The 144179-nt window shown below is 44.1% G+C and overlaps 1 protein-coding gene across 5 annotated transcripts; it reads right to left on the reverse strand.

The window, feature by feature from the left end:
* Positions 1 to 42363: 42363 nt before the first annotated feature.
* On the reverse strand, positions 42364 to 113937 carry TMEM154 (transmembrane protein 154). 5 transcript variants are annotated; one of them, XM_077477047.1, is made up of 6 exons: positions 113727 to 113933; positions 96736 to 97002; positions 73747 to 73774; positions 68990 to 69075; positions 66088 to 66133; positions 42364 to 43012 (listed from the first exon to the last, which is right to left on the reverse strand). In XM_077477047.1, the coding sequence occupies exons 1-6, from the start codon at positions 113779 to 113781 to the stop codon at positions 43000 to 43002; spliced, it is 495 nt and encodes a 164-aa protein (XP_077333173.1). In that variant the 5' UTR covers positions 113782 to 113933; the 3' UTR covers positions 42364 to 42999. The 5 variants fall into 5 exon arrangements, with proteins under 5 accessions (XP_077333173.1, XP_077333172.1, XP_077333175.1 ...); XM_077477048.1 differs by having other exon boundaries at positions 42919 to 43012; positions 68986 to 69075; positions 113727 to 113937; XM_077477046.1 differs by lacking the exon at positions 66088 to 66133 and having other exon boundaries at positions 113727 to 113937.
* Positions 113938 to 144179: the final 30242 nt, after the last annotated feature.

The following is a 144179-nucleotide window of genomic DNA, read 5'->3' on the forward strand; positions in this document are numbered from 1 at the left end:
TGCTGTTAAGCTTTGTAAATAATGGAATGAGATTTTGTAGCATGACCCCCAGGCCTGAGGATTTAAATCTGATATGGTCCATGTTATATTGAATGGCGCCGATGTACTTTAATTGGAGGAACAAGAACAGGTAACAGTTTAGCACTAAGTAGTTATCTTTAAGTTTCCTAAAAGAGGCCAGTTTGGCTACAAAAAAATTGTTTTTTTTCCCTAAAACACCAAAACAGCTGAATGCAGGATGCCCTGGATTGTTCCCAGAGGGAGTATGAAGGGACCATTGTTCTTTGGGGATGTTGAGCATTTTATGAACCTTAAGCTAATTTTCAAAAGCATGTATACAGCTGATGAGGTGGCAAGTGGCCTGACTGGTTCTGTGGCATAAATGTTTAAGGCAGTGGTGCCCAACCTTTTTTAGAGCGAGGGCCACTTAAGCAACTTGGTAACCATTAGTGGGCCACAATGAGCGGAGCGGGTGGATGACAGGTCACGGCTACTTTATAGGCCCTCTGATCCGATCCACCCAGATGGAAGGGGACGAATTTCCTTCTATTTTTTGGGGGGATCTTTAGGATCAGATTGGAGGCAGGCAGGAGTAAACGGACAAAAGTCTGTTTACATCTGCCGCTCTGTAGAGGTGAAGTGAGGATCCGATTGGGTAGGGCCGATCGTGTGAAAAGGGCCTAAACTGCTTTCACACTGATGTGCTTCGGTTTACCCACACTACGGGTACAGCATAGTGCACCTGTTTCTATCCTGCGGGTTAACTGAACTTTACCATAGACTCTGCCTGTGGCATAAGCCGACGCTCTACAGGAAGCATCGGCTTATGGGGCTCTGCTCTGCAGCCACTTTCTTCCTCTACCACCAGCTTCATTCACAACACTTATGCTGTGGTATGACGGATCAGCAAACTGCAATCTGGGCTTGCTAACCCGCCATTCCAGAGCAGGAGGTCGCGGGCCACATCAGAGGGCTCTGCTGGCCACATGTGGCCCCTGGGCCGCTGGTTGGTCACCCCTGGTTTAAGGGCTTCAGAGGAATCCAGGCTGGCAACCTCCACCAGCACAGCTGCATTTTGTTAACTTGGGTGAGCCAGTTATGGCCATGGGAAAATTGACCCATCAAACAATATTTATGGATATTTGGGAGTGAAAGGCTCCCGGGAGATGGTAGGTTAATGTATGGTCCTGAGACTAAGCCTTAGGGGTTGCCTGATTCCAGAAAAATACAGGAAGCAATTTATCTACTTGTTTTAAAAAAGATGCAGGTATCTGAACATGGGTATGCTCAAGGACATAAAGACAAGGGAAGGAGTTTCTTTTTCAAACTGATCTTACCTTTCAGGGGTAGGGTGAAGCACATCCAGGTTTTTAATTTTAATTTTGACAAGCGCCAACAATGATTGGAGGCGCAGCATCACCGTTATGGGTTAATTCATCCGCAATATAGTGGGCAACTCAGCCATATCCCCCCGAAAGTCACCAAAAATAGCCGAGAACGGCCGAGTGCGGCCAAAAATACCCGAAAGCCGCCGAGAGCTACCGAGCGCCGCCGAGATACACAGGACCTCCGCCCTGTATCGCGGCGGCACCATTTTTAAATGGCAAACACACAGACAAGACTGCAAATGACTCACAAGGCTAAATGCAAGGCTGCAAATAACTGACAAAGCTGCATTGAAGGGCATTTAAATGTAAGTTTTCTTTTTCCTTAAACCTCCCTCGTAAAAGTTTTATTCTTTTAAATTCCCTCCTAAACTTGGGGTGCGTGTTTTATACGCCGTTAAATACGGTATATAGGTAAGTATAGTCTGAATTCTTGAATGTGCTTTTCCAGTTTATGGATAAGGACCACATGTGCCTGATACAGCAACAGTAGAAATGCTTCCTGGCAGTGATAGTGCACAAATAAGCCTGCAAGAGTGGGCCAGTTCTGTACTGGAACATTTGTACTATTCTGGAGAAAGACTGCCTGATCTTTCCTATTATTGATGTAACGTCACCTCCACTTTACTCGTCTGCCAATGGTGCGGATTAAAAAAAAATATGAAATTCAGATTTTGGCGATCTGAATACTTTTAAGTTCAAAGGAGGGATTTGGGGTCTTAGACCCCTGATCCCTCCATAAAGAGTACCCGTCGCCACCTGTTACTGTCTCAAGGGATGTTAACATTCATTGTGACAGCAAAAAAAGTGATCAGATATTTTTTAAAGGTACAATGTTAAAATAAAACGTTTAAAGCACCTCCGTCCCGGCGTGCTCGCACAGCAAAGAAAACGCATACGTAAGTCACGCCTGCAAATGTAAATGGTGTTCAAATCACACGTGAAGTATCGCCAATGTGAGCAATAATTCTAGCAAAAGACCCCCTCTGCAACTCTAACCTGGTAACCGTTACATTTTTTTTTTTAAAGTGTCACCTATGGATTTAAGTACCATGGTTTGCCGCCATTCTACAAGTGTGTGCAATTTCAAAGCATAACATGTTGGGTATCTATTTACTCGGTGTAACATCATCTTTTACAATATACAAAAAAATTGGGCTATCTTTACTGTTTTTTTGTTTTGTTTTGTTTTTAATTCACGAAAAGTGTATTTTTTTTCCCCAAAAATTGTGTTTGAAACACCACTGTACAAATACCGTGTGGCCTAAAAAATGTGATCACCATGTTATTCTATAGGCTCTCTGATAAAAAAAACATATATAATGTGTGGGGTTTCTAAGTAAATTTCTAGCAAAAAATACAGATTTTAACTTACAATTAGAGAACTCTTTCAGATACCTCATAGTTATTGGTGTTAATCTGGCACCTTGTGCTAATTTCTTTTATTTTCTGACAAACCTTATTTAACTGGCAGCCAGTCTTCACTGACTTTACAAGATGGTAAGCTGTTCTAAAGTAACAGAAACCATCCAGCAGGTGGTTGTCCAGATGAAGGCCAAACGGATGACTCTTTCAGCCATAGCAAGAAGTTTGTTCTTCCAAATTTTGTGATTACTATAATATTGCATCTTTACAGCATCACAAACTCATTCAAGCCCCCCCCCCCCCCCCCAAGAAGGCTTGTCATCCACGAAAGACAAATGCAAGAGAGGGCAGGATAATGATGAGAATCTCAATGGGCAATCGGTTCACCTTCAGCTGTGATTGCTCGCCAGTTCAGTTAGGATCTTTCTAGTAATACAGAGTCTCACCGTTTAAGAGAATTTGGACTGAAAGCCCACTCTGCAGTCACCAAACCTAGGCTAGACTAAACTTTTCTGAGCAGCATGTTGTGTGGACAGAGTAGAACTGGCAAAAAGTTTACCTTGGTGATGAAAGCGAGGTTAATATTTTGGGGTCCGATAGGAAACATTATTTTCGTCCTCAAACGGGCGAAAGACTGAACCCAAAGTGTGTAAAGAAGTCAGTGAAAGGTGGAGGGTGAAGCGTCATGGTTTCGGAGATGTTTTCTGCAGCAGGAGTTGGGCCTCTTAAATACCTACATGTCAAAGTGAATGCTAATGTAAACAAGATACCAGAGGCAAAAGGGCAATGTAATAGACAGAGCCCCGGATTGGGGGTGTGTATGAGGGATTCTCATACACGACCCCAAATTCAAAAGTAAAGGGGGCAATGTGGCCGCACTTGGTGCATACACTGAAAAAACTGGAAAGGTAAAAAATAATGAACAATAAACTTGAACAGTCAAAATTCAAAAAAGAACTTGCTAAACCTGGTATATAAGCTGCAATAGGGGGGATCACATCCGGTCGCCCAAGATGGCGACCGAATTATTAGACTGACAGAAGGGCAGGACTCCCTGATAGGGCTTACAACTGATTCAGCTGGGCTTGTAATGGAGCCAGCTGAACCAATTAGATATAAGGTATTTATACCTCACCTTCATGGATAAGGAATTCATTCCATCTGTGACAGGACACCTGATACACTGACATTATGCTTGAGGGTAAGCTACTGGTCTGTCTTTGCTGACACTGCAACTTCTTTCTGATACAATTGGGTTATTGTATTGCTCACTCTTTATTATTTTTATTTATTTGTAGACGAAAGTCTCCCTCTGTTTTTGCACGGTTCCTGAATAGAAAGGGGTGGACCTGCGCAAATTCGCAGGACCTCTTCCTCCTGTTTTAATATATTGCCTTTCTTTGGGCTCATCCAACACATGAGCACGTATTGCAAGATTACATAGGTAATTACACAGACAGCTTCACCATTTCATTCAGCCTTTTCTGATCTGTGCTCACTGTGGCATGTGATGTATTTGGCTTTTCTTTTTCTTTCCTTTCCTTTTTCTTTTTTCTTTCCCTTGTTTTGTTTCTTTACTCTCACGGTTATAGTTTCTTCACACTTCCGTGTCATTCACAGGTGTTTTTTCTATGATTTTTTTCTATGGTTGTTTACTCTTTTTGGTTTCATAGTGTGCTGATCTATCTGGGAATCCATGCACAAGTTTCCCTATTTATACACTATTCTGGTGGGACCTGTGTTCTCCATTTATAGACCAGATAGTACCCAATTAGTGTATTTTATATACACTTATACATATAAAAACTTTTTTATTACCATTATATTTTGTCCTACTGCAGGGTGTCGCCCTTGACCCTGGGCTGTCCACGTCTATACTCCCCTCCAACCTACACACAGGAGGTGGAATTAGGGATGTGATCCCTCGCAAGCTATCCCGTTTGTTGGATTCCATTTCCCTGCCCTCCTTTGATGGTAGGACACAGCGACCTATACCAGCTAGATGAGCTGTGGCACATCAATGAATGATTGATATGGGGGATGTGTCTGAGCATATTCCTGTCTTTTAAAGAGGATCTCCACCGTGGATTATACAGGTATTCACCTGTGATATATAGTAACCGATATTTGTACAATATCACTATATCAGACATTCACTATGTCTATAGTAGGTTACCTTCAATATATCATAATGTATGGATATATATTTATGTTTGTCCTCTCTTTTACAATAGATAAACCTTCTGAAGAAGACCCCTGAGTGGGTCGAAACGCGTAAAGGATTACTTTTATCTATGTTTTACTGTGTATACAGATGTAATAGGGTTCATATGATGTAATTTCCCTGTCTATACATGTACCATTATTCACCAAGTGGAGTTCAATTTCCTGACCACGTGTCACCCATTTAATTCTTTTATCAATAAATAATTATATTACAAATTTTCCGCGTCATCTCAGTAGTTATTCCTACTGTGTATATATATATCGGCCCTCACAGGTAATATATGCTGTTAAAAACCCCACCCAGGGGATATCTTTTTGTTTTTTCTTTACTTATTAGGGGTGACCAGCGCCCTCTGACCCTTTATTGGGGTGTTACTGCCTTTTTTCTTTTTTCTAGTACGAAACCGGGTGGTTAAACACCCTTCCCCATTTGGTAACACAAGAGGTTCGAGATATGAGTTCAACTTGGTGTAATACTGTTTGAATTGGTACTCATTCGGTAATTGTTGTGTTGTTTATTAACCACAACGAATAGTTTTCAAGGTGATGACTGGAATAACACAATGTCCAGTTTTGAGACTGAGTTTGATACTTTGCGGCTTTGCGATTTAGTCGCCATTTAGGAATTTCCTTGTATTCCTCATGAGTAGATACATGACTCATTATATATTTACGTATACATTTATGGAAATTGGGCTGCTTACTTACCCAGTCATTTATCTATTTATATTTTATTTTTATCTTTATACATTTTTTCATTTATATTCAATGCCTTAGAGAAATATGTAACATTCCCTTGTGATTGTGCCACATTAGAAACATTGTGTTATGTCCAGTTATACACCATTAAGTAGATGTTGTTCTCTTGTATGCTCAGATTACCTGTAATATATATTTACTATTTAGCGGTTGTCTTTATTTGATATAGTTTCATTTAACATGTGCTCTTTTTACTTGCTGACAGGATGTCCAGACGCACCTCTCCTTTCTTTCCTCTAGATGGTGCCACCTGTTGTGCTCTCTTGGCGTCGCATATAGGGCGGACCCCTTCGGCATGGCTTCCCGGCCAGAGAAGGGGCGGGGCATATTGTGCGCGCATGCCCCTCCCCTGTGATCCCAGGTATGAGCGGGGTGATCCCACCCGCCCCCCTGGGGGATTGTATCTGGCCGGCGGCATTCTGGGACAGCTTTGGACGCGGCGCTTCACTTCGCACGCGCGTTTTGCGCGTGCGGAGTGACGTGCCGACGTCACGCCGGTGCGACAAAGCTGGGTACCCTTCCGCCATGTTGGAAGGGTCATTTCCAGAACGCCGGGGGGATCACATCCGGTCGCCCAAGATGGCGACCGAATTATTAGACTGACAGAAGGGCAGGACTCCCTGATAGGGCTTACAACTGATTCAGCTGGGCTTGTAATGGAGCCAGCTGAACCAATTAGATATAAGGTATTTATACCTCACCTTCATGGATAAGGAATTCATTCCATCTGTGACAGGACACCTGATACACTGACATTATGCTTGAGGGTAAGCTACTGGTCTGTCTTTGCTGACACTGCAACTTCTTTCTGATACAATTGGGTTATTGTATTGCTCACTCTTTATTATTTTTATTTATTTGTAGACGAAAGTCTCCCTCTGTTTTTGCACGGTTCCTGAATAGAAAGGGGTGGACCTGCGCAAATTCGCAGGACCTCTTCCTCCTGTTTTAATATATTGCCTTTCTTTGGGCTCATCCAACACATGAGCACGTATTGCAAGATTACATAGGTAATTACACAGACAGCTTCACCATTTCATTCAGCCTTTTCTGATCTGTGCTCACTGTGACATGTGATGTATTTGGCTTTTCTTTTTCTTTCCTTTCCTTTTTCTTTTTTCTTTCCCTTGTTTTGTTTCTTTACTCTCACGGTTATAGTTTCTTCACACTTCCGTGTCATTCACAGGTGTTTTTTCTATGATTTTTTTCTATGGTTGTTTACTCTTTTTGGTTTCATAGTGTGCTGATCTATCTGGGAATCCATGCACAAGTTTCCCTATTTATACACTATTCTGGTGGGACCTGTGTTCTCCATTTATAGACCAGATAGTACCCAATTAGTGTATTTTATATACACTTATACATATAAAAACTTTTTTATTACCTTTATATTTTGTCCTACTGCAGGGTGTCGCCCTTGACCCTGGGCTGTCCACGTCTATACTCCCCTCCAACCTACACACAGGAGGTGGAATTAGGGATGTGATCCCTCGCAAGCTATCCCGTTTGTTGGATTCCATTTCCCTGCCCTCCTTTGATGGTAGGACACAGCGACCTATACCAGCTAGATGAGCTGTGGCACATCAATGAATGATTGATATGGGGGATGTGTCTGAGCATATTCCTGTCTTTTAAAGAGGATCTCCACCGTGGATTATACAGGTATTCACCTGTGATATATAGTAACCGATATTTGTACAATATCACTATATCAGACATTCACTATGTCTATAGTAGGTTACCTTCAATATATCATAATGTATGGATATATATTTATGTTTGTCCTCTCTTTTACAATAGATAAACCTTCTGAAGAAGACCCCTGAGTGGGTCGAAACGCGTAAAGGATTACTTTTATCTATGTTTTACTGTGTATACAGATGTAATAGGGTTCATATGATGTAATTTCCCTGTCTATACATGTACCATTATTCACCAAGTGGAGTTCAATTTCCTGACCACGTGTCACCCATTTAATTCTTTTATCAATAAATAATTATATTACAAATTTTCCGCGTCATCTCAGTAGTTATTCCTACTGTGTATATATATATCGGCCCTCACAGGTAATATATGCTGTTAAAAACCCCACCCAGGGGATATCTTTTTGTTTTTTGTTTTTTTATAAGCTGCAATAGCAAATTAGTGATATACCCAAAAGTAGAAAAAAGGAGGTTTTTGTATATATTAAAGGGCCAGAAAACATGGACATGTGGAGAATCCCAAGCTGCAAATCACACAAATAAAAAAAAAAGAATTAAAAGGGGAAGGGAAAAATGGCTACATGTGGGGTGCAACAGGGGAGAGAAACAAGGAGAAAAATATATATACATATAGTGTACATGCAAGTTAATGTGCATATAAACACATATAGATAAGCCACATAGTCATGTGAATGGACACGAAAGCTATCATATGGAATAATGATTATCCAAAGAAGGACCACAGAATCGGAGATTCAAAACCTGATTGGAAACCAAAACAAACAGAGAATTATTATGAAAGCCGGGACATAATTATTATATTTCCATTCCCCCTGAGTTGAAGCCCCCCAAGAAGGGTCTGAAGCACATGGCATCATTCAACCCAGGGGGATGGGTAGCTGTTAAAGTGTAAATCCACCGCATCTCAAGCTGGAGGAGGGTCTTATTCCAGTTCCCCCCCCCCCCTTTCACTGGGGTGTCCATGGTCCAAAATCAAAAATGTAATCTTGGGAAATACCCCCTGCTGCACTAGAGTAGTATGCCCACCTAGGGGTAAATCAGGGTCGCAGACCTGCATACTAAGTATGTGGCAATAATCACTCTTCCAAAATGGGAGTTTTGTCTTACCGACATAGCAGCAGCTGCATTTCCGGAGGTAGACAACCCCAAAAGTTTTGCAATTTGCAAAATGATGTGCTTTAAAGGAATGACCATTGGGTAAAATTGGATGTTTATTGGTATCCATGAATTTGCAGTATCTTCAGGTACCCCACATATTACATGCCCCTGTATTTACAGTGCTCGACATTATTTTCCCCCCTGTACTCACTTTTCACTAATCTGGTGGCGATGGAGGTGGCCATCCTAAAGGGAAACATGGGAGTCTACGGTAGCGAACGGGCAAGCTTGGGGTCCATTGTTAGAGTGTGCTAGTATTTGGCCACAATCTTATAGATTTCTAAATGTTGGTTGCAATACTTAGTAATGATTCTGGGTAGGGGTGCACTGAATGGGTTTTTTGGTGCCGAAACCGATACCGAAAATGAAAAATACACTAGGCCGAAAAACCGATACCGAAACTGACCGATACCAAAAATGACTGTTTTTAAAAAATATTTTTATACAGGAGATGGTCAGAGACTGGGGACATGGTACAGGAGATGGTCAGAGACTGGGGACATGGTACAGGAGGTGGTCAGAGACTGGGGACATGGTACAGGAGGTGGTCAGAGACTGGCGGCATGGTACAGGAGATGGTCAGAGACTGGGGACATGGTACAGGAGATGGTCAGAGACTGGGGACATGGTACAGGAGGTGGTCAGAGACTGGCGACATGGTACAGGAGATGGTCAGAGACTGCGGACATGATAAAAGAGATAAGTGTGTTGTCCCCAGTGCAGCCAGTGATGCCCCCTGTGCAGAGAAGAGAGAGGAGAGCCGCCTCCGCCGTCTGGTTCAATAGAGCGCCGGGAACATCACAGCTTTAATTTGAATAGCTGTGTGTTCCCCGTCGCGCGCCGTCACATACAGCCCCTCCCCCTTGTGTGGGCACTTTGATAGACAGATCACCAGTCCAATCTGGACAGGTGATCTGTCTATCAAAGTTCCCCGGACAAGGGGGAGGTGCTGTATGTGACGGCACACGACGGGGAACACACAGCTATTGAAATTGAAGCTGTGATGTTCCCGACGCTCTATTGAACCAGACAGCGGAGGCGGCTCTCCTGCGCTATACACCCCCCCCCCATGATGGGTGGCACCAGAGGCGGGGGCGGTGCCCTGCTCCCGCCCCTTTTCCTGCTCAATTATCACACTTTTTTTCCTTTCGGCAAATTGCCGAAAAGGGCATTTTCGGCCGAAATGTTTCGGCGGCCGAAATTTCAGTGCATCCCTAATTCTGAGAGGATTGTCCGAACTAGGTTGTTTTTGAGAAAAAAATAAGAATCTGTCTACTACAGAGTTGTTACTCTGCGGAATGCTTTTTTCAATGAACTCCTTGAATATCCTCTCAGGAGAAGGTTAATTTTTTGGGGTCCAATGGGAAGCATTATTTTCATCCTCAAACTGGGAAAAGACTGAACCCAAAGTGTGTAAAAAAAAAAAAAAAATAAAATAAAAAAAAAAAGTCAGTGAAAGGTGGAGGGGGAAACGTCATGGTTTCAGGGATGCTTTCTGCAGCAGGAGTTGGGCCTTTTATACAGCTACATGGCAAAGTGAATGCAAATGTTTATCAGTACCTTCTTCAACAACATGCAGTTCCTTCCGTGTTCATCATCCAATCAGCCAGCAATTTTCTTGCACGACTGACCCCTTTCACACAGCAAAATGGGTAAAGCAGTTCCTTGAAGCTGAAACGAGTGAAATGGCCAGCCCAGAGTCCTGATCTGAACCAATAGAAAACCTCTGTAAAAATCCTTAGTGACAAACTTATGGCCCAGAACCCCACTACAGCCACTGAACTGTGGAAGAGACTAAAATAAGAGTGGAACAAAATCACACCAGAGCAGTGTGAGAGACGAGTGATGTCCTGTGGCCGCAGATGTGCTGAAGTCATTCAAAGCAAGGGCTTGTACACTTCCTCCTAATTGTTGATTGTTGTAATCTTCAGATATTTTGCTATAGTCATTGCTGTTCTCTAATTTTATCGTTGTGTTTTCTACAAAGTAACATTTTTTTGTTTTTTTTGTTGAAGTGCCTTGGTTATTTTGAAAAACACTGTACTATTAGCATGGTTTAGCCACAACTAAAATTCCATCAAATTTTGAGCAATGAAGATTACATTGTTTCTAAAAAAAAATCAAGTGTTCAAAAATTGTTCTCTAATTTTGATCTCCAGTGTAGCTCCACTGGAACAAGAACAGTTGCCTGGGGCCCTTAGCAGCTGCCTCATACTTGCCAACGATCCCAGTTTAAATTCTCTTTCCCCTTGAAGTTTTCGTTCCGTGCGGTGTCCTGATATCTCAGTGTGAAGTTCTGTACTAATGCTGCTTGGCTCTGCCCTGTTGCTGCGTACTGATGACTCATCTGCAGACCCTGTGTTTATGTGAAAATAACCTGAATTGTTATGTAAATAGAGGCAGCATTAATATGTAAATAGCCACAGACCAGCGGCATTCATATGTATATCATGCCCCGCTGAGGTAATATCCACCACCACTTCTCCTGAATGCTGCCCACTGGGAAGGTAAAGGGGCATGCTTGCAAGTCTTGCTTACAACTGTGGTCATTAAGCCTAACATCAAGCTGTTGTGCAAAAATAAGCAAATTGGAGGTGAAACCCCTTTTCAAAATATGAATATGCACATCTCGGCAGATGAATGGAACTGCTGTGTATCTGCTAAAGGGGCAGCATGTTTCTGTGGTGCCAGGAAAGCAATTTTGCATGTGTTCCCGATACAGACAAATGTGAATGCAAGCTAAATGTCTCAGATAAATTGGTGGCCAGTGTCAATCTTCTCATTACATTGGGACTTGGTGTACAATCTTTTCATTCACACTAGTGGCCAGTGGGAAGGTCCCCCTTCCATTAGTGATCTGTGTAAATCCCCATTACATTGGTGGCCAGTGTAGAAACTCCTCTTTATGTTGGTAATCGGTAACAAAAATCCAAAGTTGCATTTGTGATCAGTTTCAAATCCTCACTTACAGTAGTGGTCCGTGTAGAAGACCCCTTTAAATTGGTGCTGAGTGTAAATCCCCCCTTACATTGGTGGCCAGTATAAAAATCCCCTTTTATTGGTTGTTGATGGAAAATCCCCCATTACATTGGTTGTCAATGTAAAGTCTTTGTTACATTGGTAACCAGTGTGCATTTCCCTTTACATTGGTGGTAAGTGTAAATCCACCCTTTACATTGGTGGTCATTGTAAATCCCCCCTAACATTGATGATCGATGTAGAAGTGTCACCTTACATTGGTGGTCAGTACAAATCTCCTCGAATGGTTGTCAGTGTAAATTCCCCCTTACCGGGAGGTCATTGCACGTTCCCACTTACACTGGTGGTTGGTGTAAATGCTCTTATTACATTGGTGTCAGTATAGAAATCCCTCTTTATATTGGTGAATGACATAAAATCCCCCTTTACATGGTGGTCAGTGTAAATTCCCCCACCCCCCCACATTGGTGGTCATTGCAAATTCCTCAAAGATTTCCAGCTTGGCTTTACATGATTCAGAATTTGCCACAGTTTACTGTCTGCTAACTAATCCCCCCACCACTGCCACTAATCCCATCAACCCCCCAGCATTGCCACCTATCACTCCCCCTTCCCTGCCGATAACACTGATTCCAGGAGTCCTAGGATCCCTAGGAGTTTTCTATCTGTTGATGGGTCCCCTCACCTTCCCAGTTCATGGTGTGCAGGCAGCGAGATGATGATAACCTTTAGCAACCAATCCGTGAGCAGTAATGAAGTACACTAACCTCTTGCAGCCAATCATTGAGCAGTAAGGATATGCAGTGACTTCTATCGGCCAATCGGTGAGCAGTAATAATGTGCAGTAAGCTCTAGCAACCAATTAGTGAGTGGTAAGGATGTACAGTAACCTCTAGCAACCAATCAGTGAGCAGTATTGATGTACAGTAACCTCTAGCAACAAATAAAGAAGCAGTGTAATGTGCTGTAACCTCTATCAAATAATAAGTGAGCCATAATGTGTGCTGTAACCTCAAGCAGCCAGTCGGTGAGCAGTAATGATACACTGTAACCTCTGGCAACCAATCTAAATAGCTGCCTGATTTGATTAAGTAAACTGTTATTTTTTTGTATGTCTCAGACTCCAGCAGCTAGAGAAAAAAATTGCATGGGGGTGCCCAAGAAAATGTTTGCCCAGGGTCCAATCTATAATTAAAGACAGCCCTGGCTCCACCCATATATCCACCCACAAGACCTGTCTAAATCTATAAAAGGACAGCTGGAGCAACCTCCCCATTAACCATAAAAATACGACCAAAAAAAAGGAAGGATTCATATGCTGCCATGGATTGGAGTTGGGAAAGGAAAATTACATTAAGTTAAATTACATTTGATACATTTTTCTGTCTTCCTGATGCTAAAAATGACAGCATACATGTGCCACAATTATCTACATTTGAAAAGTATTGCTCGGAGGAGGGGACCCTAACGCAAACACTCTCGAAGATGTATGGTCTACTGATTACCCTCCCAGAACAACCATATCTATCTTGGATGGAGAGGTGGGAAGAGATGAACTGTAAGTTCACAACCAGTCAAAGACAAAATATAATTGGACTCGCGTTGAAGTCATCCATTTGTACCAAGATCCAGGAGACTAATTATTAGACATGTGCAGAGTAAAAAATTTCGTTTCGGAATTTCGTTTTCGTCCGAAAACTTAATTTATTTAGTTACTCCCAAAATTCGTTTTTATTTATTTCGTTTTTCGTTCAAAAATTGCATTCGTCCGAAAATCCACATGAATTACGGTCGAATCTGTCTTTGAAGGCTTATGGTGTCTGTCGAATGTATAAAGAAGATTCGACGGAGCTAGTATATATAGCATACTTTAGAACCCTATTAAATGGGACTCCAACATTCAAATCTAAAGTGCTAATTTTAAAGACTAATTTGCAAGTTACTGTCCTAAAAAGGGTCTGGTTATGGATATTTAGGGGGAACCCCACGTCAATTTTTTTCTTAAATTTGAGGCAGGGTTCCCCTTAATATCCATACCAGACCTGAAGGGCCTGTTAATTGAATTTGGGGGACCCCCACACTTTTTTTTTAAATTTATTTATTTATTTTTTCATCAATGACTTTCAATGAGTGTTCTCTGTATTACGGGAGCTGACAATTCATAATAGCTGCGAGTGATTTTAAAGGACTTTTTTTCCTGCATAAATGACACTTTGTGCAGGGACAGTTCTAAGCACCAGAAACATGAGCCCCTTCACAGGCATACTATAGACAACCCCCCCCCCTACGAAATTTAAAGGAATATTACACTTTTATTGTTTCACTTTAATCATTATTAAAATCACTGCTCCCGAAAAAACGGCCGTTTTTAAAACTTTTTTTTGCATTGATCCATGTCCCCTGGGGCAGGACCCGGGTCCCCAAACACTTTTTAGGACAGTAACTTGCAGAATCTTTTCTCTCTGTCAAATCTTTTTTCTCTGTCGAATATTTTCTCTATATAATCTTGGACTAATAGAGGTAAGGTTAGGCACATTCGACCACAGGTTCTATAGACAGATTGTTATTGTCAGAGTCATGTCGAATCTCCTATTCTATATCGAACTGTTGTAACAATGAAAACGAAAATAAAGCATTTATTTATGTCGGATCTTTCGTTTTTCGGATTTTGTGCTTTCATTATCGTTTGTCAAAACGAAAATAGCTGAAATTCGGACGAAAATGCATTCGGACGAAAACGAATGCACATGTCTACTAATTATAAAATATTGACACGGTGGTATCACACTCCTCAAAAATTACATAAATTTTATCCCGAAATACCAGATCACTGTTGGAGGTGCCAGGAGGAGGGAGGTACGATGCTACATATTTTTTGGTCCTGTCCAAAGTTAATAACAGACTGGATATGCATTAAGATAAAAAAAATTCTGAATTTACAACCACTTCAAGGTAAAACCTATTTAGGCTTTACAACCACTTTAACTTCTGGCTAAGTATAGAGACTACAGCTTTGTAAAAAAGCGCAACATTATTAGTAGCCCTTGTGAAGCCAAAAGCCCTGAGCACCAGCAACAGGCTAAGCACAATCATTTACATTTTGCTTTCTAGACACCAACCCAGCATCATGTGATCTGACACATTCTAATTATAGACGGCAGACTCATATTTAGGTATCGTGGCAACTGGATAAAGCAGTTCTGTAGATGTATGTGCTAGCGGTGTACTAGGAAGAATGAGCTCATCATCATTATCAGACGATCCAATCAACCCTCCGTACAGCAGATGCCGCAGGAAAGCTACCTGTTATTACAATTTTGTTTAGAAGGGTTTCCACAATAAGGCATCATATGGGAAACAACACTGATTCATTTGTGTACTAATATAGGTTTTTATCTGACCTTTATTGTATTGCCTCTGCTTTTCCTGTTTTCGTAAGAACTATTGGTTCCATCACCTCAAACTGAAGCTTTCGGCTGTCATCTCATCAAATACAAAGAGCAATGGAAATATGCATAGTGTTGTACACTATAGCAACCGTTCAAACTTTACTATGGCGCAGTAAGTGATGAATTTCTAATTTACTGTGTTCAGTAAATGCCCTTTGCTTAGCATCATTGCTGTTTGCTTTGCCCTAGCAGGTGTGTTACATTAAAGAGGAAGTAAACCCTGATGGGTTTACTTCCTCTTTGTCTCCCTGCAAAGGTAAAGCATAATGGGCTACTATGCATCGCATAGTAGTCCATTATGTGTCACTTACCTGACACAGGAGCCAGCAAAGTCCCCGCTGTCCCCTGTAGTTCCGAGCGTCCATCTTCTTGGTGGGTCTCGCTGCTCCGGCGCTGTGATTCGCCGGAGCAGCGATGATGTCACTCCCGCGCATGAACACGGGAGCCGACACTCGCGGCATATCGCCGCGATCTGCGGCTTGCCCAGTGCGCCTCCGCGCCGCTGTTTACGGTGCATGTGCCGTAGACAGCGGTGGCTGTCCTCAGGTAAATATCTCCTAAACCGTATAGGTTTAGGAAATATTTCTTGGACCTACAGGTAAGCCTTAATCTAGGCTTACCTGTAGGTCAAAGTGGTTTGTAAGGGTTTACAACCACTTTAAAGCAGAACTACACTTCATCTTAACACCACAATCCAAAAATGCTTTTTTAATTCAGTTTTAATATTCAAAGCAAACTCACTCATCCATCTATGTGTCCATGCTTTATTTTGCTGAGAAATCACTTGCTGTGAAAAACACCCCTTAGCATTTCTGAACATAGCCATATTGAGTAAGGGAAGATGATTCATGTAGCATTTACTTCTTGGAATCCATCTGCCTTTAGCACAGGAGGGTGTGCTTAGCTGAGAAAACCTCTCCTGAAGACTCATGCATTAAGATGCATGACTATTATTTGCCTAGGCAGGAAGTAACTGAATAAATGTAAAAATAAAAAGTTTAAAACAAGAAAATATTTTATATTTTCCAATTTTTTTTACTAATGGCAGCAGCATAACATGGAAATTCACTCTCTGACTCAACATCGATAATTTTTAATCTATATGCTGCTAGCATTGTAACCAGATAGGGATTGCTTTAAAGTGACTGTAAAGTCTCGTATTTTTATTTTTTTTAAATAAGAATAACAAACATGTCATACTTACCTGCTCTGTACAGTGTTTTTTCACAGAGCAGCACCGATCCTCCTCTTCTGGGGTCCCGTGCTGGCACTTCTGGCCCCTCTCTCCTGTTGAGTGCCCCCACAGCAAGCGGCTTGCTATGTGGGCACCGAGTTGAGCCACAGCTCCCTGTGTCCATTCAGACATGCAACGTCACTGGCTGCAAGCACTCTGAATATGTCCTAAACTGTGCAAGTTTTGAAGATAGTCACAGTATCTACAGGTAAGCTTTAGTATAGCCTTGCCTGTAGGTACAATTGGTACAACTGAGTTTACTACCACTTTAAGGTGGTCATACATGGTTTGAAATTTGGCAGGTTCAGCAGGGAACAGCAGAATTTAGATTAATCTATGACTGTCCTCCTTGACACTGGTCAATCTAGTGATTAACTTTTGATATACAGGACTATTGGAAAACCTTCCTTTGATCACAGCAGAGGAGTTTCCACTGTCCCAACACAATAGCACAGCAGAGAGGATTCCTCCAGCCACCTTGCTTGTGTGTAAACTTTTATTTTTTTTCTTTCAATCAGCCCTCTGACTGATTAAAAATAAATAAATCATCTAGGTCAGTGATCATCAACCCTTTCCTCAGGACCCACTAACAGGACAGGTTTTCAAGATAACTGAAATACATGACAGGTGATATCATTTGCTGCTCAGTGATTGCAGTATACTAGTTTGCATCTCCCCAAGGTAATACATAAAACCTGGCCTGTTAGTGGGCCCTGAGGACAGGGTGGATGACGACTGCTCTAGGTCATAGACAGACAGTGCGAATTTCGTTCCTGCAAGCATGGGTTGCAGGAAAGAAGTTTGCACACTTCCCCCATCAACACAGAGAGTGCTGACAAGGGAATCCCCCTGCCCAGCAATTGTCTGCTCCAGGTGGGGAAAGCCGCCCCCCGCCGGTAGAAGATAGTAATTATTTCTAATGGCTGTAGCAGCCGCTAGCGATAGTTTTAAGTAAATTCAGAAGGCTGGTTGTACCCAAGTTGATAGATTGATCAACTTGGTACATTCAGCCTGTCCACACACTGTTTGAATTTTTTCAGGTTCCTGCTGAACCTGGCAAGATTCGAATCATCTATGGATAGCCTTAGTAAAATATTGAGAAGGGGGCGGAGCTGCTGGCACATTGTTGCATGTGCTGGTGTTTCCACTTTTATTTTAAGGATTGCTTTTTTACTTGCAAAAAAACTTTTTGCAGCAGACAATACTTGGAACCATCAGGATTTTTTCTTTGACTACAAAACTGATACATTAAAATTAATATTATCATATTGACTTTTTTGTCTGTCTGGTATTTTATAGTTTAACTACTTCCCAACCAGCTGCCGCAATTGTACTGCAGCAGGTTGGCTCTCCTGCGCGAATCGCTGTCATTGTACATCAGGTGCGTACACGGCGATCTGTGGGCGCGCGTGCCTATTCACTAGTGGGGGAGCCAGTCGGCAGGTCCTGGGGGACTCTATGTCCTCCGGCCACCTATGATCGCTCAACAGGCAGAACGGGGATCTGCTAGTGTAAACAAATAGATCCCCATTCTCTCAGGGGGTAAGCCCTTGTACACACGGTCGGACATTCAGATGGAAAATGTCCGATCGGACCGTGTTGTCGGATAATCCAACCATGTGTGGGCTTCATCGGACTGTTTCCGTCGGAATATTTGACACACAAAGTTTTAGAGCTGGGCTATAAAATATTCTGACAACATGATCCGATCGGACTTAGTCCGATCGTTTGTAGAGAATTCCGATCGGACAAAGTGCCACGCATGCTCAGATCAAATTATGAGACCAAAACTATTGGCTACTAGCCTGAATGTAGTGCCGTCGTAACAAAATAACATCATCACGTTACGAACAATCAAATTTTCCGACAACTTTGTCCGACCGTGTGTATGCAACACCAGTTTCGGACAAAATCCGACGGATTTTGTTGTTGGAATGTCCGACCGTGGGTACAAGGGCTTAGAGTGAGCTTGTCTGGTCCTAGTGATCAGAAACAGCAATCTCTCTCTATTCCCGGTCAGTCCCCCCCCCCCTCCCCCGGCAACTTTTAGAAACATTTCCCTAGAGAACATTTAACCCTTTAATTGCCCCTGGTGTTAACCCCTCCCCTGCCAGTGTCATTTATACACTAATCAGTGCGTTTTTACAGCACTGATCGCTGTATAAATGTCACTGGTCCCAGAAAGTGACAAAAGTGTCCAATCTGTCCGTTGCAATGTTGCAGTCGCGCTAAAAATTCCAGATCACTGCTATTATTAGTAAAGAAAAAAATAATAATAATAAAAATGCTATAAATCTATCTGCTATTTTGTAGGCGCGATAACTTTTGCACAAACCAATCAATATACGCTAATTGGGATTTTTTTTACCAAAAATGTGTAGAAGAATACATATTGGACTAAACTGAGGAAGAAATTTGTTATTTTTTTAATTTTTTGGGGGATATTTATTTATTTATTCAAAATTGTCGCTCTTTTTTGTTTATAGCGCAACAAATTAAAACTGCAGAGGTGATCAAGTACCACCAAAAGAAATCTCTATTTGTGGGAAAAAAAGGACATAAAAAAATGGCCTATCAGGAAGTGGGTAAATTCTTCGGGGACTGAAGTGGTTAAAGCCAGTGGTGTTGCTATGGGTGTGGGGGGGTGGGCTGCACCAGGTGACACCCACCAGAGGGGTGACACGGGGTCGTTGCCCACCGCTACACGCTTTACTATATTGCTTCTGCTTGTAGAGCTGCAGCGGACCAAGCAAGGCACCAAGCTGTGTGGGGGAGGCTGCCTGTAACACTCCCCTGTCTTAAGCTGTCCCTCTGGGATCTCCAATATCTCCGGAGGCAGCCAGAGTTTATGGGTGGAGCTGGGGGTGTGACTGCTTCCTCCACTCTCCCACAGAGTCCTTCACTCTGGCTGATCCCACAGCTGGAGGAGAAAAAGGTGAGAACACAGCAGCAGCAGGTGTCTTCATCTCCGAGCATGCTGTAAGTTACTGCACACTGTCTCTACATAGAGTCCTAACCTGCCCTATGCCACTGCAACCTGCCCTATGCCACCGCAACCTGCCTTATGTGTCAGGGCTGGGCTCAGCCCTTCCTTCTGACAGCTTCTATCTTTCACAGTGACTCAGCTGTTGATGACATCCTGCTCATCAGTCTTGCTTACTTAAGCCGTCCAGCCCAGATGATCTCTGCCTTCGCCTGGTCAACATCACAGAGATTCTCTCCTGCGTGCCTGTTAAAGAGTTGCTTGCCTGACGTTCCTTCTGGCTCCAGATCCTGCTTGCTGTTCCACTACGTTGATTCCTGGCTTCCTGACTTTCTGGCTTGACTGGCTATCCTTTCCGGTTACCGAACTTTGACTATGTTTTGACTACGTTTGTTCTATTTACTTTTATTATTAAACAAGTGTGATTTAACTGTACTCCTGTCTGAGTCTGATTCATGGTTTCTGACAGTAGATGAAGGCCATGAATTGAAGATGCAGTCAATCCACTTGTTGGTAATATTTTTTTCCAGATTGGATGAGCACACCTCTCACCTGGAATCTCCCACTGTGGCTGCTCCTGTATAACCTGTGTTGCAGGCCGTCCTTGCTGCTGCCCCAGTCTCTGTGCAGGGACCTGCCTCAAGTATTACCTCTATAAGTGGTATGTCTGGTTCTGCTCCACTTCCCCAGCGATTTGGGGGCAGTCTAGTCCAATGTAGAGGGTTTCTCAACCAGGTTGAGATATACTTTGAGATGCTGCCCCAGGCCTTTCCCACAGACAGAAGAAAAGTAGGTTTCATGATATCTTTGCTTTCTGAGAGAGCCTTGACCTGGGCAAACCCTCTAGGGGAGATGCAAAAACCCATTGTCCTGAGTTACCCAGAGTTTGTGGCTTCTTTTAAAAGGGTATTTGGCAGTCCCAAGTGTCTCATGTCCATCAAACAAAGTATGAGAACTGTTGCCGATTACGCCATTGAATTTCGTACTCTGGCAGCAGAGGTTGCTGCGAATATTGAGGCCCTTGTGGCTGCTTTTTCTCATGGTCTCTCGGATACCATCAAAGATGAGATAGCAGCCCAAGATATACCCACGGAGCAGGAGAAGTTGATCACGTTTGCCATCCTCATTGATTCCACACTCAGAGAAAGGACTCTTTTTAAGGAGCATTTGCAGAAGCTTCCTGTACATTTGTCTCCGAGACTTGCAATCCCACCCTTGCCTCCCTCACCTCCCATGCCTCCTGGTACCAAGTCAGTCAGTGAAGGTGAACCCATGCACTTGAGCTTCACACGTCTCTCTGCAGATAAGAGAGTCCTTAGGAGGAGGGAGAGATTGTGCCTTTATTGTGGCCAGGCAGGTCACTTTTAGAAGTCTTGTCCTACCCATCCAGGGAATGCCCAAACCGTGAGGTCCTGTCACGGACAGACCTTAGGTGGCATTGTTTCGTCCCCAGTTATCCAGAAGGATAAGCCTCTGGTTCCAGTTACCCTTTCTTGGGCTGAGTTGTCTGTCGAGATACAGGCTCTAATCGACTCTGGGATGGCAGGCCTGTTCATTGATGCTGCCTTTGTATTGAAGCACTCGATTCCGCTGCAGCTGCGTGCCACTTCACTTGCCATTGAGTCTCTTGACGGGAGACTTCTACAGTCTGCCCATGTGACTCATGAGACTGCTCCATTGTCCATGGTCATAGGAGCTTTTCACCATAAGATAATTCTATTCCAAGTTATTTCCTCACCTAAATTTCTGCTGGTTATTTGTTATCCTTGTTTACAGAGGCACAACCTCTCTTTGGATTGACTTTGTGCTGTGGTTCTCTCCTGGTCACCAGAATGCAGTGAGACGTGCATTCAGAAGGTGGCTAAGGTCCTGTGCACCTCTTCACTCTCCTCCCTGCGGGGGGAGTACCGTGATTTTAGTGATGTCTTTGACAAAGGTCAAGCCAGTAGTTTGTCTCAACAATGGTCGTATGATTGCGCAATTGACCTTCAACCTAGCGCCATACCCCCTTGTGGCCGGGTTTACCCTTTGTCGGTCTCGGAGGATAGGGCCATGGAGGAGTATGTTGCAGACGCACTTTCTCTAGGTTTCATCCACAAATCCTAGCCTCCTGCCGGCGCTGGTTTCTTCTTTCTGAAGAAGAAGATTGGTGAACTGAGACCTTGTATTGATTATATGGGTCTCAAACGTCTCATGATTAAGAATGCTTATTCAGTTCCATTGATTATGGAATTATTTGACCGCCTCAAGAGAGCAACGGTTTTCACAAAGCTTGATTTGGGAGGGGCATACAATCTTGTGAGGAGGGCAACGAATGGAAATCTGCATTTAATACCAGAACAGGCCATTATGAGTACCCCGTAATGCCATTTGGCCTTTTGCAACGCTTTGGCAGTTTTCCAGGAATTTATCAACGATGTCCTCAGAGCTATATGTGGTGGTATATCTCAACGATATCCTCATATTTTGCCAAATTACTAGAAAGCCACCACACAGATGTCTGTCGTGTGCTGCAGAAGCTGAGAGAGAAAAAATCTCAATTGTAAGTTGGAGAAGTGCGGGTTCCATCGTGAACAGGTTAAATTCCTGGGTTATGTAATTTCCACTGCTGGTTTTTCGATGGACCCAGAGAAACTTTCAACAGTCCTATAGTGGCCCCGGCCTGTAGGTATACGTCCTCTGCAATGTTTTCTTGGCTTTGCCAGTTATTATCGGAAGTTTATTTGTAAATTCTTGTCTTTGTCAAACCCCTGACTAAAACTAAAACTATCAATTGTATTACTGGATTTAAATTTTCTGCACATTTGGAACTTGGTTGGACTTTATGATAGACTTGCAGCTTACACAATTGAAGATTTGCGCCTATGTGTTTGTTATTTGCACCTTTGCACAGGCTATTTGCACATATTGCTTTATTGCACATTTGCTATTTTGCTCAATTGTCATTTCTGCACATTGTTTTTCACTACTGCGTATTGTATATTTTGCAGTGGTATTAGCAATTTATTTATGCACTTTTCACTTTGCACTGCCCTGACTACTGTTTGGAATTCATCTTTTTATTTATTTTATTTTACTTTTTTCTATTCACATTGTTGATTTATCCTTATTGAAATTTCCTATATACTGCTACCTTTAGCAGTGAATTTTTTTTTTCACTTTGTTGAGAACAGCGCAGCACCACCCTTCTTTGATTCTATTTAACCCACAGAATTGGTCTCCAGAGTCCAGAAGGTACCACTTTGCCGGTTCTCATTCTTACTAACCATAAGAATCTCACATTCTTGTCTGAGGCTAAACGCCTCTCTCCCAGAAGGGCACGATGGGCTCTTTTTTTGTCAACTTTAAATTTACATTGTCTCATTCTTACCTGGTACTTAGAATGTAAGGGCTGATGCTTTTTCGTGACAATTTTACTCCACTTCTAGGATGGAGTCGGTTTCCGGTACCAGTCTCACTTCCCCTTTGGGTGACAAAAGTCTTGCCGCTCAGGTCCATGCTCCTCCTGAGAAACCTTGTGACTGCTGAGTCCCTGAGAGTCTCTGTACTGCTATGCTCCAGACTTACCATTCTTCCAAGGCTGCTGGCCACCCTGGGAAGAATCAACTTTTTTGGGCCATTTCTCAACAATTCTGGTGGCCTGGTCTATGTGCTGATGTAGCCGCCTTCATAGCTGCTTGTTCTGTGTGTGCTCAGAGTAAGACCCCACGACAACTTCCAGTGGGTCTCATACAACCCATACCCAATGGAGAGAGGCCCTGGACCCATCTGTTTATGGATTTCATTGTGGAGTTACCCAACTGCCAGCGCAACACGGTTATCCTTATGGTGGTTGACCGGTTATCGAGAATGTCTCATTGTATTCCACTTAAGAAGCCCACATCTAAGGAACTGGCTTCCATTTTTGCTCGGGAGATCTTTTGTTTTACATGTGCTACCCAAGGTGATAATCTCGGACTGGGGTAGTCAGTTTGTATAAACAGAAAAGTCAGTGCTACTGCCCATACACCACATAGATAGCAGAGCTCCCAGGTGCTCAATCCACAGTTGCTGGCTGAGTAGAGTAATGTAGAAAAAATTATCCGCACTCTGGTTGTTGCTCTTAAAATTTCTTCATTTTATTGAATAGCCACAGTGAACAAACACAGTTTGATGTCAGTTGATGCATTTCAGCCTATAAGGCCTTAGTCATTACCATGACTAAGGTTAAGGAGTGCGGATTATTTTTTCTACAGTAGTCAGTTTATGTCCCGGATCTGGCACGCCTTTTGTGCACAGTTGAGAATTCAGCTTGCTTTCTCCTCTGCGTATCATCTGCAGTGTATTGGGGAGCAGAACGAGCTAGGCAGTCCTTGGAGCAGTCCCTACGTTGCTATATTGTTGACCATCATAACAACTGGCCAGACCTCTTACCTTGGGCAGAGTTTGCTCACAATAGTGCCTTGAATTCTGCTTCCCGATTGTTCCCGTTTATGGCTAACTATGGTTTCCAACCTTTAATGTTGCTTGACTCATTTGTTCCGCAGAGCACTCCAGCATCAGAGGAACATCTCTGTGGTCTTCGTTCCACTTGGGCACAAGTTCAGGAGGTTTTATGACATGCCAATGATAGGTAAAGACTTCATGCTGATGGTAAATGCCTTCCTGTGTCTTCCTACCATTTGTTCTAGTTACTTTTATTATTAAACAAATGTGATTTAACTGTACTTCTGTCTCGGTCTGGTCCATGGTTTCTGACACTATGCCACCGCAACCTACCCTATGCCTCACCAACTTGCCTTATGTCACCCCAACCTGCCCTATACCACCCTATACTATTATTTACAGGGGCCATTTGGGGGTGTGCCCCGTGACCGGATGCTGCCTGAAGGGCGCTGGGCAGGATAGACAGGAGGGGGGGGTGACACTATATTTTGCCACACCAGATGACACCAACCCTAGTGACGTCACTGGATAAAGCCCAAAACTAGATATTCTAACCACCTCTTGCCCTACACTAGCGACATCTGCGAAAGACAGTGCCAGAAGGTCAGCTGGATTTTTTAAACTGGAGCTGAACTTTAATTATAGTAATGCAAACAATATGCTATGATATGTTATTCTATATTTTGGACCTCACCGCTGTATCCTTAAAGTATAACTACTGTAAAGGCAAATCTTTCTTTGTTTTAGATTAGAGTAAAGAGAGATTAGATCTGTCAGTTTTTTTTATTTTTTTTTCTATTTCTGCCTGAGGGAGATTCACCCTCTCTATCTGTCATGTTTACCATTATCATCGAAAGTAAAAGTGAAAGAAAATCACAAAATTTAAGCTATCCCCATAAAATTAACAGGGGAGAAATCTTCCACTAGTTCTGGTGTTCCCTCACTTTAGAAGGATTTCCTCTTGCTTCCTGTTTTACTTATGGGAGAGGGAAATAAAAAACCTGACAGAGGTTATAACCCTCCCTTACCCTGTCCAAAGTGGAAAACAAACGTTTTGCCTTTAGTTTTCCTTTAAATGTGTTGTTTATATCTTCATAGTGTGCCAGGTACAAGCCAGTGAGACTGGGAGTATCTCTTGGTCAGCCAAAGAAGATCAATAACAGGTAACATCTAAACTGCATCTCAATAGGCAGAAGAAAATGTCAACGGGACACCTGGGAGAAAGCTGGGAAATATTTTTTTTAGACACATCCAAATGATTTTACCATAGCTCATTATGCTGTGACTGCATCTCTGATTTCAGTTTTCTCTTCCTAATTCAGTTAAGCATGAACTGCTGGAATTCAGTACTTAATTCACTGGGGATTGAACAGAGGTCATAGTTGTAGAATTTGACGCACTTACTTTTGCAAGAAGAGGAGACGTCTTCCATAGAGCTTGTTATTATTTTGTTTCAGTCTACTCCAATTCTTCTGCTGGGATTTGAAGCAAGCATTTCATAAGTTCACTCTTGCGACCTTTTTCTTCCTGTAATTATCTAAATTTGTGGTTTATATGTCTGCATTTTTTTTTACAGTGTAGCAAGCTTGAAACTTTGAAACTTTCAAATAGGTACAAAAAAAATCACTGTTAATTAGTTCCCTGGTGTCCACATAACCATGTCCAACTTTTAAAATGCTGTTTTCTAACTCTACCTCCCAACTATGGTGCTCTGACATGTACATCTGTGTTAACTAAATTATTCATGTTACTCGTGGTGTAATTAATTTATGATCCAAAATAAAATGAGACTGGATTAAAGGTAACTGTAACAGCCCTGGTTACCACAGTAACTGATGGTAAGGTGTTCACTGCAGAAGAAGAGTGAGAGTAAGTAATGCAAAGTCCAAATGCATCTAAAACTTTCGCTCTAGTTTTTTCATGTGACATAAGAGTAAATACTGCACACACAGAACAGAGCTTCTACGTGTTTTCCCCTAACATATTTTTGGTTTTGTGTCACCATTTGAGGGATTTCCATTGACTGCCTGTCCCTCTGACCAGGGTTGTCCTAATGAGTGGGTGGGCACACCCGGGCACTGCCCAGGGGCCCCAGCTGCATGGGGGCCCCTGCACTTTCCCCAAAGCAGTTGGTCCTTGAGCCCACACTGCCTCAAAATTGGGGACCCCATAATGATACTGAGAGTGATGGATACACAGGGGAGACAGGCTGGCAGTGGTGCACCGTGCTGTGCTAAACGATACCTATTATTTCATAGCGAGCAGGGAGGGGCAGGGCTGGAGTGCCAGTGATGCCCTGACCTTACCCCATGCAGCTTGAATGCTCGGGACTCAAAGGCTACAGGGTAGGAGCTGGAGTGGGAGCTGCTGAGTCGGCAGCACTGAGAGGCCATCTGCGGAAGTGGCATTGTGGGTGGTGTCATCTGTATCTCTACTGGAAAAGGGAGTAATACATGGATGGAATAATGGTGCTGGGGTATATCAGGGGTGCATGGGGACAAAAAATGCTGGGGGGGGGGAATCATGGGTGTATAGGGGGTAGCAATGCTTGAGGTAGCTTGGGTAGCTATAGAGCTAAAGGTATTAGGGATGTAGAGAGGTCATAGTGTAGGGGGTATCAGGGATGTAGTGGGGTCACAATACAAGGGGTATCTTATGGTATATGGTAACAGTGCTGGGGGGAATATCTTGGGCGTAGAGGGGTCAGAGTGGTAGTGGGGTATCTGGAATGTGTAGGGGTCAGAGTGCTGGGGGGATATCTGGGGTGTAGAGGGGTTCAGAGTGCTGGGGGAATATCTGGGATGTAGAGGGGTCAGAGTGCTGGGGGGGATATCTGGGATGTAAGGGGTCAGAGTGCTGGGGGGGGGGTATCTGGGATGTAAAGGGGTGAGAGTGCAGGGGGGCGTTATCTGGGATGTAGAGGTGGTCACAGTGGTGGTGGGATATCTGGGATGTGTAGGGGTCAGAGTGCTTGGGGGATATCTGGGGTGTAGAGGGGTCAGAGTGCTGGGGGGATATCTGGGATGTAGAGGGGTCAGAGTGCTGGGGGGGAGGGATATCTGGGATGTAAGGGGTCAGAGTGCTGGGGGGGTTATCTGGGATGTAGAGTGGTGAGAGTGCTGGGGGGGGGGGGGGCGATATCTGCGATGTAGAGGTGGTCACAGTGCTGGAGGGATATCTGGAATGTAGAGGGGTCAGAGTGATTGGGGGATATTTGGGGAGTAGAGGGGTCAGAGTGCTGGGGGGATATCTGGGCTGTACAGGGGTCAGAGTGCTGGGGGATATCTGGGGTGTAGAGGGGCCAGAGTCCTGGGGGATATCTGGGGTGTAGAGGGGCCATAGTGCTGGGGAGGCATCAATCTAGCAGATATATTATATGCACAGGACAGCTTTGTTAATTAATATATGTAGTATTTTCCTACTGTTTCTTTGTGGTACAGAATGAATGTTCATGCAGTTAATCAGGAGCTCCACCCAAAAGGGGAAGCTCTGCTTGTCTGCCCCCTACCTACTTGATGTCTGTTTACCTGCACTGTCTCCATTGTAGGGGCCCCAGAGTATTACTTTGCCCAGGGGCCCATGATGCTATTAAGACGGCCCTGCCTCTGACTACCAGGTACCAGAACAGGAAGTGTAAGGGAAAGGAAATTTCCCCAACATAACATGACCTAAAACATGACAGAGGATCTAATTTTTTTTTAATCTACCTGAAAAAAAACAATTGGGCTTAAAAATGCAATCCATTGGACTATAAGGATATGCCATTACTGACGATTTAAGGCACAAGCTTTGCAGCATTTATACTTATGCTTGTGTTTCTAAATGAGTCTCTGACCCAATACAAGAATGTAGCCATCGACATGTCTGGACACCTTGTATGCACATTCTTCTTTAAAGAGAAACTCAACTCAGTTTAAAAAAATTAAAAGTCAGCAGCTACAAATACTGTAACTGTTGACTTTTAAGAAAAAGACACATACTAGCCCTCAGAGTCCGTCACTGTCTTCCTCTAAACCGATTCTTAACTGGGCTTTGGCTCTTCAGCACCATCATCTAAGTCAGGGGTCTCCAAACTGCACCCTGGGGGCCAGATGTGGCCCTTTGCTTGCCTTTGTCTGGCCCTAGGGAACTATTCATCCCACTGATACGAGACACTATTCTGCCCTCTGACACCAAAAATGGGGCATAATTCATGCCACCAGCTCCAACAATGGGGCACTATTCCTCAAGCTAGTATCAAAGACTACTGTTTACTCCTACTGATGCCTAGAAAGTGTTCTATTCAGGCTGGCCCCAGTCTGGCCCCCCTAAAATTTGAAGTACAGTAAACTTGTCTTTTGTTTAGAAAGTTTGGAGACCCCTGATCTAGCTGATCAGCTGTGACTTTCTGAAGTGCAACAGCCAGCTCCCCGTTGCACATGCACAAGACACAACAGCTCTTTGGGACTTATGCTCCAGCCTACTGGGAAATGTGAAATGCAGCAGAAAGTTGTTGAGACGACCAGCAGACAGGCAGAGCTTACAACATTAAAGGACATTTTTCAAGTAAGCTTTTATTGGATTGTTAAAAATAACTATTACTTGTATTGCTATTACAACTCTTATCTTATACAAAAAAAAAAAAAGTGTATGCTGTGACCATAGAACTCCTTTAAAGCGGGAGTCCGCCGGGACTCCACGTTTTTTTGTTTTTTTTTAAAGTCAGCAGCTACAAATACTGCAGCTGCTGACTTTTAAAATAGTGACACTTACCTGTCCAGCGCGCCCGCGATGTCGGCACCCGAAGCCGATCTCTAGATCGACACTCGAGTGCTGCCGCCGCCATCTTGGGTATGGGAATCAGGAAATGGAGCCTTTCGGCTTCATTTCCCGGTTCCCTACTGCGCATGCGCGAGCCGCGCTGCGCAATGAGGACGGTCCCCGCTGCCTCTGGGATCTGTGTGTTTCCCAGCAGGCAGCGGGGCACTTGCGGAAGGGGGCGGGCACTTGCGGAAAGGGGCGTAATGTACGCCCCTTTCCGCAGAGAGCTAGCCCGGAAGTGGGTGCAGTTACCTGGATTATCCAGGTAACTGCACCCCCCTCCCCCCTGAAAGGTGCCAATTGTGGCGCCGGAGGGGGGGGAGGAATCCGATGAGCGGAAGGTCCATTTTAGGGTGGACCTCCGCTTTAATGACATACTGAATGCATTATACTGTACTTAACTATCACAAAAAAAATCTTTGGTCATCTTAGGAGACCCTAAACCTGGGTGTACATTGCATTCTGTCCCTGTCTATGGTCCCATATCAGATCTCTAGCATACTGCACAGGACAACATGGGCACTTACAGTACTTATTATTTAGGTATGTGACCTGCATCATAAGAAGTCATTCCAAACTAACCTGCAGGCTGTGTACAATATATTTCCCTGGCAGCTATTGGCTTCAGTTACTTTTAGGTTATGCTCAAGCAGACTTAGCCTCTGATAAATTTTTACTTGTTAAGGCATGCTAAGCAATGTGTAATATCCAGGGTTTTAATTCAAAGAGATCACAGTGCCAACCTTAAAAATGCTTTTATTCAGGTATCCCCCTGGGTCAGCACCTACATCCTGGACAGATATGCAGATATGACAGTTATTGACTGCATACGCAGACACAGACCATCCCTCTTCCGCATTCTCTTACCTTGCTATTTACCTACTTAACTGTACTTTAAGGGCACTTTCACACTGGTTCATTTTCAAACTACTAGTAAAACGCCTTTTTGCAGCATTTGTTTTGCGTTTTTTAAAGATGCGACTCAAAAACTGCAGCAGAAATGCTTAGTGGGGATGTTTTTGAGGCAGCTCCCATTCATTTCAATGGGGAGGAGCAATTTTGGTGCAGTTTTTTTTAGCTCCCCAAACATGTTCCAAAGATGCTACAAGCAGGATTTCTTTCACCGCAATGAAAGCACCCCAGTGCGAAAACATTCACTGCTTTTAAAGGTAAGCATTTTTCTTGAGCTTTTCAGGTGCTTTTTTTTTAACACAAAAGTTATGTGTTAAAAGTTGCAGTTTTGCAGTCTGATTACTCAGGTAAAGGAGACTCTCGGGAATCTCGTACAGCAATACAGCAGCTGCCCATTCCCGTGCAGCAGGTGCTTATGCACATGTGCAGAGTCATGGGCATAGAAGCTCAAGACAAGGAAGGACTAGAATGCATATGCAAATGCACATTGGTGCATACATGCGGGCGCGTACATGTAGGAGTGCACTCGCATCCATAGATTGTGGCGCCCAGCAGCCTATTTAAACTGAGAGTCTGCTGGCTTTAGTGCTGGATTGTCTTCAGCTCTGGTTCCTGTATTCTTGATTCTAATCCAAGTCTTCTAACCTAGTTGCAGGCCTGGTTACGTCGAATGCCGCGTACACATGATCGGAATTCCGGCCAGAAAAAGACAGATGAGAGCTTTTCATCGGAAAATGCAACCGTGTGTATGCTCCATCGGAATTTAGCTGTCCGAATTTCCGCCAGCCAAAAATTGATAGCATGTTCTCAATTTTCCCCATGGAAAAACTTTCTATTGGTAATTCCGATCGTGTGTATGCAATTCCGACACGCCAAAAATCACGCATGCTCAGATTCAACTACAAGACAGAAGCTATTGGCTACTGGCTATTGAACTTCCTTTTTCTAGTCACGTCATACGCAGGGCAGGACTTAGGGTGCTGGGGGCCCCTGGGCTTGAGTCACTTTCGGGCCCTACCTTCTATATTAATTTGTCGCCATCTGGTGCCGTAACAATATAATCGATCCAATCGTTATTTGAAGTGCCAAGCTACTTTTAAAAGGTGACTGGTACCATAGACAGCGTAAAATGCTAAAAAAAAGTAATAATCGATTACCGATTGAAGCTTGAAAAGCTTTTTTCCAATAAATAAATAATGATGAAAAAAGTTCAAAGTGATCAAGTGTTTATTGCAATGCACAAATGTCTTGGTCAGAATGAGAACATAAAACACTTATTTACCTGGAAAAAATATTGAAAAACTTGAATCAACTACCTTGTAAGGTTGCAATCATAACAAATCAATTGCAAGAATATAACAAAATAACATTGAACTTATATGTGGCACTGGGGACAGATGGCACTGAGGACAGGTGGCACTTATACATGGCAGTGGCACTGGGGACAGGTGGCACTGATGACGGATGGCACTTAAACGTGGCACTGGGGACAGATGGCACTGATGACAGATGGCACTTATATGTGGCACTGGGGACAGGTGGCATTGGGGAAAGATGGCACTTATACGTGGCACTGGGGACAGGTGGCACTGATGAAAGATGGCACTTATACGTGGCACTGGGGACAGATGGCACTGATGACAGATGGCACTTATACGTGGCACTGGGGACAGGTGGCACTGATGACGGATGGCACTTATATGTGGCACTGGGGACAGGTGGCATTGGGGACAGATGGCACTTATATGTGGCACTGGGGACAGGTGGCATTGGGGACAGATGGCACTGATGACAGATGGCACTTATATGTGGCACTGGGGACAGGTGGCATTGGGGACAGATGGCACTTATACGTGGCACTGGGGACAGGTGGCACTGATGAAAGATGGCACTTATACGTGGCACTGGGGACAGGTGGCACTGATGACAGATGGCACTTATACGTGGCACTGGGGACAGGTGGCACTGATGACAGATGGCACTAAGTACAGATGGCACTTATACGTGGCACTGGGGACAGATGGGACAGATGGCACTGGGGACAGGTGGCACTTATACATGGCAGTGGCACTGGGGACAGGTGGCACTGATGACAGATGGCACTAAGTACAGATGGCACTTATATGTGGCACTGGGGACAGGTGGCACTGGGGACAGATGGCACTGGGGACAGGTGGGACAGATGGCACTGGGGACAGGTGGCACTTATACATGGCAGTGGCACTGGGGACAGGTGGCACTGATGACAGATGGCACTAAGTACAGATGGCACTTATATGTGGCACTGGGGACAGGTGGCACTGGGGACAGGTGGCACTGGGGACAGATGGGACAGATGGCACTGGGGACAGGTGGCACTTATACATGGCAGTGGCACTGGGGACAGGTGGCACTGATGACAGATGGCACTAAGTACAGATGGCACTTATATGTGGCACTGGGGACAGGTGGCACTGGGGACAGATGGCACTGGGGACAGGTGGCACTGGGGACAGATGGGACAGATGGCACTGGGGACAGGTGGCACTGGGGACAGATGGGACAGATGGGACAGGTGGCACTGGGGACAGATGGGACAGGTGGCACTGGGGACAGATGGGACAGGTGGCACTGGGGACAGATGGGACAGGTGGCACTGGGGACAGCACTTTACACTGTTTTTTTTTATTTTTTTTACTCACAGTGAAATGCACGTCGCTCTCCCTCCTCACAGGCTGTCTCTGTGAGGGGGAGAGCCGGCGATGAGAGATGATCTCATGATATCATCTCTCATTGCCATTGGACACTCAGATCAGTGCTAAATGGCCACTGTGATTGGCCATTTAGCATGATCTGTGATTGGCTGTTTGGCTGTGTCCAAGGGACACTGCCGAGTCGACACAGTACTTCCCCGATGCGCGCCCGCGGCACGCATCAGGGGAAGTAAACGAGAGGAGGACGTCCAGGGACGTTATAGCGCGGACGCCTCGTGTATGGGCTGGCGGGGCTCGCGGGGCCCCCTATTGGACGGGGCCCATGGGCTTGAGCCCCGTCAAGCCCTATTGAAAGTCCGGCCCTGGTCATACGTGTTGTACATTATAAATGATCGGAATTTGATGTGACTGTGTGTAGGTAAGACAGCTTGAGCCGAATTCCATCGGAATTCCGTCGGGAAAACCATCAGCGCTTTTTCCGACGAGAATTCCGATCGTGTGTACACGGCATAACACCTCTCTTGTTATATCTGCTGTTTGCTTTTGTTACCGACCTGAGCTTGGATTTATGACTACGTCTCCGTTTCCTGATTTGGTACCCCACCAGCAGCACGTTACCACCTTCAGCCTGTTCCCGACCTTGAGCCTGATCCTGATTCGGCACCTGTCTGCCTGGCTGCCAATAAACAGGGCCTGTGACCAGACTACATACCACCACTGGAAGGACTCCGGTGTCTCAAATCTACAGCTCACTAATACAGCTTCCTGGCACCTGTGCTCTTCCACTGTCCTAGCAGTCCCTGTCTTCACTAGCAGGGGTCAGTGTTAACAAACTCGCGTTAATTTACGGGCAGCCTGTAAATTTCAGCCCATTTTCTGGTTGCCCATAAAAGACCATTACGGGCAGCGGTGCCCATAAAAAAGATGGATTTGGGCCGAGTGTGCAACTGTGCATGCGCCATTCCAAAGCTAGTCAGGCTCGGGAAAGATCGCATGCGCTCAATTGGAGCGGCACATGTGCAGTTACGTAATGTCGCCACCTGGCATCATTTTTAAATGGAAGGCACCTGCACTGGCACAGTGACAGCGCTGCCAGGCCAGTCTGGGGGGGGGGGGGGGGATGAATACAATAATGTAAGGGGGCACTGACATAAAGGTTCCCCCCTATATTAGTAACCCCCCCTTACCTTAGTTTATTCACTCTACGAAAGGTGGTCTCTAGTCACCAGAGTGCCCCCCACATCAGAGTTCCTGGCATTCCCCTTTACATCAAAGTCTGCAGGATTCCCCCTTACAGTGCAAGGGCAATGCTGCAGGCCCTAATGTAAGTCAGAACTCTAATGTAAAGGGAATGCAGTGGACTCCAGTGGTCACCAGAGCCCCCCCTTACATCAGAGTTCCCCTATACATAAGAGTTTCCTTTCATTGTAAGGGGGAATCCTGCAGACTCTGATGTAAGGGGGAACTCTGCTGACTGGGTTATATTAACCTGACCTTCATGTCAATGGAGAAATATGTTTTTTTGACTTTTGTTTAACTTAAACGCATTGCTAGTGGCACTAACTATATGTTTATAGTTTAAATATTCATATTTGCACTTTTTTGCAGTGACAGTGAAATTGTCTGAATGAATGAATGAATGAAATACTTGTATAGCGCACAATGCGAACTGAATCGCCTCTAGGCGCTGTGGCGAGCTTTGATCATCTGCTAAAAGAGGAAGGTCTTGAGTTTTTTCCTAAAAGCCAAGTGGGTTTCTTCCAGGTGGATGTTGATTGGTAGAGCATTCCATAGCCTCCATGTCTCTGCCAGTAAATTTCATGTTTTTTGTCAGTAAAAAAATTGGTACCGTTTGTAAATTTTGGCGTCCTGCCAGTAAATTTCACTTCCGGGTGTTGGCAACACTGCCAGGGGTTCTTGGACAGGAATTCAGCAAAATGCCACCCTTGTCATCTCCGGCACCACAGTCAGGTACATGATAGACACTAAGAAAACTTTCCTCCCACCTGCAGCAGACTAATGGCATGATCAGCGGGGAGCATCAATAATTTAAAAAAAAACTATTAGATAAGCACCTGAACAACCACAACATACAGAGATATATGAAAATGTAATACGGACATAAAATTACACACACAGGTTGGACTTGATGGACTTGAATCTTTTTTTGGCCTCACCTACTATATAACAGGTGGAGCTTTTTAAAAATAATACTATTAGCATATTTTTTTGACAAGTCAGAAATGTATGTACAGTAAAGTTAATGAAAGGTCCACTTTAACCACTTCCCGCCCGGCCTATAGCAGAATGACGGCCAGGCAGTGGTTCAGTTATCCTGACTGGGCATCATATGTCGTCCTGCAGGATAACAGCCACCGCACCCGTAAGGGCTCGTATCGCGGCGATCGGTGGTGCAGTGTGTCAGTCTGACACACCACTACACCGATCTTCGTAAAGAGCCTCCAACAGAGGCTCTTTACGACATGATCAGCTGTGTCCAATCATGGCTGATCACGATGTAAACAGGAAGAGCTGTGTGGGACTACCTCTGGGAATACTGGCGCGTTTTGGCTTTGGGCCCAACTTTATTAGATGCTCCTCTACCAGAGCCCTAGTGCCAGAGTGTTGGTTAACGGGAGGGTCTCTGACGCCATTCCCCTCTCCATGGGGGCGCGTCAGGGCTGCCAATTATCGCCCTTACTGTACGCCCTGGCGGTAGAAACTCTTGTGTCTTCTCTGCGGTCACACCAGGGGATCAGGGGACTACAATGTGGAAGTCTGGTTGAAACAATAAGTCTATATGCTGACGATATGCTTTTATACCTCATGGACTCTGGCCCCTCCCTCCTGACAGCATTAGATACAATACAAAGAAAAAGGAAGAAAAAGAAGAGAACTGCGCAATCCCTAATACTTCTATTAGGATGTAAACCACTCTACCTTAAAGAAGTGTATCTTGTGATCTATTATTCTAACACACCAAACTAATGACTAAATAAACCATAAGGCATTACTTATAACTAAATACAGTAAACATATATATTGCCCCTCATAGGTTATGAACCAAAAGGAAAAAATGTACAATTCTAAGTCAGTGATTCAAAAACAAGAAACATATAAAGTAGAATCAAACAGTACTGAAAATGTATGTGATAACATAAAGTCCATTAAAAGTCCAACTGGAGAAACACCCTGTGTAGAAGGGATCTATTCAATCGTAAAACTTTTCAATCAACGTGAAGTAAAACCAGGTGCACCTCCACCAGACAAGTAATAATAGCCCCTTACCAGACGTCCCGGTAGGGAGCGCTTAATCACAAAATGGGTCTGAAGATGGATCAAACTTGAGCCCTCCAAATGGAACACTTTTACGTAGGGCAGGTTAGGAGATACGCCAGTCATAAACCATCCAGCAGGGGAAAACGCTGTTTGAAGCGGGACTCAGATGTGTAGCATTGTAGGATCAAGGAAGGTTCACCATAGGGAGGAAAAGATGCTCCAAATAGTGTAAAATCATTTATTAAAACAAAAATATAAAACAAGAGATGCACTTACAAACATGAAAGAACATCGGGCATATCATCAAACTGGGCAAGCGTCGGCCGATCGCGAACACCAATCGATATCCCTTCTGGTACCAGTTCACATGAGGCAAGTCAGCGTGTCACGCCACCCAACGCGTTTCGTGAAAAATTCACGTCGTCTGGGGTAAATTGCCCCTAGACGTAATGGGCCACATAAACCTGATAAAAATGGTGTTGCTTCCCCAATTTTTATATGTATTATGGCAAGCCCCACTATACTTGCCCCTTAGAATTTTTAAAACCATAGAAGCCATCCTGAACTCCTTTGTGCGGGGAACCAGTATACATAAATTGTCATGGCAAGGGCTAAAAAAAAACACGGACCTTGGGGGGGTGCAGCACTACCCGATTTTAATATATATTATATAGCAGCGCAATTGTCCCACCTCCATTAATTAGACAATATTACTTAGACAAACAGGATAAGGACTGCTACCTGGCGCTGGTGTGTGCCCCCCATGTCCGTGCATGCACCCACCCTTTTCAAATATTATTTAGAGACCCAGTAGACCCTTGGGTGTTGGGTAGCCGTAGGTGATTGCTCTACAACCATTGTAAAATATGGGAAATAGTGAGACGTAGATTAAGGGCACCTCCCACGCATTCACACACACCACTATGGGATAACCCAGGCCTGAGGGAATTATTAACTGTACCTGATCACAACCTTTGGAAGTCCCGGGGCGTAACATATCTTTCTAATGTTTATCGTGACGACACTTTGAAATCTTTCCAACAACTCAAAGACAACTTTAAGCTTCCCAATTCCATGCTCTTCAGATACTTCCAGCTCCGTCACGCCATCCAGACTCAGTTCTCTGATCACTCTCCAAATATAGAGTGCATAGAGACTGTGGGTGTTTTGATGGGACAGGACCCCTCAAAGCTTATTTCAATGTTCTATAACGACCTTACCCGACCTACAGCTGTAACACTTGCATATAATCTGAAAGATAGGTGGACGGGGGATGTGGGGGTGATGGAGGACGAGGAGTGGGAGGACGCACTTGCCACCTGTAAAAAAGTCTCCACTAAACTCTCTGACTGTCTAACACAAATTTACCTCATCCACAGAGTTTACATTACTCCCCGACACTTGGCCAAATATAGACCAGACCATAATCCGCTTTGTCCTAGATGCAACAGCCCTTCTAGTACCTTCTACCATCTTATTTGGTCATGTCTCATAATACAGGACTACTAGTCCCAAATTGTGAAATTCATACATGACGAGATGGGATTCCCCTTGACACTTTGCCCTAAGCAATGTTTTTAGGAGTGTTCCCAGACCCTGAATCAGATAAATTCTATATTACCTTTTTGCATGAATCGTTATTCACAGCCAGATTACTGATAGCAAGAAAGTGGTTGGGGGGAACCTTCCCCAATGCTCCAGGAATGGATCTCCGCCATTAATAACGTTCTACCCTACAAAAAAAGAGGTCTATGCCCATAGGGGTTGCCCGGGCAAATATGGGAAAATTTGGGATCCATGGCTGGACAATGCAGCCACATGAAACGATGCCCCCACGAACCCTCATGATACCTGACCTGTAAGTCAATATGCATTCTGCTTTTATGGCATAGCAGTCGGGCTGCCTCTGTATATGTACCCAGGTTCTATGCACATGTAATGTACTAAGAGAACAGTCTACGTCTTCTTGTATATGTTATTTTGATGTACCCTTATGTTACTCACTTGTATGTAAAAAAAAACAAAACAGGAAGAGCCGTTGATCGGCTTTTCCTCACTCGCATCTGACAGACAGGCTCTCATGATGGGGGGTGTCTGTGCTGATTGTTTATCAGTGCAGCCCCCCCTTGGATGCCCACACTGGACCACCAGGGAAGCCACCAGGCCCACCAGGGAAGCACATAACATGTGGTTGGCCAGGTACATCCCCAATGGCCATGCACGTGTGCAAATTAATGCCCAATCTATGACAATCAGTGGCCACAAATGGCCACTGCCACTGACTCGCACCATTATGGAACAAATTAATTCAGTGATGCCCAGCAATGCCATCCATCAGTGTCATCAGTGCTGCCCATCTGTGCCCATCCATGCCACCTATCAGTGCCACCCATAAGTACCCATCAGTGCCGCCTATTAGTGCCACCTATCAGTGCCCATCATCGGTGCCACCTTATAAGCACCACCTCATTAAAGTGGTTGTAAACCCTTACAACACACTTTGACCTACAGGTAAGCCTAGATTAAGGCTTAACTGTATGTCCAAGAAATATCTCCTAAACCTATACGGTTTAGGAGATATTTGCCCGAAGAAAGCTGCGGCGCACAGAGCGCGGCATCGTCAACAATGAAGATGCTGCGCGTGTCGGCTCCCGAGCGCATGCGCGGGAGTGACATCATCGCGGCTTCGCCGAATGACAGCGGCGGAGCTGCGAGACCCCACAGAGAAGATGGATGCGCCGGACTACTGGGGACAGCGGTGACATCGCTGGCTCCTGTGTCAGGTAAGTGACACATAATGGACTACTATGCGATGCATAGTAATCCATTATGCTTTGCCTTTGCAGGGAATGAAAGAGGAAGTAAACCCATCAGGGTTTACTTCCTCTTTAATGCCACCTCATCAGTGCCCATCAGTGCAGCCATATCAATGCCCGTCATTGAAGAAGAAAACTTACTTATTTACAAAAAAATTTAACAGAAACAAAAATACTTTTTTTTTTCAAAATTTCCAGTCTTTTTTTATTTGTTGCGGAAAAAATTAAAATCGCAGAGGTGATCAAATATCGCCAAAAGAAAGCTCTATTTGTGGGAACAAAATGATAAAAAAATTGGCTACAGTGTAGCATGACCGCGCAATTGTCATTCAAATTGCAACAGCGATGAATGCTGAAAATTAGCTTGGGCAGGAAGGTGTATACGTGCCTGGTATTGAAGTGGATAAGGTTCTATGTTTTTGTTCATGCCAGGTTCAAGTATAAATCCAGGAAAAAAAATTATTTTTTTAATCACTTCCCAGATAGAGTGCACAAGTGAAGTTGAACAACACAGAAACATGAGTTGGAGCTGCGGTTGCACCCAGAAACACATCTGCTTTCAGGGGATTAAATAGAACCGAGATTAGCATAAACTGAGAGGCTTGTCGGACTTTACAGCTGTTGTTTCATGGATCACATTAGTAGATCACTGATTGATTTTCCCCGTTGCCTGCTTTTCAAAGCATATCGCAACCCTTTGGTGCTGTAATATTGTAAGCCAGAGTAGTGATGCCATCCAGCTTTTTAAATAATATTTATTATCCATACTGTTCAATTATGCTTGAATAATCTATTATACCCAGTAAAAAAAATAAGTGATCTTGTTGTTACACAAGGGAGAGCCTATGTTTCATATGTTATTATGAATACTTCAAAGGCCCATAAAAACAAAGGAGAGCCCCAAAGTTAATAATTGCTATATTAATTAAAGTGAATTATTTAGCTATCCTGACTTGTACTTTCAAACTTGACAGGAGGAGAGAACTTTAACCTGTTCTTTTGTTTAATAACTGTATCTTCCTGTAATACATTATTCTACGTACTATACACAACAAATTTTGTTTTTTAGCAGACAAAATGATCAGATCAGACGAGTAGTATAGATGTAGGTTTGACAGATGCATTTATCAGTTTGTGCTATTTTGTGGATATAAACAAACACATTAACAGTACCCTGGGAAAAAAGGAAAGTTGTACAGTCTGTCAACAGAGCAATAGATCATACCTTTTAAAAGATGACTTGTACAGGTCTACAGTATATGGGATGTAATTTGTCAATGACAATACTGAAGGAATGAGCCAAATAAATTTTCTACCTAATTTGTCAAGTCATAATACTGTAATGAGATAGATCTGAGTCATGATGTCAGTCTTAGCTCTGGCACAGCAGGATTCAATTGTCTTTTTCTTTTCTTTTTTGCGCCATTTAACACACTTTTTACCAGATCATGCAGACAGACATTTCTTTTTTGTTTTTTCTATTTGATTAGGGAAGGGTTAGAAGTGTTCTTAGGCTTTTATTTGCTGTGTGTGTGCCTTGTGGGAATATTTTCATTCTTTCAGTTAGGTACAAAGTAGTAAATTTTTTGTTTTTGTTTTAGTACAATAGAATTTGTTAGGCTAGGATCACATATCTGTAAGAAACGCAGATGAAATTGCGTTAATTCCTGACATTCAGAAATATGCGCTGCACTTTAGCAAATGCACAAGGGTGCCATTAATAAATTTTTTAAACAGCGTTTGAAAAATGGTTGGGGACTTTTTCTGGGTGTAGGGCAGCCGATTTAAATGAATGGGCTGCCCCACACACAAACCACAGCCACATAGGTCTAAACCAAACCTTAGTAGATATGTCTTCCATCCAGGTCCCACCACTGGCATTTGGTAAACTAAATAAATATATTTATTATATAATAATATGAGTTCATTTTATAATTTCTCTTTTCTGCTTTATAATTTGAGTGCTGGATTTTGGGCATACAGTAGACAATTTGGAGGATTCTGTTCTGGCATTTTTAAATAATATTTTGAAGTTATTATCAGCGTGATAGTGCAGTTTTCAAGGTAAAAATAATTTTAACTCTGTGGATAACAAGTTAAAGCTTAGGCTGGCCAAACATTTTACAATTTCCTTTAGATTTACCCAAAACCATATAATATGAGGTCAAACCTAGACACTTTCAAGTTGTAGTCAATCAGGCAGGCCCTTGCACTACATAGTTGAAGGTAAATCTAAAGGAAATTAAATAAATTAAATAAATTAAAATGTATGGTCAGTTTAAGGATCAGAAATAGGATTGTTTTAAGGATTAGGTTAATAGTTAGGGACAGGGTGAGTTTTATGGGATAACAGATAGGTTTAGGTGTTAAGTGAAATTGAGGAACAGAATTGGGGGCTAGTAAATGTTTTAGGGCAGTGGTAATCAAGCCTGTCCTCAGTGCCCACTAACAGGCCAGGTTTTATGTAATACCTTGGGAGATGCAGACTAGAATACTCCAATCACTGTGAAGCAAACTATATCACCTGTGATGTATTTTAGTTATCTTGTAAACCTGGCCTGTTAGTGAGGCCTGAGGACAGGGTTGATGACCACTGCTTTAGGGGTTTGGATACGTTTTAATTTATTTAAAATTACAGGAGTTAGTTTGTATTAAACTTTGGGATTGAAACATTTCTTTCTGCCAAACACACCAAATTTCAGTGTCTACTTTATATTGCCAAAATATAATGCACTGGTAGTAGCTGTCTCCAATATAGATAAAATGTAGTAGACTCCAAACATGATCTAGAAATGCTCTTGGAGTACAAGGATACCTATAAACACATTTTATCATCCAAACCAATAAATTTCAATGCAGATTGGTGTTCTTGGCCATCTTAGCTGATCTAGCTTGGCTTCCTAGATTTACAAGCTTGATAAACTAGCAATCCATGGTATGAAAGTTCACATCAATCCCAATTGTTTTATTGCAGATTTCTAGTCCTAGGTCCATACATATATTTTTTTATACATACATGTTTTCCCTATTTCTCCCCCTCTTCATTTTTAGTTTTAATCAATTTATTTTCTTTTTTTTCCTGCCTGGAGTTTGCATGTTCTCCATGTGCCTGTGTGGGTTTGCTCTGGGTACTCCGGTTTCCTCAAACACTCCAAAGACATGCTGGTAGGTTAATTAGATCCTGTCTAAATTGTCCCTAGTATGTATGAATGTAAGTTAGGGACCTTAGATTGTAAGCTCCTTGAGGGTAGGGACTGATGTGAATGAACAATGTATATGTAAAGCACTGCGTAAATTTATGGCGCTATATAAGTAACTAAAATAAATAAATAAACAAATATAGTGGTACATAAAGTAAGTTATAGGAAGAAAAGTATAGGCAAGAATTGAAAATGTCAAATTAGTCTCTTATTACAAGGTGACACTATGGAGAATAGTTGGAGAGTGAACACATTATTAGGTGGTTGCCATATGCTTTTCTACCACAAAATGGAACTAATGAGTAGATTCCAAGGTTTTAAATAGGAATGTTAAGAATAAAATATTTTTTTCATTATTTATGTAAGAATCATCTACGAATTGCATTTCTCAAAATATGAGTTAAGAAAGTTACATAAAAACATTGGTTTGGGTATTAGTAGTATTGCTCAATCACACTAAGATTTGAGAGTATTTAAGATGCAGAAGAGACAGCGGAGGCCTCGCCTACTGATGATGCTGAGGATATGACGAAACGCGTAGGGTAGGAAACTTCCGTTATATCAGTCCGTTGTTTGGAGCGCAAGCCGGCTCCCATTCGCTTTGGAGCTTTTGAGAACATTGGCAGATTGTTCCGGGTGCCATGGGAGGCACTACAATTGGGAATTGCATATATATATTTTTTATCTGTTAATTTGAATAAAGGGTCTTGCGCTATGGTAGTTGTTCTGTACTTTTCTCCCTTCTATGAGACAAACATGAGTATATCGGTTCCTGGAGTATGGCTCTTATAGTCCAGTGGATCTGTGACACAAGGTGTACACTATCAGGGGTCAACTACTATTGGTGAGTTTGGTGGTCACGGGTGAAGACACAGTTGGAAGTGTTTGGAGGATACACATTAATGCACAAGTCACCTTATTTAAGAAGAAATTTCAGCAATTTCTGGATTGCACAAATAGTACTTTTATATTGGACTGCATTTTATGGATACAGGCATCTTCTTTATTTATGATAGGGTTTGTTTTGTATACATATGTAAAGGATCTCTTAGAATTTTTTGAAAGATTGTTTAATATTTTTAGGTCAAGCACAGCTTATACACATATACACTATATACATTTAAACTAATATTGTATTATTATAAGACTAAATTGAACTCAACTTTGTAGAGCCTTACAGATTACCAGTATGTTATTTTCATTCTAGTAAATCCCATGAGCAGCTAATTTGTGCTGATGAGACCCAGTTGACATTGAGGGTACGTGTGGTTACTCCTGAGGTATAAAGAGCACTTCTCATTAAGCAACTTTTTCTCCATTGAAAATAGAGTACCGCGTTCTGCTGTTAGAGAATAAAAAAAATAAAATAAAAATCGCACTGAGCCCAATAAGTTGCGCAGCAAACATACTATTGATACCATCCCTGTATGGAAAACTTTACACACAATCTTTCCAAATGTCTTCATTTTGGTTTCCCACAATTCTAAAACATATTAAAAGATGTTAAAACATAAAAAAAATTAAAAAAATGCAGGTGTTATGTAACTTGAGATTTGGCTTGTTGATATGTTTTCTTTTTTGAAATAGACGAACCATTCCGCTTGAGCACTCATCAGGATTCAATGCTACAAAACAAAATACATGATATATTTAGATTGATCTATTTTCAGGACACACTTGGCACATGTTTTAAAGAGAGCACTAAAAAGACCATGTCACAGACTCCAAAAATTGCAGGTAAAAGCACAGAAAAATCAACTATATAACAAATGCTTATTTGCAGCGGTTTTTCTTTTCCATTATTTATTTTTTATTGACCTGCAGTGTGCTCACTCCAGAAAGTGTAATTTCCCTAGCATAGTGCCCTCCCTCTCTAATCCCCTTCTGTTCTGGAAGTGTCTGATTAACTACCGTGTTGACCCAGCTACTCTGTTCCTTACATAACCTCTCTATAAAACCATTTTGTGTAGGGAGAGTAGTAAAAGGGAATATTGCAATTAGTGTCACTTGAGAGTCTGCTGGGGTGCTTACATCACATCCAAGATGGCAGAACCTAGCAACAGTCTCAGGGCTTATGGATGTTTATGCAAGTGAGATGCTTACAGGTAAAGGACATGCATAAAATACACTGTATTATCAAAAGTATTGGTACGCCTTTGCGCGCACACACATGAACATTAATGGCATCCCAGTCTTGGTCTGTAGGGTTCAATTATGAGTTGGCCCACCCTTTGCAGCTATAACAGCTTCAACTCTTCTAGGAATGCTCTACACAAGGTTTAGGAGTATGTGCGTTCCAATACTTTTGGCAATATAGTGCATGTTAAATGCATATATTTTCTTATGAGAAGATTGTTTTTGCAATAAAATTTTTGGCAACAGAGCCTCTTAAAGGGGTCATACTTACCTCCTCTGAGCAAGGGTTTTGCAAAGAGTGGCCCGATCCTCCTCTTCTGGGGTCTTGGCTCCTCCTATTCTCAAGTGCCCTGACGGAGAAGCGATTTCGCTGGGAGCACTCGTGCATGCACGCTCCCGTCTCCTGCTGCTGCGTCCATTGACACAGGCAGCAGGACCCAGCTCTACCCCACGGCTCCAGCATCAGCGGATTTTATTGACAGCAGCAGGAGCCATTGCTATAAATTTATCCAATGAGGACCCGAGACACCGGCTGGAGCTGGTGTGCTCATCCCCGTCACTGGAAAGACCGGGTTCAGGTAAGTAAAAGGGAGGCAGCTGCAGCACAGGAAGTTTTTCACCTTCATGCATAGAGGTGAAAAAAAATTGAGGGTTTACAACCCCTTTAAAGGGGTTGTAAAGGTTCGTGTTTTTTCACCTTAATGCATCCTATGCATTAAGGTGAAAAAACACCTGGCAGTCACCGGCCCCCTAGCCCCCCTGTTTTACTTATCTGAAGCTCTTCATTCAATTGGCGGGGACACGCTTTTTCTCTCTACGTGTTCCCGGCTCTTGATTGGATAGATTGATAGCAGCGCAGCCATTGGCTCCCACTGCTGTCAATCAAATCCAATGACGTGGGCGCTGGGCCGAGTCCTGCATTCAGCCTCTATGGACGCTGAATGCTGGACTCGGGAGCGTGCCCGCAAGGTAATCCCCCAGGAGAGCGCTTCTCCAAGAGGGTTATCTGATGCGGGGAGAAACTGCCAGAGCCGCTGGGGGACCCCAGAAGACGAGGATCGGGGCCACTCTGTGCAAAACGTGTGGAGTGTATGACATGTTTGTTATTTAAGAAAAATAAAAAAATACCCTTACAATCACTTTAAGCACTAAAAAAAGGTGGTTTATCATTTCATAGTTTATGAACCTTGAGAAACAAATAAACCAAAATAACCTCACACAAGCCTGTAAATGAGGGAGGTGGTGATGGATTCATATTATTACTATAGCTTCTGTTTAATAAAAGTATCTTTATTTCCTGTAGAAAAGAGTGTTCACTCAAGAATGCACTATGGATTCAAGTTTTATTAAAGATCTTTTTTATAACAGGGACCAAGGGACCACAAATATCTTGGGAGAGAAAGAATAACTGAAACTGTACTTAGAACATTATTGAAAACTAAACAAAAAATTATGTATAAATCAAGTGTTAGCTCTAAGTTGGTGATCAATTTGAATACCAGAATACAAAATGGCTAAACTCCAAACTGTACCTCTATCAGAGACCAATTCTCCATGTCCCTCGTACAGCCTTATTTGTCCCTCCTTTTGGTCTGATTTGTACATCCTTATACAAAATGTACTATTTTACTACCAAAAATGTTATACTACATTAAACTTTTTCTAACATCTACAGTATATTACTACTTTTGTTGGTGTTAAAAGCCAACATATAGGTCAAAAAAAGCACTGGTTTAGACATTTTCTACATATTAGATATTCTTTGTCCATATCCATTGCCCACCAGGCTGTTTTGCGGGGATGTGTCCTTTGCTGTGTGCTTAAAGATGTACCTCTTTATCATTTTGGAAATTTGGAAGGTATGGTCCACCCATTGTAAAAATAAAAATGTAGCTCTGGCTGCAATATTCATCCCCACTCTTGTCATGTCACCTTCAGATTCACCTGTTTCAACATCAGTCCTCCTATTTATTTTATTTATCACAGCTATTATTATAGCACTGTCAATACAGCATACTGTAGATTGAGATCAGTCCAGGGGCGGATCCGGGGGGGGGCAACAGGGCAATTGCCCCTCCCGAAATACTCTGACTGACATGATCTCTCAGATTCTCACAAGCTCTGCTGCGGCTGCCGCTGCCTCTGCCAAGTCTCTCTCACATCCATCAGCCGATCAGTGGCGCAGAGAGAGACTCGACTAGAATAGGAGGACGAACAGGTGGGTGGAGCCTCTTCCCTGCACTCATTTCTAACGCCTGGGCTGCCTGGTTTCTAGCAACGAGTGACGTCAGTGAGTCACGTCGGACTCGAGTCTCGCTCTCAGTGCCGACGTGACTCACTGTAACAGGAGCTGCTGGAGAACAGGGGAGAGAACAGTTGCAACTTGCAGTAGCACTGTTGCAGTTGCAACTTTAGAGTACAGACTGTGAGTGTGTGGTGTGAATATCAATCAGTTCCACTCTTCCAGTTCCAACCACCGCTAAAATCATGTCCAGCGTGTGACTGCAGAGCGCCAGCATTCTTCTTTCTCTGCCCCTGACTGTGCTGGCCCCACCCACCGCCCGCCCTCCCTGTGCAGGCAGCTGCGGGCAGCAGAGAGATTACATCATCTCTGGGACACAGCAAAAGACAATCCCCACATTAGCAGCAAGTGACAGTCTGCAACGTGTGGCAGGCGATGTGGCAAGTGACAGTCCGCAACGTGTGGCATGCGATGTGGCAAGTGACAGTCCGCAACGCGTGGCAGGCGATGTGGCAAGTGACCGTCTGCAACGTGTGGCAGGTGACAATCCGCATTTGGTGGCAGGCAACTGACAACCAGCAACGTGTGGCAAGTGAAATGACAAGTGACAATCCGCAACCAACATGTGACGTGGCAAGTGACAATCTGCATCTGGCGGCAGGCAAGTGACAACCAGCAACGTGTGACAGATGACGGGGCAAGTGACAATTCGCAACGTGTGGCAGGTGACGTGGTAAGTGACAATCCTCAACATGTGGAAAGTGACATGGCAAGTGACATTTCGCATCTGGTGGCAGGCGACGGTGGCAAGTGACACGCTCTGGGACACGCTCTGGGCTCCCACTGATTCTGCATTATGGTGAGCTGAACTATTTCATTTTATATAGCAATGTAATAATAAAATAATGCGCTTCAATCATCCTGACACCATAACAACCATGGTGCCGGGATGATTGAAGCACCAACACCAGCCATTTCCCTGATAAATTGCCCACCAAAAAAGTATTTTCTGGCAGTGCCCCTCCCGAGACTACACTCTAAATCCGCCCCTGGATCAGTCCCTGTCCTTGAGGATCTTACAATCTAAAGTCACTATCTCACAAACATACATGCACACACATATTAGAATGGGCTATTTTTTGCTAGCATGTACTGTATATATAGTATAGGACAGAGATAAGCTTTCCTCTTTTTCAAGTTTTGAATAAAAAATATTGAAGCACCTTCCAGAAGTTCTAACTAACACAAATTTGGGTTTGCATCAGAGGTGTCCTATCTAGTGGGTATAAATGACTGAAAATACAATATCAGCATTCTGCAGCATGATCCATTTGAATACTGTCAGGAAGTCTAAACTATTGATCAAGACAGCAATACCAACTATTTATTTAATCAATATAAGACAGTGCCTCCAGCCTTCCAGTGTGCCAACTTAATTAGCAATAAATAAATTAGTTAAACATAACACATGATGACTTAAGACTTAATTTCCTGAGTTTTTTTTAAGTCTACATGTAAACATTTTTAGCACAATAAAATTTTCAATGCAAGCAGGGGCGTTGCTAGGTCTGCAAAAGATGAGCTCTAGCCCCAGATAGCAGGGGCCATCAACCAATCAAAAATGTGACCAACCCCCTGCTGCCTGCGCCATGTAGTGTGCACTCTGTGTGCTATAGCTCCTCTGTCTCTGTTGTGCCCTTCCTCAGCTGTCTCTGTCATCACTCCCTGCATTACCACTCTCCACCAGTCTTTGTGTGCCCATCAGCTGTTGGTCTTCCCTCTCACCTTCCCCATCCCTTACTGGCAATGAGACCAGTGTCCTGACACCATATCAGTATTATTGCTTGCTTTTCTGTTTAGGATGTTATGCGGTGAGATGTTGGCAAACATGCTTCTTATGTTTATTGATCTCCTTCATTTCATGAATGAACACTGAAGAGCATAGTTCCATGTTCAGTTTAGACCACAGAAATTTCTCTAGAGAGGCACAATTGGTGTACATACTGTCACCAACGGGCTTATCAACTCCTGGTGATGCTAAATGAGTAAAAAAATTAATAAATTAAAAAGCATATAGCATAAAAACATCCATGTCAATACACAACCCCCTCCACCCACATACAGTACAGTACACTTTGGTGATGTTCACTGCTTTGCAAAAAGATACAAATTTAAAATGTACAAATATTTGTTATTTATTACCTCTGAAGTTTTATGCTTTCGATTTAGTAGGAATTTTGTAAGTTATGTTGTGTTTCTTTAAACTAATAATGAACTTAATTTATTTTTTATCTAAAAAATGGTTTTGATAAACATTGGTGCAACACCTTGGGGCTGATTTACTAAAACTGGCAAGTGCAAAATCTGGATGCACAGAAACCAATCAGCTTCCAGGTTTTCTTGTCAAAGCTTAATTGAACAAGCTGAAGTTAGAAGCTGATTGGCTACCATGTACAGCTGCACGAGATTTTGCACTCTCTGGTTTTAGTAAATCAACCCCATGAAATCAGCACCATCTTTTGTAGGAGAGGGCTTGCAGGGGTTTTACACTGAAAATTGTAAGGCAACCTCTTTGCGCCTAAAATAAAACAAATCTTAATGCCTAAGCACAATTTTGCAACTTTGACATGTGCTAGTAAAACTGTGCATTTCCTGACAACTACTTTGGGCATCCAGGTGGATTATACCTTGTTTTTTTCAAGACAATCTTGACTTTCATTTGGTGGTAAACGGTAATGGATATCTCCTGATTTGTTTTTTATTATCAAAGGAAAACTTGCCCAAAATAGTAAAAAAACACCAACGAACAACCCAAAATAAATGTTCTTGCTCTTGATGATTGCAGCAATACCACATATGTGCATGTTAGTTGTTTTTGTACTGGTAGTACAGCTCAGAAACAATAGTGCACATTTTGACATTTTGTTTTTTTTTAAATCCCACTGTAACTAAAACACACTGACCCTAATGCCGCATTCACACGATTTGCCCGTGTGTGGGCTTCGGCGGACTTTTTGTTCCCAAAAGTCTGGCGGACTTAGAAAGAAGTTTTGACTCGAAATTGTCCGCTGGACAATCTGCCCATCTGTCTGCTAGTCCGCCGGACTTTTGAAATGAACAGACTTGCCCACAAACAGAGAAAATTCTGTTCATTTTGAACGTGGCTCCAGGTAGACGGGACTAGCGAAGGAAGTCAATGTCTCTGCCTCCATCGGCGACATTGACACCTCGCTAGCCCCATCCCCTGGTATGGATTTAAAGGGAAACCCCTACGCCAAAAGAACGGCGCGGGATTCCCCCCAGAGTCCATAGCAGACCCTTATCCGAGCACGCAGCCCGGCCGGTCAGGAAAGGGTGTGGAAAGGGGGTGGGGACGAGTGCGGGTGCTTTGGGGAAGGGGGCCCCTCCATTTTTTTCAATGATTTTTTATGTATATTTGCCAGGATTCGGCAATACATTATAGCCGCAAGCAATTTTAAATGACATTTTTTGGAGGGGTTAAAAATGATAAAATAGTGGAAATTTACAAAATTTGTCTGAGGTGTAAAATGGAGATCAAGGCCTGGCAGAAGGGTTAAACATATCCCTCTCCTAGTTCAGATACAGATGGCTTTTTTCCCACCTTTCCACTCTCATACTAACCGATCTATACTTCTGTAATGTTGTCTTGGATGAGCACAGAGATTGTTCCAACACATAAATCAGATGTTTTTATTAGTAAATTGATTATACTGAAAATAACTGAGCTTCATCTGGCTGCAGATCTCCTTGGAAGATACTCGAAGCATTAAATCTCTGTAAGAGAATTGTCTATTGTGGAATGGCTACCTGCCTACTTATGATATATACTGTATCTTGTAACACTATATTATTTGTATCTTAGCTTTTCTGAATAAACGGTAAAAAAATATACCCTATGCATGACAAATACTGGAGACACCATGTTCTTATTGGCATTTCTGTCTGGTCCAGAGACAACAGCACAATGCTAATGGAAGGACGCTATACAGGATGCAATTGACTCTGCACCAGCCTGTGCTCCAGCAATCTTTATAAAATAATTGCTTAGCAACAGGGGTGCGCTCTAGATGGAAGGATTGATTCGGTCCTTAATGAATCCCAAGGAGGAGGCAGGAGGTTTGAAAAATTCTGGAAATACAATGAGGGTGCCAGCCTCTCTCGTTGCTGTTTTCCGAGACACAAAGCAAGGTCCTATATGATATCTGTATTTTTTAGGGTAACAGAAATATGGTTGCATTTCATTTTTAATGCAACAAATAATAGCCAAATGAATAAATAGAGATGTCAGGTCATAATTAAGACTCCTCCATGGTATTAGAAAAATCCAGTATCACCCTTACTGGTATTCTTGTTTCTATGCCTGCACCACACACCTGATTGGGAAAGAAAAAACACAGAGAAGGTCAAACGCCCCAACCTCACCTCTTCAGTGTTTGAACATAACCTACTTATGGTACTGAGCTAAATACTGGCTCTCATGGCAGAATCAAGCAAACAAGATTATCAGTAAATCTAGCCATAGACAAAAATTTATTTGACCATATATACTGTAAATAGAAATCAAATAGATTCCCACATCTAGTTAAACAGAGTGGATGGAGCAATCTCCCCTGTATTTAGACATCCACAGCACCTGATTGGATATAGTCAGTGATCAGCCAACAATATTCCTTACATTTTTCAGTCAAATTTTGTTGAGCTAGGTGGTCATGACAGCCAACTCAGACCTAGTTATAAATCCTTCAGGGTGGGTCCATGGCTGATTTTTGTACGTTGTGCCCAAAGGAAAAGTTAAGGTTTATCAACAGATCCAACAGTTCTTGTCTGGTGAGCAAACAGGATGTAACCTCATACAGCTGAGCAAGCTTTCTCCTGCAACTCGCAAGCAGGGTTCTGACATAAGGAAAAATAAATAAATATTTAAAATTTTTTGAAATTTGAACAGATTTTAGACCTAACAAGGTGGCAGAAATGTAAATTTACTCTATCATCCAGAGTTGTAAGAAACAGAGCTCTAATTCAGAGCTTATACTTTTTTTGTTTATGTTATGATTACCAGAAAAAAACTAAATTTTTTATATTTTTTGATTGATCAATCAAATTGAGTACAAGCAGCCTGCCAGATCTTACATACAATTATAGCCGCTAGCAATAATCATTGTGTTCTCCCAGCAGGGACGGCTTCCAAACCCCCCCCCCCCCATGTCTGTGTTGATCGGGGAATCTACCTGGGAAGAAATTCACTCTATCCATGTTCCGCCTTAAGCACAGTCAACTAATTGTTCAAAATGGAAACTTGGTCTGAGCTTTAAGGACTAATTTTAAGATGACAAAAGAGGAAAAAATCATTACATAGTTACATAGTTAGCAAGGTTGAATAAAAACACCAGTCCATCCTGAGTGTCTACAATTGTCCCTATCCCTGTACATTGTACACTGACATTGGTCCCTAACCTCAAGGAGCCCACAATCCAAGGTCCACATTCATATACTAGGGTAAATTTTGGACAGAAGCCAATTAAAATACCAGCATGTCTTTGGAGTGTGGGAGAAAACCAGAGCACCTGGAGGAAAGCCACACATGCACAGGGAGAACATGCAAACTCCAGGCAGGTAGTGTTGTGGTTGGGATTCGAACCAGCGACCCTTTTTACTTTTAAGCAAGAGTGCTAACCACTACACCACTGTGCTGCCCATGATTGATGGCTTAAAGTCAAAGTCTTAAAAAAGTTATTTTGGAATGTTCATTTCTGAACTCATAGCCAGATTGCCTTTGTTAACGTGATTTATTCCGATTTAAATCATATAAAAAATAGTAAAAACTCTAATTACCTGATAATGTTTTTTACAAACCCCAAAAGGTTCTCATCCTCATCTTAGACCATTTTTCTGGCTACTGGCATAAAAAGAGCAGCAAAATGACCCAAAGGGCAAAGACAAGCTAAAGTGTGTAGGCAATGACTGACAGCCTGGCTTTTACTCTTCTTTATTCCATGCAACAAAATGGTTATACCGAGAGACATCATTTGCAAGCTACATAACTTCACACAAAGACCTCATCATGCAAAAAATGCGTGGCAAGCCCTTTTTTGATTTTGATGGAGCACATTTATCCTTCTATCAGGATATCACAAGACGTACCCTCATGCAGCGCAGGGCGCTCTGTCCCCTACTGGCTGCTGTTCAGGAAGCAGGGCTGACATACCGCTGAGGTTTTCCCTTCTTTCTAAAGCTGACTAAAGATGGCAAACAGGTCACCCCACGCAACAAAGATGACCTCCAGCACGTATCTACTCTTGGGCTGGACTCTGTGGATTTCCTGGACTGGAGAGAAACTCCAGACATCCCTGCGATACAGCTTCCCCAACCATGGTTGCCTACTAAATGCAGAAATCGTAAAAGAGATCGGCAACATCCAGCCCTTGGTCCGTTGTCAGGCCTCTCCCCTTCCAGAGACTGACAGAGCAGGTTTTCATGGCCTCCACAGTTGAATCCGTGCTCCTTCGCCGTTGTCGTGGGGTGACCCTGCTTCCTTCCTAAAGCCCTACTTGATCTTAAATTGCTCTAATACTGCTGAGACTGTTCCAGATAGAGCCTATGGCTACCCATGGCACATGCAGCACCATTCCTGTTTTGTTATTTGACCTTCATTAGCAGTCTGCGGGAATTTAATCTAGATAAGATATCTTCCCCCCCCATCCAATCATGGCGTCTTGTTAGATGTGGTGAACTGAGGTGGGGCTCCCTAGCTTCTCCACCATGTTGGCACGCGTTCCCCACGTAGGCCTCCCCTTTTTGGGTAAAGATCACTATTGGACATCTGGGTCATGGTTTGGGGCCCCCCCTTGGGAGGGAGGGCCCCGAACCCGACCTACAGATGTTTTAGATTATTGTTATGGTTTCTGAAACATTAGCATATTTTTTTTGTTTTAACTGGTAATTCTATGTGTTTGTCCTTTTTTTCTCCTTTCCCCCCTTTTCTCCTTCTCCTTTCACCTCCTCTTCTCCCAGGAGCATCCCTCCACTTCATCGACCGCACCAAGCGAGCTGGCGCATTTGCAACCTACCCGTCCTCCAGATCTTCTATGGCTACTCTTAAGGTAATATCTTACAATGTTCGAAGCCTCTGTTCATCAGGCAAATGTAGCAAACTGTGGTGGGAACTAAAGAGGTCTGGGGCACAAGTGGTATTTTTTACAGGAAAACATTTTACTCCCCATTCAGTGCCTAAGCTGCCCACCCACCTATACAATCAATGGTTCCATAGCACTTCCCCGATCTCCAAATCCAGAGGTACAGCGGTTGCGTTTCATAAATCCTGCCCCTTCCAGCCCATGGGTAATAAGATAGATTCTCAGGGTCGCTATGTTTTTCTGAAAGGTACTATTGCAGGGAAATTGTATACGTTTGCCACAATCTATGCCCCTAATACCAACCAATTTACTTTCATAGATATACGGCTCTAGAGCTATTGGTGTAATTTAAAGAGGGTTTCCTAGTCCTTGGAGGTGACTCGCCCTATCTTGGAATGGGCTCACACATAAACAACAGATTTGTGCTGTGTATGTTCTGGACGCGCAGAACCTGTTGGCCGACTGCCTAAGCGGGGAATTCCTGTCAAAAACAAATGGTCTCTGAGCCATCAAGCATCTCCTCCTGACCAAAACTTGGCGAATGCCGGATATCGATATGGCAGTGACTCAGACGAATGCCAAGTGTCAGAGATTCCTGTTTGGGAGCAGCTTACCCAGCAGCCAAAGGAATAGACTGCCTTCTCCATGCTTGGAACTTCCAACTAGGATACATATTTCCTCCAACACCACTAATCGCCAGATTCCACTCCAGGCTCAGGAGGTCATCAGCCACAGTGATAGCAGTAATCGCTTTCTGGCCAAGGAGACCTTGGTTCACGACCTTGCTACAACTCTTGCTAGAAGATCCGTTGCCTCTTCCTGTGACTCAGGATCTACTTTACCAAGGCCAATTCCTTCATCCGGCCCCAGAGAAACTACACTTGATAGCATGGAGGTTGAAAGGAATAGGCTGCTAGAGCAAGGTTGCTCCCAGGAGGTAGTATCAATGCTACTTCAAGCTTGAAAGAGTACCACTAACACCACCTATGGGAGGATATGGGAAAGAGTTGCATTTATGGCACAGCGGAAAAATTGGAATCCACTATCCCCAGAGGCTCCGCAGATTTTAGAATTTCTCAAAACAGGCCTAGGTAAAGGACTAAGCTCAAGTACCCTCAAGGTACAAATTTAAGCCTTATCTGCGAAGGCAGGTTCCAGATGGGCATTACACCCTCTAGTGGTTAAGTTCACGAAAGCATGCTTAAAAATCAGGCCTCCAAGAAGGCCAACATTTCCAGAATGGGATCTCTCAATAGTGTTGAATGGACTGTCAAGTTCCCCTTTTCATCCAAACAATTCTATTTCATTTTGGAACCTAACACTAAAGCTAACCTTCCTTGTCGCCATGACCTTGACTAAATGAGTTTCAGAGATGCAAGCATTGACGATAACTGAACCCTACATGTTTTTTTATCCTGACAGAGTGGTGCTAAGACCTTCATACTGTTTTATTCCATAGTAGGCAACGACATTCCATTACAGACAAGACATCAGTCTCCCGACTTTTACCAATGATCAAGGTAAACCACATGCCTTGGATGTAAAATCTGCTATTAACTCGTATCTAGAGGCTACTGCCTCCTTTTGAAAGTCAGACACCCTCTTGGTGATTCGTCATGGGAACAGAAAAGGACAGATGGCAGCACCACGCACTACTGTATCGTGGCTAGTCAAGTCTATCAGGAAACTTTACACCATTCAACAGCTTCCAGTAACCTATGGCATTAAAGCTCATTCAACTAGGGCAGTGGCAACTTCATGGGCAGCGTATTGCAAGGTTTTCGCCGGAGATGATTTGCAGAGCAGCTACCTGGTCATCCAGACATACATTCATGTCCCACTATGGGTGGATTTTGCTCAATTAACAATGGAGTTCAAAAGAACCATTAATTGAGCCAATTCTTCAGTTACATGTTAAATAAATACTACCTTCTTTTTTTTTACACCCACCTGACTGGCGAGTTATTTCGAAGTGTGTGCTGCCATGATGCATCAGAAAAACTGAAAATTGTATACTCACCTTTCCAGTGGTGTAACTAGAACCTTCAGGGCCCTGGTGCAAGAAACCATGAAGGGGCCCCCTCTGACGCCCAGCTGGGGCCCTTCCCTCTGAGCCCAGTGGCAGAGACACCAAGGCCCAGTCGCCAGTGCGACATTTGTGACCCTGGTAGTTATGCCACTGGCGTCTTTTTTTATTTTTTTTATATATGTTTTTTTAATTGGGGGGCTTTGCTGAGATATCAGAGGTCTAAGCAGACCTCTGATCTTTCACCTTTGAGACTGAGAAAGGAGATTGAGAACACAGCCTCAGCTGCACAGAATAAATGTATAGAACTGCCCCTTCATTCGCAAACTGAAGCATAGTAAATACAGTTTACTATGTTTCAGTGTTGAATGGACTGAGTCCATGATTGGTATGGATCACTGACTCTCCATTTAGAAAAGGCTTCATCCTGACAGATATCCCACAGCAGCTGGCAGGGGAGGGGGTAACTCTGTGGAGCTGTGGGGATAAGTAGAGGGGCCAGTAGAGAGCACAGCTGGGCCAGAAAAAAGTACAAGTGGAGAGCACACAGGGGGGCAGCAGAAAGAAGCCGCATAGAAGGAGCGGTGGGGGCGGCTGCATATAGAGGAGCTGATCTTTTCATTCCCCCCCCCCCTTCTCTTCTCCCTCCCACAGGCTTTCAGCAGCTGCAGGAGGAAAATTGATAGATCAGTTTCTCTGTATCAGTGGTTCTCAATATTTTACCAGTTAAGCCACAACATATTGCCTCTTCACTGCCTGTCAAATGTCTCTGAAATGCGATCTGAGCCTGCATTGCTTTTCAGAGAAATTGTATTTTCTTGTTGGTATTATGAGCCTGCACTAAAAAAAAAAAAAATTTGGATCGTAAAGAAAAAGGGTGATAGGATTAAAAGTAATGTGTATTAGACATGTGCATTTGTTTTCGTCCGAATGCATTTTCGTCCGAATTTCAGGTATTTTCATTTTAGTTTTGACAAACGATAACGAAAGCGCAGGATCCGAAAAACTAAAGATCCAACATAAATAAATGCTATATTTTCGTTTTCATTGTTACAACAGTTCGATATAGAATAGGAGATTCAATGTGACTCTGACAATAACAATCTGTGTCTATAGAACCTGTGGTCGAATGTGCCTAACCTTACCTCTATTAGTCCAAGATTATATAGAGAAAAGATTCGACAGAGAGAAAAGATTCTGGAATTGGGTGGGGGAAGTAAAATAAAAATGATGATGATGAATGTTATTGGCTGATTGTAACCAGCAGTAAAATAGCTAGAACTAAGTACTAGACATGCAGAGTGATTGAATTTATCAATGACTTTCAATGAGTGTTCTCTGTATTACAGGAGCCAACAATTCATTATAGCCACGAGGGATTTTAGTGTTGAAAATATTTTTATTGAACATTTCAAGTAAAAAAAAAAACAACAAGACAGTAACCGACATGAGGCAAATACAAGCAGGAACAGTAACAGGACTACATTTGTGAATGGACGGCTAGCGACTATCAGCCACAGTCGGTCCCGTCGGAAAGTTTGGAAAACAAGGAAAACAGCCTGTTCCCGATCCACAAGGCCACAGTAGGGAAAGAATACTCATGGGTTACTACATGAGACAACGTGTAATTAGTATTACGAAGAAGACAGAGAGAGAGAGAGAGAAAAGAAAGGGAAGAGAGGAGCAAAAGAAAGAGGAACAGAGTGTTACAGGAAAAAATGGATATCAAGATGAGAGGAGAGGGAAAAAAGGGGGGGAAGGGGAAGGGATACGGGTAGGGGGGGGGGGGAAGGGTAGGAGAGAGCCCACAGCGCCCCTACGCATTCAATACTTGTTCCATTAAAGTGTCAGAGGAAGAGAAGCGGAGCCAGATCGACCATTGAGATATAAACTTGGAGTAAGTATCATTGTCCAGCGCCAACATCTCCTCCATTCTCATGGTGTCATTCATAATGGATACCCACCGTGACAATGGGGGGGTAGTCGTCGTCTTCCAATAAGCAGGTATCAGCTGCCTAGCAGAGGACATAAAAAAACGAAGCAATCTTTGTCTCTGCGATTTAATAGACCCGGGTAGTATGGAGAGTAATGCAATTTTCGGAGAGATAGGAACCGGAGTATCAGCTAGAAGATTATAACATTCAAAAACCTGTGTCCAGAAGGGGCGGATCCTCTCACAGTCCCACCAGACATGTAAATAGGTTCCGACTGAGGCTTCACAGCGCCAGCAGGTGGCTGGCGTAGACGGGAAGATTTTGTGTAAAGTAGCAGGGTCTCTGTACCATCTGGACAGCAGCTTATAGTTCTTCTCTTGAGAGTAGCAGGAGATGGTCGACTTGTGGGTGAAGTGGAAAGAGGTTTGCCACTCCGGCACAGAGATGTCTTCACCCAAATCCGCAGACCACAGCCTAGTATAAGGTGGGAGCTGATCATGCGCTAAAGTCTGTAGTAAGCTATATAAGGAGGATAGCAGGTGTTTGGGGGTTTCTGGGAGGGAGCACAATACCTCAAAGTTGGTAAGCTTGCGGTGTATTTGAGAGGAGGAGTGTAGGCGTTTGGTAAATGCGGACACCTGTAGGGCCGTGAGCCAATCTCCAGAGTCTGTCAGGGGGACCGGGGTCCCCTGAGAGGGATGTACAAATGTAAAAGCTTGCGGCCACTCCGTACGCCTAAAGGGTCCTAGGGAGGCTGCCCCTGTACTTTGTGGTAAAGCAGGGTGATCAAAGAGGGACGTCAGGGGGCCCGGATCAGAGGAAAGGGTGGTGTTTAGCCCTGTCTTATACCATAATTTCAGGGAGGCCAAGGTCAATGGGGATAGGGAGGTCATACTAGAGTAGTCCTGAGTGTATCCCCATAGAAGAGCTCGGAGATCCACAGGAGAAAGGTCCTGTTCAACGGCCACCGAGGCCTTGCAAGGAGGACGGGGGAACCACTCTATGATGCGAGTCATAAGAGCAGCCGTATGGTAAGTCTCAAAGTCAGGGAGGCCTGTTCCCCCCATAGTCTTCGGGAGTGTAAGCAGTTTAAATTTAACTCGGGGGAGGCCCCTGTTCCACATGAATCTGATGGCTAACGAACGCAGGGAGATGAAAAATGATTTGGGGACTTGGATGGGGATGGTTTGGAATAAATACAGGAGCTTGGGCAGGATGTCCATCTTTAGGATATTAATCTTTCCGAACCAGGGCAAGGGAGACCCCCCCCATTCCTCAAGGTCTTTCCGTATACGGTTAAGCAGGGGAATATAATTCAGGGAAAACAAGTTAGCTAGGTTGGAGGGTATAATAACCCCCAGATAAGAAATCCCCTTGGTCTGCCATTTAAATGAGAAATTGGATTTTAGAAGGGACAGTGTGGAGGGGGCGAGGGATATGTTAAGGGCTTCAGTCTTAGTAATGTTGATCTTGAAATTACTATGGGTACCAAAACGTTGAAATTCTCTGAGTAGGGATGGTAGGGAGGTGTGCGGATTCTGAAGGTACACGAGGAGGTCATCAGCATACAGGGAAAGTTTGTGATGCGCAGATGGAGTTTGGATACCTAGAATGGAGGGGTTTTGTCGTATGGCACAGGCCAAATGTTCAATAATAATGACAAAGAGGAGGGGGGACAGGGGGCAGCCCTGACGGGTACCGTTTGCAATGTCAAAGGGGGCTGATGTGGTACCGTTGACCAGGACCGTAGCCGAGGGTCGTGAATATAGGGACATAACTTTAGAGATGAAGGGAGCTCCGAGGCCAAGTTGTTGTAGAGACAGCTGTAGGAACCTCCAGCTGACCCTATCGAAGGCCTTTTCAGCGTCAAAGGATAAAAGGCAAGCTTTCAGGCCTTTACGTTGGATCAGGGAGATAAGATGTATCGTCTTGGAGGTGTTGTCCCTCGCTTCTCTGCCAGGGACAAAACCCACTTGATCGTTATGAATAATTTTAGGCAATAAAGGGGACAGACGGGTAGCCAGAACTTTCGCAAATAGCTTAATATCTATATTGAGCAGGGATATGGGTCGATAGCTGCTGCATTGGGATGGGTCTTTGCCCGGTTTAGGGATAATAGAGATGTTGGCAGATAAAGATTCCTTGGAGGGGAGGTGAAGACTGTCTACCGAATTAAAGGCCTTTGTCAGAAGGGGTGCAAGTTGTGGGGCAAATGTCTTGTAGAACCGGGGTGTAAAGCCGTCAGGACCCGGGCATTTGCCCACCTTAAGGGCTTTGAGGGCCTGCAGAAATTCAGAAGTAGTTAGGGGCTCATCTAGGGACGTAGCGTCTGCATCATCAATAGTGGGTAGAGCAGTTTCCATAATATAATCCCGTGTGGGGTCGGGAGAGGGGGGGGACCGGTCGGAGGGGTTTGCACGCGGGAGGTTATAAAGCTTTGAATAGTATTGCCGGAAGGATTCAGATATCCCGGAGGTGTTAAACGTTTTCCTAAGGTCCGATTGGACGATAAAGGGGATAGAATGTCGTGGGGGTCTAGGGTGAATAGTTCTGGCCAGATGTTTACCACATTTATTCGCCAGGGAGTAGAAGCGATTCCGTGCTTTATCCCTGGCAATCAGGGAGTGCGCGTCTAAAAGCTGGAGCAAGTCTCTGCGGGCGTTGGAAAGCTGGACAAAAACCGTAGGGTCCAGGTCTTTTTTATGAAGGGGTTCAAGGTCCGCTATGGTAGAAAGGAGTTTGCGTATGTCATGAGCGCGGGCCTTCTTAAGGCGGGAGCCGTGTTGTATGAGGGTACCCCGGATCACACATTTGAGTGTGTCCCACTGGTTCAAAGGGGAGGTTGTGTCTGCGGAGTGGTCACCTATGAAATTTTTAATGCCACGAGGGATTTTAAATGACTTTTTTTCCTGCAGAAATGACACTTTGTGCAGGGACAGTTCTAAGCATAGGAAACATGCGCCCCTTCACAGGCATACTATAGACACCCCCCAGGTATGAAATTTAAAGGAATATTACACTTTTATTTTTACACTTTAATTATTATTAAAATCACTGCTCCCAAAAAAAGTCAGTTTTTAAAACTTTTTTTTGCGTTGATACATGTCCCCTGGGGCAGGACCCGTGTCCCCAAACACTTTTTAGGACAGTAACTTGCATATTAGCCTTTAAAATTAGCACTTTAGATTTTGAACGTTGGGGTCCCATAGACTTTAATAGGGTTTTAAAGTTCGTACGAATTTGGGGTCCGTTCGATATGCTATATAGAGTTTAGCAGCTCTGTCGAATGTATAAAGACACCATAAGCCTTCAAAGACAGATTCGACCGTAATTCATGTGGATTTCCGGACGAATGCAATTTTTGAACGAAAAACTAAATAAATAAAAACGAAAATTCGGGAGTAACTAAATAAATTTATTTTTTGGACGAAAACGAAATTCTGAAACAAAATATTTCACTCTGCACATGTCTAATGTGTATAAATACACATGTACGCACCTACACATATACATACACATATGTACACACGCACACATATAAACATGCACACATGCGCACACACAAACATGCACATGCACACACACACATATAAAGATACACGTATGCACACAAGCATGCACACATGTGTACACATCAATGCACACACACATACATATATAAAACACACACATACATGCACACACAAACGCTCACAAACATGCACGCTCACACACATATAAACATATACACATGAACGCACACACACATATAAAAACACACACATACACATATAAACAAACATATATAGATAGCTTTCTTAAAAATTGGCAGCTGCAGCACTGTACCTTCACTCTCCATGCCAGGTACTACACTGTAGGGGAAGGCAGAGAGCATTATAGCACACAATGACCAGTGTCTCACCTTTGTAGAATTGACCTGATTTCTAGGGACAATGCAAGTTTTTAGACGACTTTCATTGAGATTTTTGCCTCTAGACATGCAATTTCCAACTATGACTACATTTTTAATAAAATCCTGTTTTGTACAAATGTTACATTCATTCAATACCATTGCCAGATATCATCTTGTCTAAGAACAAGTTTAGAAAGAAAAGATGTTGGAGGTATAGTGTAGTAAATGACACTTACCTCCGTGTTCCCTTTCCAGAGATTTATTGTACAAAGTGCAATTCCCTGTCAGCTGTGCTCCCCAATCCACTGCCCTTTACAGGCAGATAATTACATGTCAACTCCATAGATGTCTGTGGGGATTTCACTGATAGCTGGGTCATCACAAAGCAGCAGACAAGGTAGCACAAGTGCCACGAGCTGCTCTTTGAAGGTCTCTAGATTGGCAGCACTAAATTTCCAACACACAAACAATCCAGAGATCTCTTACTCCTGGACCTGCATTAAAAGTAATATTTTTACCTGCTTTAGACCAAGAAGATTTTACCCCCTTCCTGACCAGAGCACTTTTTTACACTTGTTGGCACTGCGTTGCTTTAACTGACAATTGCGCAGTCGTTTGACGCTGTACCCAAAACAAAATTTGCATCCTTTTTTCCCACAAATAGAGCATTCTTTTAGTGGTATTTGATCACCTCTGCGTTTTGTTTTTTTGCACTATAAACAAAAAAAAAGCAACAATTTTGAAAAAAGAAATCTATATTTTTGACTTTTGACTTTTTTGAAAAAAACTAAATTTCTTCATCAGTTTAGGCAAATATATATTCTTAGATATATTTTTTGTAAAAATAAAAAGAAAAAATCGCAATAAAGTGTATATTGATTTTTTTTGCGCAAAAGTTATAGTGTCTGCAAACTATGGGAAAGATTTATGGCATTTTTTTTTTTTACTAGTAATGACGGTGATCTGCTATTTTTAGCGGTACTGCGACATACAGACAAAGAATTACCGCTCTAAGGTAATGACCTCTCCCAAAACAGCTGTCTCCACAATCCCACAGGGTGCTGGCTCTGTTTGCAACAGGAACTGAAGTAGAAAAGATGTAGCTGGATAGCCGCACTCCAAATTATTCAACTTTATTTCAAAAATGTAATTAAAATCATAGCATCTAGGCTGGCAAACAGACTAACAGCGGCTGTGCAGTTAGTCTGTTTGCCAGCCTAGATGCTATGATTTTAATTACATTTTTGAAATAAAGTTGAATATTTTGGAGTGCGGCTATCCAGCTACATCTTTTTTACTGCGACATACAGAATCGAAGACTTTTGACACTTTTTTGGGGCCATTGTCATTTATACAGCGATCAGTGCTATAAAAATGCACTGATTACTGTGTAAATGTTACTGGCAGGGAAAGAGTTAAAACTAGGGGGCAAGCAAGGGGTTAAATGTATGTTTCGTCAGCATGTTCTAACTGTGTGGAGATTGGAGTGACTAGGAGAGGAGCCATATTGTTTTTCCTACTTAGTCATGCCCGCCTGCACGCCCTCTGGAGGCCAAAAACGTGTAGGATGTACCCATACAGGATTTTGCCCAGGAGAGCCATTGTGCCTCAGTATATCTGTGTGACACGGTCGGCAAGTGGTTAAAGAACAATATTTAAGCTTCACTTAAAGCGAAGCTCCACCCTAAAGTGGAACTTCCGCTCATCGGAACCCTCCCCCCCTCGGGTGCCACAATTGGCACCTTTCAGGGGGGGGGTACACATACCTGTATAATACAGGTATTTCCACCCATTTCCCAGGCATAGATAGCCGCAAAATATGTGGGTATTTAAGCCACTTCCTGTCCCTTCCCCGCTGTCTGCTGGGAAACAAATGGGTCCCAGAGACAGCAGGGACCGTCCGTATTGCGCAGCGCGGCTCGTGCATGATTCCCATACTGAAGATGGCGGCGGCAGCACCCGAGAGCCGAGCATCAGATTGGCTTCGGGTGTCGACATCGCTGGCACGCTGGACAGGCGTGTGTCCATATTTTAAAAGTCAGCAGCTGCAGTATTTGTGAAAACTCCCGCTTTAATAAAAAAGAATTCCATGAGTTGCATGGTGCTATGGATGGTACTTCTAGACAGCCTTAGTAACTATTTTCCGTACATTGTTTTAGCATTACCTTGGCAATAGCAATGTACCCCTTCAAATTAAAAATGAAAAGACAACTTCTCACTTTGTGCAAGTCTCGCCCTTTTCGTTACATGCAGGGCCGTCTTTAGCGCAGGGCAAACGGGGCACCTGCCCTGGGCCCAATGTTTGTAGGGGGCCCGCACTGCTACCCGCGAATTGGGGCCCCAATGAAGGTTTTGCAGAGTGCACAGAGGACACGGGAGGCTGTATTCCCGTGCTAGCCAGCTGAGAGGGGGTGGAGCCGTGAGCTCCACTGACGCTCTGACCCCGCCCCTGTGCAGCCTGTATACTCGGACCTCTGTATTTCCCAGCCAGTATAGAGGGGGCGGGGCCGGGAGCTCCACTGACGCTCCCACTCCGATCACTGGCTCTCACTACGGCCGCTCTGTTCCGAGCATACAGGCTGCACGGGGGCGAGGTCAGAGCGTCAGTGGAGCTCCCAGCCCCGCCCCCTCTCAGCTGGCTAGCGCAGGAATACAGCCTCCCGTGTCCTCTGTGCACTCTGCAAAACCTTCATCGGGGCCCCAATTCATGGGTAACGGGGCCCCCCTACAAAGCATCAGTGGAGCTCCAGGCTGTTGTAGTGAGATCAGAGAATGGAAGCCCCGCCCACATACCTCTAAATGTATGTAGTGAGTTTGGCTGGCCAGGTATGTCCTTGCACCCATAAAATGCCTCACTGCTTAAACCCTGAGCTGTGTTATTCAACTGTCAAGCTGTGGGTTGCTTAAAGTTCTCTGACCATCACCTGTAGCATGTCCGCAGTCTCTGATTGTCTCCTGCAGTATGTCCGCAGTCTCTGATTGTCTCCTGCAGTATGTTCACAGTCTCTGATTGTCTCCTGCAGTATGTTCACAGTCTCTGATTGTATCCTGCAGCATGTCCACAGTCTCTGTCTCCTGCAGTATGTTTGCAGTCTCTGATTGTCTCCTGCAGTATGTCCCCAGTCTCTGATTGTCTCCTGCAGTATGTTGCCAGTCTCTGATTGTCTCCTGCAGTATGTGCCCAGTCTCTGAACCTCTCCTGTAGTATGTCTGCAGTCTCTGAACCTCTCCTGTAGTATGTCTGCAGTCTCTGACCCTCTCCTGTAGTATGTGTATTATTGTGCCCCTTTACTTGCTCAATTATTTAGGATTGCTCCACTGCTCAGTGAGAGGTAATGATGTGCATTAACCTGTAGCAACCAATCAGCGAACAGTAGTGATCTGCTTTAATCTCTAGCAGCCAATCAGTAAGTGGTAATGATGTGCATTAACCTCTAGCAACCAATCGGCAAGCAGAAATGATGTGTTGTAACCTCTAGCAACCAGCCAGCGAGCAGTAAGGATAGGTTGTAACCTCTGGCAAACAATTGCAATCACTGCATGATCTGCTGCAGTAAACTGATTTTGAGTCTACCTGCTATTTTTTGTATGTCTCAGAATGGAGGGGGGGGGCCCCAAGAAAATGTTTGCCCAGGGCCCAATCAAAATTAAAGACGGCCCTGGTTACATGGTTATTCGTGCAAAAACAAAACAAGATTGTGATACTGGACTACTCGAGGCAGGATGCTGTCTGCTTTACATGCAGAACTACTAATGAATGTAAAGAACACAAAATAAAAGGGATACAATTTTATGCTTCCTGAGCTACAAAATGTCTTGTGAACTCTCTCAATAGCTTTTGCACATCCTTCCCATTATAGTTATTCTGCTGCTTGCAGCAATTACCTTTAAATGTCTAGAGGCAGTTAGACTTGGGAAAAATAAAGATAAAGGTAACCCCACTTTAGGTATCAAAGCCAGCGATTTTCACCCATCACATCTTCAGGTAGCCATCTGATTTAAAGTTGTGTTAATTAGCTGTCATTTTTTAAGTAATTTTATTTTTATTTATAATTTAAAGGGATAATAAAAAGGCATTTTTTTTGTTTAAAAAAAAATAAAAATAATAAAATGTCATACTTACCATACTATGCAAGTTGGAGGAAACATGTGAAGGTTGAATCATCATTTGAACTATAGTTCACAGATGGATATGTTCACTATTATCAGACTTTATTGAACTTATATGACTGTCTTTATGAGGATGAAATCACAAAACACACTTAAAAGTGATATTAAAGGCTTTTTGTTTTTTTGTTTTTGTTTTTAATAACAAACATGTTATATTCACCTTCTCTATGCAGTGGTTTTGCTGAGAGCACCCCCAATCCTCCTCTTTGTGGGTCTTCCAACGACACTCATGGCCCTCCTTCCAGCCTAATGCCCCCATAGCAAGAAGCTTGTTATAGGAAGACCCAAGAAGGCTTGCTTCCGAGCTGCTGCTCGGTGTCCACTCAACCACGGAGCGCAGATCAGTCCTGCCCCCACTCTCTCCTCATTGGCTCGCTGGCTGTGATTGACACTAGTGGGAGCCAATGGCTACCTCTGCTGACTCAGCCAATGAAGAGGGAGAGACCTGGGAGAGCTGAGGCTCTCGTGCACATCGCTGGAATAGGATCGGGATTAGGTAGGTATTGGGGGGGGGGGGGGACTGCTGCACACTCAAGGTTTTTTACTTTCATACATAAAATGCATGAAGGTAAGAAAAACCTTCAGCCTTTTTTAACCACTTTAATCCCTAAAAATAGCTATAATTTTTAGCTGGTGGGAAAATAAATAACACAATATGTTTAATGTGTATTAAAGCTATATTTCAAAAACAGAAACTGAATCATAGTATTCAATTATAATGTTTATTTTATCCACTGTCTAATAAATAAAGATTATATAGAAAAATGTAATATAATGTGGCAAGGATAGGTGGGTTAAGAACCTAGTCCAATCAGGTAAGCTAAGGTTAGGAGCCTAGCTTGTTCCTAATGGCAACTTAACACCTTACTGATTTAGTCCCTATTAAGTCAAGAGCCCTATAATGTATGCAAATAAAAGAGGAAAAAGTCAGGACAAAGGCTGCAAAAGGAGACATTGCTAAAGACTGATTGGCTGTGGGCAACCTATGTGACATCTGCCAGTCATTGTGAGCAAGCTTTTAGATATGCATGCACATCTAAAGGGATCCTAATGTGCCATAACCATCAATGATATCAGATTATTTTAAGGGCATGTCCGTCTAGAGACATAGCCATCTAGTGGTAGCAAATTGTAAATGTACGTTACCTTGTGTTGAATTTATTTTCCTCTTCTAGCGTGGACAAGCGATGTTCTGTAATTAAATTTAAACACCGGCATACAGAGAATTAGAAATATGCTAGGTATGCTGTGAGCATAGAGATTACTCATACTAAAATTTGTGAATGAATCAAGCTAAAATATACAGTGAGTTAACAAGAATTGCATCTAGTTTATTATTATTTATTACACTGAAAAGGTGGGACCAGGCTAGAGGAGCAAGGATAAAAACGTGGGACATCCTGCTTCTGCTTTCCTGCTATACATACTCAGTCATTTGAATTCTACAGTTTTGCAAGCTTTTGTTAGGCACTGGTAGCTTCACTGAACATTCCTATCCCCAAGGTGTCTACAGTAATATGAAAGTTCCAGAGGACATTTTCATTTTATCAGAATGTGTTAAAAAGCTAATTTGAAATGGGAGGGGATAAAAGGGACTTTATGTAATCAAGATGAGTCGAATAAGTTATATTCATACAAAACCGTTTACCAAACCCCTCCCCTTGCCCTGCTTATCAGATTTTGGAACAAAAATGCAAGTGTCCTTTGATATTGCTGCGCATATACCAGATCAGCCAGGGATCAGCCATTAAGAACAATGGTCACCTCTGTCTCCGGCGTGGTGCATGTTTCCAGAATGTAAACTTTATCCATGGCCTTGAACAAGTTGCAAAAAGTTGGAAAAAGTTGGATTTGTCTGTGGTCTGTGCATGCATATCTTGTATGATAACTAAGGTGGACAGAGAACTTTGTACTATAGAACTATAGTACTTTGTATGAAAATACATCTACTGTTTAGAAGCACAGATTATAGTGGCATTAACCTGCAAACATAAAGTACCTCTGCTTGTGTAAAAGCAGTAAATGCCTGGTGGTTAGGTTAGGTGGTCGATAAATGATGGACAGCAACTGGGGTCTAGGGATGAGCTTGGTGTTCGACTCGAACGGCCGTTCGTCTGTTCGGTGAATTCAGAACTTTGTGGACCGTTCGCACCAAATTTGTGTGGCACGAATGGCCCACAATGCACTACGCCATCGCAGTGCATTGCTGGCTCATGATTGGCCAAGCATGCACTGTGACCCTACATGCTTGGCCAATCACAGCGCCCGGCAGCGAGGAGAGCAATAATTGGCCACAGGCAGGATGCCTGTGGCCAATTATAGCTCAGAGGGTTTAGTATACGCCCCACACTATATAAGGCTGCCAGCGCGGCGGCCTTGTGTAGTGTGTTCCGGCGTGCAGGGAAAGGGCAAGATAGGCAGGGATAGTGTGTTCTTTTCTCAGGCATCTTAAAGTTAAAGTGGTGTTGTGTGCCTCCAGCACAGTATACACCTGTATCTACCCTTTATTGAAGTTTTTCTCTAATTAAGGCATCTGCAGGTGTTAGTGGGTGTTGTGTGCCTCCAGCACAGTATACACCTGTATCTACCCTTTATTACTTCTGGGCCACCATCCTTAAGAATTTATTTCATTAGCATGATTTGACCTTCGTACCTTTGTACAGTGGGGTCTGGTAATCTGGTAAGTGCATCTATATGGTGGAGGTGTTAACAGCACAAGTTGGTGGAAGCATATGAAACCTGATGCATCATTGAATCTATAGTTCACAGACGGATATGGGCACGATTATCACTTTTTATGGACTTATAATTTATTGAGTTTATATTATTGTCAATATGAGGATAAAATAGCACAACACACTTAAAAGGAATTCAATTTATTTTGTAACAAGGATTAAGGTATTTGTGAATACAGCTGTAGTTTTTGTGTTCAGGGATTTGTGTGATACAAAGTATAGAACTTTAGCACCTAGCTCAATTTTCTAAGTTCTTTTAATGAGTACATCAACCTAAAAACTCTGTTGGAGAGCCACTGAGTACGTCCTCCTCAATCTCTGTTGGAGAGCCACTGAGTACATTCACCTCAGACACTGTTGAGTGGTGTCAGAGAACTCATTGTTTTGCATTTATTAAAAATTCTGCATTGTATCAAACCATAATGAGGACAGTATTCATACGAATATTATTGTCCAGTATTATAATTATTTGATTAGTTTTATTGAAATTAGTCTTTATTAATATTTTTCTACAATACATGTTTGGGAGGTTATGAACAACCTGAAACTAACATCATGAAGGGGTTGATAAGCTAAGGGGTTTGGGGACTCCTGGTCTATGTAGTAAAATTTCATGAATAAATTAGGTGTACAAGGTGCCGTGGCTAGGTCCTGGAAGGACGCTATGTTTCCCATCTGTTTGGACTGTGGTTCCTTTAAGGGAACAAAAGTGGTTAACTCACCTGTCATAGAATGAAATCTTTTTCTTTTGTTTTTGCTGCTGTAAAGCTATTTAAGTTCAATAAACCTCCTTTTGAGTGAAAAGTCTGTGTCCTGCGATCTAGCTGGTCCCCCGAACTTTACATAGGATATAAAAAAATTAATACCTAGCTGCAGTCTGCATCCAGTGTAGCACAAATGTGATAAACTGCATCATTTAATAAGCTTAATGAGTTAAGTACAGATGACAAATGTACTTTAATTACCCCTAACATGATAGTAATGTGTATGAACATTCACTTACTAGATAGATATACTGAAAATGTGTTTTGTTTTTTCTTCTGAGATTCAGGTTATGAATCACCAGGAGCTACTAAGTGCTAAAGTTCTATGAGCAATAACTTGCCATACAGAAAAGTACCTGCAGCACACCATGTTGTCCTATTATCTGACAAAGCAGAATTACAGCCCTCTGGAGAGATAAACAGTATAAAAGCACATACCTAAGAGCCAAAAATTAAAATAATGTATCCATTGGAATCAATGTGGAGGGTGAGAAGAATAGAGCACTCTGAGAGGACATGAAAAGTGGTTGAAATGTAAGACATACATACTATTTTTCTTAATGTTGTTCATCCATTTGTCAAGATCTTCCATCTCGATTTCCATTACTGATGGGGTATCTTCTTCAAAGATAGGGCTAGGACATGAAAATAAATAAAAAATGTGTTGATTCTGAATAATTTATAGAAATCGACACGGGTCTTGAAATGATTTCGTTTTATGTCTTATCAACTGTAGATGCTGCCTCAAGCAGAGGAAAAGATGCTCATACAAGGAACTACAAGAGAGGAACTTTTAGCCGTACATGTGAAGATTTATAAAAAGATGACCTTTTGGTGTTTTTGTGAATTTACAAAATCCATGTGGTACTGTAATGAAATACAGATTGACATGTCAAGGGATGCAGCTATTACTTAGTAGTGCATATCACATGAGCACCCCACAGGCAATGGACCATAATTCTTTCTTACCTTCTCACTCACAAAGAAAGGATTTGGAGAGTTGGAGAGAAAATTCCAGCTGGATAATTATTATTACATCTATGTTTTATGTCCTAATGTTAGCTATTAAGATTATGTTATGTTTCTGCTTCTTAAAGTATAACCGAAAGCAAGTACAAAATAGAGTATGTTGCAGCTTTCCAATTCTTATATGCGGTGCATTCGTTTTCTTTATTAGCCTAAGAACATTTTCAGCAAGTATAGAAAATGCCTGTTGATCTTGCCTACATTTCAATGTGCTTGGAACTTTCTGTGCAATGAACTGTTATCTTAAAGTGGTGTTGCCACCAAAAAAGAAAACAAAAAATAGCTAAAAATTCATAAAAAAAATAAATAAAAATAATTGGAAAAAAATGTTTTCTCACCTCTAAATGCCTGTTGCTAGGGGGTCCCTCATAGTCTGCCTTCTTCAATGCCCGGGCTGGTGACATCACTTCCCCTCGCGCCGCACAGTCATCTGGGACCTGTCACATGTCCCAGATAACTGTGCGGCGTATCACGGCGCCCCGCGCTGCTCGCGCCTGCCCGGCTGTGAAGCCACAGCCGAGTGCCCACAGTAAGAATGCCGGCGCTGCGAGCGGAGCGGGGAACGAGGGGGGGCTTCGTTCCCCTGCATCGCTGGACCCTGGGACAGGTAAGTGTCCGATTATTAAAAGTCAGCAGTTGCAGTATTTGTAGCTGCTGACTTTTATTTTAATTTTTTTAGGGGGCACTCCACTTTAAGCAATATTATCAGCTTTCCCACTTATTTTTTGTGATCTACAGAAAAGCCTACTCCCTATGTAATACAAATAAGTAGGGGAGGAGGTGTTCCGTAGTCCTAACACTTCTTGTCATAGGCTAACAGAGCTGCTCCACTATAGATACAGTACAGCAGTACAGTGATTGTTATCACCATGGCACAGGAAGGGTGCTAACGGCAAGAGCATCAGGTGAGAAGAAAAAGGTCTAAGGATTTCTAATCTGCATTATATTTTTGTTATTGGATTTGTATACACTGTATTACCTAAAGTATTGGGACGTCTGCCTTTACATGCACATGAACTTTAATGGCATCCCAGTCTTAGTCCGTAGAGTTCAATATTGGGTTAGCCCACATTTTGCAGCTATAACAGCCTCAACTCTTCTGGGAAGGCTCCCCACAAGGTTTAGGAGTGTGTCTATTGGAATGTTTGACCATTCTTCCAGAAGCGGATTTGTGAGGTCAGGCACTGATTTGGACATGAAAGCCTGGCTTGCAGTCTCCGCTCTAATTCATCCCAAAGGTGTTCTATCTGGTTGAGGCCAGTCAAGTTTCTCCAACCCAAACTCGCTCATCCATGTCTTTATGGACCTTGCTTTGTGCACTGGTGCTCAGTCATTTTGGAACAGGAAGTGGCCATCCCCAAACTGTTCCCACAAAGTTGGGAGCATGAAATTGTCCAAAATTACTTGGTATGCTATCCTTAAGAGTTCCTTTCACTGGAATTAAGGGGCCAAGCCTAACCCCTGAAAAACAACCCCACCCCATAACCCCCTCTCCACCAAATGATTTGGACCAGCGCACAAAGCAAGGTCCATAAAGACATGCAAGTTTAGGGTGGAGAAACTTGACTGGCCTGCACAGAGTCCTGACCTCAACTCGATAGAACACATTTGGGATCAGTTAGAGTGGAGACTGTGAGCCAGGCCATCTCGTCCATATTAGTGCCTGACCTCACAAATTAGCTTCTGGAAAAATGCCCCATAGACGCACTCCTAAACCTTGTGGACAGCCTTACCAGAAGTGTTGAAGCTGTTATAGCTGCAAAGGGTGTGCCAACTCAATATTGAACCCCATGGACGAAGACTGGGATGACATTAAAGTTCATGTGCAGGTAAAGGCAAGCGTCACAATACTTTTGTTAATATAGTGTACATTTAGGGATCTATGTAAAACAAGTTAGCTGAAGGAATGTGACAAACATCCACACAGCTCCAACAAAACTTGCCATATTCTGTGTAATATATTTATAGCCTAAGACAGTGATGGCGGACCTTGGCACCTCAGATGTTTTGAAACTATATTTCCCATGATGCTCATGTACTCTGCAGTGTAGATGAGCATCATGGGAAATTTAGTTCCCAAACACCTGGGATGACAAGGTTCGCCATCACTGGCCTAAGATCTTAAGCTCCATCTAGTGGCCAAAATACCACATTATGAGGTATTTTTAAAAATGACCACATATTACACCGAATATGGCAAATTTCATTGGAGCTGTACGGTTGTGTGTCGCATTTTGTCAGCAAACACTTTTACATATACTCCTTAGTGCCAGTTACCCATTATGGTTTCAGTCAATTATGAACCAGGAGCCCAGAAGAAATACGCAAATCAAGAATTCTGACTTTACTAGCTTCATGATGGGTCCATATCAGTTATGTGAAAAGTAGTGAGGCTAGAGATAGCAAAGACAACTGCCATTTCCAGAAGGTAGTCAGCAGAAGCATTTTCTGTATTCCGTTCATTGGAAGTATTTTTTAATCTTTGGGTCCTTATGTAATTAGGAAATGGGCAACAAACAGTGTACACAAACTGATGACAACCAACAATCAAATATACTTTATAAACTACTTAAATCTGATAAACACTGAAACATGATTGTTCAAATTGGGTCGTATAATAATTGTTTAATGCTGTCACAATTATCTGTCAGAGGATTGTTTTATAGAATGTTACATTTATGTATTTACAAAATTTAGTGCACTGAAGATAAAGCCTTCCTCTAAATAAATTTTATTCAACGGTCCTCAGCCATACATGGTCATCTAGGACAGTGATGGCGAACCTTGGCACTCCAGATGTTTTGGAACTATGTTTCCCATGATGCTCATGCACTCTTCAGTGTAGTTGAGCATCATGGGAAATGTAGTTCCAAAACATCTGGGGTGCCAAGGTTCGCCATCACTGATCTAGGACATGATTTCAAGCCAGTGCTTATTCTGCTTGTATTTTGTCTTCTCTGGTTTCTCCTTTCCCCCCTCATCAACATACTATGTTTTTATTACATCCTTTCTTTAAAAAAAAAGTCCCAATGTTGTTGTCACTAGATCCCTGTGCTTTTCTATGTAAGGCATATGTGCAATTTGTTGCTCTACACACATAAGACAGCCCATTTGTTTCAATGGGCTGCCCTATGCATAACAAACACAACGAAGTAGCTCATGCACCTCTTTGAGCTTCTTCTTACTCCACTTGGGGTGCAATTAACAACGAATAGCGACACAGAAATCACATGCAGTTTTTGCTTGTTTTGTAAACACCTACAACACTGTTATTTTGAGTGCATTCACTTAATACTATAGTGAAAATGTAGCCTAAGGCCGCGTACACACGCGGGGACTGTTCGCTCAACTTTGTCCGCTGAACAGTGTTTCAGCGGACAGTCCGCTCGTGTGTGGGCTTCAGCGGACAGTTTCAGCGGACAGTTTGACGAACAAAGTTTTTCGGAAATCCCAAAAAACTGTCCGCTGAAACTTGGTTTGAGCGGACAGTCCGCTCGTGTGTAAGCTTGTTCGTCAAAAAAAGTTCTGCGCATGCTCAGAAAGAATTTATACGCCAAAGGTTGCATTGCAGTGTATAGGACGTCGTTTTCTAGTCCCGTCGTACGTGCCGTTCACGTCATATATATTATAAAATAAAAAGAAAGTATACAAAAAGTGAATGAATTTTTAGAATAAAAAATGAAAAAAACTTATATAGATATAAATGTGAAAGATATATTAAAAGATGAATATAAAAATGTGAAGAGAAACAATAGAAGAAATGATGGCGTATGAAGAGGATGGTAAAAGATAAAAATGTGAGTGTGATGGGTTGGGTGTGAATGGGGCCTAAATGCCATAACATCAATTACTTAAAAAAAAAAAAAAAAAAAAAAAAAAGCTTGTCTGCTCAGATGAATGACACTGCATGTGAAATGCATCTAAAATGCATTATGCAGGAAGTACCCCCCAGGAAAAACATATAAAATGCATGAAAAGTAAATGCATGAAACACACATGAAATGTCCACTTCAGAATACAGGAAAAACCTGGACGTGTGGAGCAGCCCAGGGTTGGTAAAACAATCATTTGCAAGGTATATAAGGTACACGCCATAAACAAAGTACAACAGAAGGGAGTGGCTTTGCTGAGCATGACTGGAACCTGACACAAAACCTCTGGGCAAAGGAACAATTCCTGTTCTGTCTTGTAGAATACAAAAGGGTGGAGGACATAATATACAGGGAGTACATTTAAAGAGAGACAATTCTTCCAACACATAACACACAATTCTTATTCACCTTTTAATATCTTCTTTTGGTGGGTCATCTGGAAATGGAAAAACATATTTTTTTAAAAGATAACATTAAAAAAAATCAGAAACATAGAATAGTGATGGCAGAAAAAGGACAAAGTGGTCCATCAAGGCTGGCCAATTTTTTTTACATTTTACTCTCTATTTTATATTTTTTGTTTTACCTTTTTGTCTGGGTATAGATCTATGTTTGTCCAAAGCATGTTTTCATTCAGTTACTGTTGACTGACTCTCTGCCTCTGCTGGAAGTCTACTAAAAGCATCAAATGCTCTTTTGGTAATATAATACTGTATTTTTCCATATTACTATCCATATTTAATCACTTTTCGACTGCACTATAGCCAAAATATGGCCACAGCACAGTCTTCTCAGAACCCTGCCTCCTGCGCGCCCCCTGGTGTGCACATTGGGCACGCTCCATGACCGCTGTGTCCTTTAGCTGTGGCTATGTCCCCATCTGATCACAGATCGTGGTAAAGGGCCAATCACAGCGGCTCTTTACCATGTGATCAGATGTGTCCAACAGCTGATCACATGTAAACAGACTTGCCGTCATCAGTGCACCGATTATCTGTCCATCACTGCCACCTCATCACTGTCCATCAGTGCTGTCTTATCATTGCCACCTTATCAGAGCACATCAACAAAGTAAAACAATTACTTATTTGCAAAATTTTAAACTAAGAAATAATTTTTCTTTGTTTTCAAAATGTTGGCTTTTTTTTGTTTAGCAAAAAATAAAAAACCCCAGTGGTGATTAAATTCCACCAAAAGAAAGTTCTATCTATCTCAAAAAAAATATGATACAAATTTAATTTTGGTACAGTGTTGCATGACCGCACAATTGTCATTCAAAATGCGACAGCATTGAAAACTGAAAATTGGTATGGGAAGGAAGGGGGTGAAAATGCGCTGTATTGAAGTGGTTAACAAGAAATATATGTGCAGAATGATGGTGAGTCAGGGGCTGGTCTATCAGAATCCCAGAAAAAAATACAACAAAAATATGGAAGCCTGGTGTTTGAAAGCACAGCTAGTACCCCTAGGGATTTAGATCCAATAGACCAAGCAGTAGTTAAAAAAAAAAAAAAAAATATATATATATATATATATATATATATATACTTTTTATTAGTTTACAAGATACAGGTCAGTACTTTTTTCTGCGCAGCAATTCTGCCATTGCACATTTTTACTCAGGCTCTATTTCATTGCCGCATTGTATTATACTCCTATTTTGTTCTCTTGGCAGACTCTTTTCTCTGTGCACACTGATGCCATTGCCTTGCTGTTTGGGCTTCTATTACCAGACAGCTGAGCTCCTGCAGCCACAATCGACCTGGAGCTTGCACATTTATATCTGCCTGACCATCAACAGGCCTGTATATTACATTTACACGGGCAACACCCTACCCTGTTGGAAGTTTTTAAATCTATTTTATACACTTGACCCTCTGCTGCTGAATACTGATGCTGTGCTAAACCTATAAGTAATACTAATCCATATCAGTTTTATTACCATGGTTAAAATGTGGTCATAGCCTTATATTTTTGTATTTTTGTTTATACTTACTCTCTTTGTACATTTACATCCTAGGTTATGTATTTATGAGACGCTTATTTTTCCTCAGAAAAATGACGGAAAGTCCAAAACATGTTGGCAATATTCTCTACTGTACATATCATCTAAAGCCTGCTCTATATCAAGCCTCGTCAAGTAACTTGTTTATATGCTACATGCATTACCTACCTATGTATCATGTAAACTAATAAAAAGCATATATATATATATATATATATATATATATATATATATATTTTAACTACTGCTTGGTCTATTGGATCTAAATCCCTAGGGGTACTAGCTGTGCTTTCAAGCACCAGGCTTCCTAATTTTTGTTGTATTGAAGTGGTTAAAACGCGGCAAAGTTAAATCATTCAGGAGAGGTTGTAAAAACGTCCCTTGTGCATGAAGTCCATCAGTAGTCAAAACAGGGAGTGAGAGAAAAACCCTCTAGTGAGGCAATCCCTTGTTGTCGCCAAGGTCACAATATCCCCATTGGAAGATATATACCGACTATTCCTGTTTTGGGGACACTCCATAATTTAGGATTGGGGCTGACCTGAGGTCTGAAGTGCATTAAGGCTCATCTGAGGTCTGAGGACACAATCAAACCGACCTGAGATCTGAAGTGCATTAGAGATCACCTGCGGTCTGAGGACACAATCAAACTGACCTGAGGTCTAACGTGCATTAGGGCAGATCTGAGGTACAAGGACACAAATAAACTGATCTGAGCTCTGAAGTGCATTAGGACTGATCTGAGGACACAATCAAACCAATCTAAGATCTGAAGTGCATTAAGGCTGATCTGAGGTCCTTTGGACACAATCTAGCTGACCTCAGAACGCATCTGAGGTCTGAAGTGCATACGTGCACTGGGGCCAATTTAAACTCTGAAGGTGCATAATTTGGGGCTGATCTGAAGTCTGAAGGTGCGTACACCTGGTAATCACATTTTGCACTTTGCACTTGTAGTTGTTCTAATATTGGCATGTTAAACTCACTAATTATTATCTAACAGTTATTGCGTAATATATATATATATATATATATATATATATATATATATATATATATATAGTGCCTTGCGAAAGTATTCGGCCCCCTTGAACTTTTGCCACATTTCAGGCTTCAAACATAAAGATATAAAATTTAAATTTTTTGTGAAGAATCACCAACAAGTGGGACACAATTGTGAAGTGGAACGAAATCTATTGGATTTTTGAAACTTTTTTTAACTAATAAAAAAATGAAAAGTGGGCCGTGCAAAATTATTCAGCCCTCTTGTGTTAATACTTTGTAGAGCCACCTTTTACTGTGATTACAGCTGCAAGTCGCTTGGGGTATGTCTCTATCAGTTTTGCACATTGAGAGACTGAAATTCTTGCCCATTCTTCCTTGCAAAACAGCTCGAGCTCAGTGAGGTTGGATGGAGAGCGTTTGTGAACAGCAGTTTTCAGCTCTTTCCACAGATTCTCGTTTGGATTCAGGTCTGTACTTTGACTTGGCCATTCTAACAACTGGAATGCGTTTATTTGTGAACCATTCCTTTGTAGATTTTGCTCTATGTTTGGGATCATTGTCTTGTTGGAAGATAAATCTCCATCCCAGTTTCAGGTCTTTTGCAGACTCCAACAGGTTTTCATCCAGAATGGTCCTGTATTTGGCTGCATCCATCTTCCCCTCAATTTTAACCATCTTCCCTGTCCCTGCTGAAGAAAAGCAGGCCCAAACCATGATGCTGCCACCACCATGTTTGACAGTGGGGATGGTGCGTTGAGGGTGATGAGCTGTGTTGCTTTTACGCTAAACATATCGTTTTGCATTGTGGGCAAAAAGTTTGATTTTGGTTTCATCTGACCAGAGCACCTTCTTCCACATGTTTGGTGTGTCTCCCAGGTGGCTTGTGGCAAACTTTAGACAAGACTTTTTATGGATATCTTTGAGAAATGGCTTTCTTCTTGCCACTCTTCCATAAAGGCCAGATTTGTGCAGTGTACGACTGATTGTTGTCCTAGGGACAGACTCTCCCACCTCAGCTGTAGTTCTCTGCAGTTCATCCAGAGTGATCATGGGCCTCTTGGCTGCATCTCTGATCAGCCTTCTCCTTGTCTGAGCTAAAAGTTTAGAGGGACGGCCAGGTCTTGGTAGATTTGCAGTGGTCTGATACTCCTTCCATTTCAAAATGATCTCTTGCACAGTGCTCCTTGGGATGTTTAAAGCTTGGGAAATCTTTTTTTATCCCAATCCGGCTTTAAACTTCTCCACAACAGTATTACGGACCTGCCTGGTGTGTTCCTTGGTCTAAATGATGCTCTCTGCGCTTTCAACAGAACCCTGAGACTATCGCAGAGCAGGTGCATTTATACAGAGACTTGATTACACACAGGTGGATTCTATTTATCACCATCAGTCATTTAGGACAACATTGGATCATTCAGAGATCCTCGGTGAACTTCTGAAGTGAGTTTGCTGCACTGAAAGTAAAGGGGCCGAATAATTTTGCACACACCACTTTTCAGTTTTTAATTTGCTAAAAAAGTTTAAAATATCCAATAGATTTCGTTCCACTTCACAATCGTGTCCTACTTGTTGGTGATTCTTCACAAAAAATTTAAATTTTATATCTTTATGTTTGAAGCCTGAAATGTGGCAAAAGGTTGAAAAGTTCAAGGGGGCCGAATACTTTTGCAAGGCACTATATATATATATATATATATATATATATATATATATATATATATATATATATATATGCTTTTGTTCATTGGCACATCAGTTTTGTGATGCTTGCAAAAATGGAGCTTTATGTGGAAAATGTTGGTGACCCCTGTTTCAGAGACTATTTTAAAATTCTGCCTCATTTTTATTGAAGCTCACAAAACTTGCACAGAAAAAGAAATTGTTAATGTGCACATAAACAGTATCATGAAGATTTCTATGATTTTTTTTATAGCAGCACAAATGGGTATATTTACAAGTAAAACGTAATACTCTCATTGGTGTAAAGATATAGTTGCTGTGACTTGTGTCCCAGCTAAGAGCTGACATTTGCCATGAAAATGTTTTTTAAGGTAAGGTGATCAAGTAAAAATGAGTACTGAATTTAAAATTAGGCCTCAAACGTAAAGACAGCAATTCATGCAGGTATGTTTGGGAAAAGAGAGGCAAAAAAAAAAAAAAAAGAGACGATCAGTTAGAGGCCTCTTGTACTCTGACATAAAAAAATGCAGCATTTGTTATCATGTAGCATTTTTTTTTGTTCTGAACACAGGTACATTGTTGTCTATGGGACAATGTGCATAGCTTTGCAAAGATTTGCAATGTAGAAAAGCAATATGGGTGCAGGCAGCACTAAACAAATTTTAACATCAAAAATATGTACCATTAATTAGTGAAAAGACCTCAGTGCAAATAAACTAAACTCACTAGAACTAAATTCACAAGAAAAAAACGTAAATGTGAAAAAATATTGTTGAAATATGAGACCAATCAATAGTCCATATATCAATGTGTATAATAAGTCCACGAATTAATGAACATACGGTGCATAAATACCTCCTTAGCTTCATTCAAGAATACAAATTACACTGTGAAAATTCACTGTGCCAAAACCACCACCAGCACTCTGCACTCACCAAAACGTGGCTACCAAATGTTATAAGCAGTAATAGAGCTTTGTAATCACTCAGATAACAACAGCTCTCTCGTGGAAAAGGTCCTTTTAAATGGATCCACTGACCAGATCTTCCTAGTCCAAGGTGCATGAATATAGAGTGTGGCTGTATGGGATAGATGCTTACCAAACCAAGCCAGATATAACTTTCATGGTGTAGTATTTATTTAAAATACCCACATGCAGTATAAAACATAGGTTAAAAACAAACAAATATTCGCCAGTCGTCCATGTGGTGGCATGTCGTCAGCACTCTAAAATCCAATGTGTACAAGAGGCCTAATACTACCGTGCATCCAAAAAGCATGCTGATAAAAGGAGAGAGCACAGTGACAGAGAAGTCTCAAGTCTGCGGCTTCTCTTTCACTGTCCAGTCACAGTTTGGGAAAGGAAAAAATCCTAGTTGTATTACTTAACTGGAGTAAAGTCAGGTCTCCAGGTAAGCACAGTTTATTGTATGGGGACTGGAGGGATTTATTCCAATTCCTGAATTAGCCCTTTAAAGATAATCTAAGACATAAAATAAGGTGACCAGATTTTTTCAAATCACATGAACTATGTTATAAGCATATTTTCCTCAAATTATATATGCAGTGTATGTGGTATGTGTTTATGGAATGATTGTATGATATATATTATTTCTCACATTTTGTCCATTTCTAAAAAAAAAAAGATACTTAGAATTTGAGATATGACTACCAATTGTTATGAAGATAAGAAAAAAACAGAGTGCAGGGCTCAGGAGTGCACTACATAAAGAACGCAGAGCTCAACTGTGCCCATCTATGCAGCCTTACCAGTGCCCAGCAATGCAGCCCCACCAGTGCCCAGCAATGCAGCCCCACCAGTGCCCAGGAGCGCAGCAAGACCCGTGCCCAGCAATGCAGCCTCACCACTGCCCATCTATGCAGCCTTACCAGTGCCCAGCAATGGAGCCTCACCAGTGCCCAGCAATGTAGCCTCAGCAGTGCCCATCTATGCAGCTCCACCTGTGCAGGGGATCAGAGAAGAGAGGAAGAGAAGAGCCGGACAGATCATTACGCAGGCCGGTGTCGCCTGCTGTAACAGCTTTAATCCGAATCGCCGGGAGCCCACCCTCACACAAATCCCGCCTCCTGGATCGGCTCCTACCTATGATCGACAGCATATGTCCCAGCATTGGACAAGTGTGCTGTCTATCAGAGAAGCCAAACTAAGAATCAGGAGTTGTGTAACGGTGGGCACCCATCCATTCAAATAAAGCTGTTACAGCAGGCGACGCCGGTGTTTCATCAGATTAGGAGACCCATCAGAATGTGTAATAGAAGTGGCGTTTCCTTGCCGCCGTCTTGCTATGCCTCACACTCCTCCATAGTAAGGATACACTGAGAAGGGGGCAAGTGGACATCTTGTTACACCCACTGGAGTTTTGCATTTTACACATTTTTAACAGTAAACTTTGTTTATATAGTGAAATACAGTACTTAGAACTCCGTCTGACTGTTGAATTTGAAAATCGACGGCACGCCTGCTGATCTCACAGGTTTTCTAATCAGACAGAACATTGCTGCTTTTAAAATTCAACATGTAAACATTCACACAGAGTTCTAAGTACTGTATTTCCCTATATAAACTCGATTTACTGTTAAAAAAAAAAAGTCTAAAATGCAAAACTCCAGGGAGTGTAACAAGATTTCTGCCTACCCCTTCTCAGTGTATACTTACTGTGGCGGCGACGAAACGTCACTTCCGTTACACATTCTGACGGGTCGCCTAATCTGACAAAACACCAGCCTGATATCCCCCAGTGTGTGGTACCTGGGACAAAACACCCCCCCCCCCCGCCTCAGCACACGCCCAGGATCGGCCTTGTACCTGGCATCGACCCTGAAATTTGGGCACAAATCCGGGGACAGACTGGCTCAGCTCCAGGGACAGTGTCCTCAGTCCGCGGACTGTCCCCGAAAAATGGCATGTCTGGGCACCGTAATGTAAAAGCTGGCTGCATGTTTTCAAATTAACTTCTCTGGGACTTTTAGCCAAAAGATTGGGGTCATGCAATTGAATAATCATAAAATGAATATATCACAGTTTTGTGTACATTTTCTTTCATTATGACCAGGACTTAAAAACAAATACATTGTTTTAGTCAATAAAATATGAAAAAAAAGCAAATATTATGCAATTTTCTATCCAGTCAGTAGACGGAGCTCCAGTTTTTTTTACACGTAGAAAGCAATTTCAGCTATCAGATGTGCTAAAATAAGCCCCTTGTTTTTAGAACTGGGATAAACTATCAGTGCTGTGGCTCATTACTTGTCAGATGGCTCAGCTCAGAGAAAGGAGCTACATTGCACTAAATTATACCATTCAATGTTTTTTTTTTTAATCCTTATTTAAGGAAGTCTGACTATACATGTATGCAAGAAAAACAACATGATAATCATCTGTATCTATTATTAGTTATTCATATGACTCAAACAAGTCTATGTATATTGATGTGATAGTAATCAAGGGTCCATCAAAACGTACTAGTGAAGCAAGAAGTTGTGGTTAAAAGATTTCAACCAGAATTATCTAGCAGATCGACCGGGACAGTAAAGGCAACCTCCTGTCCGGAAGAAAATATAAAATTAAACTTAACATATTTCCAATAGACCTGTGCTGATTATTTAGTATGACCAACTAGGTGGAGGATGACTAGCTTACCCCTATTGGGCAGATATCAAGTTAGTATAGTTTAATGAACTGATTCTAAACGTCATCTTTTGTTTAGAATATGGAACTCATGCCTAGGATCATGGGAGTGGTAACAAAATGGGGATTTTCTTATTTATGAAAAGAAAGGATAGAGATAGAGAGGAGCAAGAGTGGGGAAATAACAGGAAAGGGGGATGTGTATGAAGCTCTGGCGAGGCCGATGGCACACAGCCCCAATCCGCCCAGGGACAGCCTGGTTAAGTTACATACTAAGTTTGAATAAAGACACCAGTCCATCCAGTTCAACCTGAGTGAGGTGTCTACAATTGTCCCTATCCCTGTACATTGCACACTCACATCGGTCCCTACCCTCAGGGAGCCCACGATCCAAGGTCCTCATTCATATATTAGGGCCAATTTTGGACAGAAGTCAATTAACCTACCTGCATGTCTTTGGATTGTGGGAGGAAACCGGAGTACCTGGAGGAAACCCATGCAGACACAGGGAGAACATGCAAACTCCAAGCAGGTAGTGTCCTGGTTGGGATTCAAACCAGCGAACCTCTTTACTGCTAGGCAAGAGTGCTAACCACTACACCACTGTGCCGCCCAAGTGTAGGTCTTGTATTCAATTGCGAATCGAAACAGATCCCAATGTGTCGTGTTCCTCCTTCCTTTCCCCCTAAGCAGGTGTAAGGTGTTCCATACGCTGAATGTCACAAACCCTAGCAAACCACTGTATTACTGTCGGTGGGGACCGCTGCTTCCACATACTGGTGATACATGCCCTGGCTGCATTCAGGAGGTGTTTCAATAGGGATTTATAATAACACTTACTGGACAATGGAGTCAGGTTCAGTAGTATTGCTGCTGGGTTGTCCTGAAGATCAACATCAGTAAGTTTGTGGATGATTCCCAATACCTGTCTCCAAAAAGGGGTCAAAAATTTGCACACTCCCAGAAGATGTGAAGTATTGTGTCATTGCGCCACATCTCCAACATAGAAGACTATGTCCCGGGAACTTGGACGCTAACACCGAGGGGGTCCTGTACCAACGCATCAGAACTTTGTAGGTGATTTCTTGATATTTTCTACATAAGGAGGACTTATGCGCAAAAAAGAGGATTCAATTTTTTTGATCTTCTGTGAAGGTGGCATTGAGATCTCTTTTCCACTTCCTCAGGTACGGGGGATCATGTAGCGACGTATGGGTCAGCAAGATATTGTAAGAATAAGAAAAGGATTTCTGTATTGGTTCCTCTCCCAGGCATAAATCTTCAAAGGGTGTAAGTTGTATGCTGCGCAAACCTTCAATTTCCGGAAGGGATCTGAGAAAGTGCGAAAGTTGTAAGATCTTCCATCTTCCCAAACTAGTGGAGGTAAAGCTAGGATATATGTTTGAGGGGTAGCTCCATTCTGATGGACCACAAAAGGAGGAGGCTCGGACCTGTCTCTGCTCCAGGTGGAGCCGGAAGGACCTATCAGAAAGACCAGGTACAAAGTCCGGATGTCCAATTATAGGTGTCAGTGGGGAGGGAAAACTGGGCGTCTCTGCTATTCTAAAGTATCTGTGAAGCTCTTGTAGAGTGGGCTCAATTAATGGGTGGGAAAAGGAGAATCTGGAAGACCTAGTTCCACTCCAGGGCAAGCCCTCAAGGAGAAATGGTACTGTTTCTTGTTCTAAACTGACCCGTAACTTGTGTGATAAATGCCTGCACCAGTCCACCATCCTGTTCATGTTGACTGCTGAAAGTCCAATTCACCCCGTCAAACGCCTGTTCAGCATCCGTGGACAACAGGATGAACGGGACGTTAAGGTGTTTGGCCCTTGCCACCACATCTATTGTCCTTATAGTGTTGTCCCGTGCCTCTCTGTTGCGGATGAAGCTGACCTGGTCTAGAGGGATTATGCATTGGAGGACAGAGCCTATTCTTTTGGCTAAGATTTTTGTAAATAATTTCAAGTCACAATTCAGTAGAGATATAGGCCTATAACTTGCGCAGAGAAGCGGATCCTTCTCGGGCTTAGGGATAACAGAAATGCTGGCTTTCAGCGGTTTGGGTGGTACGGCATGATTATCTAGTATTGCGTTAAAGGCAGTGACAAAGTGGGTCGCCAATTGAGTTTGGAAAGTTTTATAATAAGAATTTGTGAAGCCGTTGGCGACTTCCTCCTCGGAGCTCCAGCCAGGGCATTTGTAAGTTCGTCTGTATTTATAGGCTGTGAAAGTAAGTCAACCTCCTCCTCGTTAAGAGGTCTGCTGCTGCCAGGTAAGTTTCTATGGCCTCTAAGCTATTCTCCCGAAGAGTGGGAATGCAGATTATAGAGAGCTTCATATAAAACCCAGAAGGACTCTGCCATTTCCACGGAATCATGGATTCTGGCTCCTGTGGGGGTAGATAAGGCGGGGATGTAGGAAAGGTTACATTGGGTTCCTATGGCATTCGCTAATGTTCTGCTGCATTTATCTCCAAACTCGTAAAAAGGTTCTGCACACTTTCAAGAGATTATTCTTGGAATGGAATAAAGAATGCTCTTTGATTTGCTCTTGGAGGTTAGTTACCTCTACCTCTAGGGCTCTGTCTGGGTGAGTTTTATGGTGTTTTCACAATAATGAAGCTTTGCAAGCAACTCAGACAATGTTTTCTCTCTGGCCACTTTGAGTCTGTGATCATGTTTGATAAATATTCCTCTTATGTAGCACTTATGTGCTGACCAAATAGAGGATTAGGGGCCGAGTCCTTGTTACTCTCGAAGAAGAGTCCTAGCTCTCGTATAATGTCCGCTCTAACCTCGGGATCTTGAATAAGGCATTTGTTTAGTCGCCATATAGCTGCTTTGGGTGTCGGGTGCTGTATGGCTATGGATATGGAGATCGGAGCATGGTCTGAGAGCGCAATATGCCCAATCTGAGCCTCAGAAACAAGTGGGATCGTAACGTGGGAGACCAAGAAGAGGTCTATCCTGGAGTATGAGCCATGTACTAGCGAGAAGAAGGTATAATCCCTCTCTTGCGGATGAAGGATACGCCAAATGTTGACTAATCGATAGGAGTGCAACAGTTCTCTGATTCGGTTCCGGGATTTCAGAGACAGGGCAGAAGATCCTGTCGACGAGTCTTTGCGAAGATCAATGGAAAGATTAAGATCTCCTCCTAGCACCAGTGTTCCCTCTGTGAAGGCAGCCAGGCAGTCAGGCATGATTCAAGTACCTGCATCTGGTCTACATTTGGCAGGTAAAGGTTTGCGAAGGTAAATGTCTGCGACTGAAGTGTACCTTTGATGAAGAGGCATCTGCCTTCAAGATCAGCGTGGTGGTCTATCAGCTGCTAGGGAAAAGTTTTGGCCAAGAGAATACTCGTGCCCTTTGTTTTTGAGGAGGGCGACACACTGTGGTACACTATTGGGAAATGCTTATTGTTAAGTTTAGGGATCTTGTCTGCCTGGAAATGGGTCTCTTGCAAAAATACAACCTGTGGTCTTTGTCTCCAAAGAACAGTGAGCCAACTGGTTCGCTTTTCTGGGACATTTAAGTCCTTCACATTTTAGGACACTATTTTCAGAGACATCCCAGATAGGTCAGGGATGGGCCGCCAGACCTCGCCAGGAACTAGAACGGTAGTTAGTGTGTGGGGGATGAAGGGGGGGTGGTGGACCAGGTTAGGGGAGCCGAGGAGAAGTGGTGAGAGACATAGAGGGGGGGCAAGAAAAGGGAAGAGAGAGAAATGGAGAACAAGAAGGAAGAGCTGAGAGAAAACTAAATATCCGAACGGAGAGCTACTGTCTAGTTTGGCAGCTTGGGCCTAGTGGGGGAAGCGGTAAGGCACTTCAGAGGTCAGGCCCCTCGGGGGGCAGGCCCCCCAGCCACTCCCCACTGGACGCGGTCTTGTCTTTAACCGCTTTAATATATTCAGCTTCTCATTATAGAGATAGCATCAGGAGGAAACACAAGATAAAAAAATGTCCTTTAAAAAAAAAAACCTTTAACTTAGTTCCTTCAGTGTTAGCAACATTATAACATTCTTCAAAAGTCACATAATCCTATCATTGGTTCTGTCCAATGGAGACACCGCTCACTCCACCCCGGGCTAAAGCCACCATCCAATGTTTTTAACAAACATATTAATATACAAATTTTAATTAGCATTGTAAAATACATACCATATTTATCGGCGTATAACACACGCCGGCGTATAACACGCACCCCAAGTTTAGGAGGCAAGTTTAAGGAAAAAAACTTACATTTTAAATGCCCATCAATGTAGCCTTCCACTGTCCCCCTACAGCCCTACACTGTTCTCCTGCAGCCCTACACTGTCCCCCTGCAGCCCTACACTGTTCTCCTGCAGCCCTACACTGTTCTCCTGCAGCCCTACACTGTCCCCCTGCAGCCCTACACTGTCCCCCTGCAGCCCTACTCTGTCCCCCTGCAGCCCTACTCTGTCCCCCTGCAGCCCTACTCTGTCCCCCTGCAGCCCTACACTGTCTCCCTGCAGCCTTCCACAAAATTGCAGTATGGTTAGTTTTAAATGTTACCACTGCCGCTGCCATCTTCGGCTCCTCCCGCTGCTATCTTCGGCTCCTCCCGCCACCGCCGTCGAGATCTTCGGCTCCTCCCACCGCTGACATAGACCGAGCTGAGCCGAGCCGAGGGTACTCGGCTCTGCTCGCAGTAACGCCCCCGTCCCGCCCCTTGTCCTGGCTCCTCTGATGGACACAACACCGGGCCAATGGCGGGACGTAAAGGCTAGGAGGCGGGACTGGGCGTGACTGAGAGCGGAGCCGAGTACACAGTACACTCGGCTCAGCTCGGTAAATGTCTGCGGCGCTCCACAGAGCGCAGATCGGCGGGGGGGGTCGGCGTATAACACGCACCCACGATTTTCCCCCGATTTTAAGGGGAAAAAAGTGCGTGTTATACGCCGATAAATACGGTAGTTCTATGTTAAGTTTCAAGCATAAAAGTGTTTTTTTTTCCAAACCATCTTTAACAGAGTTCAGATGTCCCCCATTTTAAATACTTAAACATAAGCTGTTAGAAGCCAGTTTGGTGCTAGCAGATTCAGGACTGCTTTAGAACAGTAAGGTCTCACTAATGTGCCCTGTCAACTTTGTGAAACAAATATTCAATCTTTATATTTCAACTATATTAATCACTGTGACAGACTTTAAAATTAGGATTTTTGTTTTGTTATTTTTTTTTTTTTTTTTTTTATGCACTTAAAGTAGAACTATAGTCAAACTATGAAATCGCAGTATGTATGTGATGCAGGTTAACCATTCCAGTATATCTTTGAAAGGGTGACAGCACTATTTCTTTTTGCAGTGAAATCACCACCAGCCTTGCTGCTGCTATACCTATTTAAGCCAATCATCAAATCAGTCCCTGCTGAACCGGCCATGATTCGAACCATGTATAGGCAGGCTGAATGTACCCAAGTTGATTGATCGATTAACTTGGATACAACCAGCCTGTCGGATTTTACATGCAATCATTGGTAGCGGCCATTATAGCCACTAGCAGTAATCACTGTGTTCTCCTGGTGGGAATGGCTCTCCAGCCAGGAGGACACAATGAGTCCATGGGAGGTATTTCACCATCAATACTGACTGTATTGATGGCTGAGGGAATTGAGCGACTTTCTTCTCTGAAACCCATGGCTGCAGGAAAGAAAATCACTCCATCTACGGCTGGTTTTAGATGCTGATACTGTTCATAGACCTGTTAGTAAATAGCCTCACCCAGCTCCACCTACAGCCTTTTAGATTGACCGCTCTTTGTTTAATGTGCAGGAACTTAGGTAAAAGGATGCAAAAGCCCTGCTCAGTCCCTCCCACCCCCTCCAGCAATATCGTCCCAGTTGCTTTTACAATAAAAACAAATAATATTTCTTTTACCACATTTAACATGCCAATTTAACCACTTACCTACTGGGAACTTTTACCCCCTTCCTGCCCAGGCCAATTTTCAGCTTTCAGCACTGTCACAATTTAAATGCCAATTGCACGGTCATGCAACACTGTACCCAAATTCCATTTTTATTATTTTTTTCACACAAATATAGCTTTCTTTTGGTGGTATTTAATCTCCACTAGGTTATTTATCTTTTGTTGAACAATCAAAAAAGACCGAAAATTTTGAAACAAACAAACAAAAAAAAAGAAAAAAATAGTTTGTTATAAAAATTTTCTAACTTTTCTCCTTCACTGATATGCACTGATGAGGCTGCACTGATGGGCTGTACAGATGGGCACTGATGACGCGGCTCTAATGAGCACTTATAGGTGGCATTGATGGGCACTGATAGGTGGCACTGGTGTGCACTGATGAGGTGGCACTGATGAGGCTGCACTGATAGGTGGCACTGATGGACACTGATAGGCAGCACTGATAGGTGGTATTGATAGGCGGCACTGTTAGGTCGCACTAATAGGCAGCACTGATAGGAAGCACTAATAGGTGAGGATGATGAGGAGGCACTGATGGGCACTGTTTGGCAGCACTGGTGGGCACTAATTGGCAGCACTGGTGGGCACTCTTGGGACTGCACTGATAATCAAGACACTGACAATCAGTGCCCTGATTATCACTGTAGATGGCCCTTCAACTCATGCTGTCAACGTGAGAAAAGGAAAGCCGATAGCCAGCTTGTGTTTACATTGTGATCATCTGTCATTGGACAGCTGATCACGTGGATTGGCTCCAAAGGACTCAGTGATAACAGAACCCATGTGCCGTAGGAGACGTCCGGGCAGCGCTATCAAGGGAGGACATCCATGGGTGGCCTCCTGGCAAAGTAAGCCTGCGCTGTAGCTGTCTTTCGGCTATAGCGCAGGCAGGAAGGGGTTAAGGCAGCCATACATGGATCAAAATGCTGCCGGTTCAGCACGGACCGGACAAATTTTGATCCATGTATGGGCGCCGTGGTTGTACGGAAGTGGATCCATCAATCAACTTCTGTACAACCACCTGTTTGTTTTTTTCCAAATGATCAGTGTCTCTGGTAATAGCTGGTAACACTGATCATTGTGAGAACACAATAGCACTGCAAAAACCCGCAAGTTGAACAAAAAAAAGGTGTAATGTACCCCTGGCCTGTCTTACATTGGAGAATGCCTGTATATTACAATGAATTTTTTGTTGTTGTTGAACTAACAAAAAAGGGCTTTAGATGAACTACGGAATGTACTACGTGACAGAATAATCCATTAAATTGCTTCTTCTTTTTCCTATGATTCATTACATTTTCCCGCATTTAGAGATAGTACATAAAAAAAATAAAGAAAAAAATGTCATCATGTTAGTACTCATAAATCAGATTTCATAACTCTTCCTTCATCAGGATTGGCCTCCAAAACCACTGCCCCAAGATATATATATGTATGTATGTATCTTGGGACAGTGGTTTTGGAGGCCAATCCTGATGAAGGAAGAGTTATGAAATCTGATTTATGAGTACTAATATATATATATATAACCCACAGGTTACTTACAAATTACAGATTTCAAACAGAAGACATGACACCATGTTTCTTTCTCAGCAACTTCAAGTCTACGGAGATTGGGCAGGGATGCCCTAATTGGTCACCCAGCATAATCTCATTTACATATAAAAAAAAGTCACCAGTTGTGTGTGCAATATATGCTACAAAAAAATTAACAAAACTACATAAAAAAATAAAAACAAACAAAAAAAAATCATATGAAAGTTTTGGAGAAAATTTTTTATATCAAATACTTACCGTAATTTTCCTTTCCTGATGGACTCCATGGCAGCATACGTATGGATTAATCCCACCTCTCATACCTCATAGGACCCCACTCCCATAAATCTTTGCTTCTAGTCAGAGACCATGTTCCTGTAACTTAGCCTACTCCAGCAAATGGGAGGGAACTCCTGCTGCCATGGAGTCCATCAGGAAAGGAAAATTACGGTAAGTATTTGATATAAATTTTCCGTTTTCCTGACAGACTCCATGGCAGCATACGTTTGGGAAATAACTAGCCATACACACCCGGGTGGACAATTGCTGGTTAAAGAAAAAAAGGCTTAATTGGTGCCATTAACAGATAAGACATTCAAACCTAAATGAACCAAAGATAAAGAAACCGGATCTATGCAATAATGCGTCATGAACGTATTAATTGACGACCATGAGACCGCTTTACAGATCACTTCCGGGGATACGTGACGAGAAGCTGCCCACGATGTAGAAACACTCCTGGTAGAATGAGTGGTCACCACTTCTGGAGGAGCCAACCCTTTAGCCTTATAAGCTCCTTGGATGGCATGAACAATCCAAGCTGCAATTGTTCTGGAAGAAGCACGCAAACCTTTGTTTTTCCTATGGAAATAAATGAACAGGTGATCAGACTTCCGGAAAGAAGTAGTGGCTTCTAAGTATTGCTTCAAAACTTCCCCAACATCTAAGGGATGAATATTAGAGTTTTCAGTTGTTCAGAAGATTGGAACAACAATTTCTTGATTCTCATGGAATACAGATGTTACCTTAGGATTTGATTCTAGCATAGGAATCAAGACCACTCAATCAGGGAAGAAGGTAAGGAATGGCTCTTTAAATCCTAGAGAACTGATCTCGGAGACTCTCTTAGCCGATGTTATGGCTACTAGGAAAACCGTTTTGAGAGAGAGATCTTTGATAGATGACCGATCCATATGTTGTCTCTCTTTTCCCTAGAAGAAATCCAAGACGAGCGGAAGATCCCACCTGGAAAATCTTGGTTTTCTTTGAGGGCTGAGCCTTATTGCTCCTCTGAAGAACTGCCTAGTATGAGGGTGTCTGGCCCAGGATACACCGGTGAAGGCAGAGATTGCGGAAACCTGAACCCGTAATGAACTCACCGATAAGGACAGATCCAGGCCTGTTTGTAAAAAAAAAAACAGTACCTGGTCTTCTGGCATTTAGTAAAGTAGCAATAGCTGTACTTGGACATCCTAATGCTTCCAGCTTTCCCCTCTCAAAAAACAGACCATCAGATGGAGCAGGGATGGGCATGGGTGAGGAGATGTTCTCTGCAACAGAAGATCTGGTCTGCAAGGAAGAGGGACTGGATCCCGGTAACTGAGCTGCATCAGGAGAGGAAACCATGGCCTCTTGGGCCAATACAGGACTACTGCCACTACTTCGGCTTCTTCCCACCTGAGCCTCGATAGAAAACAGAGAATGACTGGAACTGGGGGAAAAGCATAGGCCCTGTGGAATCTCCACCGATCCGTCAGGGCATCTAATCTGAAGGCCTGGGCACAACGACATCTTGTGTAATATTTCTTCAGTTTGATGTTGCATGGAGAGGCAAACAGGTCTACTTCCGGCAAGATCCCCAGAGACAGGATCCAGTTGAATACCTCAATGTGGAGAGACCATTCGTTGTTGTCCAGGGTAAACCTTGAGAGAAAGTCTGCCTGAAGATTTTGAATTCCAGGAAGATATATGTCAAGTTTGCCTGGGCCCAGGCCATGATCGGGCTTACTTCCTTCACTAAGGAGAGGCTGCGGGTGCCCCCCTTTCTCTTGATATAAGACACTGCTGTCATATTGTCCAGTCTTAGGAAAACTGAGGTTTCTGTCGTCAAATGGTGAAAAGCTTGTAGAGCATGGAAGGCAGCTCGGAGCTCCAGGACATTCGAGACTACACCTCGGGATGGGAAGTCCCACTTACCTTGGGCTACCTCCGTCAGACAGAGAGCACCCCAACCTCTGCTGCTGGCATCTGTTGTCACTGTGACCCAGGAGACAGGTGCTATGGAATGGCAATTGAGGAGATTTCTCTGCTGCAGCCACCAGGGGAGGATCTCGTTCATGGAAGGGGTTATCCGAACAAGGTGGTCTCGAGACCCTGGATCCCACTGTTGGAGAAAACCCTTCTGAAAGGGCCGCATCTTCCATTGAGCCCATTTCAACATAGGAGCTGTGGCCACCATAGTGCCGATTATCATGAGACATTGTGAGGCTCTGAGAAGGACTGATGGCATTGCGAGATAAATTCTGCCCTGAATCACACAAAAACCTGCTGCCATGAGTATAAATAATAATACAATAATTTATATGCGATACCAAGCATGATCCTGGTCCAGCCCAAAAGCGATCATCCACTACACGACCAGGGCATTTATGAGAGGCCTCCTGCCAATAGCAAGGACGTTTTGCCAAGTTGCCACTTGCCTACCAATGGCAAGGCTAGGAAGCTCTTCACAGCATCGCAAATGTCGCCCCTATCCACTCTGCTAATAGCTGGGACTGCTGGACTCCAGAACCGCCATCCAAAAAATTTGTGCAACCAGGACTGGACCGTAGAATCTTCATAAGGTAAGAAACACCTTAATCCTAGGAGGAGGACAAAAAAGGAACGTGGTCTCTGACTAGAAGCAAAGATTTATGGGAGTGGGGTCCTATGAGGTGTGAGAGGTGGGCTAAACCCATAGGTATGCTGCCATGGAGTCTGTCAGGAAAGAATTATTAAGCGTTAGGGATAACAATGGCTTATTCAGAGGTATAAAAATAAAATAAAGGAGAAGCCAGCCTAAGCTTGTTTGTCTGGGCTTCTCCTAATGGTCACAGGAGTGCAATTTGTTTTTGAAGTTCGCTCTCTGCTGACGTCAAAGGAATCAGTCCAGGCACCACGTCATAACGACAATTAAGTCTGCCAAATCCCTGGACTGATAGCCATCTCAGCGAGCGTCTGAGACGGCCGCTCCGTGCCCTCCACAACTCAACGCTCCAGTGAGTGTGGAGGAGCAGAGCAGAGTGTTGCTGACTGACATTTAGCAGCTCTCCACTCTGGGATCTGTGAGAACTGAGCCATCTGCGATGTTCGATCGCTCGGTGCTCAGTGAAGAGGCGGCGGGGGACAGATGCAGAATCGGACCGATGCTACATACACCTAGGTAAGTATGAATGGGAAAAAAAAAAACCTATACTTCTATTTTAAAGTAGTACTAAATGGATAGCGTAAGGGAGGGCTATTACCCCTCTCAGTTTGATTTTCCCCATCACTTCCTGTCTCATAGCCAAACCAGGTAGTAAAAGGAAACTTCTGCGGTTTTTATTTTACGCGCTTTAAACAAAAAAAAACAATATTTTTTACCTTTTGCTATAATAGATATCCAAAAAACGAATTTCTTCATTAGTTTAGGCCAATATGTACTCTGCTAAATATTTTTGGTAAAAAAAAAAAAAAAAAAGCATATATTCATTGGTTTGCACAAAATTTATAACGTCTACAAAATAGGGGATATATTGTATTTATGGCATTTTTTTTTTTTTTTTTTTTTACAAGTAATGGTGGCAATAAATGATTTTTATTGGGACTGCAACATTGTGGCGGACAGATTGGACACCTAACTGACATTTTTGGCACTTTTTTCCAAACCAGTGACATTATTACAGTAATCAGTGCTAAAAGAAAGCCAGGATCTGTGTGATCTCCCCTGTCAGAACGGAGATTTGCCTTGTTTACACAGGCACATCCCTGTTCTGTCACTGCAGGGAAAAATAGCGGGTGGCATCGAGTCCGCCCCACCCTCTGATTCTTTCCCTCACTGGCCAGTGGGCACGGGCACTCACAAATCCCTGTGTATGAACCAACGTACATCTACAGTGATTTGCAGGATCAAGCCACATTGCCGCAGTATAACTGCGGCGGCTGGTCCTTAAGTAGTTAAAGCTGAACTCCAGACACAAAGAATTTAATTAACTGAGACATATTTCTCAATAGCCACAAAGGATATAAATCCACTTTGTGTGTAGTAAATACCTGTGAAAACCCAGATTTTACCTTATAAAAAGTAGCAATGACATCATCACGTGGCTGTACATAGCCTGTGCAGAGAGCAGAGCTGTGGGAGGGACCCAGCAGACTCCACCCACTACAGGCTGTCTGCAGAAAACGGGAGATGGGGGTGGGAACAAGACCAGTCACCTTGTCCAAGGAGAGAGAGCAACAAGGACTGGTCTTTATTGTAGGAAGCTCACACACAGAGGCAACATTTCGTAAAGGATTACTGCACAGATATGGAAGAAATAAACAAAGTGAGATTAAAGTAAGAATACATACGGTTCTCATATTTAAACAATATTTTCTTATCCCATGAGCAGGAGTTCTAAGGCTCGGATCGCTCTACAGAAAGTATATGACAGGTGATGAGGAAGCATTATATTGCCTCCTTGTCTCCTGCTTTAACCTCTGGAAGGCTGCATTAGTGAGCCATGTGCTTTGTACGCAGTTGCAGGGTACATGCAGAGCAGCCCCATTCACTTAAATGGATGGAGTTCGCTCGGTGCTATGCCCACTGAAAGCGTCAGGGGGTATAAATCCTGCCATGGCAGTGAAGCAAAGCATTGCTACCAAGGCATGTATACATTCCTGGCAGCTGCCTCTGCAGCTAAAGGGGGAGCTGTTGAGGGGCAGTAGAAAAGAGGCTCAACTGCAGGGTTTTACTGTGGTAAGATTTGAACAAGGTTATTTGAAGCCTCAACTCCAGTGCGGATTAGAAGGGGGCACTGCCAGGAAAGTGAATTATTAAAGACTCACTTCTGGGCTTTCTTCTTTTGTAGAGGCGGCGCCCTTTCTAATCCGCTGCAGAGGTGAGACTTAAGGTCCCCTCATAAAGCGCTGCTGCTTTCTTCCAGCACAGCGAATAGGGTTGCCACCTTTTCTACAAGCCAAATCCAAACACTTTAGCACAGGGGTCTCAAACTGGTGGCCCTCCAGCTGTTGCAGAACTACAACTCCCATGAGGCATTGCAAGGCTGACAGTTACAAGCATGAATCCCACAGGCCGAGGCATGATGGGACTTGAAGTTCCGCAACAGATGCCAGTTTTTTTTGTTGTTGTTGTAGTATACACTATAGGATTGTAAAAGACATGAGACAGGTTTGAGTGCCTCAAGGAGTGTAGTAATGCGGTGCGCTTAGTGTGGTCAAATTGCTCTGTGCTAAGTGGCTTTATGGTCATTCCCAAACTGAAGCATAGTAAACACAGTTTACTATGCTTCAGTTATGAATTGACAGTGATTGGTCAGTACCGATCATTTACTGTGTATATTTAGGAAAGCAAGGAGCTGTGCACCCCTGTCAGGCCAGTTACTGGAGCTCAGTGCTGGAACTCATTCCCATCACTGGGCGCCGGGATTTAGAACAGATTAGCCAGGATGCCAGGATTTAAATGGACTCTCTGGAAGGTTCCGGTGAAAACTTGGACAGGTAGTAACACTAGCGGCGGATCCTCTCTCAATGTGACGGCCCGAGCACGTCCCCCACCCCCCAGTTTCAGCCATGACCATGAGCCAATGTACCAATACAATAAAGAAAATCTGTGCTTAGCCTGTGTACTTATCTGGGATGGGAGTGACACACTGCCGAGGTGTCCCCTATATGGTCCTGTAGTGCCACCTTGATAATATCATCCTTATTGACCACTAACGTTGTACATCAAGTACAGGATACAGATTCTCTCTGTGGTTGAAATCACCACCTATAGCTATTTATATGCCCCTATACTTCACCCATATAATGTTATTTTGTTCTGATAGACTGGAGATCTGATAGCCCCCTATAGAACATGCATTCCCCGATAATCAACAGTAACCTGGATCACCTGGGTTTTAGACACCAGCCAGGAACATGGATCACTATCAGTCAGAATCACAGTAATTCCACACCGATCTTACTTTTAAGATTCCAGATTCCTACAGAGCTGCCCACCAGCCGATCCCCCCCCCTAGGTTGCAGATCATAAGCGCCAGATTCCCAGAGAGCTGATCTCCTGGGCAGCTAGGCTGAATCTCCAGATGAGGTCCATATCCTGGCTCCCCTCTGCAATCGGCGGCAGACAGTGCATGCTCACACCAAGCAGCCAATGGTGTATGCAGCTCAGGTCAGTGACAGTCCAGCCTGATCCAGCCTCCCAATTCCCTAGCTGTTGTTAGCTCCTTGGACACCACTGCAGCCCTTTAAATTTGTCTATCTGGCCAGCGGCGCCCCTCTCAAGTTGTTGCCTGGGGCACATGTTACCCCTGCCCCCGCCCCCAATTTTGGCCCTGCATGTATATACGCACAAAAACATGTGTATAAGCACATAAATTACTGCACTCAAACGTAATGTTCTATTTTTGTTTTACGGTTCTGTACTCATCGCTCACTAATACTACTACTCATCTTTACACAGTTGTGTGTATGGAAGACAATTAGCGTCATTAAAGCTCATCTTCAGGCAAAAAAAATAAAAAATAATTGCCACGCAGAAGAGCTGTGCTCATACTGCAAATGTCAATTGCTTGTTTTGTATTGAGCTTATACTTACTTAATCCTTTGTTCCATCGGAAACCGGGCCTCCCCTGTGGTCCAGCAGTGGACTGTTCCTGGTCTATGGAGCCTGCTCTGGGCTTGATGATGTCAGGAACAGTCCACAATTTAAGACTGCTGGATCGATCTTGTGCAGGGAGGATTAAGCAAGTACCGTATCTCTCCTTTCTCCTCTTCCCTAAACAAAAGCCAGCAGTTAACATGTGCAGTGCAGACACAACCCCACTACATGGGAAAACTTTTTATTTGCCTGCAGATGGGCTTTAAGAACTGCTGACAGCAGGTCCCAAGAGCTTATACCTGTGGGTATCTGTCCAGCTGCAAAAACCTCTAGGATGCACAGGGTTAAAGCTAGCTAAGCTAAGGACAGCCAGTTATAACTGGGCTTATGCAAGAGTAAATTAAAAATGAGAAATGATTAATGATTAGAGATCTAACAAATATGGCCCTTTGAACTAACTGACATTACATTAGGATCACTGCACTAAGCTATAACAATCGTTATTTGCAATAATATCTATATAAGATCTATATAAATATCTATATATCAACAAGAGTCAACGAGTGCTGAAAATAACAGTCCTATGGCTAAATATAATGCACATTATGGCAATAACCCATATGTTATTCTGTAGCTTAGTGAATGAAGCAATTGTCTCCCAACAGCTGAGGGAGTATAATAGTATCAGATAAAAGAGATTAGGATCAATAATGCAGATTAAAGTATACCTTTTTCAAACTTTTTCCTTCTTTTGTGCCTGATAATGCAAAAAATAAGAGGTAATAGAAGAAGCAATATTAGAATAGGAGAGGCACATATGAGGATAGTGGTAAGTTCCAATGGACTCTCAGATGGACCAGTCTCTTCAACATCTGTGTCATTTGTACCATTTGTACCTCCATACACAGTATGAAATACAGTTGACCCCACACTTGGCGTAAAGGGAAGTTCTGTGCTCCCCCGATCTGTTTCGTAAGTCGTGGACATCAGCCTCCCTGTAAAATATAAGATGATTCAGAAGGTTTGTTCCCTACACGTGTAAGCATGATTTCACAAGGAAATACGTAGTAGATTATTAGGCAAGGGAAAGTTTGGCTTGATCAGCTGGTGGTCAGATAAGCTGTCCAATCTAGTACATACAGTGGTGTGAAAAAGTGTTTGCCCCCTTCCTCATTTCCTGTTCCTTTGCATGTTTGTCACACTTAAGTGTTTTCGGAACATCAAACCAATTTAAACAATAGTCAAGGACAACACAAGTAAACACAAAATGCAATTTGTAAATGAAGGTGTTTATTATTAAAGGTGAAAAAAATCCAAACCATCATGGCCCTGTGTGAAAAAGTGATTGCCCCCCTTGTTAAAACATACTATAACTGTGGTTGTCCACACCTGAGTTCAATTTCTCTAGCCACACCCAGGCCTGATTATTGCCACACCTGTTCACAATCAAGGCATCACTTAAATAGGAGCTGCTTGACACAGTAAGGTCCACCAGAAGATCCTTAAAAGCTACACATCATGCCGAGACCCAAAGAAATTCAGAAACAATTGAGAAAGAAAGTAATTGAGATCTATCAGTCTGGAAAGGGTTATAAAGCCATTTCCAAAGCTTTGGGAATCCAGTGAACCACAGTGAGAGCCATTATCCACAAATGGCGAAGACATGGAACAGTGGTGAACCTTCCCGCCCAAAATTACCCCAAGAGCGCAGCGACGACTCATCCAAGAGGTCACAAAAGACCCCACAACAATGTCCAAGGAACTGCAGGCCTCACTTGCCTCAGTTAAGGTCAGCGTTCATGCCTCCACCATCAGGAAAAGACTGGGCAAAAATGGCCTGCATGGCAGAGTTCCAAGGAGAAAACCACTGCTGAGCAAAAAGAACATCAAAGCTCGTCTCAATTTCTCCACAACACATCTTGATGATCCCCAAGACTTTGGGACAACATTCTGTGGACCGATGAGACAAAAGTGGAACTCTTTGGAAGGTGTGTGTCCAAGTATATCTGGCGTAGAAGGAACACTGCATTTCATAAAAAGAACATTATACCAACAGTAAAATATGGTGGTGGTAGTGTGATAGTCTGGGGCTGTTTTGCTGCTTCAGGACCTGGAAGACTTGCCGTGATAAAAGGAACTATGAATTCTGCTGTCTACCAAGAGATCCTGAAGGAGAATGTCCGACCATCTGTTCGTGTACTCAAGCTGAAACGAACTTGGGTTCTGCAGCAGGACAATGATCCTAAACACACCAGCAAGTCCACCACCGAATGGCTGAAGAAAAACAAAATGAAGACTTTGTAGTGGCCTAGCCAAAGTCCTGACCTGAATCCTATTGAGATGTTGTGGTATGACCTTAAAAAGGCCGTTCATGCTCGAAAACCCTCTAATGTAACTGAATTAGGACAATTCTGCAAAGATGAGTGGGCCAAAATTCCTCCAGGATGCTGTAAAAGCCTCATTGCACGTTATCGCAAACGCTTGGTTGCAGTTGTTGCTGCTAAGGGTGGCCCAACCAGTTATTAGGTTTAGGGGGCAATCACTTTTTCACACAGGGCCATGATGGTTTGGATTTTTTTTCACCTTTAATAATAAACACCTTCATTTACAAATTGCATTTGTGTTTACTTGTGTTGTCCTTGACTATTGTTTAAATTGGTTTGATGTTCCGAAACACTTAAGTGTGACAAACATGCAAAGGAACAGGAAATGAGGAAGGGGGCAAACACTTTTTCACACCACTGTAACATTACATTATTTAATTACACCAAGAGTTGATTTGTACTTGCTGTTTCTATATAACTTTATGCTTCAGAATATTAAAGAACAGGCTGATCCGATGAAAATACAGGGGCAATAGCCATAGTCAGCTTCAGCTAGGTGTGGACTGTGCGGCGTGGGGGGCATCCCACTGCAAGCAGGCTTTTTTAGGTTTCCTGGAGTTGGTCTTTTAAAAATGTAATTCAATTTTCTATTTGGGGATTGTCTACTGCTCATTTAATTGTGGCTGGAACCCTAATTTGCACAGTTTATTAACAGAAGGAACTACTCATTACAGCATGTGTCATGGACTCCCTCTGACTCTCTTCCCCTTCAGTCTGTTACAGGGAAATCTTTTTACTGTCCTACCCACAATCTGCAACAGGTCACCTTTTATCCATAAGCATAACAGGACTTCCTTGTAACTTATCCCCTACCTTTGCTGTTTATGTCTAGGGTAAAGCTCTTCCTTGATTCCGTCCATTTTTGGTAAGACAGAAGAATTATGGCAATGTGGGCCCTAGGCTAGATAGAAGCCCCCACCCCCCCACACACACATCTACATCCTTTGGATCGACATTGATAATGGTTGGACCAATTTCGCTTTTCCCCCTGCTTTACTGGAGGAGCATAAAGAATGCATATGGATGTGTTGGCTCTTCTTGCAAATCTCTAAACTCTTCTTGCAATTCTCAACTCCAGTCCTCAAGGCACCCCAACAGGTCATGTTTTCAGGCTCTCCATTATTTTGAACAGGAAATTTGATCGGTTTCACTGCCTTAGTAATTACCACGGCCTTTTCATCTGAGAGAAATCCTGAAAACATGACCTGTTGGGGTGCCTTAAAGACTGGAGTTAAGAAAAACTGCTCTAAACTAATTGTTCGTTCATAGTGGTGGAATGGAGGCTGCATTATGTGTTTACCTTGCCTGGGGAGAGGGTGGGATTAGTTACAAGACATTAACCTATATTATCAGCCTTATCAGACAGAAGCATTAAAGTGACCTTGCCTATCCCCCAAGCAAAACTAACTGGCAGGTCCCTGCAAAAGAAAAGTTATTATACATATCTCTGTGGCAGCTCTGTGGCATTTCTCCTACCTCCCTTATGGTGAAGTGCTGCAGCCTTGGCCATAGTCTTCAGCATTTGACACTTCCGGTAGTGTCGCATGCAGGGGCGGACTGACCATTCGGGCACTCGAGCACTGCCACTAAGGGGCCCCATCAGGGTTACCAGCCTCAATAAAACCAGGGACCAGCATGTAAAAAATCTGTGTTTTTTTTTAAAATCCCAAGATTATAGCTGCCCCGCATCTCCAGTATCTTTTCAGTGTGTGTATGTGTATTCTGTGTGTATATACTGTGTGTGTCTGTGTGTGTGTATACTATATGTGTGTGTGTGTGTGTACTGTGTGGCCCCATAATCTATTGTCTGGGGGCCCCATAATCTTCTCCTATTGCCTAGGGGCCCCATAATCTTCTCCTATTGCCTGGGGGCCCCATGAGTTGTCAGTCTGCCCCTGGTCGCATGCCTGAGTCCCCCACTCTGTGTTGTGGCTTCATCCTCCAATGCCTATGACACTGCTGTGTCCTTTACTGACAAATTGGTTGAAGGAAGAAGCATGCATGTGGTTAGTGGTGTAGAATACTGATGATTTCAGTGTTTGAACACAGTTATAAAAGAAACAGCCAGAGAAGCCAGTATATTTTCAATTCTATTGCAGGGACCGGACAGTAGGGATGTTTATGTGACTGACAAATGCACTCTAAATGATATGGGGGATAACACTGAATGGCATGCCACAAAATTTAGGACTATGTTAATTCCCACAGGTAGTCATTTTTTTTCTTTGCTTAGCTTGCTTTGGATGAACAAGACTGTTATAATACTGGTTATCACTTTCCAGTATATAATACATTTTTTCCAGCTGTAACTTTGTTTTCTGCATTGTTGAGGCTATTTGCTACAGCATTACAAGGTAGGATCAGATACATTTTTTTTTAACCATCTTGTTCCCAATTTCCCAGCACTGGAACAAAGTATCTGCAGTGCAAAAAAGTTTACAACGTTTTTATTGCCAATTTGGGAATGTGGACATCCACAGCACACGGGAGTCTGTGCAAACATCTAGCATCACCTTCAGATTACTGTAGACGAGAGCTGCTGAGCACTGTAAATATCAAATGTCAGGGTTTTCTTTTCAATTTAGAGTCCCAACTCAGTGCATTGGGGCTTTAGACAACTATAAACAGGATCTCATGGCAACAGAACAACAAAACACGCAGCAAATGCTATTTGTGCCACAGTAACCTAATAATAAATTATAAAAGGAAATGTTTCAAGAATTTGTCACAATTAAGTCAATCTAAGATAAAGTTACTATTGTGTGAAGATAATATTTTACTTCCTGTCCATTAGTTCCACTAAATAACACTGCATGCGGGGGTGGATCAGCCACTACAAGGAAGGCAGTTGAAAGGAAGATGTTAAACTAAAGTTTAGGTGTGGCATTTTTTACATGGTTACATTGCTCCTACCTGGACCAATGTAAGTATGTATGTGTCATACTAGTGGGATCCCCATAGACATCACTTTAGTAGGCACCACTACTCCAGTGATCTCCAGTAGCTTCCAGATCCCATGCTGAGCAGCTGCGCTATTGCTTGCTGTACACAAGAGGTAGCTTGCTTGGTACTGGTGCCATTCAGGGAACACTTTGCATTTGCTCAATGAATGCAAATTGTAATCTTATTGGATGATGCAGAGATCATGATGCCACTGCCCCACTGCCCCACCTTGTTCATGGGACCTGAATGCTAGTGCAGAACACAGAGGCAGCAATGTCTAGTACAGTGATTTCCAACTTCCACAAAGAACCCACAGGTATTGCACATAAATATATTCCATTGGACCAATGGAACTGGAAAAAGTTCCACGCCTAAACTTCAGCTTTATCAAATTTGGCAGAAGGCATCAGACATTTTTTTCTTGTTGCTTATTTTTAAGTAATTTGTATTTCAGGCTCAATAGCCCAAACGTGGCTTAAATGTTTTTAAAAATACTGTGATACATTTGTAAACCATATACATGGATTGATTACACCCAAAACACTTTTCTTAATTTTGGATAGAGCTAGTAAGGGTTCATATCACTGCCTATTTGCCCTTTGGAAAGATTTTGATTTATTTACTCTCCTAAAGAAATAAAATAAAATAATAGATCTCACCTCTGTGCATCCCCATTACAAGATTTCCCTTTAAACTAAAATTTTTGTATTTCCTGCTAATATTCTGCCCCGGTGACAGTGGTCGTCAGGACAAATTGTGAGGCTGGGTCTCCCAAATAAGGACAGAGACAACAATAAAACCCTAACAAAGCGTTCCTTGAGTAGTGAGCAGTGGAAAATTGATCTCCTGATTATTGTTTCTTTTTCAACCTGGGGTCAACCTCGCAGAGTGTCAGAGTCAGCGGTGTGGGATCAGTGTAGTCTCTCCCTTCTGATAAGTAACCAGTGACCCCAATGATCTTTTTTGCTGTCTGTAAGGGCGGCATTCTTTTCACTGACCACCAAATTAATGGGCATTACTCCCACTTACCCCCAATGTAAAGTAGTCCATCTCCCCCTGACCACCACTGTAAGGGACCACTACCATGACTACCAACATTAAGAGGTCCTTCTCCCACTGGCCTCCAGTGTAAGGGGGCATTTCCACTGACCTTCAATGTCAGGGAGCACTAAAGTTTTCACTGTCTGCTTTTCTTATTCATAATTAGAAATTACTATTATCTCCGTAATAATATTTTATGATTGTTACTGAAAATTATCTTACCGTATAGAGCAGGAGGATATTAAATGATCCACCTTTGTGTCAACTCTAGGTACACAATTATATCTAAATTATATCAAAAACTTACTGTTCATTGCTATAAATTATAAACAGTGGTTTCCCCAAACCTTGAAATTACTTCAAGGGTTCCTCCACGGTGAAAAGGTTGAGAAAGGCTGTTCTAACCTATCTTTAGTCCACCCAAAACTAAAAACAAAATGTGTTTTGTCTGAGGTACTATTTTAACTATTACTTCTTGTTGAGCACATAACACATATGTGTGGTGGCAAGGAGGGTGGGTCTTAACGCCCACTTCCTACACATATACTTCCATGGCGTCTGAAGTCTTTTCCTCTACTGAGAGTGTGCTTCCCAAAATGCATTCCAAGGGGGAAAATTTGCTTTTGCTTTGTGAAGTAAACCTAGTGTGGGAATCTAGTTTTTAAATCCAACCACCTCTGCCAGTTCGAGCTAGATCCCGACTGTTAACTTTCTCCACAGCAATGACAAGGCTGGGATTGGATATTGAAGTAGCCGCAACTCAATAATTAGGTTATAAGGCAATTAGGCAATAATTAGGCTAAGCATCATTTGTTAAATTCACTGCACCGTGCAATAGATTTAGCTTCAGTTCACTCTATGACCCACATATGAATTGCACAGGAACCAAACTGTGTTCCTGTTCAATTCACAATTGATTCAGTGTTGTGCGATTTGTGCCCATTAATTTTTAATGGGATCAAATTGCACCAAAGTCATGCATGTACCAATTTTGGAACTGCACTGCAACCGGATTGCATAGTTGTTTTGTACAATATCTGGTGCAAGCAAACGCACTGCGTTTGCAACCTGCGTTTCAGGTGTCGTTAAGATTGCACTGACACCTGCTGCAGATCGCAAAGGTAGTTCAATTTGAATGCGGTGCAGGAAACGCTCACTGATAGGTGGTCTCCCGCACTGCATTCTAGTGTGAACATAGTCCTGATTAGCTAACATTACTATTTCCTCCTTTCACAGTCTTAATGATGATGTGCAAGTAAGTACAGAAGACTGGTATAAAGATCTAATGAGGAATTTTAAAAAGTAAGTGTGAGTATTTTACCTGAATATGCAACTAAGCTAAAACGGGGAGTCTTTTTTCAGTATATGCCTAAAGCTTTTAAGCGACATTAAACCCAAAAACAAAAAAACTGAAAATTGTATACTCCCCTTTCTGTCATTTTCCTTTCCTGACACATCTTCATGGCAGCTGGGTTGTGACTCTGCCCCCACAACCTGATAGGATGGATTAGCTAGAAGTTTTAGAAGAATAGACTTGCAGAGTTCTATGTATCACCTTAGAAGGGGCGGAATCTTTGTGTTGTCATGAAGATGCGTCAGGAAATGAAAATTTTACGGAAAGGTGAGCATACAATTTTCTGTTTTTCTGAAGCATCATGGCAGCACATACTGGGAAATAATTCACCAGTTGGGTGGGTGCTAGGAAGTATCATTTATTAACATGGAACCGAAGAGCTGGCTTGAATAACCGTTCTTCCGAATGTCACAGTTAACAGAGCAAAATCCACTTTATAATGTGTGACATAAATGTGCTTCTCGATGACCAGGTTCCGCTTTGCATATCATTTCTGGAGATACTCTGCAATATGCTGCTCAGGAGGTTGCCAGTGCCCTAGTAGAGTGAGCCTTAGGCTCCTTTCACACTGGGGCGGTGCGGGCGTCGGCGGTAAAGCGCTGCTATTTTTAGCTGTGCTTTTCCGTTGTTTTAGCAAAAAAGGGTTAATAGCTGCGCTGCCCCATTGATTTCAATGGGTAGGAATGGTTTAGGGGCGGTAAATACACCGCTCCTTCACCACTCCAAAGATGTGGCTAGCAGGACTTTTTTCAACATCCTGCCAGCGCACCGCGCCAGTGTGAAAGCCCTCCGGCTTTCACACGGGAGTGAAAGGGCCCGTTTTTTTCAGGCGCTACACAGGCGCTATTTTTAGCCCTGTAGCACCTGAAAACCACCCCAGTGTGAAAGGGGCTTTAAGGCCATAGGGTATGTGGAGTTGCTGAACTGAGTGTCTTTTTTATGGTCTTGACTAACCATAATGCAATCGTGTGCGTTGATACTTTTTGACCCTTCCTGAGGGATAATCAAGAGGTAGTCCATCTTTCAGAAGGAGCTTGTGGCTGAAAGGTAAGCATTGATAGTAGATTTTACGTCCAAAGGATGTGATTGTCAAGGAAGGTTGGTAGGCTTATGTCTTGATTAAAGTGAAAAGCAGACGTTAACTTTTGCAATAAAGTGGTCTATCTGGGTAAAAGACCAAGTAGGGCTCATTTATAAGTAATGCTTGCAAATCAAATCTGCAGGGTGAAAATAGGGACGTGAAAGTGCCTCTAGAGCTACCGCCAGGATCCATGTGGGAAATGTTGGTTTTCTTGGAGGTCTGATCTTCAAGCTTGCCCTCATGCATTGAATGACAACGGGGTACAAGGCCCATTTTATCCCCATTTCAGCAGATAAGGCAGACACTTGAACTTTCAGCATGCTTGAACTTAAGCCTTTCTCTAGACCTGATTGAAGAAAATCCAGGACCTGCGATATTTCTGGAAACAATGGATTTCACACCTTTTTTTTTAGCAAATTAGATTTTTTCCATATTCTTCCGTATATGTTGTTAGTAGTATTTTTTCTGGTTTGTAGCAAGGTAGATATCGCATCCCAAGAACAATCTTGTTGTAGAAGCCTACTCTTCTTAATTTCCAAGCCATCAAGTGTAGTTTCTCCGGAGCTGGGTGTAGGAATTGGCCTTGGGTGTAACTGGAAGCAACGGGTTCTCTATGCTTAGTTGTAGAAGGGTCGTAAACCACGGTCTTCTTGGCCAAAAGGGAATTACCGCTATCACTGTCGATGCCGACCTCCTGAGTCTGGATAGGAATCTCGCAATCAGAAGTGTTGGGGAAAAGATACCCCACCCGGAAATCCCACAAATGGTGAAGGCAGTCTATTCCTTCGGCTGAGGGGTAAAACGCTCTTGCTAGGTATCTCTGACATTTGGTATTTGCTGGTGTTGCTGCCAGGTCAATCTCTGGAACTCCCCAAGTCTTGTTTGGGAGGAAAAAGGCTTGCTGAGTCAGGGACCATTTGTTGTTTGACACAAAGTTCCTGCTCAGGCTGCTAAAAGGTTCTCTGTTCCTGGGACATATATGGCTCTCAAATCTTCTAGGTGTATTCAAGCCCAATCTAGTATAGGACGAACTTCCTTTAAAAGTGTACGACTCCTGGTTCCCCCATTTCTGGATTTAGGCTACTGCTATTTTGTTGTCCAAGTGTAACAGGGCGCTCTTCCCTCTCAGGGATTTAACATAGTGAGCTCCATATTCTTCCAGACTGGTGTTTTATGTGGCTATCTCCGGTTGTGGTGAAACTATATGTCAGTGTCTTCTGAGGTTGTGAACATGTGTTCACCACCATACAGTATATACTGTTTCACTACCTTGTGAATAAAGATCTGCTGAAGCATTGATGCTTCATCCCATTGCATTAGAAAGGAATTTTGCAGTACTCTCATGTGCCATTGGGCCCATTGGACCCTAGGGAAAGTGGCAGTCCCGGGACCCAGTTTGCTCATACAGACTCTGGCTGGTCGAAAATTTGCTGTTATTAGTAGCTTCGTTTTTTGTATTAGACGGTCTACTTCTCCTGAGGAAGTTCTATTATAGTCACCTCTGTGTTCAACTCTGCACCTAGGAAGGTCATTTTTTGGGAAGGCTGAAGATAGCTTTTATCACAATTTATTACCCAACCAAGGCATTGAAGCGGCGTGATCAGTATTTTTCAATATTTCAGTATTTTTCCAGATAATGGTGAATTCTCAATCCTTTCTCCCTCAAGAAGGCAATTACTGGTAATAGGATCTTTGCAAAGGTTCTGGGAGCTGTGGAGATCCCTAAAGGGCAAGCTTTTAAATTGGAAGTGTTGGTTGTCTACCGGAAAACAGAGAAATCTCTGGAAGGTGGGATGTATAGAGACGTGACGATAAGTATCCGATAAATCTATGGACAGCAACCAGTAGCCTAAATTTATTGCGAGTAGAATCATTTGAAGACTCTACATTTTAAAGGATTCAACCTGAATCTTTTTGTTGAGATATTTCAAATCCAGGTCCGATGGAAGGTCTCCCGTTTTTCTTCTTCAGCAGGAAAAGTGGAGAATAAAATCCCATTTCTCTCTGGCTTGTCGGGCCTTGGAGTATATGTAACACATATTTCAGCAATAGTCTTCTTTTTTCCATTGTTAATCTGGTTGATTGGAAATGGTCTTTTGGAAGTCTGGTCTTGAATTTCCATTTGTCTCCGAATTAAATGGTGGAAATTATCCAAGGGTCTTTTATGTAATCTGCCCAAACCTGCGCAAATAATTTTAGTCTGGCTCCCACCTTTACAGTTTGGATGGGCGCACCTTCAAAAGGACTTCTGCTGATATATAGTGGAGGAGGCTTTTTTTTCAGCCTGAGAAAGGCTGGGTATTTCTCCAGTTCCTCTTGAACTCATTTCCAGATCTATAAGATTTCACTTCCCTGCATCTTTCAGGAAGGTTGGGCTTGAAAGATGGGCCTTTTTGAGGTTTTTGTCTTCTGTCTGAGGGAATCAGACCCAACTTGCCGCCTGTCATCTTTTATACGGCCCAATCTAGTTTTGGCCCAAATAGATTGCTCCCATCGTAGGGTATTTTGTACTAGTTGGGTTTTGATACAGGATCAGCTATCCAGGGCTTCCACAAAGCCTTTCTGGATATTACTGAAGCCAACATTGCCCTGGCAGATGATCTAATGATGTCCACTGAAGCTTCTGCCACAAAATCACCAGCCAGCTTGAGTTCCTGAAGAGAGGATATGATTTTTATCCCAATCTGCGCCTTCCCGCAGTGACTTCTCAATGCTGGGGGTCCATCCAGAAATTTATTTTCCAACAGCCGCTGCGGCGATAGCTGGTCTGCAAATGCCGCCTGCTGCTGAGTATGCTCTTTTGAGGTTTAGGTCAATCTTCCGGTCGAGCACATCCCTGAAGTCACAGCATCTTCTATAGGCAAGGTTACATGTAGATCATTGAATTCACATTGGGTTCTTTTAGTGGATATAATTTTACTAACCTATTATTAAGGCTAGTCTTTTTGTCTGTTTTTTGCCACTCATCTTTAACGAGGTCCTCTAACTCATCAATAAACGGAAAGGATTCCGGCACTTTTTTTAGTTTAGGGAACTATTTCCTAATTTTACATGGTGCTTCTTTTGCTTCCTGCCAGCCAAGCGATTCCTTGACCGATCTGGTGAATGGTTCGACTAGTGTGAAATCGAAATTCTGCTGAGAGTTCCAAGTCTTCGCTGTCGGTGAGATGAAGGGGATCTCCTGCGGTGTGAATGGCGGTGGAGAGAAGAGAATGGGGGAGAGAAGAGAACCTTGACCGACCCCTTCTAGATCACCTGTGTGCTCATGTAGATGCATGACTTGAACACTTCCTGCATCTTGAATTTGATGATCTTGACCTGGTAGGGCTGTTCAAATGCCATAATCTTAGTGGCTGTGTTCTTTTTTTTTTGGTCAGTGGCCTCAATTAGCAGTGACGGAAATAATATTTCACCTACAGTGATTAGTAGAAACAAAGGGTTAAATACTCCTGCAAGCAAGCAGGTAGGGAATTACAGACCAAGTGAAAAAAGAGCATATTTTAAATACCTGGGGTAGTAGTAGTGGAGCAGGAGCAGAAAATACCTGTTCATTCCTATGCAGACAGCAGCAATACACTGACAATCTGCATCTTCTTTTAAAAATGCCGCAGTCACGACAGAAATTACATAATCATGCACGCACATTAGCGAGCTGCAGGAATCCAGCGCCATATTGGAGAAGGAAAAAAAGATTCCCGGGTGACCGCACTTCCTGTCACGCATGCATGGAAGCACCAGAAACAAACTTTGAACCATCTTTGAACAGGTCCTGGCATCCGTGGGACTACAGAGCCCAGAGGAGCAGCCATGTGCAGGAGGAAAGTAAGGTCTTAGGAGGCCACTGCAATAGTGTAGGCATAGTTGAGGCTTGTCTGCACCAGTCCAGCGATCGTTTTTTGCATTCCCCGAGACCACCAGATTAGGGCTCCTTCCACACAGCTCTTTTAGAGACTATATAGGAGAGAACTTCCATCCAGGAGAGGTTGAACCTGGTGGGGCGAAGTGCGGTAAGGGGTTTAACGCATATCCATCCATCCATCCTGTCAGGTGAGGGGGAAAAAAAAAGAGAATGCTGCGGGGTCTCTCCTTCTAAGATCTATAGCTATCCAACCCTATCAGGTTGTTGGGCGGAGTCACAACCCAGTGTGTGCTGCCATGATGCGTAAGAAAAACAATATACTGCAGCTTACCAGTCCTTAGATGTGGTGGCTACAATATTTTTTTATTTTGCTTTTTTTTCCCCCTTTTATTCTCATCTGGTGATCCAGACATTTACAAATTTCTAGTTAGGCAGGCCTAGACTATGCCAATTTCCTCCCTACAACCACGGGTGTTGACAGGGGAATCCCTCCTGCCAAGAAATTGTTTGCTGATGGTGGGGGGAGCTGTACAGCTGTGATAATCGCAAAAGAAAAATCTGTCAGGCTGGTTGTACCCAAGTTGATCAATCAAATTGGTACATTCAGCCTGCCCATTAATGGTTCAAATCTCATCCGGTTCCTGCTGAACCAGCCAAGATTTGAGCAATCTATAGCTGGTCTTAGGATGTCGCCACTTTGGTTGAAGTGCAACAGAGTTACCTTTGGACAGCAGCATTGTCAGTCTGGGGAGAGGGTAGCGTTACACTAGCAGAGTTGGAGGACTTTAACCACTTGCCGACCGCCGCACGACGATGTACGTCGACAGAATGGCACGGGCAGGCATATGGGCGTACCTGCCTTCCCGCGGGTGGGGGGCCCGATCGGGCCCCCCCCGGTGCCTGCGGCGGTCGGTATTCGTTCGGGAGCGATCCGGGATGAGGGGGCGGCCATTCATTCATGGCCACCCCCTCGCGATCGCTCCCGACGAATGGAAATGCTCCGTGACATCACTTCCTCTCCTGTAATGTAAACACAGGCAGAGGAAGTGATGTAATCTCTCCTCCGTGTCGGTATTTTTCGTTCCGGCACCGAGGAGAGAGGATCGTGAGTTGCACCAACAGGACACTACACAGTAGAACATGCCAGGCACACTCACACCCCCCCTTCACCCCCCGATCACCCCCCCAATTACCCCTGCCCCCCAGTCACAGTGACACCAATTGCATTTTTTTTTTTTTGCATTGGTGTCATTTGTGACTGTAATAACTGTTAGGGCAGTTAGGGTTAGCCCCCTTTAGTTCTAATGTACCCCCCTAACCCCCCCAATAAAGGTTTAACCCCGTGATCACCCCCCATCGCCAGTGTCACTAAGGCTGGGTTCACATTGCAGCGGTTTATGAGAACGGATGTGATTCGCACCGCACTGCAGTGCAAATCACATCCGATCTCTGTGCGATTCGAGTTCAGCCATACAGATAGTATGGCTGAATTCGCGCCGCACCCGCCGCAAATTCGCATTGGGACCCTTTTTTTGGTCAGCAGCAGAATCGGATCGCATGGGTGTTCACACCATGCGATCCGAGTTTGCAGATCGCACTGCGATATGCGAACTCATCTGGGGGTGTCATTAACATTTCACTGACACTCCCAGCAGTTCGCATAGGGCAGTGTGAACTGCCGCCGGGAGGCATGCGATGCAGGAACCCGCCGCGGATTCGTGGCGTTCCCGCATCGCTCCAGTGTGAACCCAGCCTAATAAGCGATCGTTTTTCTGATCGCTGTATTAGTGTCACAGGTGACGCTAGTTAGGCAGGTAGGTATTTAGGTTCGCCGCAGCTTTTTATAGCGCCAGGGACCCCCATATACTACCGCATAAAGCCCCCTGATTGCCCCCTAGTTAACCTTTTCACCAGTGATCACCATATAACTGTTACAGGTGACTCTGGTTGGTTAGTTATTTTTTTATAGTTTCAGGGCACCCGCCATTTATTAACTAATAAAGGTTTAACCCCCTGATCACCCGGCGGGTGTCATTTGTGACTGTAATAACTGTTAGGGCAGTTAGGGTTAGCCCCCTTTAGTTCTAAGGTACCCCCCTAACCCCCCCAATAAAGGTTTAACCCCGTGATCACCCCCCGTCGCCAGTGTCACTAAGGCTGGGTTCACATTGCAGCGGTTTATGAGAACGGATGTGATTCGCACCGCACTGCAGTGCAAATCACATCCCATCTCTGTGCGATTCGAGTTCAGCCATACAGATAGTATGGCTGAATTTGCGTCGCACCCGCCGCAAACTCGCACGGGACCCTTTTTTTGGTCCGCAGCAGAATCGGATCGCATGGGTGTTCACACCATGCGATCCAAGTTTGCAGATCGCACTGCGATATGCGAACTGATCTGGGGGTGTCATTAACATTTCACTGACACTCCCAGCAGTTCGCATAGGGCAGTGTGAACTGCCGCCGGGAGGCATGCGATGCGGGAACCCGCCGCGGATTCGTGGCGTTCCCGCATCGCTCCAGTGTGAACCCAGCCTAATAAGCGATCGTTTTTCTGATCGCTGTATTAGTGTCACAGGTGACGCTAGTTAGGCAGGTAGGTATTTAGGTTCGCCGCAGCTTTTTATAGCGCCAGGGACCCCCATATACTACCGCATAAAGCCCCCTGATTGCCCCCTAGTTAACCCTTTCACCAGTGGTCACCATATAACTGTTACAGGTGACGCTGGTTGGTTAGTTATTTTTTTATAGTTTCAGGGCACCCGCCATTTATTACCTAGTCTCACTAGTGTACCCCTAAATTTAGGGGTGTCTACTTTCCAAAATGAGGTCATTTGGGGGGGGGTTTGTGCCATCTTGGCATTTTATGGCCTTCAAAACTGTAACGCCCTTAGAAAGCCTGAAGGCGGTGCTTGGTTTTCGGGGCCCCGTACGCGGCTAGACTCCCAAAAAGTCCCACATATGTGGTATCCCCGTACTCAGGAGAAGCAGCAGAATTTATTTTGGGGTGTCATTTCACATATGCCCATGGCATGCGTGAGCAATATATCATTTAGTGACAACTTTGTGAAAAAATATAAAAAAAAATAAAAAGTTTGTAATTTTCCCGCAACTTGTGGCAAAATATAAAATATTCCATGGACTCAACATGCCTCTCAGCAAATAGCTTGGGGTGTCTACTTTCTAAAATGGGGTCATTTGTGGGGGTTTTGTGCCATCTTGGCATTTTATGGCCTTCAAAACTGTGATAGGTAGTGAGGAGTGAAATCAAAAATTTACGCCCTTAGAAAGCCTGAAGGCGGTGCTTGGTTTTCGGGGCCCCGTACGCGGCTAGGCTCCCAAAAAGTCCCACATATGTGGTATCCCCGTACTCAGGAGAAGCAGCAGAATTTATTTTGGGGTGTCATTTCACATATGCCCATAGCATGTGTGAGCAATATATCATATTATTATATCATTATTATACTTTGTGTAAAAAAAAAAAAATATTCAATGGGCTCAACATGCCTCTTATCAATTTCCTTAGGGGGTCTACTTTCCAAAATGGGGTCATTTGGGGGGGTTTTGTACTGCCCTGCCATTTTAGCACCTCAAGAAATGAGATAGGCAGTCGTAAACTAAAAGCTGCGTAAATTCCAGAAAACGTACCTTAGTTTGTAGATGTGACAACTTTTGCGCAAACCAATAAATATACAGTTATTGACTTTTTTTTTACCAAAGACATGTGGCTGAATACATTTTGGCCTAAATGTATGACTAAAATTGAGTTTATTGGATTTTTCTAATAACAAAAAGTAGAAAATATCATTTTTTTTCAAAATTTGCGGTCTTTTTACGTTTATATCGCAAAAAATAAAAATCGCTGAGTCAGTCAAATACCTTTAAAAGAAAGCTCTATTTGTGGGAAAAAAAGGACGCAAATTTTGTTTGGGTACAACATTGCATGACCGCGCAATTACCAGTTAAAGCAGCGCAGTGCCAAAGTGTAAAAAGACCTCTGGTCATTGACCAGCAAAATGGTCCGGTCTGAAAGTGGTTAAGCTTGATACACAGGGGCTGAAAATTGGCCAGTTCAACAGAAACCATCCGACATTCGGCCCTTGTGTCAACCTGTCTGACAGAAGCCAGCCAAACTGAAAACCAGCATCTAATTGGCACTGGCAGCCAATTGCTGAGAGTGCTGACTGGTGTGTTCTGGTGGGGCGGGGAGGTGAGGCTGTCTCCCTGTCAGAACACAATAGCTCAGCGGGGAGATCGCTGTACTAACATTGTATAGTTGGTACAGCAAGCTCCTCAGTCTTTTTTTTTGTTCAGCCTGCTGGCTTGAACAACAAAAAAAAAAAAACTGATAGTGATATCAGGCATAGCTAACAAAAATAAAGCCAAACTCCAGCTACCACTTTTTAGGATGTTGCAAAAATATATTTATTTTCCTTTTAGGATAAAGGTTTTTCATAAATGAATAAAAGCTGACCATTGTAAGTACCCCTGTCAGTGGTAAATGTTTTTTTCTCAAACCTCTTACCTACGCTCAACAGCTTGTTCTGTTAAGGGAAATTGAAAAATAACAGACTTAGAAGCTCTTTCACATGTACAGCTGGAGGGCAGTGCTTTTACCACCCCCTTGCACCCCACCTAAATTCTAACAGTGGAACGGGGCCGCCGTACACATGCTGTAGTACTTTTAAGTAGGCTTGCACATATAACGATTGGTAAACTGCAATGTAATACATATTTGTTTTTAGGTTTAATACCATTTTAACTAATGCAAATTCCTCTTACCATCATGAGCATTCTGTAGGCTGCCAATAGTCCTTCCACTAAAACAGAGAGCATGCTTGCCCCTTCCCTTAACTATTGATTTGTAAGTTACAGCTGGTGTTCTGGGAACTTTATGTCTTATGTACTTATTTCAGAATATGACTGCTGTCAGATAACAGGAAATATGCTAAAGCATTATTCCACATGTACGGGCACTGCCTGGCAAGTTAAGCACACAACACTAATCATACTGTCATCATTCAGACATATAATAATGGAACTGTACAAGTACTTACCGTAATAGAAAAATCCAACAAAAAGTCTACATAAAGCATGGATGTTTGACCTCATATCAATTTCGTATCCTGTTCTCTGCTCTTCTGCACTTCTTTAATTATTCTGCAACTCTTTCTCAAAGGAACTTCAACATTTCCTGTTTCCTTTCAATGTATCTGTGAACATTTTCTCATCACACAGCTAAGGAGATATGTTGAAGTATGTGTTTAGGAAGTGATGTAATTCACTCCAGGCTTGTTGAAACAGCTACATACCAAGACCAAAAAGGTTCAGACTAGCACCTGGATCACCCACTGGTCAGAACTTGAAGGTTTTCTTTTTTCAATAGACTTTTCTTTCTTTTGTTTTGCTTGTACACTAGGATCAGTAACCTACAACATGCCTGAGTGCTTTTCGTTGTATGTTCTTAGAAAAAATGCTTCCAATATATTTGAAATTAAGGCTGGGTCCACATTTATGCAATTACAGACATCGCATGTGATTCGCAGCGCATTTCTGCAATGTCTGTGCGATGCGACTTCAGCCATAAAGTTTATTTGGTTGAAATCGTATTGCATCAAAATGTTGCAGTACCCATTTTTTTTTTGGTTCGCACAGGAATCAGATGAACACCAATGCAATCCGATTCCACAGTTCCCACTGTATTCTGCAAACTTTATATTGACACCCGCAGCAGTTCACAGAATGTAGATTGAACTGCCTGCGATTCAGGTGCTATGCAGGGAATCGCTGTGGTTCCCGCATCGCACCAAGGTGAACCTAGCCTAAAATACAATTTTTTTTTAACCACTTCAATACAGGGCATTTTCACCCCCTTCCTGCCCAGGCCAATTTTCAGCTTTCAGGCGGTCACGCTTTGAATGACAATTGCGCGGTCATATGACACTGCAACCATATGACATTTTGATCATTATTTTCCCACAAATAGAGCTTTCTTTTGATGATATTTGATCACCTCTGCCTTTTTTATTTTTTGCTCTATAAACTAAAAATACTGACAATTTTGGGGAAACACATTTTTTTTTTTTTTTACTTTTTGTTATAATAAATATCCCAATAATAAAAAAATAAATAAATAACATATTTCTTTTTCATTTTAGGCTGATATGTATTATTCTACATATTTTTGGTAAAAAAAAAATTGCAATAGGCGTATATTGATTCTTTTATGCAAAAGTTATAGCACCTACAAAATAGGGGATAGATTTATGGCATTGTTTTTAACATTTATTTTTTTAACTAGTAATGGCGATGATCTGCGATTTTTGGCAGGACTTTGATATTGCGGCAGACAGTTTTGACACTATTGTGGGCATATCCCTGCTCTGCGATTGGCAATCGTGGGTGCCTGGAGGACATCGCGGCCGCCAGGCACGCACATTGGCTCATGAGTGACGCGGCGTGCACGTGCACCCTAGCAGCCGGAAAGCCAAGGACGTCATATGACGGCCGCCCAGGATGAGAGAGCCACCTTGCGGCTGTCATTTGACTATACGCAGGAAGAGGTTAATCATACTTTTCTGGGTCCCCCTTCAGCTCTAACACATAGAACCGAGTGATCAAACACCACCAATTGCTCAGTTCTCAGAGCTCCCTGGAGTGCTGGGCTATGGAGGGGGCGTGAGCGTCCGGTTCAGGCTCTCAGCGACTCATTGAGAGGCTGAGCTAGGTGCCGATCCAGTTTTGGTGGATTCCAACTATATGGTTGCGTTTTTGCCGGAGCCTGGCTCCGCTCCATGAAGTCAGCTGACAGCGGGGTTCAAAATTGACTGCACTCCTGTGATCCACAGGAAAAGTACACCCCAATGAGCTTTGGCTGTACTTCTCTTTTAAAACTCTAAACCACAGAAAATAATAAAAAATTAAGTATTAAAGCTGAATTTCCAGCACAAAAATTTATTTGTTTGGCTGTACTTTTGCTTTGGATCACAGGAGTGCAGTTTCTTCTGCACTCCTGTGACCCATTTTTAGCAGACATCGGGCTGAAACCTGCTACCGGCTGATGTCACTGTGCCGGTCCAGGCTCAGGCAAGATTGCGAAATGAAGTAAGGATCCACCCACATGCCTGGACTTTCACCCGGCTCAGTCTCTCAGTGAGCCGAGAAGAGCCTGAGCCGAACGCTCCCACCCCTTTCACAGAATAGCGCTCCAGTGAGCAAGGAGGGGCAGAGCAGGAGGCAATGACTGACAGCAATGACTGACCAGCTCTCTGCTCAGGGAACCCTTAAAAACCGAGGGATCAGCGGTGTTTGATTGCTCAGTTCTCAGTGTTGGAGACGGCGATGGACAGATGCAGCATTGAATTGATGCTGCATCCACCTAGGTAAGTATGATTCTGGGGGAAAATCTCTATGTTTCTCTTTTAAGAATACTTCTCAATAGCCACAACGGATATATATGTAGCGCTTACCCCCGAAGGAGCTGCTGGTAATTAATTGGGCCTGTACTCTGCTTCTCCATCCCCAAAGAATTGAAACCCACTTGACACAGCTGTGTAATAGTGTTGGTGTGAAACACAATAGCAAGGAACAACCCAACAATAATATTATATATTGTACCTTTACCATTACCTAAGTATCCGTCACTTCACCTGCTATAGAAATAGACAACGTCTCACACCATTTGTACTTTAACCACACAGTGAGTTTACTGAAAACTGGTTTAGGGTAGTAAATACAGCAATGATTTTGGTACATGGGGTTAAAAAAATAATAATCAAAGTGCATGTAAATATTTAGATTCAAAGATCACATGAGTAACGCATGCGGGCGTGTCTCAGATCGGGACTGATGCTCAGGGTGGTAAAACCGTGACACTGGGCACTTTCCCACTCCCAATGCAGCCGCGCAAACACACTGCTAACCTTCTGTATACTATATAACACTAAGTAACAATACAATACAGTATATATGCTCAAGGGTTCCCCCTAGGTTTTACTGCAGTCCTCAGAGTGTGTATGTGTAGGAAAAGTAATAAGCGCTTTATAGTGAATGCAAAGTCTTTGGTCTTCTTTCTTCAGCTAGCCTTATTATACTGTAGTATTTGTACTCCAGTGAATAAAGCAAATGTTAGGATAAGATGAAAGTGGTAGATGAACCGTGAACTTGATTATGTGAAACACGTGCAAACTTCTTCCTCTATGAAGGGTGCAACCGTACACTCTGTGTTATATGAAGGCAAACTTTGAGGCCTGGATGGACACAGCCTATAACAGTGAGACTGCTCTGTAGAACCTAAAGGTCTCAGTAATCTCAAAACACTGGGCCAGGACAATTATGCTGCTCCATTCTGTGATCTCAGTCACTCTCCAAGTTGGCTCTGTACGCTGAAACTCTTTGTAAGATGACTGGTGACTGTGTTGCTGAACTCTTTCCGGTATCCTGGATCCTCTGACTCGATCATGCACTGCTCCAGCACACTGTGTACTATACCTCTCTGGAGGCTTTAAGTCCGCTCTGCGCCAAGCAGGCCATGACTCCTCCAATCACACCCACACAGGTCCCTGCAGGCAGGTCTTACGTTCCAGGAAGAAGAGAGCGAAGCATGGCCCTGCTATGCTTTTATTTTCCTACCCAGCATGCAGTTCTTTAACTTTGCCTTGTGGGTAGGTAAGTGAGCATTGTGAGTAGGTAGTTCCTTGACTGGTAGTTCCCATATGAGTCACTTCCTCATATACTACATACCCCACAATCCACTTGAGCAAGAGTTCTGACAACAATAATGCAAAGAAAACACTAAAGGGAGCCATTCTCTAACTTATAAACATCACACCGTTCATATGGTAATTTAGGTGGCAAAAACACCTGCATTACATACAGGTAAATTAATTTTGTGTGAGATATTGCTGAAATATATAATTTTACTGGTTTTATGTTTATTCTTAATTAATCAAATGTGAGTGCATTTCCTAAGTTGGGCTGGTGTATTTTGTGTCAATAACTGGGATACTACACTATCAGAGTTTTTTCCCTGAGAACTTCTTGGAGTTACTCACATTGGAGATGGTATGCCATTAAGGAGGATCTAAGTAGAGGTCCATTATCTGGTGTGCAAGAAAGATTTCCTACATGCTGTGTTGGCCCATATGTGGGTCTCTTGTATTAAGGTGAGCGTCCATTTCACCTGGTGGCAAAGCACTATTGCATAGTTTGCTGGAGCACAAAGGGGATCCAAGAATTTTTAAATGCACTGCTTTTTTCCTGTGAAGAAGCAATATTGGAGCACTTTATTTTGATTTTTGAGGCTCTTTTCTTTGTTGTTTCTTTTTGGTTTGATTTGGACTTTATATGATTTTTTTTCACCAAGATTTTTTTATATTTACTCGGCACATTTGATGCGCATTGCGTAATATTGATTGATAGTTGACATCAGTCATTTATTATTGTATCATCTGGGCAGCGCAATCCCCTACTTTTAATTTTTTACTCTTTATTGTATGCGGGAACACATTTTGACATGGCAGCAGCCATTAGTTAGATCTTATGGAATGTGTGAGAAGGGAATATTGAGTTGACATGTAGATGTTTGCAGCACATTGGTGCGTCATTTGTTAAGTTAAAACTGGCAGTGAAGAGGTGTCACACCGCCTCCTTGCCATCTGTCAAACGGCTCTAAAAAGCAATCTGAGTGTGGATCACTTTTCAGAGATGAGGAGGATTAAACGCAAGTCTAAACGTAGCTGGATATCCATTTTTTTTTTTACAGGGCTGTATCAAATGGAAATAGTACCTATGGCAACCTCTGAAATTATGCCCCATCCAAGCATCTCACACCCATGTTTTAGATACATTTATCATAATAAAAACAAAAAAATGCAAGTCAAAATTCTATAAACATTTAAAAATTTAGGGCACTACATGAAAATGCATTGACCCATTTATGCTCCAGGCTTTGGCCAGCTGACACTCACGCTTCATTGTTGAGAGCGTCACAGCTCCACCCTGTCTGCAATTTCCTTGAGTTGGTGAATGTTCACAGATCCACGTAATAGGTGGCATCTTGTAAATGTTTGCATGATCCCCAGGGCTGCCAGTGGAAATCATGGAGCCCTGCAGCTGTCACTTGTTCCATTCTCTTGACACCCCTACTTATTACAGCATACAGTAATGATGCGGTGATCAGCAGTAGGGATGGGGCTTGGGTTTACAGCAGTTCAGACTTTGCACCAATCCCTGCCTTGTTCGTGTTTCGTGGACTATCTGGGCTGTTTGCAGAAATCTACTGCTGTTACTGCAGCTGGAAGTCATGAAAGCTTGACTCCCTGATAAGGAAATATTGTGTCACTGTGGCATATGTGTTCTTCCTTGAATCTTGGTGTGCTTTTTGTATTTCTTCCAGATCTGTGCAGTAATCCAGTGTGCAGGAGCTTCCTGTATAAAAGAACAGTCACTGCTGCTCGCTCATTGTGCAGTGTGAATAGTCTGGTCTCCATCCCTCCTGTGAGCTTTCTGCTGGCAGCTTGTAGTGGATGGAGCCTACATGGCCCCTCCCACAGCTCTGCTACTTTTACAAGGTAATATCTAGGTTTACAAAGGCATTTGGTGATGGTAATACTACTGCTAAGAAATGAAAACTTCCCGCTGTCGGGCATTGGTTGCTAGGAGGCTGGCAGCTGCTGGTGACTTAGCATTCACTATTCAGCTGCCTGTCTGTTTTTATTGAATTTTATACAAGCTGGTGGCCATCCCAGATGACATCTTTGAGCAAATATGGTCATGATCATATTTGGTCAATGATATCGGGCAGCTCCCAGAACCTTTGTTTATATCTAGCAATGGGGCCTGAATAGAGTTGTCACCTCATCCCTTTAAACCCGAACACATATTAATTACACAGGTTCTGTGGCTAATTAAGGTGGTAATTAAACTCACTTGTTGCCTTATCTGCATTTAAGTAGACTCAGAACCTGTGTGATTCATATGTGTTCCGGTTTAAGCCCTTGTTCACACCTATGCGAATCAGATGTGACTAGGGATGAGCCGAACACCCCCCGGTTCGGTTCGCACCAGAACTTTCGAACGGACCCCAAATTCGTACGAACTTTAGAACCCCATTGAAGTCTATGGTACTCGAACGTTCGAAATTAAAAGTGCTAATTTTAACGGCTAATATGCAAGATACTGCCCCAAAAAGGGTTTGGGGACCTGGCTCCTGCCCCAGGGGACATGGGTCAATGCCTAAAATGTTTTTAAAAATGGCCGTTTTGGCGGGAGCACTGATTTTAATGACGATTAAAGTGAAAAAAAAGTGAAATATTCCTTTAAATATGGTGCCTGGGGGGTGTCTGTAGTATGCCTGTGAAGTGCCACGTGTTTCCCGTGTTTAGAACAGTCCCTGCACAAAATGACATTAAACGGAAATAACACCATTTAAAACTGCTTGCGGTTTTAATGTTATATCTGGTTCCTGCAATATGGTTGAAAATCATTGAGAAAAATGGCATGGGTAGCCCTCCCTGCTCATTACCAGCCCCTTTGGGTCTTGTACGCATATTAAGGGGAACCCCGTACCCATATTAAAAAAAGGAAATGTGTGTGGCCAGGGCTGCTGATAGAAACCATGGGGCCCCGTACAGCCTACCTGATGGGGCCCCCTTCTGCCCCAACCCCACCTATCCATCCAGCGAAAGGGCTGATATAGGTGGGAATGGGTTAATGATGCCAAGAGGTGCCCATGTCTTACTTTGTAAACTTACAATCTTTTTTTATTTATGTGCATTATATTAAAATATGCAGCAAAGTCAGTATAACTGGCAGAAGATGCGGGGGGTAGGTCAGTAGAACAACGGACAGAGTCCCCCATTTCATATCAGAGCCCCCTCCATCACAGAAGAGCCCCCTCCATCACAGCAGAGCCCCTTCCATCACAGCAGAGCCCCCTCCATCAGAGCCCCCTCCATCACAGCAGAGTCCCCTTATATCACATCAGAGCCCATTGTATCACAGCAGAGCCCCCTCCATCACAGCAGAGCCCCCTCCATCACAGCAGAGCCCCCTCCATCACAGCAGAGCCCCCTCCATCACAGCAGAGCCCCCTCCATCACAGCAGAGTCCCCTTATATCACAGCAGAGTCCCCTTATATCACAGCAGAGTCCCCTTATATCACAGCAGAGCCCCTTATATCACAGCAGAGCCCTTTGTATCATAGCAGAGCCCCTTATATCACAGCAAAGCCCTTTGTATCACAGCAGAGCCCCCTCCATCACAGCAGAGTCCCCTCCATTACATCAGAGCCCCCTCCATTACATCAGAGCCCCCTCCATTACATCAGAGCCCCCTCCATCACAGCAGAGCCCCCTCCATCACAGCAGAGTCCCCTCCATCACATCAGAGCCCCTTGTATCACAGCAGAGCCCCCTCCATCACAGCAGAGCCCCCTCCATCACATCAGAGCCCCCTCCATCACATCAGAGCCCCCTCCATCACATCAGAGCCCCCTCCATCACAGCAGAGTCCCCTTATATAACAGCAGAGCCCCTTATATCACAGCAGAGCCCCTTGTATCACAGCAGAGCCCCCTCCATCACATCAGAGCCCCCTCCATCACAGCAGAGCCCCTTATATCACATCAGAGTCCCCTCCATCACAGCAGAGTCCCCTTATATCACATCAGAGCCCCTTGTATCACAGCAGAGCCCCCTCCATCACAGCAGAGTCCCCTCCATCACATCAGAGTCCCCTCCATCACATCAGAGTCCCCTCCATCACATCAGAGTCCCCTCCATCACATCAGAGCCCCCTCCATCACATCAGAGTCCCCTCCACCACAGCAGAGTCCCCTCCACCACAGCAGAGTCCCCTCCATCACATTAGAGCCCCCTCCATCACATCAGAGCCCCCTCCATCACAGCAGATCCCCCTCCATCACAGCAGAGTCCCCTCCATCACATCAGAGCCCCCTCCATCACAGCAGATTCCCCTCCATCACATCAGAGCCCCCTCCATCACATCAGAGCCCCCTCCATCACAGCAGAGCCCCCTCCATCACAGCAGAGCACCTCTCAACATCAGTCCCCATTTCAGGTTGGTGGGGGAGGGGGCCTCTCTGGAGGTGTTAGGATCGTTTACATTACAAAACATTTCTGACTGTTCGTGTTGTGTCTGTGCTGGCAGGCCAGATGCAGTGTCAGTGGGCCTGTTTTAATCTGTGCCAACATGAGAGAACTCTCCTGCACAGCAGCATGTCTCTTACCTAAGAAGCTCCTGTCCCGGGCTGCTAATTAGACTTCTCTCCTCCAACCAATGAGAGCAGCGGAGGGGTGTGGTCTTGGGTCTGTGGAGAAGGCAATCTAGAAGCTCTGGACTGGATTACAGAGCTCAGCTGAGGTCCTGGGAGACACAGATTCCTGGATTCTGTTTCCAGGATTTTGTAATGGAAAGATCCAGTGTGTAGTGTACAATGAGCGCAGGGAGCCACTTGTAAATTAGAAAGCGTTTTTTGGGTTTTCTCCACTGAACTGTCTTTGAAGCCGCACAGGCCCCCCCTGCTGGCCGGGCCGGGTACAACAGGGCTGGCTGTACTGGCTTATCAGCGGCCCTGCGTGTGGCCCCCAGGCCCTATATACTCAGAACAGCAGTATACAGGCGGTGCAAACAAGGCAGGGACTGTGTAGGTTTGTTGTGTTAAGTTGAATCTGTTTGTAATTTTCAACTGGTACATTTTTAAAGTGTAGCTCCAGTGAAAAAAACGATTTTTAAGCTTTTTGGAAAACATAGGGAAGGGTTATCACCCCTGTATAATTTATTTTGTCGTCCATCTTTTTTCATCTCACTTGCTGTTGTCTCCTTCCGTTTGCAAGTAGGAGATGTTTGTAAGTTGGATGTTTGAAAGTAGGGGCCTGCCCTATATGCTCTGCAGAAATGGTGGAACAAGGTGTTGGTTTTGCCACAACATTGTAAGCCCTCAAAGTGACTCTTGGTGGGCGCTGGAGCGCCCTGCTGTGAAAGATTAGATCAAGAATTGTTATTACATGCCATTGTTGAACAGTGGTAGAAAAATTGACCTTTGGTGGTTGTGGTGCTGGTGCCACAACACTATAAGTCCCCACAGTTACTCTGGGTGGGCACAGGAACGGGCCCTCCTGTGAAATATTATATCAAGAATTGTAATTACATGTTCCTGTTAAACAGGGGCAGAAAAATTGGGCCTTAGGCACTGGTGCTGGTGCCACGACACTGCAACCTCTCCCATATACTCTAGTTTTATTGCAGGAATTAGCCCTGCTGCAAAGCATTGCATCAAAAATTGTAATTAAACGCCCCTGTTAAACAGGGGCAGAAAAATTGGGCCTTAGGCACTGGTGCTGGTGCCACCACACTGAAATCTCTCCCATATACTCTAGTTTTATTGCAGGAATGAGCCCTGCTGCAAAGCATTGCATCAAAATTTGTAATTAAACGCCCCTGTTAAACAGGGGCAGAAAAATTGGGCTGATGGCATCACCCAGAACCAGAAATGTTCTTCCAACATATCAGTGGAGGAGGAAGAGGATAGACAATCAACATAACAGGACAGTCACTCAGCATAGGCAGTCTTGAAGGGATGTGATATTTCAAAAAAAATTATTCAGTTACATCAGCTTCAGGTGCTTGGTAGCTGTGGGTGATCCAAGACTGATTCATCTTGATGAAGGTCAGTCGATCAACTGATTCGGTAGACAGGCACACCCTGTGATCGGTAACAAAGCCACCAGCAGCACTGAAGGTGCGTTCCGAAAGAACGCTGGATGCAGGACAGGCCAGTAGCTCAATTGCATACTGTGCAAGCTCTGGCCAGTGATCCATCCTCAAGACCCAGTAAGCCAGAGGATTTTCAGTGGGAAAGGTGTCCAAGTCTGACCTTGCCCCTGATGCATGCACTGTCACTGCTCACCATCCTTGTGGCCTCCTCAAACAGTGACAGGACAGTGCATGCACCCCTGATCATGCCCCACTCGCGTGGTGAGAAAAATCCGAGCTCCCCTGACCCTGTCCTGGTGCCGTAGTCGCACAGGTACTCATTGATTGGCCTCTGCTGCCGCTGCAGCATGGCCAACGTTGAGTTCCACCTGGTGGGCATGTCACATATAAGGCGGTTCTTGGCCAGGTTTAACTCCTTTTGGAGCTCAGCCAGCCGAGCACAGGCATTAAATGATCGGCGGAAATGCACACAGACTTTCCTGGCCTGCTTCAGTACATCCTGTAAGCCCGGGTACCTGCCCAAGAACCGCTGCACCACCAGGTTAAGGACATGAGCTACACAGGGCACATGGGTCAGTTGTCCCTGTCGGAGGGCGGAGAGGAGGTTGGTGCCATTGTCGCAGCCACCATTCCTGGCTTAAGCTGGCGTTGCGTCAACCACCTCTCGGCCTGCCCCTGCAGAGCTGACAAAACATCCGCCCCAGTGTGGCTCCTGTCCCCCAAACAAACCAGCGCAAGCACGGCATGGCATTGTTTTGCCTGCGTACTTGCGTAGCCCTGGAACACCTACGGAGCACCGCTGGTTCTGAGGACAGAGCACTGGAAGAGGCCATGGAGGAAGAAGAAGAGGAGGGGGTGGAGGAGAGAGGTGTGTCACAACCAATAGTAGCCATTTTGGAGGCGTGGTGGCGGAACAACCTCCAACACTACTGCACCTTGTCCTGCATTCTTCCCAGCTGCCAGAAGAGTGACCCAATGGGCCGTGAAAGACAGGTAACGTCCCTGTCCATGCCTGCTGGACCATGAGTCAGCGGTAATATGCACCTTACCGCTGACCGCCCTGTCCAGTGAGGCAAGGACATTGCCTTCCACATGCCGGTAGAGAGCCGGAATCGCCTTCCGTGAGAAAAAGTGGCGTTTGGGGACCTGCCACTGAGGAACCGCACATTGTACAAACTCACTGAAGGGGGCCGAGTCTACCAACTGAAAAGGCAGCAGTTGAAGTGCTAGCAATTTAGCCAAGCTAGCATTCAACCGCTGGGCATGTGGATGGCTGGGAGTGAACTTCTTTCGCCGGTCCAGCAGCTGGGGCAGGGACATTTGCCTGCTATAATCGGACGTGGGTGTACTGCTAGCAGAGTGCCCGGAAGCACTTGGCTGTGACACACCTAATTTTACACCTTCATTCCTCTCAGAGCAGGTTTCAGAGAGGACTGAAGGTCTAGTGGGGTTGGAGATGCCAGCTGATGAGGAGCAAGGAGAGGTCCGCTTTGTTCTTTGGTGTGGGTCTTTGAGGTACGCTTGCCAACGAGCTGCATGGCAGGTCAACATATGTCTGGTCAAGCATGTGGTGCCCAAGTGGCTGATGTTTTGGCCACGCGAGATACGCTTGAGACATATGTTGCAAATAGCAGCGGTGCGATCTGATGCACTTGTCTCAAAAAAGGCCCACACCAAAGAACTTTTAGAATAACGCGCAGAGGCAGCGCCCTGCACAGGCGGAGCTCTGCGGTGTGATTCAGTCGGTGTGCTGCCCCTAAGCTGGCCCCCGGAGGGCATCCTGCCTCGTTGGACATGTGCCTCCTCCTCCTTCTCCTCTCTCCTACCAGGCACCCACGTGGAGTCAGTGCCCTCATCATCCCCTCCCTCTTCATCGCTGTAGCAAACCTGGCAATATGCTGCAGCTTGTGGAACATGACTGCCAGATTGCTGTCCTTCTTGAGCATCCCCTCTCTCTGCATTCACGCTACTGCCTTCCTCTAGCTGAGTGTCATCATCAGAGCCTACAAAACACTGGGCATCCTCCTGGAGCATGTACCCAACACTGTGCTCAAAGAGTTCAGGAGACTCCTCAGGAGGACGTGGTGGGTCTAGGGAAGGAGTCACTGATGATGACATTGAGAGGAAGGAAGACGATGCGTTGGCAGCTGCTTTGCTAGTACCCTGAGACTGGGTGAGAGAGGATGAGGAGGATGAAGAGGGCTTGGTCATCCACTCTACCAAGTCGTTGGCATGTTGCGGTTCAACATGTCCAGCTGCCGAAAAGAAGGACAAGCGTGTCCCATGGCCACGTGCTGATGACAATGCACCGCGTCCACGACCAGCACTGTTGTCTCTAGACACAGAGCCTGCTTGCCCTCTTTTATCGGCTCGCGCCTGTCTGCCTCTCCTTGCTGGCCTTCCAGACATGGTAATGGCCTGAAGGGAGTTGGGTAAAACAGCAGTTGGGTAGTGTATATTGTGCTGGAGGCACACAACACCCACTAACTCCTGCAGATGCCTTTATTATAGAACACCAGAGATAAAGGGGTATACTGTACTGGAGGCACACAACACCCACTAAGCCCTGCAGATGGCTCTATTAGAGAACAGCAATAAAGGGTAGATACCGGTGTATATTGTGCTGGAGGCACACAACACCCACTAACTCCTGCAGATGCCTTTATTATAGAACACCAGAGATAAAGGGGTATACTGTAATGGAGTCACACAACACCCACTAAGCTCTGCAGATGGCTCTATTAGAGAACAGCAATAAAGGGTAGTGTGAGGGGTTAGCTCGGCAGCGGGTGTGTGTGACCCCCTGGATGGGTTCACAACACAAAATCAGGCACAGCAGACAGCGTTGTAGGTGCAAAAAACAAAAGATGCGGTTTATTTATGCTACATGCAGTGAAACATATAACAGCCAAACAAAAATAAAACATGAAAATAAATCCTGGTCAGCTTGACCTCTAACTACACACTTAGATTCCCTGTCTAACAACTGAGTGCAGCCTTGTGCTGCACCAGTCCCTGTCTCTGTTGTAGAGGTTTGCCACACATGCGTTAACTCACCGCACAGAACAGGTGTCACACTCCCCAGTCTATACGACACAAAACTGGTTCCAGGATGGAGCATCTCCCTAAGCATGCTGAGGTTTTTTGTAGAGGCCTTAATGAGCCCACTTACTTCAGCTGGGCTCATTAACTCTTCCCCTCTAATTGTAAAGGTCTGCATAAAGCCTGAATCTAGGGCACACATATTTCCCATCCTGGATACAACCAGGTGACTTTACCTGCCTGCTGCCACATACCCCCCCCTCTTGTTTCAACCTTGGGGTTGTAACACAAGCAGTCAGACACGCATGTATCCGAGACAAAGCATCCACATTCCCCATTTTAACACCAGGGCGATGCTTAACTGTAAAGTTAAATTCCTGTAGGGCCAGGAACCACCTATTTACCCTTCTATTGGTCTCCTTGTTTTGAGCCATCCACTTTAAAGGAGCGTGATCAGTCACCAGGTCAAAGTGCCTACCTAGCAGATAGTACCGAAGGGAATCTAGAGCCCACTTCACTGCTAAACATTCCTTCTCAATCGTGGCGTAATTTACCTCATGGGACTTCAACTTCCTGCTGAGGTAAATGACTGAGTGCTCTTCCCCGTTCCAGACCTGGGATAACACTGCTCCTAACCCAACGTCTGATGCATCAGTTTGTACAACGAAGTCCTTAGAGAAGTCTGGTGAGTACAACACTGGCTGGCTACATAAGGCTGTTTTTAAGGACTGAAATGCTTCTTCAGCCTCTGGGGACCATTTAACCATGACCGACTCTTTCCCTTTTGTCAGGTTGGTGAGGGGCACAGCCTGAGAAGCAAAATGGGGAATGAATCGTCGATAATAGCCAGCGATTCCCAGAAAGGCTCGTACCTGTTTCTTGCTGTTGGGACGTGGCCAACTCTGTATGGCCTCGACTTTATTGACTTGGGGTTTTATCACCCCCCTCCCAATAGTGTACCCAAGATATTTGGCCTCCTCCTGTCCAATGGTACACTTCTTTGGATTGGCCGTAAACCCAGCTTCCCGGATAGAGTCTAGGACTGCTTGTACTTTTGGCAAATGTGAGACCCAGTCTGTGCTATGGATAATCACATCATCCAGGTAAGCTGCAGCATATTTCTGATGGGGCCTCAGAATCTTATCCATTGTCCGCTGGAATGTTGCCGGTGCATTCTGTAACCCAAACGGCATTCTCTTATATTGGAATGCCCCATCTGGGGTTACAAACGCAGTTTTCTCCTTGGCCGACTCGGCCAGGGGAATTTGCCAATACCCTTTGGTGAGATCAAGAGTTGTCATATATCGGGCTGTTCCCAGCCGGTCAATCAACTCATCTATACGCGGCATGGGGTAGGTGTCAAATTTTGTAACTTTATTCAATTGTCGAAAATTGTTACAAAACCGCCAGCTCCCATCAGGTTTGGGCACTAGTACGATAGGACTGGACCAGTCACTCTGGGACTCCTCTATCACACCCAATTCCAGCGTCCTTTGAACCTCCCCACGTATTGCCTCCTATCGGGCCTCTGGTATTCTATAAGGTTTTAGTTTTACCCTTTCTCCTGGCGGGGTGATAATGTCATGCTCTACGCCAGATGTTTGTCCCGGCAGCTCAGAGAAAATCTCTTTGTTACGAAGTACAAACTCTTTAACCTCCTGTTGTTGGGCTTTCGATAAGGTGTCTGCTATTCCAACCTCAGGAACTAAGCAATCAGGCTGTGCTTGTGACAAAGTCTCTGCGACTAGGGATTCCCTATCCCTCCAGGATTTCAGCAGATTGACGTGATAGATCTGCTCCGGCTTTCGCCTTCCTGGCTGTCTAACCCTGTAGTTCACCTCACTAATTTTTTCAATTACTTCGTATGGACCTTGCCATTTGGCCAGAAATTTGCTTTCAACCGTAGGGACTAGCACCAAGACCCTATCCCCTGGGGAAAAAGTACGGGTCTTGGCCCCACGGTTGTACACTCTCTGCTGTGCTAACTGCGCTTGGGTCAAATGTTCCTTTAAGATTGGCATTACCTGTGCAATTCTATCTTGCATCAGGGCGACATGCTCAATCACGCTCCTGTGAGGAGAACTCTCATTTTCCCAAGTTTCCTTGGCGATATCCAGCAGCCCTCTTGGGTGTCTCCCATAGAGCAACTCGAAGGGTGAGAAACCCGTAGAGGATTGGGGTACCTCCCTAATGGCAAACATCAGATAGGGTATTAGACAGTCCCAATTCTTTCCATCTCTATCCACCACCTTCTTTAACATTTGTTTTAGGGTTTTGTTGAATCTTTCAACCAACCCATCTGTTTGGGGGTGATACACAGATGTACGCAATTGTGTCACTTTGTACAACTTGCATAATTCTTTCATAACCCTGGACATAAAGGGTGTACCTTGGTCCGTAAGCAGTTCCTTACAAATACCCACGCGGCTAAAAACAAGAGATAGCTCTTTGGCTATGGTTTTGGCCGAGGTATTGCGAAGAGGAATTGCTTCCGGATAACGGGTGGCATAGTCCAATATAACCAAAATGTACTGATGCCCCCTAGCAGACTTCATTATCGGACCTACCAAATCCATTGCGATCCTCTCAAAGGGGACCTCAATGATAGGAAGAGGTACCAGCGGGTTACGGAAATGTGGCATAGGTGCCGACTTCTGACACACAGGGCAGGAGGAACAATAATTTTCTGTTTCCTTCATGACCCCAGGCCAATAGAATCTCTGCAGTACCCTCTCTCTGGTTTTCTCGGCCCCCAGATGACCTCCCAGAATGTGCCCATGGGCCAATTCTAACACCAACTTCCTGTAAGGTTTGGGCACTACAAGTTGCTCAATGGTTTCTTCTGCCCTTTGAGCCACTCAATACAGCAGGTCCCTTTCCATAGTGAAGTAAGGATAAGTGCAAGTCTTATCTGGGTTCACTAACTCGCCATCTATTTTCACCACATTTTCCCGTGCCTTTATTAGGGTGGGGTCTTTTAACTGTTCTGTGGCAAAATTTTCCCTGTAAACCTCAAGATCCGAAAACTCCACAGACTGCATGTTTTCATCTGAGGATGTTGGCTCCTCCCCAGTTTCTCGAGTTTCCCCCGCCAATACCGACAAGGGAAATTCAGGAGAGTCCTCACCACTCCCAGAGGAATTCTGGTCATCTTCCTGGTTTATAGGGGCACCAGTGGGGCGCTCAGGACAATCCCAGAGTTCCCAGAATTTTGGAAAATCCCTTCCCACAATAGCATCATGTGGTAAGTGAGACACTAACCCCACCTGATGAGAGAGGTTACCTTTGGGGGTCTCAAAAAACACTGAAGTTACAGGATACTCTCGGGTGTCCCCATGCACACAAATAACAGCCACCCTGTTCTTCCCAGAGACCTCTGTAGTAACTAATTCAGCTTTTATCAATGTTACCAGGCTACCTGAATCCAGCAACACATCAACATTTCTACCATTAATACACATTTTACATAAATGTTTCTCAGGTCCACGAATGGCAGTGCATGCAACTGTCACAAACAGCGACTGACGTCTCTCCCTTATAAAGTCACATTGCATAGGCTCATCCACAACTGGGCAATTGGCTGCAATATGTCCCTCTTGGCGGCAGCGGTAGCAAATAATCTTTTTCGCTGCCTCTTGCAGCATGAGCTTCCTGGGCTGCTCCCGCCAGACCTTAGGTAGAACTCCCACCCTCTCACTCTCTCCACCCTCACCCCTTGGAGTCATCTTACCCGCCACTGGGGATGATCTGCTCTTAGGGTAGAGAGTCCGTGAGTCCCTGGAAGAGGTGGTCAGGTTCTCTGTAGCCAAGTACCTCTCAACCAGATCCACAAGTTTATCTGCATTTTCTGGGTCTCCATGGCTTACCCATTTTTGGATGGCAGTAGGAAGAGCTCTCAGGAAACGATCCATAACCACACGTTCCACAATGTTTGGTGTGGTCAAAGTCTCTGGCTGCAGCCACTTTCTGCTCAGGTGAATGAGATCATACATTTGAGACCTGGGGGGTTTTCCAACCTGAAAAGTCCAATTATGCACACGCTGAGCCCGGACGGCCAGGGTGACACCCAGCCGTGCCAATATTTCTGTTTTTAGCACCACATAGTCTTTTGCTTGGTCAGGCTCTAGGTCATAATAAGCTTTCTGCGATTCCCCAGTTAACAGAGGGGCCACCAGTCCAGCCCATTGCTCCTTAGGCCACTTTTCCCTTTCAGCAGTCCTTTCAAATGTGGTCAAAAACACCTCCGGATCATCCTCTCCAGTCATTTTTGTCAGTAAACGGCTCACACCAAAGGATGCGGTATTATTGTAACCACGTGCTTCATTGGTCTGCGGACGTTGCTGTATTAATGTCTCTATTTGCTGTTGAAAACTCTGCTCTTGCTTCTGCAACAGGTCTATAAAGCAGGCTTCAGATTGCTGCTGGGCTTGTTGCTGAGCTTCCAGACTCTGCTGCAAAGTTGCATTTGTCTGCTGCTGGGCTGCAAGGCTCTTTTGTAAACCCGCATTTGTTTGCTGCTGATTTGCATTTGCTAGAGCCAGCTGTCTCAGTGTCTCCTCCATGCTGGCCTTAACAAAAAAATTTAAAAATAAACTGCCAAAATTCTCCACCAACTGTGAGGGGTTAGCTCGGCAGCGGGTGTGTGTGACCCTCTGGATGGGTTCACAACACAAAATCAGGCACAGCAGACAGCGTTGTAGGTGCAAAAAACAAAAGATGCAGTTTATTTATGCTACATGCAGTGAAACATATAACAGCCAAACAAAAATAAAACATGAAAATAAATCCTGGTCAGCTTGACCTCTAATTACACACTTAGATTCCCTGTCTAACAACTGAGTGCAGCCTTGTGCTGCACCAGTCCCTGTCTCTGTTGTAGAGGTTTGCCACACATGCGTTAACTCACCGCACAGAACAGGTGTCACACTCCCCAGTCTATACAACACAAAACTGGTTCCAGGATGGAGCATCTCCCTAAGCATGCTGGGGTTTTTTGTAGAGGTCTTAATGAGCCCACTTACTTCAGCTGGGCTCATTAACTCTTCCCCTCTAGTTGTACAAGTCTGCATAAAGCCTGAATCTAGGGCACACATATTTCCCATCCTGGATACAACCAGGTGACTTTACCTGCCTGCTGCCACAGGTAGATAGATACAGGTGGATATTGTGCTGGAGGCACAAAACACCCACTAACTCCTGCAGATGCCTTTATTATAGAACACCAGAGATAAAGGGGTATATACAGATGTATACTGTGCTGTGCTGGAGGCACACACAACTTCCAATAACTCCTGCAGATGGCAGATGGCTCAAATAGAGAAGAGCTATGTAGGTGGATATAGCAGTGTGTACTGGGTACAGAGCACGCACAAGCTCCTAACACTACTGACTGCAAGCTCTATTATAAAAGATAGATCACTAGCTATATAGGTGAGGTGAATATAGCTGTGTATACTGCGGTCAGGGCACGCAGACAACAACCACTACAGAAGACCAAGATCGAAAATCGGCCGATAACGATCGGTGTATACTGTGTTGAAGGTACACAGAACACCCACTAACTGATTCAGACGCCAACACACTACACAAGGCCGCCGCGCTGGCGGCCTTATATAGTGTGGGGCGTGTACTACACAGCCTGAGCTATGATTGGCCATAGGCATCCTGCCTGTGGCCAATCATGGCTCTCCTCGCTGCTGGCGCTGTGATTGGCCAAGCATGCGGGGTCACAGTGCATGCTTGGCCAATCATGAGCCAGCAATGCACTGCGATGACGCAGTGCATTGTGGGCCGTGAGCGCCACACGAATTTGGCACGAACGGCCCATAATGCTCGGAATTCGCCGAACGGGCGAACAGCCGATGTTCGAGTCGAACGTATGTTCGACTCGAACACAAAGCTCATCCCTAGATTTGACTTACACCACATCCAATTCGCAGGACATTTTAAAATACATTCATTTGAATGCATCTGGTTCACATATGTGTGTTGCATTTGCACTGCGCATTGCACAAAAAAAGTGTGAATTTTCTGGGCATTGCGGTGCGAATTACAAGCCCATTATTTTCTATGGGAACGCATCTGATTCGCAGATGCATTCTGTTCTGAACACAAATTCTCTCCTTCTCCTCACTACACCTGCCCCCTCTCCCTGCTCACTGATCTGCAGCTAAAACGCAGAAGAACTTCTGAACAATTGATTCTTATCTTCGCAGTGAAACCGGAGCTTCAATTCACAACGCATATGTGTGAACCCGGACTTAATGGATGAGGTGGCAACCCTTAGCCTGGAGCTGCCATTTGAGTCCACGCACATTTGGCATTTTTCCTTTCCACTGGTCGCTGGCCACGTACATTGTGATTGGCGTGGATCTGCATTTCTGAATGATGGGGCATCTTTGTTTATTGGGTTTTTATATTTGTTTGTTTTTTAATAAAGGACTTTTCAAAGTTGCGTGTGTTTATTCACATGAGACTGCAGACACTTAAATTATCTTTCAGACAGCTATTGTAATAAATAAACTATGATAATATTTTGGATTAATAAAAAATGTTATTGGCTTTTTTGGCCTGATCACTACAACACCCATTCCAGTTTCACCAGACTAGTGCAGCCAGCAACAGCATTCCTGATCACCTCCACACCAGCCCCACTGTTGCCAGACCATTGTAAGCCAGCAACAGTTCTCCTGATCACCACCTCACCAGTTTACGCCAGCAGCAAAGTTCCTGATCACTGCCACACTAATGTCACTAGACCAGTGTAACACAGCAACAGTGTTCCCGATCGCCACCACACCAGCAGCCATCAACAGTGTCCCTACACACTGCCACATCAGTCCAGGTGTCACCAGACCAGTGCAGCCAGCCACAACAGTGTTCCTTATCACAGTCAGTGTCGCCAGCAACAGTGTTCCTAATTGCAGACACACCAATCACAGAGTCATGAGTCCAGAGTAAGTCAGCAACAGTGCCCTGATTGCTGCCACACTGGTCCCAGTGTTACCAGACTAGTGTAAACCAGGAAAAGTGTCCCTGTTCATCACCACACCAGTCTCAGTTTCACCAGACCAATAAAAGCCAGCAACAGTGTTTCTGGTCATCGTCACAACCTTACCAGTATTACCAGACCACTGTAAGTCATAAACAGTGTTTATAATCACTGTTAAACCAGTGCAGTCTGTGGGTGGGGCCACTTACCCTGCACATGGGAGTAACTTTTTGCATATACCCTATATTACCAAAAGTATTGGGACACCTGCCTTTACACGCACATGAACTTTAATGGCACCACAGTCTTAGTCCGTAGAGTTCAATATTAATTTGATCCACCCTTTGCAGGTATAACAGCTTCAACTCCTCTGGGAAGGCTGTCCACAAGGTTTAGGAGTGTGTCTAGGGGAATCTCTGACCATTTTCCTCCAGAAGCACATTTGTGAGGTCAGGCACTGATATGGACAAGAAGACCTTGCTCACAGTCTCCGCTTTAATTCATCCAAAAGGTGTTCTGCAAGTTCGTTCCAGGTTTCTTTGAGAGACCGACTGCTGGGGAGGGAGCCAAATCACAGACTCCCCTTGCTACTGGAGGATACATTACCTGCACCAGGTACCATGCTTTATGACCGGCTGCAATATACAGTACTTTGCACTAGAACTTGGTTAGTAGGGATGAGCCGAACACCCCCCTGTTCGGTTCGCACCAGAACTTTCGAACGGACCCCAAATTCGGACGAACTTTAGAACCCCATTGAAGTCTATGGGACTCGACCGTTCGAAATTAAAAGTGCTAATTTTAATGGCTAATATGCAAGATGCTGTCCTAAAAAGGGTTTGGGGACCTGGCTCCTGCCCCAGGGGACATGGGTCAATGCCTAAAATGTTTTTAAAAATGGCCGTTTTGGCGGGAGCACTGATTTTAATGACGATTAAAGTGAAAAAAAAAGTGAAATATTCCTTTAAATATCGTGCCTGGGGGGTGTCTGTAGTATGCCTGTGAAGTGCCACGTGTTTCCCGTGTTTAGAACAGTCCCTGCACAAAATTACATTTAACGGAAATAACGTCATTTAAAACTGCTTGCGGTTTTAATGTTATATCTGGTTCCTGCAATATGGTTGAAAAGCATTGAGAAAAATGGCATGGGTAGCCCTCCCTGCCCATTACCAGCCCCTTTGTGTCTTGTACGCATATTAAGGGGAACCTCATACCCATATTAAAAGAAGGAAATACGTGTGGCCCCCAGGCCCTATATACTCAGAACAGCAGTATACAGGCGGTGCAAACAAGACAGGGACTGTGTAGGTTTGTTGTGTTAAGTTGAATCTGTTTGTAATTTTCAACTGGTACATTTTTAAAGTGTAGCTCCAGTCAAAAAAACTATTTTTAAGCTTTTTGGAAAACATAGGGAAGGGTTATCAACCCTGTATAATTTTTTTTGCCGTCCGTCTTTTTTCATCTCACTTGCTGTTGCCTCCTTCCGTTTGCAAGTAGGAGATGTTTGTAAGTTGGATGTTTGAAAGTAGGGGCCTGCCCTATATGCTCTGCAGAAATGGCGGAACAAGGTGTTGGTTTTGCCACAACATTGTAAGCCCTCAAAGTGACTCTTGGTGGGCGCTGGAGCGCCCTGCTCTGAACGATTAGATCAAGAATTGTTATTACATGCCATTGTTGAACAGTGGTAGAAAAATTGACCTTTGGTGGTTGTGGTGCTGGTGCCACAACACTATAAGTCCTCACAGTTACTCTGGGTGGGCACAGGAACGGGCCCTCCTGTGAAATATTATATCAAGAATTGTAATTACATGTCCCTGTTAAACAGGGGCAGAAAAATTGGGCCTTAGGCACTGGTGCTGGTGCCACGACACTGCATCCTCTCCTATATACTCTAGTTTTATTGCAGGAATTAGCCCTGCTGCAAAGCATTGCATCAAAAATTGTAATTAAACGCCCCTGTTAAACAGGGGCAGAAAAATTGGGCCTTAGGCACTGGTGCTGGTGCCACGACACTGCAACCTCTCCCATATACTCTAGTTGTAGTGCAGGAATTAGCCCTGCTGCAAAGCATTGCATCAAAAATTGTAATTAAACGCCCCTGTTAAACGGGGGCAGAAAAATTGGGCTGATGGCATCACCCAGAACCAGAAATGTTCTTCCAACATATCAGTGGAGGAGGAAGAGGATAGACAATCAACATAACAGGACAGTCACTCAGCATCAGCATAGGCAGTCTTGAAGGGATGTGATGTTTAAAAAAAAATTATTCGGTTACATCAGCTTCAGGTGCTTGGTAGCTGTGGGTGATCCAAGACTGATTCATCTTAATGAAGGTCAGTCGATCAACTGATTCGGTGGACAGGCGCACCCTGTGATCGGTAACAAAGCCACCAGCAGCACTGAAGGTGCGTTCCGAAAGAACCCTGGATTCAGGACAGACCAGTAGCTCAATTACATACTGTGCAAGCTCTGGCCAGTGATCCATCCTAAAGACCCAGTAAGCCAGAGGATTTTTGGTGGGAAAGGTGTCCAAGTCTGACCTTGCCCCTAGGTATTCCTGCACCATGTAAATCAGACGCTGGCGATGGTTGCTGGAACCGATCATACCTTGGGGCTGCGGACTAAAAAATTGTCTGAAAGCATCGGTCAGATGGCCACCTTCTCCACCGCTCCTTCTGACCGATGCCTCAGCAACACGTTGTCCAGGACCAGGAGTTTGTAACCTCCCAGTCTCTGGGAACGCGTTGCACAGACCTTTCTGCAAGGCCTCCCGGAGATGTCTCATCCTCTGCTCCCTCTGCGATGGCAAGATCAGGTCGGCAACCTTACCCTTGTACCGTGGATCAAGGAGAGTGGCCAGCCAGTAATGGTCCCTCTCCTTGATCCGAAGAATATGAGGATCCTTCCGCAGGCTTTGCAGGATCAGGGAGGCCATGCAGCGTAGGTTAGCTGAGGCATTTGGTTCGGAGTCCTCTGGGTCACTAAGGACAACATGATCCGCAGCTACCTCCTCCCAGCCACGTACAAGTCCACGGGTTTCTTGGGACAGTAAATCATCCCTACAAGACTGCTGCTGATGCTGGGGGCCAGCCTCCACCTCCATGCTGACACAATCATCCTCCTCCTCCTCCTCATCCTCTTCCTGTGTGATGGGTGGCACAGCAGGAACACTGTCTGGATAAAGGGGGCCTTGAGAGGCAAGGAAGTCCTCCTCTTCCTGCCTCTGTTCTGCCTCAAGTGCCCTGTCCATTATTCCACGCAGCGTATGCTCCAAGAGGTGGACAAGAGGTACAGTGTCACTGATGCATGCACTGTCACTGCTCACCATCCTTGTGGCCTCCTCAAACAGTGGCAGGACAGTGCATGTATCCCTGATCATGCCCCACTGGCGTGGTGAGAAAAAACCGAGCTCCCCTGACCCTGTCCTGGTGCCGTAGTCGCACAGGTACTCATTGATGGCCCTCTGCTGCTTGTGCAGCCGCTGCAGCATGGCCAACGTTGAGTTCCACCTGGTGGGCATGTCACATATAAGGCGGTTCTTGGGCAGGTTCAACTCCTTTTGGAGCTCAGCCAGCCGAGCATAGGCATTAAATGATCGGCGGAAATGCACACAGACTTTCCTGGCCTGCTTCAGGACATCCTGTAAGCCCGGGTACCTGCCCAAGAACTGCTGCACCACCAGGTTAAGGACGTGAGCTACACAGGGCACATGGGTCAGTTGTCCCTGTCGGAGGGCGGAGAGGAGGTTGGTGCCATTGTCGCAAACCACCATTCCCAGCTTAAGCTGGCGTGGCATCAACCACCTCTCGGCCTGCCCCTGCAGAGCTGACAAAACATCCGCCCCAGTGTGGCTCCTGTCCCCCAAACAAACCAGCGCAAGCACGTCATGGCATAGTTTTGCCTGCGTACTTGCGTAGCCCCTGGAACGCCTACGGAGCACCGCTGGTTCTGAGGACAGAGCACTGGAAGAGGCCATGGAGGAAGAAGAAGAGGAGGGGGTGGAGGAGAGAGGTGTGTCACAACCAATAGTAGCATTTTGGAGGCGTGGTGGCGGAACAACCTCCAACACTACTGCACCTTGTCCTGCATCCTTCCCAGCTGCCAGAAGAGTGACCCAATGGGCCGTGAAAGACAGGTAACGTCCCTGTCCATGCCTGCTGGACCATGAGTCAGCGGTAATATGCACCTTACCGCTGACCGCCCTGTCCAGCGAGGCAAGGACATTGCCTTCCACATGCCGGTAGAGAGCCGGAATCGCCTTCCGTGAGAAAAAGTGGCGTTTGGGGACCTGCCACTGAGGAACCGCACATTGTACAAACTCACGGAAGGGGGCCGAGTCTACCAACTGAAAAGGCAGCAGTTGAAGCGCTAGCGATTTAGCCAAGCTAGCATTCAACCGCTGGGCATGTGGATGGCTGGGAGTGAACTTCTTTCGCCGGTCCAGCAGCTGGGGCAGGGACATTTGCCTGCTATAATCGGACGTAGGTGTACTGCTAGCAGAGTGCCCGGAAGCACTTGGCTGTGACACACCTAATTGTACACCTTCATTCCTCTCAGAGCAGGTTTCAGAGAGGACTGAAGGTCTAGTGGGGTTGGAGATCCCAGCTAATGAGGAGCTAGGAGAGGTCCGCTTTGTTCTTTGGTGTGGGTCTTTGAGGTACGCTTGCCAACGAGCTGCATGGCAGGTCAACATATGTCTGGTCAAGCATGTGGTGCCCAAGCGGCTGATGTTTTGGCCACGCGAGATACGCTTGAGACATATGTTGCAAATAGCAGCGGTGCGATCTGATGCACTTGTCTCAAAAAAGGCCCACACCAAAGAACTTTTAGAATAACGCGCAGAGGCAGCGCCCTGCACAGGCGGAGCTCTGCGGTGTGATTCAGTCGGTGTGCTGCCCCTAAGCTGGCCCCCGGAGGGCATCCTGCCTCGTTGGACATGTGCCTCCTCCTCCTCCTCTCTCCAACCAGGCACCCACGTGGAGTCAGTGTGTCACGTACCTTCTAGTAGCGAGCCCGGATTGCAGAAAGAGGCCTCCCTTACAATTCCCACTACCGGTTTCCTGGCAATGTAACAGGGAACACAGGAGTATGGAGGGGTACAGGTGCCTGGCAGGATCAACAGATGAGTAGGATGGGTAGATGAAGTTCAGTGGAGCAGGTAATCACAGCGAATGGATCAGCAGGTAATTTATAGCAGATAACACGGTTCAATGGAACAGGTAACTTGCAGCAGATGAAAAGCAGTGCAGGGAAGTAGGCAACTTGTAGCAGATGAACAGTGCAATATGCAAAGCAGTACAGGGAAGTAGGCAACTTGTAGCAGATGAACAGTGCAATATACACAGGTACTTGCAGCAGATGAACAGTTCAATATGAGCAGGCACTTGCAGCAGGTGAACAGTTCAATAAGACAGGTGACTTGAAGCAGATGAACAGTGCAATATAAATAGGTACTTGCAGCAGGTGAACAGTTCAATACAAGCAGGTTACTTGCAGCAGATGACACAGTTCAATATAAGCAGGTACTTGCAGTAGGTGAACAGTTTAATACAAGCAGGTTACTTGCAGCAGATGACACAGTTCAATGTAAGCAGGTTCACCTTTAGCAGACGGATGGTCAAAGCAAGCCAGGTCAGATATCAGACTGGAAGCGAAGTACAAGGGAACAGGCAGGACAATCGTCACAACAAGCTGGGGTCGGGTGCAGGCAGATAGCAGATGGGTCACAGGCAGGCCGGGTCAAACAGGAACGAATGCTACGGATCAGGTCTCACAGGTATAACGCTGTAGAGCAGACAGCAGAGACCATTAGCAAGAGGCTAGTTTAAATAGGCCATTTGGCACCAACACGGACGCACGCATGCGACCGTGCACGTGCCCGCGCACCCGCACCTGCGTACGAACGTATGCGCGTTCGTACGATCGTGCGGACCCGCGACAATCGTAAACCAGAAGACCTGGAGGTCAGTCTCTTCATGCGATTTTCATGACATTGCCCCCTCCCAAGGGTCAGCCTCCGGATGCCCTTTCGGGCAAATTTTTCCGGATGGGCCCTTTTAAAGGATTGAATCAAATTTTTTGCATGAATGTTGTCCTCGGGCTCCCAGGAGTTCTCTTCGGGACCATATCCTTTCCATTTGATTAAGAACTGGTTCTGGTTTCCTCTTCTTCTGAAATTTAGGATGGCTTCTATTTCAAATTCTTCTTCACCGTCAACCAAGATCGGATCAGGAGGAGTGGTATGCTGCAGCTTGTGGAACATGACTGCCAGATTGCTGTCCTTCTTGAGCATCCCCTCTCTCTGCATTCACGCTACTGCCTTCCTCTAGCTGAGTATCATCATCAGAGCCTACAAAACACTGGGCATCCTCCTGGAGCATATACCCAACACTGTGCTCAAAGAGTTCAGGAGACTCCTCAGGAGGACGTGGTGGGTCTAGGGAAGGAGTCACTGATGATGACATTGAGAGGAGGGAAGACGATGCATTGGCAGCTGCTTTGCTAGTACCCTGAGCCTGGGTGAGAGAGGATGAGGAGGATGAAGAGGGCTTGGTCATCCACTTTACCAACTCATTGGCATGTTGTGGCTCAACATGTCCAGCTGCCGAGAAGAAGGACAAGCATGTCCCATGGCCACGTGCTGATGATGACGATGCACCGCGTCCACGACCAGCACTGTTGTCTCTAGACACAGAGCATGCTTGCCCTCTTTTATCGGCTCGCGCCTGTCTGCCTCTCCTTGCTGGCCTTCCAGACATGGTAATGGCCTGAAGGGAGTTGGGAAAACCAGCAATTAGGTAATGTATATTGTGCTGGAGGCACACACAACTTCCACTAACTCCTGCAGATGGCAGATGGCTCAAATAGAGAAGAGCTATGTAGGTGGATATAGTGGTGAATACTGGGTTTAGAGCATGCAGACAGCACGCACAAGCTCCTACAACTGACTGCAAGCTCTATTTAAAACGAGCAAGATAGTTTGCTATATAGGTGGATATAGCGGTGTATACTGGGTTCAGAGCACGCAGAATCTCCTACCGCTGACTGCAAGCTCTATTTAAAACGAGCAAGATAGTTAGCTATATAGGTGGATATAGCGGTGTATACTGCGTTCAGAGCACGCAGACAGCACGCACAATCTCCTAACACTGACTGAAAGCTCTATTTAAAACGAGCAAGATAGTTAGCTATATAGGTGGATATAGCGGTGTATACTGCGTTCAGAGCACGCAGACAGCACGCACAATCTCCTAACACTGACTGAAAGCTCTATTTAAAACGAGTAAGATAGTTAGCAATTTTGGTGGATATAGCGGTGTATACTGCGTTCAGAGCACGCAGACAGCACGCACAATCTCCTAACACTGACTGAAAGCTCTATTTAAAACGAGCAAGATAGTTAGCTATATAGGTGGATATAGCGGTGTATACTGGGTTCAGAGCACACAGACAGCACGCACAATCTCCTAACACTGACTGCAAGCTCTATTATAAAAGATAGATATATTGCTAGCTATATAGGTGAATATACCGGTGTATACTGCGGTCAGGGCACGCAGACAACAGCCACTACAGAAGAGCAAGAACGAAAAATCGTCCGATAACGATCGGTGTATACTGTGTTGAAGGTACACAGAACACCCACTAACTGGTACAGACGCCAACACACTACACAAGGCCGCCGCGCTGGCGGCCTTATATAGTGTGGGGCGTGTACTACACAGCCTGAGCTATGATTGGCCACAGGCATCCTGCCTGTGGTCAATCATGGCTCTCCTCGCTGACGGCACTGTGATTGGCCAAGCATGCGGGGTCACAGTGCATGCTTGGCCAATCATGAGCCAGCAATGCACTGCACCATTGCAGTGCATTGTGGGCCGTGAGCGGCACATAAATTTGGCACGAACGGCCCATAACGTTCGGAATTCGCCGAACGGGCGAACAGCCGATGTTCGAGTCAAACATATGTTCGACTCGAACACGAAGCTCATCCCTATTGCTTAGCCATAGCAACTGCATTACTCCTCTTTCTATACTTGCAGAGTAGACCTTTGTAGTAGCTTTGCTTGATACTCCACATATGCTTTACTGACCCGAGTTCTTTCATACGTCAGAACCATCATGCAACCCTTTCAAAAAATTTATTCCAGGCTTAGAACAGTTGATGTAACTTTACTTAAAACATCTTGGCATTACAAAATCCATTGCCTAAGGCAGGCCATAGACGGTGTGAATCACAGAGTTTTGCACCGTGTATGGCTGGCCTTACGCTAGCTACAACTATTTGGCTGCCTGTTGCATGTCCTGGTTGTCCTCTGGATCTTAACAGACCACAAGGTACAGCAGTCCTATACCATGTCTGTTCAGAGCCAAAAGTCCAGCTGAGAAAAACCTGTGTGCTCCCCCCCGCCTTCACCCTTTTTATATCACAGGTGGGCAGGCTGGATCCAATAACCCAAGGAACAGCAGCACACAATTTAAATCTTTCCTCCAGCTTGGGACAGCCACTGCCTAAACCAACATACTTGCAGACAACCTGCCTACAAGTCAGCAACAGTGTTTCTGATCACTGCCACACAAGCCAATGTGTCACCAGACCAATGTAAGGCAGTAACAGTGTTCCTGATCACCATTTGTCACTGTCTGGGACTGGGCTCTGGGGCTAGTAGCAGTAGAAACTTTCATGCAGTAGTCAGTAGGATGAGTACACAGGTAGATCCGTCAAGCAGAGGATGCAGGCTTACCCAAGGCACGGGGTCTAAGCACTAGCTGGTTTTCAGCAGAGCTCCTGATGATGGAGATGGGTTTTTCTGCATGCTAATGTCAGATCGCAGCTCTCTGGATTGCCCTAGCAGGAAGAGAGCAATGGCGGGTTAGATAGCGAATGAAACAGTTAAGGAACAAGAAGAAGCGTAGTCGATTAATAAGCCAAAAGTTCAGTAACAAGTAGTAGCTGGATGGAATCAAGCAAAAGTGTAATCAATGAACAAGACAAGGATGATAACAAGTGGTAATGAAGATAAGGGCAGCAACAGTTATGCAAATGAGCTGGAGAGAGAAAAATAATTTGGCAAACAGGAAGTATAGCGACATATCTTAATCCTAGAGTTCAAGGTTCACCAGAAACAAAATAAAAAGCAGGGTTGGCCAAGGAATCAAGCAGGGAGCTGTCCAGCATTTCAGGTGACACAGTGAGAAAAGCCACAACCGGATGCTGCAGAGATTCCACGTTCAGATCTGGGTTGTAACACTGCCACACCAGTCCCAGGGTAACCAGACCAGTGCAACCAGTGACAGTGTTTATAATCACATCACACAAATCAAAGTCATACCATACCAGTCTCAGTGTCACCAGACCATTGCAGTAAGCAAAATTAATCCTGGTAGTCACCACACCCGTCTCATTGTCACCAGACCAGTGCAGCCAGCAACAGTGTTTCTGATTAGTTCCACACCAGTGCCAGTGTTACCAGACCACATCAGCCATCAATAGTGTTCCTGATTGGCGCCACACCAGTCTCAGTGTCACCAGACTATTGAAAGTCATCAGCAGTGTTCCTGATTGTGTACACACCAGTGACAATGCCACCATACAGTGCAGACAGCAACAATGTTTTTGATTTTAAGTCACACCGGAGCTAAGTGCAGCCATCAACATGGTTCCTGATTGCCGCCATATCAGTAGAGTGTTACTTGAGGAAATGCAACCAGCAACAGGACCTACCTCCTGTGAAGGCCAGTCTTAGTGGTGACATCATCATGCCGGCCAGGTTGTCGGAGTGGTGTGGCATTTGTATGTTTGCTTTTATTTACACTTGTGAGTACCTTTCCTTAAAGTGGTTGTAAACCCTTACAAACCACTTTGACTTACAGGTAAGCCTAGATTAAGGCTTACCTGTAGATCCAAGAAATATCTCCTAAACCTATAGGGTTTAGAAGATATTTCCAAAAAGACAGCCACCGCTGTCTACGGCGCATGCAGTCACCGCTGCATGTAGACAGCGGCGCGCAGGCGCACTGGGCAGGCCGCAGATCGCTGCGATATGCCGCAAGTGTCGACTTCTGTGCGCATGCGTGGGAGTGACGTCATTGCTGCTCCGGCGAATCACAGCGCTGGAGCAGCAAGACCCGGAAGTCACTCCCGGATCCATGGCAGCGGCAGACATGCAGACGGAGGACCTCTTCGGGGGCTTCGTTCTCAGGTAAGTTATTCATAATGAGCTAGTATGCTATGCATACTAGCTCATTATTCCTTTGCCTTGCAGGTTGCTTCCCCCCCCCCCCCATGGGTTTACAACCACTTTAAAGAGGAAGTAAACCCTGATGAGTTTACTTCCTCTTTCATTCCCTGTAAAGGCAAAGCATCGCATAGTAGCCCATTATGTGTCACTTACCTGAAACAGGAGCCAGCGAAGTCGCCGCTGTCCCCTGTAGTCCGCCGCATCCATCTTGTTGGTGGGGTCTCGCAGCTCCGCCGCTGTCATTCGGCGAAGCCGCGATGACGTCACTCCCGTGCATGCGCACGGGAGTCGACACGCGCGGCAGCTCCATTCTTGGAAATGCCGCGCTCAGTGCGCCTGCGCGCCGCTGTCCACGGCGCCCGTTTTTTTTGCCCATATAGGTTTAGGAGATATTGCTTGGACCTACAGGTAAGCCTTAATCTAGGCTTACCTGTAGGTCAAAGTGGGTAAGGGTTTACAACCACTTTAATATAACTAAAATAAGTTCACTTATACTACA

This window comes from Lithobates pipiens, unplaced genomic scaffold, assembly GCF_037356315.1.
Source record: "Lithobates pipiens isolate NorthernLeopardFrog02 unplaced genomic scaffold, aLitPip1_a1.2 Scaffold_13, whole genome shotgun sequence".
Lineage (NCBI taxonomy): Eukaryota > Metazoa > Chordata > Amphibia > Anura > Ranidae > Lithobates > Lithobates pipiens.

Excerpts from the sequence above, each read along its gene's own strand:
- TMEM154 (XM_077477046.1), bottom strand. The coding sequence starts at position 113,781 with ATGAGGTCAAACATCCATGCTTTATGTAGACTTTTTGTTGGATTTTTC. Across the intron at positions 73,775-96,735 it reads AAGGAAAAAGTTTGAAAAAG|ATGACCCACCAAAAGAAGAT; the intron begins GTATACTTTAAT and ends TTCCATTTCCAG. Across the intron at positions 43,013-68,989 it reads GAACAACATTAAGAAAAATA|CATTGAATCCTGATGAGTGC; the intron begins GTATGTATGTCT and ends TTTGTTTTGTAG.